The sequence below is a fragment of the Labeo rohita genome, chromosome 17, assembly GCF_022985175.1.
Source record: "Labeo rohita strain BAU-BD-2019 chromosome 17, IGBB_LRoh.1.0, whole genome shotgun sequence".
Lineage (NCBI taxonomy): Eukaryota > Metazoa > Chordata > Actinopteri > Cypriniformes > Cyprinidae > Labeo > Labeo rohita.
The window spans coordinates 34404052-34548230 of NC_066885.1; the positions used below are offsets into that span (position 1 = coordinate 34404052).

At 37.9% G+C, this 144179-nt stretch overlaps 1 protein-coding gene across 5 annotated transcripts; it reads left to right on the forward strand.

The window, feature by feature from the left end:
* Nucleotides 1-18301: 18301 nt before the first annotated feature.
* esrrb (estrogen-related receptor beta) lies at nucleotides 18302-86791 on the forward strand. Of its 5 annotated transcripts, XM_051133891.1 has the most exons (8): nucleotides 34624-35141; nucleotides 36790-36984; nucleotides 40131-40552; nucleotides 52477-52593; nucleotides 70541-70651; nucleotides 71592-71753; nucleotides 82384-82653; nucleotides 86420-86791. In XM_051133891.1, exons 3-8 carry the CDS (start codon nucleotides 40144-40146, stop codon nucleotides 86662-86664), a joined length of 1314 nt encoding a protein of 437 aa, XP_050989848.1. In that variant the 5' UTR covers nucleotides 34624-35141; nucleotides 36790-36984; nucleotides 40131-40143; the 3' UTR covers nucleotides 86665-86791. The 5 variants fall into 5 exon arrangements, with proteins under 5 accessions (XP_050989847.1, XP_050989846.1, XP_050989849.1 ...); XM_051133890.1 differs by lacking the exons at nucleotides 34624-35141; nucleotides 36790-36984 and adding an exon at nucleotides 18302-18396; XM_051133889.1 differs by lacking the exons at nucleotides 34624-35141; nucleotides 36790-36984 and adding an exon at nucleotides 21349-21779.
* Nucleotides 86792-144179: the final 57388 nt, after the last annotated feature.

Below are 144179 nucleotides of genomic sequence, written 5' to 3' on the forward strand. Positions count from 1 at the left end.
TAGTAATTTTATTGTGTTTTTGTCAGTATTATTTTTTAATTATTTCTAATAATTTTGTACCGTTTTTAGTCAGTTTCTAGTTGATTTAGTTTTAGTTATTCCAGTGCATCAACTTAAACTAAATGAAAACCAGCTGAATTGTGTGGACGTCATTTTTGGCCAAGCTGACATACAAAGCCCGCACTCATCATTTTCAGCCCGTAATTCAATAAATCAAAGCTAAATTATTAGACATTATTTTGTGGGTTTTAGTGAAAATGCAACCCAGGAGGATATAATCAGAATCTGATCAGCTGACTTCAGATATTGCTTGTCTGCTGGATTTGAAGGGTTGCAGTGTCCGCAGAATTATTGCAAATAACTGTGAGACCAGTACCATGCAAAAGCACTATGCCGGTCAAAGAAGCCTATAGAGAGTTTGGACAGGCAACTGAAAATCACCTCAATGTGTGAACACTTATATAACTTCCAAAGTCTTGGACGAGATGTGCCATTGTGAGGAACCTCCAATTTCATATTGCACTTTGTAATGTGGGGTTTTTGGTTTTGTTTCTTGTTCTTTGTTTTCATGTCTTTTATTTTGAAGTTTAGCCCTTGTTTAGTCATGTGATTCCCTTGCCCTCATGTTATCTAGTGATGGACGCTTTCGAAGCACTGCTTCATGAAGTTTCGCAACTTTTGTGAATCAGTTGTTTTGAAACAGTGGTTCGGAGTGCGTATCAAACTACCTAAGTCACGTGATTTTAGTAAACAAGGCTTTATTACATCATAACTCTTTTGAAACGTTTCGAAATATCATTTGTTTGCCGTTGGGGGGCGATCTGTGCAAACCCATGAATCATAAACCGAGTTCATTGAGATCATCCCCCAGCGGCGAGCCATTGAATGAGTGTCTATGGTTTTTACCTATTTCCGGATCAGTTTAATCAATCAATAGACATTTTAAATGAGACATTTGTGTAATTAAAATGATTAGAAGTAGTTAATAGTCTCTTACTGACCACTACATACAAGCTCTTGATAAAACAAACAAAACAAGCCCTGCAAATTAATATAAAAAAATAATAATAATTATACAGACAATTTATATTTAATGGTATTTTATTATTTTTAGTGCATTTAATGTTTTACACTTTCAACAAAACAATGGGTTTTTAAAAGCTGTTTTTATGCACGTTTTAGTTTTTGTTGCGTTCATCCATTCATGCGCGTCACTAATTAGATGACGAGGCATTTGGCTATTTACAGTACGTTATCAAGAATTCCAAATGCTGTGGAGGTGCTCTTAAAGATGCTAATAGTGAGGTTTTTCCAGGTGGCGGGACATTTTCGTTTATTGACTTACTTTTTCCAGTTCATGTTCCACGTGTGTACAGGTCATAGCACTTAAGAGAGTCATAGTTTCCCCTGCTGTTTACCTGTGCTTCATTGAATTTCTTCACTTTGACATTCAGAGCACTGGGCAGAAATCACATCGCGTCAACACCCGCCTGAGTCCCCGGCCAAGATGGCCCCATGCCTGAGCCCCATCGAAAGATGGCTGCCACGCCTGACCCCCTTCACAAGATGGCCGCCATGCCTGAGTCTCACCACGTCATGGCTCTCACCAAAATTTCCCCAAAGGATTTTTTTGGGGGTGCTATTGTACCCAAGTTCCTGCTGATGCAGAGCTTGGGCCGAGAGTGAAAGGACTAATCGCTAGTGTGATCGACCCACCACTGATGTCGGTGCGGGCTGCAGGCATCCCAGTGATATCAGCACTCTCAAGCCGAACCATTCTAGAGGTCCTGCCACCCTCTGCTGCCCTTCCTCTAATGACAGTTGCCATTTTGAGCATGTGGGCTACACACTGCACTCCAGAGGCTTCTCCTGTCCATGAATTCGCGCCAGTGCCTCCAAAAATGGCAGCTCCTACTGTAGAACCTCCTGAGGAGGCGGCATCCACTGCAGAGCTTCCCAAGGGGGTGGCGCCCATTCATGAACTCACTGCCTGTCCTGTCATGGCCATGAAGGCCATTCATGAACTCACTGCCTGCTCTGTCTTGGTCAAGTGGTCTGTCCATATCCTTGCCCTGCCGGTTCCGCCATGGCTTCCTGCTCCTCTGGATCAGATGTGGTGGTCTCCTGCTCTGCTGTTCCACAGTCTGCCACTGCTTCATGGCCCAGGTCCTCCAGTCCTTCTGCCATTGTTCCATGGCCTAGGACTGCCATTGCTCCATGGTCCAGGCCCACCTCTACTCCACAGCCTAGACCTGCCTCTGCTTCACAGCCCAGGTCAACCTTTGCCCCATGGTCCAGGTCCACCACTGCACCATGGCCATGGTCTTGCCCAGTGCTTCATGGTCCAGGCCATGATTCTGAACCTGTTCCCCTGCATCCCTTTCCCTCATGTTATCCTGCTATTGGTTCCCTTGTTCAATGTGTCATGTTCTGATTGGTTGTTCTAGTCATGTGTTGTCTTGTTTCTCATTGTTTGGTATAAGTAGCCCTCATGTTGCCATTGTCTCTTGTTGTGTATTTTTTTGTAACCTGCTGTCGGTGAGTCAAGTTTGTTCATGCCAAGTCAAGTCTCTGTTTGGATTATGTTTGTGTTTTGGTTTATTTTTGGAATGAAGCTGCACTTGGGTTCTTAAACTCGCTTTCAGTAGACCTCCTCATTACACACTTACACGTACGGAGGATCTGTTCGGAGACTGGGGATGGCATTTCTGGTCCCAAACACACCACACATGCAACAAAGGCATTGCTTGATCTCAATGAAAACATCTGGAAAATTCTAAACCTGAACTTGATGTTGATGAATGAATATCTGCTTTGGGTAAAACTAGACAGTCTTTGCAAGAATTTACCTATGACATGTGCACAAATCTTACTGAGTAATGCCCAGAAGAATGGATGCTGTAATTGTGAGCCCATGAAATATTAATAACTGATTATATGACAGTCTGTGTATACTTTATTTTCTGTGAACCTTTTGTTTTTCTCTGCTTTTTGATCTTAATAAAAATACAACCCATGATCCCATTAAAAAGCTGTAATAGTTGAAGTTTGCCTTTATTTTGTCAAATGTTTTTGTCAGTTAAATACCTTAATCAAGTTTAGTGTTTTATTCTTCTTTTATTCTTTTATTTAATTAAACTTTTAGGGTCATTAAAAGCAAATAATATGTAAATGGCATCACTTTCGGCCACTTTACATTGTGTCAGTGCAGTGTGAACATACATCCGAAAATGATCTTAAAGACCTTGATTTTTCAACGTTATTTTTAAGGTTGCAAAGAAGCAGCAGCCATTTGTAACTTGAATGTGCAGGTTGACTCGCTTCCAGTTATTTTACAAAAACAGTATCACATTATTTTAATTTATTGTCATAATCATAAACACACTGGTTTATAGTGCATATAGTTTTACCATTCACTGCATAGTTCTTCTAGTTATTTACCTGTCACCATATTTTGCATCGCAGAAGTAGGCTAAGCTGTTTTTTGTTAATGTGCAAGACTCGTGATTCATTAGCCGATGTGTGGATAGGCTACTCTTGGGTTTTTCTGATAGTTTGATGCATCGGGAGCGTATCGGTACCGCCCTCCCCCTTGTTGAAATGACAATGACATGCTTTTTAATCAGGCACGGTGTAAAATGTCCATGTGAATTGCAGTCATCAAAGGCGGCCGCACGCGCCGAGCAGTCCATTAGCAAGGCAGGAAGAAGATTGTCTCTAAAATGAAGTCATTAGTTACGCAAACCCCACGACCGAGCACTTGTTTGGATGAATCGGTTGGATCTACCTGCTGCCCCGACGACTGTTTTACCCCCAGTGAAGCGGACAGTTGTGACGCTCGCGCTGATCAGCGTCTGACGTCGGTCTGAATGGCCCCAGTTAGGGCAGAAATTACGGCCGAGGAGAGGGGCTAATAACTGTTATTAACCCCGCGCGGACGTGGCTGCGGAGCGAGCGGCACGATAACGAGGGCCCGCTGTCAGAGTTCTGAGGTGCGACGCGGAGCCGCTCGCCCCCTAGGAGAAGCTAACTTATTAAAATAATGAATTAGCCCACCAGATTACTGGAGCCTGCGGCAAAGGCAATTATCCCTCTCCAAATCCCCGACCGGGGCTCCCCGACGCTGCCATAAAACAAGCGCTCGCAAAGAACGGCAACAGAAAGGCCCATTCCAGTGAAAAGGCTGTTAATTAGGATCTCTCCCACTGCGGGCGGCCCTTTACTGCCGCCACAACACGAACCCGCGATGAAGAAGAGAACCCGTCTGAAACTGCGGGACAGCGGTGCACAGAAATGATGCGGGAATATCAAACAGGAATGAGATGAAACTCTGGAGGTGATTGAACAGGAAACACTGGCTTTGTGTGCCGTTGGGTTTGGTGTCTTCAGAAGACCTGATCAGACATCTCGCATCCCTCAGTGACATTTACTCTCAGTGAGTGTGTGTGTGTGTGTGTGTGGCCCAATAAGAGTCTTTAGTCCCATATGCCAAATTTTAAGCCAGCATCATAAGAGATAATAAGTGAAATTGACTCTAGTAGGAAAAGGATCATAAAAGGACAGCAGTATACTGTCCTGATAATAATGGATCATAATATTAAAGTGAAACTAACCATGTAGTCTTTTAAAATAAACACAATAATAACTTTTTAACTGAGGAGAAAAGCCTTTGCATGTTGTTGACATCAATGGTTGTGTGTTAGGGCTGCACTATACTGGATAGAACTAAAATTATGGTACTTTGCTTTTCTGTGATATATATAGATCTTGAATAGATCTATTTGGAAACAAATTCCAGAATGTTTCTGGTGATTTTGTAGGCATTAATGATTCTTTGCGTCTGCATAGGGGGGAACGAAGTGTTTAATGCAAACCATTTTAAGAGCATTTTAAGAAAATTTAAACACTCTTTACAAGAAACAACTCAAATCTTTCACAATTCATAAATAATGTAAAAATAAAATTAAATGAATGAATGAATGAATGAATAAATAGATAAATAAATCCCAGTTTTTGACATTTAATACGGCTAAAAGTAATGATTAGGATTTTATTGTGAGTATTATTTAATACATATATATTGTAATAACACTACTGTAAAATAAGTTAAGTATTTTGACGTTGAGTATTTAATTAAAATATTTATATTTCATAGTACAACTGTAAAATTACAATACTAGTTTCTTCATTAGCCTTCATCTAGTTTTAATTTTGGTGAAGTTAGTTTTAATTTTATTGGAAACATCTATAAATGGTTCTCATTACAAATCCAGTGAACGAAGTGTTATGTTCCCAAATGAACATCATAATCAACTTTTAAGTAATGAAGTTTGCAGAATTATTTACAGTAAACTGAGTTGCTGTAAAAACACTGGCTCATGAGCTGCTCGTGTGTAAATGAACACAGTGCCGCTCTTTATTCTAAAACACAGAGCGCATATATTTATTTTATTAAATCACAGCCACAGTTCTAATCATCTGGTTTGTGTCAAAGTCTGTTTCAAGGAAAGTCTGTTCACTTAGCTATTTCGGCCAAGCAAAACCAAGTCCTATCTAAATAAATAGGAGAATCCTGAAATCTCAAAAAAACGCTTGCTGAACACACAATTAAATTACATATTTTAATTCTGCAACAAAATCTGAAATGAACTGCCCCATAAATGTTGTTTCTTATGCTCAAATAGCAATAAAAAAGCTCATATTTCAGGCTAGACCAGCCAATGCGCATGGGCAGTCATAAGCGCGAGTAATGGCCGCTGCAGTGACACAGTGACATTACCAATCAGCGATTGGCTCTTTCATTTAGAAGGCGGGACATATTCTACCATATTGTGTGTTGCAGTTTCTCCCATTCATGAGTAATGGGAGTAAACCGTCTATAGTCTTTATTTGAGTCTGCACTGTTGTGATTGGCTTATAAAGTGTTGCGTGCATCATTTTTATTTTCATCATGGACAGACAAATGAATGGACACATATTGTGTAGTGTGAAACTGTGTGTTTGTGTGGTTTCTATCAGCCAAATGAGACTGAATGAAATATGAATGAATGAAATATGTTAACAGCTACACTGACTAAAGGGCCTTTATGTACATTTTTCTGTCCGATTGCATTTTTTTTTTTTTTTCGGTTAAAAATTGGTTTAAATGCATTAAAAGGATGCCATATATATAAGTACAGTACCTCTCCTGTGTATGGACCCACTTTAACTTTTAAAAAAACATTAGTTATTTGTCATTTTTCTGTTATTCAAAGTGTCAAAATATCATGTGGTGCGACCATCCGGCCATAATTGTTGTTTTGGAAATATCTTTGAAATTACCCTAAATTTATTCTGATTAATTTTCTGCACTATTTGGCATGATTTCCAAAATGTTTTGTAATCTTGTATAAAACTGCAAAGCATTTGTATTTATATTTCCATCATAATATATAAACAAATTTTGTCTGATGATTTCCATTTTATGAATATCATGTGGTGCAACCATCAAGAAACTACCATTTTGGGACTTTTATGTTGAAATCCATTCGAAGATAGGACTTTGCATCATATAGCAATTTGCCAATGACCCATGGAAGCATCAAGAAGGTTTGTAACTCTCATTCAAATTTTGAAAAAAAAAAAAAAAATAACAGCTGGTATGTAGTTACCACATTTGGGGGTCATGTGTTATGACCTCAAAAAAAAAAAAACAAAAAAAAAAACAAAAGAAAATTAAGTTATTTCTACAACAACAAGTATTTCTTTTTATTATACATTTCATAATGACCTTTTGTGGGAAGCTAGATTGGCAGTTTTTCTGTTTTATATTCAACTGATGGCTTATATACATTAAATAATTTATTTCAGTATCATTTGAAATTGATTTTTATGCAATTTGGGTTATTTCAGATTTATGATTAAACTTTGTACAATATGAGAAATAAATGCAAAAAAATAATTTAGAGCATATAATTTTGGTTCGGTAATAATGTATTTATTAATTTATTATTTATTTAATAATAACTATTTTAATGTATTTTGCCAAATTAAATTGCCAAGCAAAGTAAAATAAACGCTTGCCATAGGCAACACATTAATTCTGACCCTGCAGTCAAGCACAAACTTGCTGATCTCAGATTCTCAGATCTCAGCTACTCTGAATTGACTCTTCGCAAAGACCCCCTTAGTTACTGTTGCTACGTCCAACAAACCATGGCACTTTTTTGCCACACATCATGTTCTCATGCAGTGAAAAATACATCACGGAGCAAAGAGGACACTGACAACGCACCGAAATTAAAGACAGAGCTGGTTTCTTTTGGTATGAAACAAAGTCCACGTGTTCAAATTTTGACTTCTTTTTCTGAGAAATTCAAAAAACAAATACTGTTTTGTGGCTCTTTAATCGCCGTACAGATCGCCGTGAAGTATCTCTTAATATTTACTAGTTATAGCACAAAATAAACATGAATGAACGTCAGAAGGTATCTTGTTTCACCTGTGAAAAGATGTCAATACACACAATTTTTCAAGTTCTTGTTCACCAACTTTAATTTATTTTCCTGTCTGGTTTGTTTTTCGGACAAAGTGGCGTTATGATTGGTCAGATCGCCTGTTAATCGAACTCCTGGCGAAGGGTCAATTGAGCAGCCAAGACCGGGCAAAGTTCACAAATAACTGGAGCTAAACTTTTCCTTTTAAATAAATTTGAATTATATAAGGCCTTTGCATCATTTGGAGTGACCACTCATCATGTGGTGCGACAATTCTCTGAATAAAAAAAAACAAAAGCTGTCACTGGAGTTGAACCTTTTCAACCGGGACATCTATATACCTTATTTACCACCTAAAAGGTTCATGTTAGTACATTGAATGTACATAATAGTACCTCAAGTGTACATATTAGTACCTAAATGGTACTGGGTACCAACTCAGTAACAACTTTTGTACCTTTTTGAAAATGACATATTTCCTTTCCTTTCCTAAGTCCACTTCAAATAAATGGTCCACACTAAATTAAATTTCTGACATTATTTACAATACTATACTATATTTACTGCTACATACTACTGTACTGTATTTTCTTATAATGTTCTTTGCAAATGATTCAACTGGTGGTTTTATGTTATCTGCATGTCTGTGTGGAGATTCACATGTCAGGACAGAAGGTGCATATTTAAGTGACTGTAGCTCAGCTTGTGACCCTGATATTTTGATGCATTTGAACAACAACAAAGAGCATCACTGATCTCTGAACAGTTGTAGCCACACCACACTGACTCTAATAACGTTACGTCAACAGCACACAAATGTGTTGAAGGAGTCCGTCCGGCTCAGAGCGTTTCGGGCTGCCCGTGAAGCACAATCAAGCGGCCCTCTGACCCCCTGCGATTCATCACTTTTACACATTAGCCAGACATGGGCGGGAATATTAAGGAGTTTCTTTACTGCAAAGTTCTACGGTGAAGGATCAGCATGGGAACATCCATTTTAATCAGCAGGGAGATTCACTTCTGTGTGTTTAACAGTCTCTGAACTCTCTGCTCAACACGGCTGAATATCTTACAGCTTCATCCTGATGGCCAGCTGCAACACATTTTGAAATCAAATGAGAAATAAGGATAAAGTATTTGCAACATACAGACATTTCAATTAATAATAGACTATATGACTTATGATCGCTTATTTTCAACAGTATGAACGTGTTTGCGTTAATCTGAGCTGCACCAAGGAAAACCACAGCTGATTTTTTTCATATCTGATTTAAAGTTAATAAACGACATTGTTTGGTGAGGAAATGATGCAAATCAGTTAAATGAGGTAAATTCTCAGAGTAGACATGCATGAGCTGCCGTCGCATCAATCTCAATCGCCATCATAGACACGCAAATTGAAAACTAAAGAAAGTCATTTTGTGCCCAATGGAATTGTTCCTGACTAAATTTTGTTTGCCATTAAGAAGTAAATTAAGTGCTGGACCGTTGCTTTTTAGATTTATATAAACCCACACGCACTTTAAAGGACTAGTTCAATCAAAAATTAAACAGTGCTGTAACTGTAGATGAGTTTGTTTCTTCATCAGATTTGTGGAAATGTATCATTCCATCACCAGTGGATCCTCTGCAATGGGTCCGTCAGAATGAGAGTAAAAACATCACAATAATCCACGAGTAATCCACACCACTTCAGTCCATCGGTTAACATCTGGATAAGACAAAAGCTGAAACAATCCATAATTAAGACATTTGAATCAAATCCATAATCCATAATAACACTTCCTCCAGTGAAAAAGTCCATCTCCTGTTGTCTTTCACACCAAAATCCAGCCACATATTTCAAACCAGACCACTTTTCAACGGAAGGAAAATATTATTATGGATTATGGGCTCATTTTTGCCAAACTTCTCTAAATTGGTTCCCATGAAGAAACAAACTCACCTACGTCTTGGATGGCCTGAGGGTGAACATGTTTTCATTTTTGGGTTAACTATTCCTTTAAATGTGTGATGTGTCATGTTTGAATGAAGGACTGATGTCTCGTACTATGTGAAGTCTCTATGAATAAAAAGGCGGCGTGTTTGGCACTGAATAAAATAACAATGACTTCAATTGAAATATGCAGGATGCAGTGCTATATAAGCGCAGATAACATCTGGTTAGTGAATAAGACACTGAAATATGGCACAAATTTATGCCTAGAAGTGAGTTAAAATTGTAAAAATGCAGTGTTTTCTGGTAGGGTGAGGTTACAGTATTTATAACTAGCTGTATACAAAATCATTATAAGTCTCTACAATGTCCCTATTTAGAGTAATAGTGTATGTGTGTGTATGTATCCATGTGTGTTTTTAAGGTAAAGAAGTGCACAGCCATCATTCATGCTCGTGTTTGGTCAACTTTAGTCTGGTGATCAGAGCGGGACAGTGAAGGTCACACACTGACAGACTCTCGTCTCTCTCTGTCCGTCTGCTTTTTCCATCAATCTCTGTAAAATGATATTTTCCTCTGCCAACATGGATTTTGTTGTTTTCTTGTCCGAGACATCTGTGTTGTGTTGTTTTGAGCGGCACTGTCATCCTCATGTGTAAGGTTTTTTTTTTTTTTATTATGTGTTTTTAGATTTTCTAGTTTTATAGACTAGACTATTTTCCACTGCTTTTGTAATTTTATTTTTTTTTTTATTCCCTTGTCTAGCTGTGTAAACCAGTGTTGACACATGACGAATCGCTAACATTTTATACTCATTTTATAAAAAAACGCTTCGTTCATCTCTCCGCAAAACTTTGAAATGGATAAATATAGAATCTGACAGAAAGAAAGAAAGAAAGAAAGAAAGATTTCTTTTTTTTTGTTTGTTTGTTTGTGTTTACTCTTTTAAAAATAATGGTGCTTTAATAGGTTTTTCACAGCGATGCCATACAAGAACCACTTTTGGTTCCACAAAAAACCATTCAGTCAAAGGTTCTTACTTTTTTTTTTTATAATCTGAGGAACCTTCTTTCACCACAAAGAACCTTTTGTGAAACAGAAAGGTTCTTCAGATGTTCTTTAAGGAACCATTTAGACAAAAAAGGTTCTTCTATGGCATCGTGAAGCACCTTTATTTTTAAGAATGTAGTAACCAATAATAAACTTGAAGGTGCTATTTTTATTATTGATCAACAGTGACTTACTTTTCAGTCCATTCCACAAAGCATCAAATTACATGCAATTGTGCATTCTGTCATGTGGACTACTGTTATGATACAGTTAAATACTTTTATTTTTACTGTTAATTTTTTTTTTTATTTCATTTATTTATTCTCTTTTCATGGTAATGCAACACAAAATACCACAACAATCCAGCAACACAACAAAAAATACAATCCATGACAAAAAGAACAGGAGCAGGATGAAGATAAAATCTTATAAACTCCTACCCCATTCTAGTATTATAAAATTTACAAATTAAATTAGATGACCTCACAGACATGAAGAGAAAAGGAAAAATCCTTCCAATTTTATTAATTAACTTACACAGCATTAAACAAACAAAAACAACAATTTGACAATGATAATAATTCTGACGACAAAGAAGAAAAAAAATAAAAAGAAAAGAAAAACAACGACAAAAACATCATTAACCTTCATCTCTATACAACTGAAGTATCTTCTGTTTATTCTTATATTTAAATTGAAAAATATCTGAACAACATTTTAGATCATTTTCCAATAAATTCCATGTTTTCACACCAGAAACTGAGACACACATTTGTTTTTGTCAAAAACAATCTTGTAGTATGTTCTCTTGGAGCAACTCTATTAATTATTCTTATGGCCCTTTTTTGCAAAATAAATAAGGGCATTAAATTAGTAAAATATGAATTACCCCATACCTCCAAACAATACATCAAATATGGCAAAATAAACGAACAATATAGGATTCTCATTGCCTTATAATTTAACATAAACTTTACTTTACTCAAAACAGCAATATTTTTACAAATTTTATTTCTTACATAAGCTATGTGTGACTTCCATTTAAATTTTTCATCTATGAGTACTCCTAAGAACTTAAATTCTGACACTCTCTCAATAATTATTCCATTTAAAGTCAAATAAACATTATCAGGGCATTTTTGATTTGTAAACAACATAAATTTTGTTTTACTTAAATTTAACGATAATTTATTTTTATTAAACCATTTCTGAAGTACAAACAATTCCTGTTCAATAGTTTTAAGTAATATTTTTAAGTTCTTCCCCGATATCATCCGCAAAAAGAACAAAACGTAAAATCTTCGATTCATCACAGAGATCATTGATATATAAAATAAATAACTTAGGCCCCAGCACAGAGCCTTGGGGGACTCCACACTGCATTGTTTCCAACTTAGATTCATGTCCCATATACTCTACATATTGTTGTCTATTTTCTAAATAACTAGTAATCCAGTTTAATACTACACCTCTAATTCCATATGTCTGTAATTTAGATATCAATATACCATGATCAAGAGTATCAAAAGCCTTTTTAAGATCAATAAAAACTCCAACTGTATAATTTTTATGCTCCAATTCTGTAATAATATCCTCTGTGATTTTCATCAAAGCCATAGCTGTTGAACGGGTGCTTCTAAACCCAAATTGATTATCGTGTATCAAAGAATATTTTTCAAGAAAACAATCACATTTTTTAACGAAAAGCTTCTCCAAAATTTTTGAAAATTGAGAAAGCAAAGATAAAGGCCTATAATTTGTGCGACTATGCCTATCGCCAGATTTAAAAAGGGGAATAATTCTGGCCCCTTTCATTTTTTCTGGAAAAGAACCTGTATTAAAAGACAAGTTAATTATATATTTTAACGGTCTAATAATACAACATATAGTTTCTTTGACAATATACATATCTAAGCCATCACTATCACATGAATATTTACTTTTTAATTTAGAGACAGTAGAAATAATTTCACTCTCACTAACTTCATCCAAAAATGTCCAACTTTTATTTTCATTATAAAATGGTATAGTTTTAGCAAGATTCGGACCAACATTAACAAAAAATGAGTTATATTTATCAGCCATTTTTTCACCACTTATCTCGACATTCTGTTCATTCATTAAATATAATGGCTGACTATAATTAATTTTACTGCCCATAACCTCCCTCAAAACATTCCACATTCTTTTGATATTACTTTTATTTTCCATCAACACATTTGTATAATAATCTTTCTTTGCACATCTCATTATAGTAGTCAACTTATTTTTATATACTTATTTTTAAATACTTTAGTTATGCCTCTTTTTTGAACTTGGCTGTAAAATTCACCAGTATATTGCCTGTAATGTTTCACCGAGGAAAGAAACAACATGAATGACAATGAATCAATGAACTGTAGCTGAACTGTTCCATAAATAAAGTGGACAGTAATGAAAATGAAGTCAAAGGCAGGAGCAGTGAAGTGACAGTGGTGTTGGCTGAAGGTCCCTCAAGCGTCCACGGGCTCTTTTGTTGAGGAGCGTCACTGATAGCAGATATCCCTGATCAATAAAAGCTGTTGGCTCCTCTCTTTCTCCTCAGGCCTTTCATTTCTGCTGCTCCTCCAGTCATCGTGTGGATCTGAGTACATGCATGCGTCTGGAGGAGAGGAGGCGTGCGCCGCCGGTACTGTGGCCAGTCTCGCACCCCTTTATCAATCAGGATTTTAATTATACACATCCCAGCTGACAGCTAGATTAGAAAGCAATCGACGCTATCGGCCACCAAATCTAATTACTGTTTATTGACAGATAAGAATGCGCTCCTTTCACTTTCCCAAATGAGATAAACTTCCTTTTAGCCGCTTCTTGGTGTGAAGAAGGTCCGACGCGCTTACTGTCCACCAAAGACTTTCTAATGACCTGCTTGTTATGGTGAGATTCACAGTTTTGGTGTCAGATGTGAGCAGCATTAACAGACTCAGTGCTAGCGAATAACCGTATGGGTTTTTCAATGGCTGAAACTAAAAAGCGATGGCGAATACAATTTAATTACAGAAAATTAGTTGAGGAGTTGAGAAGAAAAAAAAACACAGAAAGTAGATTTTGTATTATCGCTGCCTTCACATGTTCATGCTAAAGTCTGAGTGAGTCATTATCACTGTCTTACATAAAGTCAGAAATGAAATGCTGAAACAGCCAGAACAAAATAAATAAACAATGGATATTGGCATCTGCAAAAAGGTCAATTGTTTAGGCTTTTTTTGAAGGAAGTCTCTTCTGCTCACCAAGGCTGCATTTATTTAATCAAAAATACAGTAAAAGCAGTAAAATTGTGAAATAGTACTACAATTTAAAAAAGCTGCTTTCTACGTGAATATATTGTAAAACGTAATTTATTCCTGTATTCAAACCTGGATTTTCAGCATCATTACTCCTAGTCTTCAGTGCCACGTGATCCTTCAGAAATCATTGTTGATTTGCTGCTAAAGAAACATTTATGATTATTATTAATGTTGAAAACAGTTGTGCTGCAAGAATATTTTTATGGAAACTGTGATATATTTTTTCTATTTATTTGAAATAGAAAACATTATAAATGTCTTTAATGTACATTTTGATCAATCTAATGCATCCTTGCTGAATAAAAGTATTAATTTATTTTAAAAAAATTCTTCTTCACCTCATATTATTGTATGGTACTGTATATGAGTTATTTATGACTATAAGCTATCAACAGTCAACTCTGTCACCATGATGTCAAATGATTATTGAAAACTGTGTATTTGTAGATTAATCATCCTGTATGTTACGAAAAACTCTCAGCTGTATATTACAGTTTAAAAACGTGATTTATAAATTAGGTTAATAAAAACAGTTTACGTTTCTGCTGAATTAAGATTACTCTAAACTTACAGTAACATAAGGTTTGATCTATTATAGTTTTTCCTGTATATTGTGTACTGTAGGAAGTAGCATTTTTACTTTTTTTTTTTTTTTCTGTTAAAAAGACTGTTTTACTGTCTTTTACAATCATTTATTTTATTTTATTTTATTTTATAGCAAAAAGACGTGAAATTGAACAAACAGGCAACCCTGTTACTTTCTGGAATCATAGTTAAAATGTATTCATTTAGGCTGCACATTGCTGTTTATTAACACATAAATACATTTTATCCACATGATAGAATGTCTGAAATCTTACAGAAATCTAGTTTAATCTGCTTTCTGAACTGGAAAATACACCCGTTTCAGAGCGTGAGCCATAAATGATGAGCGCTCGATCGGCCTGAGTTGACTAGAGCAGCAACCGCATCACCGAGTTTTTATGTATGCAGTGACACTCATGGACTCTTCTCTCTATCATTGCCACATTAGACACGTTACTGTTTAAAAAACCTGCAAAAGAGCCTCAGGTAAAGCCAGTCTAAATGATTGGATTATTGTCCTTCCATTTGGCGGCGAGATAATGACTGAATGATAAACATTGCAGTGTATAGATTTCCTGTCAGGTCCCATGAAGTAGACATCCTCATTTCTTGAGTGTCCCACCCAGTCGCCCCCCTCCACCCCCGTTCCTCACACACTCCAAAACACACGCACATGCACAGGGAGAGAGAGAGAGAGATGCGTGGGCGCACGCGTGCATGCCGGCGTCCATTCAGAGATTCAAAAAGCACTTACGGCCTCCTGTCCAGTTTTGTTAAGTGAGTAAATCTGCAGCCGGACCGCGGCTTCCAAATGAAATTTGGGTGGATGGACTGAGTGGACCGAGAGGGACGGATGGAAAAACAAGCACACGGGAGGGTGGACGGCCTCTTATTTGGTTTAGCCCTGGAAAGAAAAATGTTTGGGTTTTGAATTATGCAATGTTCAGAGGGACAGAAGTTTAGATTAATGCTTGATTCTGTTTGATCCGAGGACATATTTCACTGGGTCTTGACTGTCTGCCGCTCTGAACGCCACTGACTTTAACTGGGTTTGCCATGATGCCCTAATTCATTTACAGAGACTGCAGGGAAAAATAAGTAGGTATCACGAGTTCGGAGAAGAAGCCACTGTCTAGCACCCGTGACCCCGGGAAGCCACCCCAAATACACTAGATGATGTTTCCAACTGGATTGGATCAACATGATGAAGGTTTATGGGAAGAGCGGCTATCCACGTTTATTAACTAAAGTGTTTTTATATCTTCTGTGGTTCTGAGAGCATCTTGGGTTTCTTGTACAATCACGCGATCAAATGCTTCTTCTCTATTGTCTTCTGCAACTGGCTGCAAACACAAATGCAGGCCTATTAGTTTTAAATGAATACAGTCAGCATGTGTCTAGCATGTGCATATTAATAATGCACATCTGATAGAAACAGAAGATGGAAAGGCGTTTGCTTAATAAACTGGTGTAGGATTTACTTAAACGTAAATTAGAAAATTTCAAAAGGCAAGTAGCACATTTAATTAAGCATAATTTTTTAAGAAGAAAGACCAAATAGTATTTTTTTTTAATAAAATGTACTCCAATAAACTTTTTTATTTATTATTTTGTTTACAGTGTACATATAAACGTCAATTAGACTTTTAAGTGGTGTTTGCCTGAGCAAAAAATATTTTTTAAAGTTGTAAACAAAAAGACTATTGGAGTATTTAATTTATTTACTATTTCAGTGTTTTCTACTTTTAAATGTTGTTTTTAAATGTTGCCATTTCTTTGTAATTATTTGCACTTACTTGTTTAGCAAATAGCAAATAGTTGAATTCTGTATAAACTGTTTCAAAGGATAATGTACATCAAATCATTTTCAGTGTGTAGTGTTGCAAGCTAAATTTACTTGTTACATTTATTTATTTACTTTTGCATTTAGTATTTGCTAAGGTGTTGCTTCATTGTTTTTGATTGTTGTTAGGGTGTTACTTAATGCACTTGAGCTAAACAATCCCAAAATACACATGCGGTTCCTTCTCAGTGTACATCTTTGTGTCCGTCTTATTATTTATCCAACCGGCTGTAAGTTTTGAGGAATCATTCATGTCTGGAGCACAAACACTGCAAAACAAGTTACAGGTCAAATATATAATAAGTAAGAGCAAAAGTAATAGTGGTGGTTGCTTTAGCAATCACCATTAACTGATGAATTAACTGATTAGTTAGTCATAACATATGGTCTCTAGTCCCTTCTTCTATCCAGTCCTTGCTAAAATATCAGTTTATATCTGACATTTGCTGACAGAGTGCTATATATTTTGCTTTTATATACATAACCTGATTTCAGAATGTGTTTGAAATGAGATGTAAAGCTGTAACAAATACTGCACATTCCCTGAAGTGATTGTCTTGGTTTCAGTGATTAGTGGTTGTTTATTGGTGTTTAAGTTGTGGTGAAACAGCACTCCCTCTAGTGGAGTCTAGTGGAATCAGACTCATTTACAGTTTTCATACTCTGAAACTCAGGTATCTGTCTTTGGGATGTCCCAGTGATAGGCTTGAAAGTTTAATACAGGATTTAAGAAAGCACTATTTCTCTCTTATCACTGAAGCTGTTCTGCTCATCTGCTTGCTTGTCTGTCTTTTTATCAATATATGGATGAAAAAAAAAATCTCTACACAACAACTTAATTTTTTTTTTTTTTTTTTTTTTATTTCATTAAACTAGCTGTAAAATCACCTGGATGCTAATTTAAACTATATGATGGTCAAAACAGACAGTTTAGGCATTTAAAACTAATAGTCATGACATTTAAGCCAGTGATTATTACAGACACTGGTGTGATCTCAGCTCAGTCCAGACGCTCATGTTGTTCTTCTGATTTATTCATCAGTGAAATCCACCCAGCCAACACAACTAACTAGTGCTCTAGTCCAAATATTCTTGTTTATAGCCCTTCATTGGCCTCTGGTCAGGATTCCCATGGTAATAGAAACCTTGGCAATGACAGGGAATTCTTAAAAGTGTGAAATTAGTATACGCTTCTTGTAAAATTGACATGGCTTTTGAGGTTTTACTAGTGTTAGGGGAACATTCTGTGTTTAATAGATAGATTATGATCATTGTAAGTGCTTGTGTAGAATAAAACTGTCCTGCAAGCCAGCCTGTCCGGGGTCCAGCTGCATAAACACAGCCACATTGTTCAGACTGTGTGTTAAGAACTAGTTTTACCAACTTGCAGTTAGCCGTCTAAACCAGTCTTACGTTTCAGATTCCAATTAAACCAGTCTACCTTTTCATGTAACTGACCTTAATAAGTTGCTTTTGAAAAACAGAAATTAAATGACTAACTTTTAAGACTAGCCTAAGCACAGGTTTTACAGAGACATTTAAAGTTGTACTCTACTATATTTAATTGTTTACGTCTGTTTAGTTGAACTTTTTTTTTAATAAAATCCTACTTTACTAAGGATAAATTAGTTTTACGTGAGATTAATACGTTAGTTTTAATCCAGAACATCACCTAAAGAATAAGAAATTAAAAAATGAATAAATAAATAAAAAGCCGCGTTTTCATTAACTGCAAAAATAAGAATGCGTAGTTTTTACGTCGCAACGCGGTGAAATCGCGCTCGCGGGTAACCATAGCAACAGTACGCCGTTAGAGCTTTTTCCGTTACGATATACGTTACTGATAGAATTGTGTTTTTCTCACACTTTAACACTTTTACATTTTTATTTAAACGGTTTTAAGACTTTAAGATAGTTGAGATGGAACGTTTAGTTTGGCTAACAACAATTACAATACAGAGATATAGGCATCTGTTCAAAGTTATGATGGATTAAACAAGTTATTCCCCTGAAAGCGGCAGGCTGCACGCTGGCGGGAGAGTTTAGCGCGGTTTGAGTGGTCAGCGGCGGGAGGAGGAGCTCATACAAATGAACGTCCAGCGGCGCGCGCTCCGCGTTAAACGCGCGCAGTAGGAGATGGAGACGCACCTGAGGATGAGCTCCGTGTGTCTGTGTCTGCAGGTACACTCACTATCTCCCCTCTTCTCCTCTTTTCTGGAACATTCCATCTGAAATATTACCTTTCTGTCTTTCTCTTTCTGTCAGTGAGTTGTTGAGCCTCTGGAGTGGCGGGAACTTTCACACACCGTTGTGTTTTACTTACATCTATCAAAGCTTTATCGATTAGCTTTTGCTTAATCACTTGCGTTGGTTCGTTTATTTAATTTTATTTATGTTTATGATACAGCTGAGCAAATCACACACCGAATGTCACTCAAACTAAGCGCACAGATCTCGTGTCAGCACATTTACAGTCTGATCAGTGTTTTTCCTTCTTTCTGTCTAGGAAGTTTTTATTCGTGTGTTTTACGTAGCTGTAAGTTCAGGGTTAAAACTGTCCTCAGAAGAGAGATACCAGAAGAGAGATATATCTCCATGTGGGGACATTTGGAAAAATATGTATACATACAATAAAGTTAAATTCTAAAAATGCTGCTTCTTTTAGTGTTATTTTGTAACCAATACATAAAAATCATTAGAAATCTAGATAACTGGACCAACGTGTGTAATCAGACAAATTCAGCATCTCTGAGAGAAAAATCTGTCTGTTAGGAATAAAGAGTAGTTAAGAGTGATATAAATACTATGGTCAATAAAACTGCTTGACTTTTTGCTGAGCACCTTATATACAATAGCAAATGTACACTGACTGAAACACAATACACACACACATACTGAGCTTTACTGAATTTGTTAATTTTATTGTGACGAGTTTATTGTGACAAACTGAATTCAGAAGCAGAAGAATAATAACCACAAAAGCTAAACTGTAACTAAAGTCACTGATAATAAATAGATCAAATTAAAACTCAGAATGACTTGACATTGAAAACCTTTAACTTCAGCTTTGAATATACGTCAGCTTTTACTTGGACTTTTTTTTTTTTTTTGTAATATATGTATAGAATTAGTTTTAAATTAATTTGTGCATTATCGTGTGCAGTTTGTTTTCTCAGAGCAGAGGCACATGAGATGTGTGTATGGCTAAATTAAATCTAGAGATCTCATCATTTAACACGAGCACAATATCAGCGTTTGATATCAAATCCTGTGTAACATAAGACCAGACCTTAATAAGCATTCCAAAGGGATTGTACGCAAATCATATGGATTAGGTTCGTGGATGAATGACCTTTAATTCCATGTTTTTCAATTAAATTACTGTATGTTCCTGAATCCCAGAGACATCAATCATCCACTCCGTATCAGCCACATGCTGCTGCTGATGATATAGTTAAAAAAAGCACATGCAGATTCTCTCACAAGTATTTTTATTTTTTGTATTTTGTTATTGGCTTTTTATGTGTCTGTATGAACTGCATGTGCACATTTACAGGCATCCGTATATTGAACTTTAAAATTAATTTAAATTTAAAAGAATATTTATTACAGTTACAGGGAACACAGAGATTAGTGCTCTTTTCAGTTTTACAGTATCATGAGCATTCACACTCTGATGTCTCACCGAATACATAAGGTTTGAGTTTTGAGGCTTGCAGCGAGTCCTGCGATGATCAATAGAGCTTGTGTGATGTTTTAGTATTGATTATGGAAACGTGAGCCATTGAATAGAGCAGGGCGGGGTTCAGGAGTCATGTGGAATCAGAGGCATATGTCGACCATTAAAAATACACAAATCAGCTCACCTAACACCTGAATGATGTAGATTCATCAAAATGATTTATTTTGCAATGCATATCTGTTACCCAGCATGCTTCAGCCATGTGTGTGTGTGTTTTGTGAATTTGTGACACTCAGGCAGCTGTTCAAACTGGCCACTTGTCATGCGTGTGCTTTTGCTATGGCTCTCTTCTGATTCTCTGCTTATAAAATGCGATACAGTAGCGGAGGAGCGTGGATGACTGTGAAACGCTATATCTGCATTCTCTGCATTCTTCAAGGCTCGATCAACACAGAGACTCTGGTGATTATAAACCTTCGCGCCCCAAAGGCAGAGCGCAATTTTCAGCTTCTGGGTGTCCACTCTTTGACTAATGACTTAAAAACCGTCCAGCACTTGCTCTCAAATGTTCAAACGATTTAATGAAGTAAAATTTCATACACAAAATTTGCATGGATCTTTAGTGTGACTGTAACTGCATGTCAGATTTGTCAAATGCGTCTCCCCTGTTTTTACTATTTCATGACATTACATGAAAACAGATCATTTTTAACCAATGCTTATACATTTTAATTTTATTAAAAAATAAATAAATAAATAAATAATCAAAATTAAAATGGAACTTATATAATGTTATTGTAACATTTGCATTTACGTTTTGTATATTTTTTGCAGACTTCATAATAGAGTGTGTGTGTGTGTGTGTGTGTGTATGTTTAAGGATTTTTAATGTGACATCTGTTTCAGAAAAAAACATGATTTTGATTAACATTTTCGAGTTAACACAATAAATAGATGAGGACTAGTTTCTTAAAGATTTTTAGCGTTAAACATTCTTCCTTTAAAAAAAATGCTTTAGAATAACATTCTACAGTTGCTATAATACATATTTAGATTTTTTATGTAATTTTACATTTATTTACAGTAATTTTTTTAATGAAAAAACTGCTTTTGAATAACATTTTATAGTTAACATGATGGGTAGATGAGCACAGATTTATTTCAAACTGTCATTGTCAATAAACAAAACAAAGCAAAACAAAAAAGATAATAAAAGGTTTACTCCTCGCCAGATGAGTTGTTTTGTCCGTCTGGTTTTATATATCTGCTTCAGTCTGTTATAGAGACTGGCTGCTTGTGTGTGCGATCGTCTGTGGGAGTATTTCAGCACACTGCACATCAGCCCCGCCTCCTGCTCTCTTCCCCCTCCCCCTCCCCAGCGTAGCACCGCCCCATCTGTGTGTTGAAGCCCCGCCCCTCTGAGGCAGCAGCCAACAGCAGCTGTTCCATATTCATCAAGCTCTTCAGTCTTAAAGAGGCCGACACTGAGCATGCAAACACTCATTTCTGCCTCTCCACCGCTCACACGCTCATCGTAGCGCGCTCTCCTGCCACCGCAGCCTCGCTCGCTCGCTCTCTCTCTCTCTCTCTCTCCGCTTCACCCCGACCAGCCCCCTCCCCCCCACTCACACACACACACGTGCATGCGCGCACACACATACACACAGAGACACACACATGCGTACCTGAGCTGGCGGTGGGCTGCGCTGCTGGAGGGGCTTTTCGCCGCAACTTTTCTGAAGGTGCTCGCTTGTGGTTTTGGGGGGAGAGGCGAGTGTCCGGCGTATCCTCTTTCCTTCTTCTCTTCCTCCTGGAATGCTAAAACTGGGCTGATGGACATTTCCGAACTTTGCATCCCTGATCCTCTCAGCTATCATAACCAGTAGGTGCATCTTCCTCTTTCATGCACTAACACTGCTTCCTGTTTTCAGTACCTGTCTGTCTGTTTTTCTTGCTGTTTGCATGTCTGTTTAGGGCGATAGTACAGTTTTGTTGCACTGGTTGAACTTTCTGCTGCTGTGATAGGGATGTGTTTTCATCTGCATGGACACAGTGTTACCTTCCACAATTTTATGTTCTGAATGTCAGCAGAGTGAGGTTTAGAGACACTTTTGTCTTCTGCTTTAACGTAGGTTGTTTGTTTGTTGTAGTGTGTTGCGTGACGCATGCGTCTCGGCACTCGGACGCTCTTCTAGAGCCGTTAGTGTTTGAAAACAAGTCTTAAGGGTTCAGGCAGGACAAAAAGCACAGGACGGATGTTTGTTCATTAAATGAATTAATTGAATGAGAGAGGTTGTGGTGAAAGAAAGGTCTTTTGGATGGTGGAGTGGCCCCAGAGGAGCGGCTGAAGGGGTCCAGGTGTCCCGGGGCCGCCTGAGAGCCGCTCTGAGATCGCAGCTCACGTTGGGTTGTGTGATAATGTGCTCGCTTTATAAAGACTAGGATTAGACTTTGTCTAATTTTTTATCTTATTTTCCTGTCATAATGTTTTTATATTTTTTGTTTCAACAATTCTTGAAACTGCATGAAACACTTTCTCTCTAAATTGTCTTCAGGCACATCTTTATTTAGCTTTTTTTTTTATGAAACATAAATGTTAAGGGTGTGTGTACAGTATGTCACACACAGTAATTTTACACAGCGTTTTAAATTATGTATTGACAGGAACAGACAACTGTTCTAATTGACAGTAAACAGTAACTAAACAATTCTAATTTAAAATTTTATCACAAAAAAAAATCAACATTTTGATACATTGACCAAAAAGTGTCATGTGTGTTGATCCATTGATGGATTTTTGGATATGGATTTTTTCATTTACTCTCAGTAACGTGTCACACCAGCAGCTCTGACATAATGAAATGGCCGAATGCAGACTCTGTGTATGTGTGTGTGTTTTGGGTAAATTTGACTAGATTACTCTCTGCACACTTTAGTCATCTTAAACACACATATTTTAAGCTGCTTTGTAGTTTTACACTAAGACGGATTACAAAGGTTCAATACAGCTCAGCTGCTCTGACGCCTCCACGCATGCATTTCCACAATCGCTTTTTTCATTAGAAAACCTTTGTTTAGAATTATTTAGTTGGATCATTTTTATTTAAAATTCATATTTTTATAAAGAGTAATTTGTTTTGTACAAATTATTCTGTTTCCAGTGAAATTTTAAAATCTGAAATAGTGTAAAACTGAATTGAGATTTCCCTTACTGATGCTTTATTTAGTGATTTAATTATTATGAAGAGTTTTTAAAATGTTTAAAAGATGCAAAAGATTTTTTCTTGCTTTATTTGTCTGTCATTAAATATGCATTTCATAAATCTGACCGTCACTGCTGATTTGTTGCTTAAACACCATCATGTTACACATTTATTTGACGTGCTGTTAATGTACCAAATTATTTTGATATACAAATGTCTAATACTGATGTAATTCTATATCTTAATCTCTTTGCATAGAAAATAATAAATGCACATTTTTTTATTATGAATTAAAAAATGTTAACACATCTGTTGATGAATTTCAAATTTAGTATCAGTGGGGTTTTTTTTATGTGTGTGTGTGTGCAACAGAGGAACCTGTTTTAGGTTTTTGACTGGCCTTATTGTGCATCTTTACGTTTATTTGTTTTATTTAAAAATTCACTTAATTTAGTTTTAGTTAGTTGTAGCATTTCCTAAAATATATCAACAATCCTTGAAGTGATTGATTAAACTGAAACATTTTATGAACACGAAGAGCATTGTGAGCGGCTGGCTGTGTGTGATTACGGCTGCTGATCGTTTACTGATGGTTGCATGTGTGTGAATTGGGTGTCTGTCACACACACACACACTGTCCTCAGATGCACCGCTGCACTGGATTCACATTGAAACGGCCACCGGTAAATGTTTACTGGCATGTGTTGAGATTGAGGCTGCAGCTACATCGCTCCTGTCTTTTGTTTGTAAACCGCATGCTGCGTGTTTGAGCGTTCATGGGTAGATCTGAGCCATTCAGGAACGTGGCGAAACAGCCGGTCACTTTGACGTCTTCTTTACTCAGCTGGGATATTCAATATGACCCGGAGCGAAGACTGACTAGACATATTCTCGCTCGTTGCGGCCTCATTTCAGGCTCTCGGTGGCTTCGCGGGGATGACAGCTGGATTATGCCGTATGCAGAAAACCTGTATAAGCACCGCAAGACAAATTCAATTGAACAATTGTTTGACTTCATTACCGAGTTGGCGGATCGAGCGCATGAAGCGCGTATCTCTGGCGTTTCCGTTTTCCCCCTTCCGTTTTATCGCATTAGGTTGGGAAAAAAGCAGCTATGGGAATTGCATTAGTGCATCTTAAGTTAAAAGCTCGGCGCTCTTTGAGCAAGTGTTTCAGTGCTGTTGGGTTAATCAGATTTTTGCTGTCTGTGAGGAGATGCTATCGCGGGTAACCAAAGCGGCCGGCTCTGACACTATCCAGATGGGATCAGCTTACAGTAATTTGGTTTCAGAAAACATTACTCACACAGATCCATGGCTGTGGTCAGCCCACATATTCATGAGCTCTGGAGAGGGTTTCGATTCTCTCCGCGAGCCCTTCGCCGGCCAGCTGACCTTTGGCCAAAACGAGCACGCTTCTCGATTCGCTGCATGCTTTTTCAAACAAACACACAGACTCTGGGTACCAGCGGGGGATTGTTTTGGGTGAGCGCAGCGCAGTGTTTTTATATGCACATGCAGCGTGTCACTCACCTGCGTTCTTTCCGTTGCGTGTTTATTATCAACACATGCTCTGCTGAGGGTCTTTGGTGCTCTATATTTGTCATCTGTGCACATATAATCCTGGTTCACACTCTGACACCTCTAACGCTCTCTAACCAGCTTGTTTTATGCATCAGAAGCTTGCATTATAACAACTCTATTCCCAAAGACGTGTTTAACATCCGTGGAAGCTTTCCACTGCACTGAAGCTTCTTTAAAGAAGAAAAAAGCTCTTTATATTATTAGAACTGCTTGCTAAAAGGTTCTTTGAGCAACCAAAAATGGTTCTTCTATTGCATCGCTGTGAAAAGCACCCTATTGCAATCTTTATTTCTAAGAGTGTAGTGTGTAATGCAACCATCAAACATTCAAAGAATGGCAAATTTCTCAATAATGCATATGTGTAAATTCCCAAATTGAATGTGTATTGGAAGGAAGGCCTGTGTTGTAGCGCGAGCGCTGCGGTCTCAGCGTGTCTTGACGGTAGGGTCACTTTCAGCGCTCTCACACCCTGCGGCAGTGACCGAACCGCCCGACGTCGCCCATCCGTCCCCCAGTTCTCACAGAGGTAACCTTGGCATCCTGGCCACGCCGTGACAGCAGGTTTAAAAATAAACCCAGCTCCGTTAGCGTGCTGAGGATAATGGCCCTCCAACGCATGCCACATGGGGGGTCTCGCGCACACACACGCATACATGCTCACTCAGAGGAGACCACAGAGGAAGCAGTGATGCTATAGACAGCAGGGCTTGCCTGTAACAAATACTAACTTTAGCATGATTGTTGTGTCACCTTTACAAAGTTGCAGTCTTTTGAACATTCAGTTTGAGGTGTATTTAAGCAATATCACAGAAATGTCTATATAGTTTTTATACAATTTTATTTCAGTTTTAGTTATTTTAGTAAATTGAGTTAAACTAAATGAAAATGAGAAAGTTTGCTGAAATAAGTTCGTTTTTCGATACATTTTTAATAATTTATTTTTAAATTATTTTAGATATTTTTCTGTTAACCTTTTTCGATTTTATTTATTTATTTTTAAAATTTGTATTTTTTTTAGTTGGCTGTAATAACCCTGGTCGCATGTAAAGCCGCACATGTATATATGCATCTCACGTCGCTAACGCTAACGTGCGGCCCGTCCGTTGCACTTGCTCTCTATTTGCATCAATCCCACGCATTGAGAGCAAACGATCCGAGCGCCGGGTCCTGATTTGCTCGGTAATCAAATGTTGCGGGGGGAAAATGCTAAGTCCGCTAATTTACACTTTGGAGAGGAGGGGAGAAAAAAACGTGAGGCCGAATGTCCGTGGGGTGATACGCGGGCGTTTATCAGAGAATGGTATTGGTATTGAGCGGCCAGTCGTTTGAAGGTTATGTTTCTGAGCAGTAATTGAAATGCAAAATAACATTAGGATCGATGGTTTGCTCTGTTTATTTATGAAATCAATATTGAAACGGTCTGTCACCATTGCGGCTCTGATTCCACCTGACAGCCAAACTGAGTGTGCTGCATCCAGACCTCCGGCGGCCCGAGACACAGTCATTACCTGCACTGCAGGCAGGAGCGGAAGCGCCAGGAACTGGGTGGGATTTAGGAAAGGAAATGATGTCGCCACAGGTGTGTGAGATGCCCAGCGAGCCTTTTAGGGTCCTGTAGTTTGTGACTGCCTGGTCTGTCCCTGTGCGTTTGGTTTGCATGCATATCTTACACAACCACATCTTTTCTTTCTTTCTTTCTTTCTTTCTTTCTTTCTTGTAAAAGTTTGGGGTTTGTATGAATTTTAAATGTTTCTGAAAGAAGTGTCTTCTACTCACCAAGGCTGCATTTATTTATAAAAAATCTGAAATATTTTTACAATTTAAAATAGCTGTTCTATGTGAATATGTGTTAAAATGTAATTGATTTCTGTGATCAAAGCTGAATTTTCAGCATCATTACTCCAGTCTTCAGTGTCACATGATCCTTCAGAAATCATTCTAATATGCTGATTTGCTGCTCAACAAACATTTCTGATTATTAGCAATGTTATTATCAATATTTTTGTGGAAACTGTGATACATTTTATTTTTCAAGATTCACAGATGAATAAAGAGATTAAAAGAACAGCTTTTGTAATATTATAAATGTCTTTACTCTCACTTTTGATCAATTTAATGCATCCTTGATGAATAAAATCTTACTGACCCCAAACTTTTAAATGGCACTTTCCCGTGAAGAGTGAAACATTGTGACAAACACTGATCTATTTCTTTGAGGGGCCCAACATGTCAACTTCTGACTCCACCAATGATGTGAGTTTGGGGGTGGGACTTACTGTTTGACAGGGGGAGTGTTTAGAAAAACCTTGTGCCTATTAGTGCAGTTCAGTTTTGCTGCAGAAAGGCACTATTCACCTTTAATGATATTATGTTAAACTGTGTTATTCTGAGGTGTTGTTAGTTTGTCAATCCAAGTGTCAGTTCAAGGTAGAATATTCAGTGTTTGCATACTCACATGTACAGTGCTTGGCTGCACTAAACAAGATAGAAATAGTGAGAGTTAAATAGTAAGTAGATTGTTAACACACAAGTGTTTTAGAGCAGTGCTTCACAAATGTTTTTAATCCAGGACCCTGTTTATGTTCTTGACCACAAGTGCGTCACTCAACCGTTCCATGTCGGCATCTGTCTAATATTACCGACTGGTCTCAAAATACTGTTCACTGGACATATGATTAAACAAGGATATACAAAGTTGATAAGTTTATTATTTTGTTATTATAACAGCACACAGTTTTGTGTGTTTACTTCATTTCTGTATTCAGACATACACTCTTTATCATCTATAAGGCCTTGCTGGTCTCTCTGTGTGAAGGTGTTTTAATTCGGTGTTGAGGTGATGATATCTGCTTCGTGTAAATCAGGGTCTGATATTCAGCGTCTCCTCTCACGTTGACCTGTGAACACTCACAGATCATCAGAGGACATTACAATGGAAATCTGCTGCGTTCATGAAGGTGAGCTGCAGTCAGATGACATGGAAAACCTCCTGCTCCAGTGACGGGAGAGAGCGCATACAAACATCACCTGATTTTGTCATGCGCCGCTCATTTGCGATCCGTAATTTTCAACACAGACCGAGTTGTGCAAGTGCTCATAATGGTGGTTGGAAAAGTGTTTTTCTGTAATAAATCTTGACGTCTGCTGTCAGATGTTATTGTGATCGGCGAATATTGTCGTTAAAATTAATCAGACAGAACATCTGATGAAATAACACAAAAGGCAAGATAATACGGATGGTTTTGTGCTGATTCTGTTGGATTTGGTGTAAAGCAGTGAACAGACAGACAAATGCAGTCATCAGTACTAGTTTACAGAGAGGAGTGTAATAATGACACTGTTTAAGAAAGGTACAAACTATTAGTTTAAAACTTCTGGTATTAACTTTTCTATATTGAAGTATGACGTAATTGTAATTTGAGTTGGTGTTTTAGTGACATTTACACAAAGACTACTACCTGAAAATTGTGAGATCGCAGACAAACAACGGTTATTTGAGCTAGTTGTGTGGCACACATGTTAAACTCTCTTTTGTAACAAGGTTAAATAAGAAGCACTTCATTAAACCATCCATTTAAATGAATTGATTAGTTTAGTTAGGTCAGAAGAAGTGTCAGCATGACAAGTTAAAAATAAAAGTTGCTCTACTTGCACATTATTATGCAAATTTATTATGAAAATTATTCTATATAATTCCTCCTTGTTTAAAAACAAAAGTTAAAATGTCTTCTTGTTTTGTTTTAAACTGCTTACAGATTATTTTTAACTAGACTTTTGCTGTATTTTGCTTAAAAAAAAAAAAAAATCTGTTATGTTTGATTGAAATAATGTCTTTATTTGTCATTTTAAGCCATTTCTGAGCAAATACATACTACTGACATTAGCCTGAAAAATATTGAGATATATATTAACTTAATATTAACTAACCCAGCCTCACTATAAAACACTCAAAATGAGTGAAGAAGCTGGCATATAATTTCTAATATACTTCTAATATTATTTATTTAGTTTTCTCAGAGTGGTTTCTCCCAAGTTAAGTTAGGAAAGATTGAATATCTCAGCATCTGCTGAAGAGTGTGTGTTGTTTTTGCTTACGAGTAAAGATGCATGTATACGCTCGTGTGTCACGAGGATGTGTTTGATGAGCTCAGATATGTGATGGAGATGAGCGTGTGATTTCATGCACCGCGTCAGCTGTAATTCACACGCGTTACTGTAACGCTGATGGACTCGTTCAGTGGTGCAAGCATCCCATAATGCACACGTCACACAGTTCACATGTCATCTGATGTTTCTGTTTAGGATTGTTGCGGCATTATGTAATCGCAGGCTTGGTTCACAGAAGACAGTGTGAAAATAGACATTCATGGTTTGTATGTGAGGGTGTTTGTGTTTGTGCAGTTAAATGTGTCAAGCCCTACACACACGGTATAAGATGGTCTCGTTCAGACGACATGAATCATATGCTCATCTGCCTCTGTGTCTTAGGAGCATATTTGATTTGGCAGCTAATTATTTAGCAGAAAAATGAGGAATATGCATTATTTCTAGTGTAAAGAGGGAAAAAAGGGGAACGATTTTAAAAAAACCTTCCCAAGTGTGCTCCACGCGAGGAATGAACTACTTTTTCGTATGATGAACTGTTCAATTCAAGAGGGAGCTTTACCGTTGGGCTCACACACTTTTACATGTTAACTCTTTCGCTGCCGCGCTCGTCACACACCGCCTGATTTACACTCCCTTCATTATACAGTATATGTGCACATTATTTTGAAACTGCATCACTTGGAAAGAAAGACTGCAAGCTAATCTTCTGACTACTTTGATACATTACAAGCAAAACAGAAAGTACATTAAAGCTATTCAACTGGACGATATATTTTTAATATACAACCATCAGATTATACACAGAGAGAGTGATTTCATGTCTATCTATTTTCTGGTGCAATAGAAATTTGTGAAACTCTCAAAATACATAACTTTGGAAAAATATAGGGGTTTAAAACTGTTTAATATTATATATTAGAAAATAAACATCCACTAAATATATTCTGTATTTATTTATATATTTTTGCAAACATTAAGCTATATTTTTTCTGATTTTGTTTTTCCTAAAACATCAAAGTACATCATTTTGTGGAGAGAAAAACGTTATTTATTTTTAGTTATATTTATTATTATGCTGTTGTTGTATTGCTGTTAGTTATTACTATTTGTTATTTTTATATGTATTACTATTATCATTGTTTATTTATATTAATTTATATTATATATTAAGGTATGCATTTATTAATTATGAGGAAAGAAAATGTTTTTTATTTATTTTCAGTTATATTATCATATTTTATTGTGCTATGTTATAATATTTATTTACATTAAATGATATAAGCATTTGTTTTTCAATTTCATTTTTGTTCCTGAATAATATATACCCACATACACTCAGGTGACAAATAAGTATAAATCTGTTTCATTTATTTTGCTAAGTCAGAAATATAATGATGAACAGCGGTTTTTAACTAAATTCGTCTGCAGAGACTCAAAAGAAATTAATCAATTGTTTTTATTTTGAGCTAGATCGTTGAAATGAATCATCTAAATCAACCGATTCACTAAAATGATTCAGTTTGGTGCAAGATAAGACCAGTTTATATTGATAAAATGTAAAAAACAAAGATGTTGCATTTTCATATTTTTTTACTGCAAGTCGTATGACAAGTGTCTTGTTACTAGAAAAGCAATGCAATTAGGTGTTGTTACTCTTAGTTAGTGACTGTCCAACAATGTGTATATTTACATTAAATTATTGTGAGGTCAGTCTGGAGTTTGTTGTGTTCACTATGACTTTATTTGTGCAAGCTGTCATTTCTGAGCATTAACTGGCTTTGCTAGGGCTAAAGGGTAATGGCTGCCGGTCCTGTGTGATGTTTCCTACAGTATGTGGCGGATGAGAGCGCTAGTTAGAGAGGTGACGCGCGTGTCTCTCCTCCCCCACATCCTGAGCACAGGAAGGACGCGGCGGGGATCGATAGATGCGATCTGTTTCTGGGCCTGCAGCGGGACGTGGCGTGCTAAAGGCTCACAGTGTTGTCGCGGGTGAGCTCATAGTTTGATAAAGGCCGCAGAGGTGATGCGAGGCAGACGGACTAAATTTAATCCTTGGCCCATGAGTTTAACTGGCGGAGCAGCGAGCCGAGCCGGGCCGGTCTCTTCTTCTGCAGTAACCGGGCACCGTCACCGAATATCGATCTGTCTCCCTCTCACCTTGCTGTTTTCTTCACTCCTTCTCATTCTTTTTCCCTCTATGGCTCAAACTCTCAGCATGTCACTGGTTCAGTAGGAGTTTTTTTCTTTCAGACTAGTTGTTGAGATTGTTACTTGCCCTTTCACTGACCACAGAAATGACTGTACAATGCCAGAACAAAATAGCTGGAGTTGAGTCATGAATAGTTTTGGAAAGACGTTCTGTGGTGTGACATGCTGAACTATTTTAAAACTTATTCTTATAGAATTATTATGCATGCAGATTTTATGAGGTCATTAATTTAGCGATGACATTGAATATTTGTACTAGTGTTTGTACTTTTAACCCTGTGATATGTATACAGTATTATTAAATCAGAAAGGAAAAGGGGAAAAATAAATACTGAATTCATTTTTTTTAAATAAATAAATTAAAATATATTATATAATTTCATATAAATAAAATATATTGTATGATAATAATTAATAATTAATAAAGATTACAAATGAAATATTATTTATTTATTTATTTTACACAAATCGTTGTTGCAACAGAAAATAATACTAAACATTTTAGTGGTATGTGATGCATCTCCACCAGTTTTGGCCATGTTACTTTTTAAAAAGTAATTAGTTATAGTTACTAGTTACTTCTAATCGAGTTAGTAACTGAGTAACATCATTATAAACGTAACTAATTACCAGGAAAAGTAACTATTGTGTTACTTTTTAAAACATGTTTAAATATGTCAAATAACTTGGATGCCCCCAATATTAAATATGTTAAATGAATGAAATTTAAGTGAAACGAATGACATTTTTCGTTTACTCACCAGTCTAATAATAAATATCTGATATACTATTATATTGTAGTCAACATTTGAAGTGGATCAAAAAAGTTCATCTAAGTTGTCCTAAGACAAGAATGGGTATTGTTTTGTTTTCAGGACAACTTTGATAAAAGGTTTGGTCCACTTTAAACGTTGACTTCTATACATATATAAAGCTTAATGGAACAGTTTTTTGAATATCTGAAAGTAAATAGCATCAGTCAGTCAAGCAGTATAATATGACATTATAATAATTTAGATAACAAAACTACTACAAATTCTACTACTAATAACAATATTACTGAAAAATAAAATGATAATAATATTATAATAAACTATAGTAATGCCGCATTGTATTGTCAGTAACGTTGTAACGGGGGAACAGGAATTTGCTTTATTACTCGTTACTAAAAAAAAAACCCTGTTAGTAACGCCATTATTCCCATCACTGATCGCCACTTTCATAGGTCATTGTGATTTTATGTTGTGTGAAAAAAAAAAAAAAAAAAAATACAAAAACAAAGGTGATTTGGAATTATGGGTAGGGACCTAAGGACCATTCAAATCGAGCTTGTATAGACAAAAAGATGATTTGAATGAAATCTAAAATATGCTTTAATTAAAATATGATGCATTTTAGCCAGTTTCAATTATCCTTATATTTACAATTTTTGTTGTTGTTGTTGTAGTTGTTGTTTGTTTTGTTTTTGTTTTTTTCAAAAAGAAGTGATTTAGTTTTACATTTTGAATTATTTACATAAATGTATTTGATAGATGCTTTTATCTCAATACTTGTACTTTTAAACATGTACTTGTCACACCACAGGACGATTTAAAATTATGTAATATACAAAAAAGATGATGTTATGTTTCTTTACATTTGGAATAATTTACCTCAATGAATTGATTATCTAAAGTGACTTCAGTTCATCCAAGCTACACATTTCACTGGTAAACCATGACCTTAGCTTTACTCATCAGCTGAGCTGCGGAATACATCAGTGCTGTAAATTAATTAATTCATACTGATGATGTAATGTGATTTCTCCCTTGAAATCAGCCTCATTTGCAGCGACGATGTTGAAAACATCACAGAAGCCCAGTTGTTGATGTTTGAAGGGCACAATTGCGATCAGCAAGCGCTCTTCCTCTCTCTCTCTGTCCATTTCTCATTGGCCGTGTTCCACCTCCTTAGATCAGTCGCTCATAAATCCTTGTCAAATTCCTCCTTCGCTTTTTAACAAAGTGCTCGTCTTCACCTTTCCCCTTCTCTCTGTTTATCTCTGCACTAATGAATGAGCGGCTCTCCGCTGCGGCCCGAGATTAAAACGGCTCCCAGGGGCCTGAGCGAGTGCTGCTTAGCCCTGTTACCACGCTTCACACACACATGGGCGAACGGCCCCAGGGTCGGCCTGAGCCCCGTATTCCCTCGGTGGCTGTTAACCCGGGGCCTTTTTATGGGCAGACATTTCCAAGTGGCCCTCAGTGGGCTCTTGCCCCGCTCGCCCGAAGCCCCGAACGAACCCCGTTTCATTTGCATCGATGAATTAGAGCTCCGTATGCACAAAACAAAACTGTCCACTGCTCAGACAGCAAATGCAATAAATGTAGTATGTTTTTTAGTGGAATAAACTGTGTTTTTGCATGAGCCCGGCGTGACGGGAAGATGCGAGGAGCATGTCAGGAGTTAATTGAGTTCCTCTCCGCTGGCTGTTCTTTTATCAGCCCATCAGCTGCGGCCCTCTGACCGATCTCCCCTCCACCCCGCCGGGGCATCTGATACCGTGTGTGTGTGTGTGTGTGTGTGTGTGTGTGTGTGTGACTGTTACGAACCCGCTGACTTCATGAGACTCAAATATGAAAGACTCACTGCATTAGAAGAATGCATACAGCTTTCAGCTTTGTACAGTTTTACAGATTTCTGCATATGCACTACCACTCAAAAGTTTGGAGTTTTGTAAATGTGAAATATTATAACTGTTTAAAATATGTGTTTTCAGTGTGAATATCTGTTAAAATGTAATTTATCGCTGTGATGCGCAGCTGAATATTCAGCATCATTACTCTAGTCTTTAGTGTCACATGATCCTTCAGAAATCATTGTAATATGCTGATTTGCTGCTCAACAAACATTTCTGATTATTAGCAATGATGAAAACAGTTGTGCTGCCCAGTGTTTTTATGGAAACTGTGATACATTTTATTTTTTAGGATTCACAGATGAATAGAAAGTTCAAAAGAACAGCATTTATTTGAAATAGAAACATTTTCTAACATTATGAATGTCTTTGTAAATGACAGAATCATTTGCAACACCACAAAAATATTAAATGAAAAAAATGAAAAAAAAAAATTACAAATGAAATCTTCAGCACGATGAGTAAAAATGTAATCTTGTTCAAAATTGACTCAAAATTAATGGATGAGTCAATTTTTCCAAATCTTTACATTTGGAAAAAAATATTTAAATGCATTTGATTGATGATTTTATTGGAGGTAATTATATATATATATATATATAATTATATATATATATATATGTCTTTACTGTCACTTTTGATTAATTGAAGTGTCCTTGCTGAATAAAAGTATTAATTTCTTAAAATAAATATATAAATACTGACTCCAGACTTTTGAATGCTAGTGTAAAAGTGTAAAAAAAAAAAAGTTGATTATATAAGATTACTGAAGTACATTTTACAAGAAATACTATTTCAGTCTTTCTACTTTAAAATTACACATTTAAATGCAGTGTGTTATTTGCTGTTTCTTTGTATCTGTCCATTTTAGTTTAATTTTTTACACTTTTATTATTATTATTTTTAATTACTCCTTTACGGAGTAATATGGTGTGGTATAAATCGGCATATAGTTATAGAAATTGTTTGGATGATCAAATAGGTGTGTTTAATGTTCAGATTCACTATTGGTACGGTCTAGGTAGGTTTTGGATCATGATCTAGTGTAGATGAAGACCTACTGCATTCAGGTCCTGGGGAAGTATCTGCTGCTCAGGTCTATAACAGCACTTTGTTAAGAATCATAGACTTTAGAGCTGAGGGTTTCTGAGAGATCTTCAGGCTAACTGGTGTCCAGCGCTGTGGCGGGAGCGCAATTCTATTACAGCGGCTGAAATTCTGTTAGTATGAGCGGCTGGAATCAGATTAGGCCCGAACTGAACATGATGCTCGGTGGGCTCCACTCAGCATGAATTTAAATGGGTTGACCGTGAACAAAAGCAGACGTGAGGGGATCAGCTCGGGGAAACGAACGGGTCCTTGACTCCACCTGACACAGCGACAGGAGGCAGAACTGACAGCGGGACGGGGTTAAACACACCGCACAACAGAAACTCATATCACTGTAAAGCAGTGCTCATGAAGAGGTGGGAAGAATTCCACTGCCTCCATTTTGCATGTTGATAAAATATATTTCTACGGCAATCCTGTAGCTCAAACAGAAGAGCAGTCATGCTTGCAACAGCAGAGTCATGGGTTTGATTCCCAGGGAATGCATGAGCTGATAAAATGTGTACCTCGAATGCAGCACAAGTCACAATATGCATTCTTGTAAATGTTAGCTATGCAACAAGAGAAATGTTGTGCAATGAGAATAACTGATAAAATAATGAGCAGGTTATAGATTGACTGTTGCATCATCGTCTTTAGTTTTATGCAATAAACGCAGATAATAACAAGGTAGTCCGATTCACTAATGAATGACTCTGATGAACTGATTCCTTTAGTGAATCATTCAATTCAAGATTTATCAGTAGTGTCTGTTTAAAACTTACAATAACAAATGTAATATGCTAGATAAATAAATCTAAGTTATGATAATTGTAACATTTACTAATACATTATTAAAAATCAAAAGCTATTTGTTAAAATATATGTTAATAATATTTAAAATTGATAACATGAAATAAAAATTAACAATTGCATTTTTATTAGCGAACATTAACAAACATAAATATTGTAACAAATGTACTGCTTATTGTTAGTTAATTTTAGTCAGTGCATTAAGTAATGCTATCTAATGGGACTTACGAACTGATAATATTAATTTGGAAAACTTTTTTTAAAACAAAGTAGATTTATATAGGTAGATTTTATTTGATTTACTTTTTTATTTTTTGAGGTTTTCCTTAAATATTCTGGAAACCTTTTACAATTTTGCATTTGAAATTGGGCCCAAAATCATTGATGTTTATGAACAGTCATTGGTGGTGCCAGATGCATATTTTTGTCATATTGTCATATTTTCAGTACCATCAGACTAACAGAATGCAGTGCTGAAGCTGTGAGGCTGTAGAAACTCTCTGCTGAGCGCATGTTTTATATATGAACATGAAGCCATTCAGACATTTATGCAATTATGCTGAGTGTCACCTTTAGCGTGACCTTTGACCCGGGGTTAAGCTCCCTTTCAAGTTTCGAAATAAAGCTTAAATGGAATTGCCCTGTATGGCGCTGTTTCTAATATATGGCTGTTAATAAATGAAATGAATGTGGAGAAAGGTGCAGACACATTTATCTTTATTCAGCAGCTCTAAACAAACGATAAAGGTTCCACTCTGAGAATGAATGAATCCTGCTTGATTTGTCTCCTGTCAGGCCTAAATTGTAAATAAGAAAATTGTTCTTAAGTGACTAAACAAGCAAACTATATCATGTAAGTGGCTTCATCTGTATTTGTCAACATGTTGTTTTATAATACATTTATTATCATTAATGCTGCTTCGAGACAACAAACCACAGTCCAAAACTTTTTGCCTCTGTCAGCTGAGACAGTTTACTAGGCGTAAATATTTCTTACCAGTATAAAACTGTTTTTATGAATATATTATATTTATATTATACATTATAATATATATACATATATATATTTAATGCACATTAGTGATTAAAAGCACAAGTCATTGTGATGATGTTTTGTTTTGTTGTTTTTGATGCAACAAATATTTCACATACTTCCACATAAATATCCTAGATAAACAACTAATAGTTAATTTTCTGCTGAGTTTTCTTTAGCAAGTCTGAACTGAAAAAGCACCGGTCAGATCATTCTTAGACTTCAGCTGCAGTTCTTCATCAAGTTACTGACCTACGAGCTTTGCTCACTAAAGGCGTTTAATGCAGCACTCTGCGAGCTTCATCTGATCTCCGGCTGTAGCGTTCAGGACACAGCCATCACACGCTCTCTGGCAGAGGCCTTTTTTCCACAAGGTCAGTGTTTTAACAAGGAGCTATTTTTTATTATTTATTTTAGCCGTTAACCTTTCTATGAATTTCCAGAGGTGGTGGCACCTGCCGCAGCGTTGAATATACATGACACAAGAGGCAGTGAAACGCTGCAATGAGATTTAATTTGACACGCTGACCCCATCTCCATGGGCACGGGAAACCAGGGCGAGAAAATAAGGTTGACCTTCGACCCCCGGCCTTGAACCCAGCGTCACCCGCACTTACAATTAAATCAGTCAGAGAAACAGACTGTCTAAAGGAAGCCTGCGCTCGCTCTGCTCTTTCATCTAAATGCAGCCATGCATTTTCGCCAAGTCACGCTGCTCACTTGCAATGCTGAGTTTTTATTTTTAATTTCAATATTTTGTTTACTTAAATTCCTTGATGCTGAAAAATAAATGCAGGTGAAAAATAAAAACAAGTAAATAAGTAAACAGATAAATAAATGTAAAATAGTTTACATTTAAATTTTATTTAAGCTAGTTGCTAAAGGATCTTCATTTAATTTAACATAAAACTAAAATAGAAATAAATAAAAAGTTCATCTAAGAAATGAATAAAAATGTCAAAATTATTAAAACTAAAATCAGCACAGAAAATACCGAAATTTGTATGATGTCTTAAAGATACGAAAATAGTGCTGGTTGGCAGTATAATGGTTAGACTGACATGCAGGGCTGGTCGTCGGTCAGAGTTTTGGCCTGACGACATGATTTGTATGGGATCAAGGAAAGCTCAGGTTTATTAATGCTATCAAATCCATCGGACTCCTGGCCCTGGACTTCACAGCTAAAAAAGCTGAGCATAACCCCATCATGACCCCTGCGACACTCTGTAATGTTAATTATTTATAGCCTGGAGTCAAATAAATAAGGTCCTGTTTATTTCAGATGCTTGTCTTCAATTCAGTGCATGCTTTGACCAGTGCTGCCTGTATGGTGTCTGCAGTTGTGATGCACTCAGTTGATGATTTCTTTGGCTGGAATTGTTCATTGCACCTGAATCTTGCTGTGACACAAGCTTTTATATATAATGCGTTATGAAAGTATTTTAATGCATTAATTATGAGATGTAATGCACATTTTGTATGATCACATGAATTATTAGAGGCATAGTTGTATTCCATTATAGTACTTACCTATTCATTGTCACACCTTTAGAAAGTGTAATGCATTAAACACATGAAAAATAACCACTTTCAGATATTACAAGGAATCTGCAAATATTATGTGTTTTCCTTTGGGTTAAAATTATATATGAAGAGATGCAATGCATTACAGTGTACATTATGAAAAATTATAGAATGCATTATACATTACAGCTTCAAATGTTGCTGAACTTTCTGATTCTTGCAGTCTCTAATCATTTTCAGCAGATTTCTTCAGTATTAAGTCATTTGTGACAATATTGAAGTTTTGATTTAATACGACAGTCATAACATCTATAAACATGACCAGAAATCATTCTCATGTCCTAAAGGTGTGACGTCTGTGTTAATGGAAGTTGTCCGTGATCCTGCACCCTTCAGCTCACTGACAATGTTATTCACTGATGCTTGAACACATGAACAGTGTTTGTTTTTAATGACCATATTCAGTTTCTGCTTATCTCGATTAAGCATTGGTCTGCTGGTTATGCATTCTGGAAAGATTGTTTTCATTTGGCGTGTCTGTTATCTTGCATTGGTAACAAGCCTCCACAATAGCTTTAATGCTTGGGGTTGCCAGATGTCAAGAATCCACCAGTCTGAGCTTTTCTTTTAAATGGATACATTTTCTGCCCAGTGGTTTACTTAATCTTCTCAACCTCACACGCTCTCCCAAATATCTGAGCTGGAATCTATTGCGATATTCTGATCAAATGAAAGTATGACACAGCCAGTCTATTTTCTTTCACATGACCGTTTGTGCTTTTTGTTGCAAATAAATCTGCAGTCGGTCCTTCTCAGTGTTGAATTGTAATAAATCCAAACAGAGATCTTGACTACAGTATATTGTTTACAGTTGTGCTGAATAAATGCACTTATGTAACCTCTGTGACACAATGTAATGTTTGTTGTTGTTTTAAATGGGAAAAAAAAAAAAAAAAACAGTGTGGAATTAGCATTAGGAATTTCACTGCTTATCTTAAGTTTTTTATTTTTATTTTTTTACTTGTTTTACTGATTTTCTTAATGTTTTACCGTTTTTCTATTTATCATATATTTATCATATAATACAATGTAATCAAAATCTGTGTACTGTTTTTTTTTTTTTTTCAGTCTGGGTCCATTTGGACCTGAAAATTATTTTATAAAACAATCTTAACTTAATATTTTTCAACTAAAATGATATTTTACTAAAATGATATTTTTTACAGAAAAAATGTGGAAAATAATATGGACTTTTTTTTTTTTTTTTTTTAAACTTTATAGATTTTACAAACAGTATTTTTGAGACCTATTGGTACTCCATACATACTGGTTCTAAAATGACCTGAACGTAAAACCTGTAACATTTTTGTTTAATTAGTTATATCTCTTAAAAAAAATATGAATGATTAACTAAATAAATGATGTCTATTTTGAAACTCTATTTTGAAAGTCTCAAAGTTTTGTTCCCTTACTTAAAACTTTATTTATTTATTTATTTAAATGTATGTCTTTTGGATCAAAATGGTAGAGCTATTAAGGTTAAAAGAACTATTTCTACCTAATTTAAATCATAAAATTGTATTTTGTTGGTATAAATTGGTGTATATGGGATCAGTGATGTTAAATATTGTTTTTGGCTTGAGCAAAGCCAGTTCATTTAGATGTTATTATGTTGATATTCTCTTGATTTGATTTGCTTATGTGATTGCAGTAATTTAAAAATACATTTCTTAAATGACCACAATCTTAATTAATAATTACAATTATAAACTATTATCATTATAGCCCTATTCTTACATGTGCACTGTATGTATTGTGAATTGGGTTGGAGTGTGGATTTTGTTTAGATTGCTGTAGTTTTACTGCAATGTGCTGTAGAGCAACACTTTTGCTGCACCTGATTGTACTTTTAATCTCACATTAAATGCAACTTTATTAGCACTAACAGTACAGAGACATTTGCGTCCTTTGTCTCACGTCCCTGTCTGTGTTTCAGGCTGCTGAACAGGATGGCCGCTGACGAGCGGCACATGACGTCCAGCTGTGGCTCCTACATTAAGACAGAGCCCTCCAGTCCGTCCTCTCTGGTGGACACGGCCAGCCACCCCAGTCCCGGCGCGCATTCGGACGCCAGTGGCGGCTACGCCAGCGCCATCAACAGCCACTCCAACGGCCTGGACTCTCCACCCATGTTCACAGCGGGCGGGCCGCTGGGCGCGGCGGCCAGCGCTTGCCGCAAACGCTACGAGGACTGTTCCAGCACGTTACTGGAGGACCCCGGCTCCATCAAGTGTGAATACATGCTCAACTCCATCCCAAAACGCCTGTGCCTGGTGTGCGGAGACATCGCGTCGGGGTATCACTACGGCGTGGCCTCCTGTGAAGCCTGCAAGGCCTTCTTCAAGAGAACAATACAAGGTATTTAATTTGCATGTGCTGCTTTGTACATACTATAGAACCATGGTTTCAAAAAAGTAAGATTGGTTTAAAGGAGAAGTCCACTTCCAGAACAACAATTTACAAATAATGTACTCACCCCCTTGTCATCCAAGATGTTCATGTCTTTCTGTCTTCAGTCGTGAAGAAATTGTGTTTCTTGAGGAAAACATTTCAGGATTTTTCTCCATATAATGGACTTCATTGGTGCCCCGATTTTGAACTTCCAAAATGTAGTTTAAATGCAGCTTCAAAGGCTCTAAACGATCCCAGCCGAGGAAGAAGGGTCTTATCTAGCAAAACGTTCGGTAATTTTTTTTTTGCAAAATAAAAATTAGTATACTTTTTAAGCACAAAAGCTTGTGTAGCACAGGCTCTGGGATGTGTGTCCACGACGCTACGTACTATTGAATCACATCGAAGGTCACGCGGAACTACAGACCCAGTGTTTACAAAGCGAACGCGCAAATACTAAGGAAGTGCAAGTAAGTCAAGTGCTGTTTACAAATAGAAAGGTGCAATGATTTCAGACAATTCTGAAGTTGTAGGAGAAAATAAGATGGAGTTTTTCACCATTCTCTACCTTTTTGGGCCGGAGTACCCAGACCATGAACTTAGATGTGATTCGTAGCATCCCAGACCCTGTGCTACACAAGCTTTTGTGCTTGAAAAGTATACAAAGTTTTATTTTTTGAAAAAAATGACTGACCCTTCTTACTCGACTGAAGACAGAAAGATATGAACACTTTATGACTTCTCCTTTAATGTTTTTGAAAGAAGTCTCTTCTGCTCACCAAGGCTGTATTTATTTGATCAAAAATACAGTATATAAAATATAGTTGATTGTTGTGATGTGCAGCCGAATTTTCAGCGTCATTACTCCAGTCTTCAGTGTCGCATGATCCTTCATAAATCATTCTAATATGCTGATTTGCTGCTCAACAAACATTTCTGATTATTATCAGTGTTAAAACAGTTGTGCGGCCAAATACTACTATTCGAATATTCATCAAGCCAATAAAGTGGTCAAAAGTAACAGGTAAAAACATTTATAATGTTATTTTCTATTTTAAATAAATGCTGTTCTTTTGAACTTTTTATTCATCTGTGAAGCCTGAAAAATAAAATGTATGATGGTTTCCACAAATATTGGGCAGCACAACTGTTTTCAGCAAATCAGCATATTAGAATGATTTCTGAAGGATCATGCGACACTGAAGACTGGAGTAAAAATTCAGCTGTGCATCACAGAAATAAATTACATCGGAACAGATATTCACACAGAAAACAGTTTTTTAAATTGCAATAATATTTCACTGTCTTTACTGTATTTTTTGATCAAATAAATTGGTATTGGTGAGCAGAAGAGACCACTTCCAAAAACAGAGTGTCTGCAGTGTGTGTGGTCCAGGCATCAATGAAACACAGCAGTCAAGTTTATCTTTGTGTAGTTCTTTTCAAAGCGGCTTTACTGAAAATGTTTGTATCAGTGTTTCAGACTCATTCAGTAGTGGGTGCAAAACACCACTTATAACTGCACATAAAGCAAACTTTCAGACATTTGTCTGTAAGCTTATTTCATTGCATGATCTGAGAATGAGAAACAATGAACTGTGGATGGCCAATTGTCAATAAAAAGACTACGGGCATATTGGCATTATCGTGACATGGACATGGCGATGTATGGTGTGGCGCCAGCGGTGACGTTACAGTAATCAATCCATTTGATCGCCTATAAGAGGTTTACTGTTACAGAGACATATGATAAGATGACCGCACTGACCAGAAGACAGCGAGAACGGATAAAATAGCTGTCTTTACATCACCATCTCTTCTCATTACAGCACAGAAGAAATGGAGAAACCAAAAGGTTTCACATTGACTAATACAAAATCTGGTCCACACTGTGTCTCATTTTGGCCAAATGCTGAAAGAGATCATGTGACTGACATGTAAAGCAGGTGATCACAGTTAGTCTGCACAATTCTGATTAGGGGAAGGTTTACAAAAAAGCCAAAGATGAGATGTGGATTTTTACCAAAATTCAATAATAGTGAAAAATCAATCAATCAATCAATAAATAATAGCTTGAAATAAATGTTTATGACATCACAAAATTACATTTCAGCAAAAACAAACAAACAAACAAAAATGTTTCACCCAAAGATCAGTTTTTATTGTGTTAAATGAGAATATAATTGAATAGACATTACAAAAAGTCACTGTCTTAATGAGTGAGTCACTGAATCATTCATTCAACTGATGCATTTAAATGGCTGATTCATTCAGACACAAAGCAGTTGACTGTCTTTATGAATGAGTCACTGAATCATTGACTTCAATAACTGACGAAAATGGAGACTCGTAACTCACAACAGAACTATCTTTGTTGTAAAAAAAAAAAAAAAAAAAAAAAAACATTTAACAAAGGTACTGGTAATACTAAATAAGAATGCAGAAAACCTTGGGGTTAATTAATGTGGTTAAAATGTATTCGATTCACATACTGATACTCAGAAGTTGTGCAAAATCAGCCAATCAGATTTAAGCTTGTGATACTGAGAAAGTGCTTTCCAGGTTTGTGCGCATTAATTGTTTGGTTTTGCAATACACAGTCCTTGTCCATGGTTCAGCAATGGTTAAATAATGTTTGACTAATCATATGAGTCAAACTTTAAACAATCAGAATGAGCACAAAGTAATTATGTTAAAAGCTTACAATCGGCATATGTTTAAACATGCATATTATTTTAGGCATAAGATAACTATTTAATTTTTGAATATGGGTGGGATGATCTGACAGGTTATTCAGTTCTGTGGCTAAATACAGATTTTTTGTGGAGTCCTGTGAGTGTTTTAAGCTGAGCGCTGAGCGAGTCGAGCGCTGTAATGCAGAGATTTCTGTGGTGCGTGATGTTCAGGTCAGAACAGACATGCAGCATCACACTGTCAGATTGGATTGGCACAGACAAGAGGAGCAGTGTGTTCTGAACCAGATACTAATCACATGGACTCGTGTGTGTGTGTGTGAGAGAGAGAGAGAGAGTCTGACCAACACCAGTCACACTGCTCTGTTTTCATAAACCTTTACCAACATGCAAGTAGACATCACACTCATTAAGAGTGTTACTGTATTTCATCATGTAATTTCTTCATTCATTAATCAATTGTAATTGCATAAAAACCCACATTTCCCAAAGCTCACGAGACGTATACTTGGCACACATGCGTGAGCGCTCACTTAAAGAAGTATCTGAGCTTTAACACAGTTCTGTAAGATAGAAATACTCACATGAAATATAACATTTATAGATGCATTATGTTATGTTATTGTTTTAGTGGTTAGAAATTTCACACACAATCTACTCCATGCCTTCTTTCATCTGATTGATTTAGAGTTTTCTATCAAGTCAGTGCTCTTTTAGTATAATTGTACAAACATCCAGCTTCAGCTGGGGCTTCACATGTCTTTTTCTGTCAAATCTTGACTATCAGGTAAATGTCAGAATAATTGTAGTAATATTTCCAGATGAACACTAACTGGATTGAAGCAGCTTGGCTTTACTTGATTCTCAATGAATCATTTTGTAGAAAAATAAGTCTCAAATCTGATCATCAGGATCTTTTGAGGCACGTTTGTTTCGAGAAGTTTTACTTTCACTGTTCCTCAGTGGAGGAATGAACTTCACAAGCCTCCAAAACATCTCACATCTTTCGAGAACGTTTATTTGTTCATCTCTCAGTCATCATTGAATTGCATTACATTATATGTTTGGATCATTTCAATCTCATCTTACTGACACATTATTGGAGATATAGGTTGACCACTCATATTTTGATCATTTTACGTCAGTATCTGCTGTGCTGTTGTAAAGATTTCATTGATTTACAATACAAGGATCAAAATTTCTCCAAACTGCATACTTTTGCCTCTGAATAAGACTCTGAATTTAGCCGCTTTTTTCTCACTTTATGAGCCATAAAAACCTAATGGATCAAATATGATATTTAAAAAACACATATGCACACTTTTTTGTTTAAAATATTTAGTTTACAGGTCCTATTTTTTATTTTTTAACTGTTAATTTATATGTCAGGCTTTACAGGGTTAAATCCCTACTGTATTTGTTCATTTCGACATACGGCATGAATTATGAATCACTGCGGAGACAAACATGACTCCACTGTCAAAGTCCAGCAGTTTTCAGGACCGTCAGGTGTTTAAACACACACAGGCATTGATATTGGCTCCGTTGTATCGGCTTTAAACAGTCTATGTACCTTTGTGAGGCAAACAATCGCAGTCGTCCAAAAATCTCCACCGTTGTCGAAACACGCACGGCGTCCCTCGATCACATATTTAGTGTCCGGCTTTAAATACTGCCAGACGCACAAAAGCGTCCACAACGAGACACTCGAACAAATGAGCACTTTGAGCAAAACGAGGAGCCGGACAATTAAGAGGAGGAGAGTTACACGACGGAGAGAAAGGCTCGCCTTAGACGTCTCGTCCCCCTCCTCACTTTGTATTGTCAGATGGCAATTTCCCCCTCTATCGCTGTGTTCTTCCTCTTGGAGCGCTGCCTGTAATGGAGCTAATCTAGAGCCGTTTGTCCGAGCCACAGGAGTTTTGTCAATAACAATCAGCGTTCAGCAGGAGTAATTAAGGCCGAGCCTTTTCATTAGGCCGGGGGGAGGGGCTCGTCTCCGGGGACGACCGGCGCAATTAGAAACGCAGGCACGCGTCGCCGGGTAATTTCAGCCGTGGCCAGGAAGGAGGGGAAGAAACCCAGGACTTTCTTTAGATTGAAGAGGGACTGGGTTTTGTCTCGTGCAGGAGCGGGACGACTAATGGCATAATAAGCAGACGCACGGCTCTGGAAGAACGAGGCAGGATTTTAGGAAGAAAGAGACAAGTGGAGGAAAGAGGGCAGCTTGAGATAATGAAGACTAGAGCAGACGATCAGCTTTTGACTCGAGACAAGAAAAGAGGCATGAGAGATCAGGATTAGACGTGATTAAGAAAGTAAATAACAGGGCGAGGATAACGGTTTCTGTGATTCGACGTCCACAAACATCTGAACATGTCAGAAAACAGAAGTGTCTGTATTAATAAATACTGTATATACACTTAAAATTGGAATAAAGAACTAAAAGTATCTCAAACATAATAATACTGAACTGTGAGTAATCGCTGTTGATCATTAAATGAAATCAGAACCAAATGTCCTTACAACCTTACACTGCTAAACAATCAAACAGCATGTGAACTGCAGCAATTTTAGTCCATATAGTGATTTAAAAAAAATAAATAAATAATGTAACAAATCTAAACAAAGCGTTAATAGATGCTTATATATTCCAACACTGCCTACAGGTGTTTAATGTCTAATCTGTCATTTCTTTGTTGAAAGCAGGCAAGTGATATATATATATATATATATATATATATATATATATATATATTCAAATATATATTTTAAAATATATTCTAAAATATACATGTATGTACATATATTTTGGGCCATTTTTAAACATATATTATACATTTAGAAATATATATTTTTAAAAACATATATTTCTATATATTTCAGTCCAAGAAAATGCATTTTCTTGCCCCAGAAATACATTTAGAAATATGTTTTGGTATATGAGGTTTGAAACTAAATATATATTCCTATTTCAAAAATATATTGCATTGAGCTTCTCTGTTTTGCTTCTCTATATATTTCTCATATATATTTGGCCGAAAAAAAAAAAAAAAAAAAAAAAAAATTGGGGTAGAGCTAGTGAGCACTGACTCTTTTATTTGTTTTAACAGACATCAAAACCCGATTATGCTTAATAAGCCTATGGCTAAAAATAAGCCTAATGGCAAAAAAAAAAAAAAGCAAGCAAATATATAAATAGATGTTTATTTATTTTATTATCTAATTTGACAAAACTTTTATTTCTTATTTCAGTATATATATATTCTTAAAATATATTTTGTTTAAAAAGTAAAAACAGTTTTGTTGGAGTGTTTACATTTGTTTATTCTTGGCTATACAAGCATTAACAAATTCATTTGAACATTTTGACTCTCCAAGCTGGTCAATCTATCTGCTGTTTTCAGTTCTCTAAAGCAGCGCTGTTTGATAGCTCCATCAGTCAGAGCCGGTCTAAATGAACGCCATCTCTGATCACATGATCGTTTCTGACCGCCGTGACCCACCCATCACCCCGCACACTTCCAACAGCCTCATCCCAAGCTCGTTCTGCTGCCCATTTTCAACACAGGTGTAAAAGTGTATGAAAGCTCCATCTCTTCCTCTATGAAGTAATCGAGGCTGACAGTAAGCCTGTAAAAGTCAGGTTAGATTTTGATGAGGAAGACCTTCCATTTTACTGTAATTTACTTACTTGACCCGAGTCTCTCCCCAAAACGTGGCCTGGCACTGGTCCTGAAAAACCATCAAAGAAATTAAAGCAGAAAAATGTTGAGAAGAAAAAAAACAAGCAACTTTATTTGTCTTCTCCAATCCCAAGACTTTTTATTTTAAGAATATAACTTTTATTGGATTTCTGAGTAGATCCATTCTGAGCAGACTGGAGCGATTGCACGCTCGTCCTCCGTATTGCATCATTTCTAAATGTTGCCTCTTGTTTGCAAATAAAATCCTTACGTGATTTGAGTTAGAAATATTTGCGATAGTAAATTTGCACTATTTGCTACGTCTGAATTAAATTTGTCCTTTGTTTACATTTAATGTTTACTCTGCACTAACGTACCATGGCATTTTTTTGCACTGTTCATTTACACATCAGCTCGTGATCCAGCGTTTTTGTTACTTAGAATGGTTTTACTTAGAATGATTTGATGGTTTATGGTTTGAAAATAAGACTGCCATAGATATTAATATTGTAATTTAGTTATACAGTTTAGAGCTAAATCACAGTTTGGTTTACACTTATACTTTAAAATAATATAAAAATTATTATATTATTATTTTTCTTAAATACAAAATAAATATTTTTATTTTACAGTGGAATATTATATTTATTAATATTGTTTAATATAATAATAATAATAATAATAATTATTATTATTATTATTGTTATTATTGTTATTGTTATTATTATTATTATTAGTATTATTATTATCGTCAGTAATATTAAGCAGAAGAAGAAGAATTTATGGTTGTATTTAATATATATAATATATTAATAATAATCGTGCAACCATAAATATTAGTTATACTATAATAAAATTAACATTATGATGTTTATTATTATATATTAATTATTATTATGTCAATATTTTATTTTCTTAAATATAAAATGTATATTTTTTTTTACAGTGGAATATTACAATAGTGATTTGTTTAATATTTTAACAACAAAAACAACAACAACAACAATAATAATAATAATAATAATAATAACAACAATAATAATAATAATAATCATCATCATCATCATCATATTTTATAGTTTTATATAATGCAACATTTTTTTGCATTACAAATCACAATTTTTATCAGAAAAATCGCAGTTTGATTTTCCCCCTCAAATCGTGCAGCCCTAACCAAGACACTTAAAACTAATGATCAGTTTTTTTAATTTCAGATGTGGTTGTTTGCTTTACATGTCAGTCACTGTCGGCACAAGGCTTAGTCCTCAATGTAATTTATACTTCCTGTCTCGTGCGTTTTGAGGCCAGAATAAGCTGTGACGTGGACCAGACCTTATGCTGATAGTCAGAAGTGTGTTTACTTGAGACTAGCAGCGTATCTTAGAGGGAATGAGAGCCATCAGTCTCCTGAAGGAGCGGCGGGTCAGAGTGCCAATCAGACGACCGCGATACGCTTACCAACACTGCAATTCAAGACGCATCCTGCCGTAATGATCCCGCAGGGACGCATCCCAGAATAGGAAGATTCAGCCCTTCCTTCTCCACTAAATATGATAGGATGAAGAAGGAATGAGTCGCTGCACATTCTAGTTGTGGGAAAACCATGAATCAAAACCATCTGTTATCTGGAAACGCACAGGAAATGTGTTTGATTAGAGCTGTTTAGTTGATCGTGACAACAAATGGGAAAACAGGAAGAGGAGCGATCAGACTTTATCACATTCATTTTCACACCTTTATTTACCCCAAACCCAAAGAGATCAGCTACATTTGCATACTGATTTGTATAACCCAGATAAAAGGAGGAATTTCTAATTATTTAATACATCTTGGGACCCTCCGCTTGATCTGTGCAATAATGTTAACATAATTGCATAAGTTGGGCATGGGGGATGGAAGCGTTTGTGCAAGATTTCAGAGAGCGAAGCAGAAGAACACTGATGTACAAGCTTCATCTTCAACCGCTATGAGGTTATTGACCTGTTCATGAACAGCGTTACAGTATAACTGTACCAGCTGCATGTTATCTGCACTAAACCAGTCTAATATGTAAATGGCTGAATAATGAATTAAATAAGTCCTGGCAAACCTTTAAGAAAAAGTTTACGGTATCGGTAAGCTACTAGAAAATGTGTCTGTCAAAAAACGTAGCTCAACTGCAGACAGTAGTTCAACGCTGCGTTGCTAGACAGTACCACTTACTAATGCTACTCATTAGCTACCTAATATAAAATGCGTAAATTATAACAAATAATTTGCATTGGGGCTGAAAATACAATTAACATTGAGTAACATTGACTTTTAAAAGTAATGCATTACAATATTGTGTCACCCTGTAAAAATGTGTTACTTAGTTACTTTTTATGGAACATAATGCATTGTATCATCAATGCGTTGTACTTTGTATCACCTGGACTTAGGGTTGCAAAGGGGTGGAAAATGTCCAGTACATTTCTGGAAAGTTTCCAAAATTTCTGGAATGTTTCCAAAATTTACTGAAAACTTTCCAACTTTTTGAAACCCTACCTGGACTTGGCTTGCTTATTTGTTTGTAAGTGACAAAAAACCAAAAGTTATATTTTTGTAACTGTAAAGGCTCTTTCACATCAAAAGTGAAACGAATAAGCCTCAGGCTGAGAAGGAAATGCCTCTGTACCTCACTCCCAGTCTCTCTCAATATAAGAACAGGAGATTTGTCAGTTAATAAATGGGAAACAAAGTAACTTGTGCTACTTATTTGAAAAAGTAACTCAGTTTCATTGGAAATGTAAAAGTAATGTTACTTTACTAGTTACTTGAAAAAGTAATCTGATTACGTTCTTTGCTACTACTAATGCATTACCCCCAACATTGCTATCGACATGACACTGTTTTTGATCTGAACTGAATCAACACTGAACTGATTTGATCTGAATAATGACAGTATTGTCTTCTGTAGAGCTGCTTTACAGCTGAAATTCAATTTGTTTCATAACTGATGAATTTTTCAACATCTGTTATTTTCCTTTTTTGGTTACTGTGAAGCTGCTTTAAAACAATCTGTAATTTATAAAGCACTACAGAATATAGTAATTGCAATCTTCCTTGAATAGTAGCCAACAGAACTGGGTAGATTACTTCTTGCTAATTGTAATCCAGTACTGATTTCAAATTACATGACAAAAAAATGTAGTTAGTATTGTAAACCATTACATTGCACATTTTAGGTAATATAATCAGACTACTTTTAGATTTACTTTTGATCCAACTTGTTTATCACATTGATTTTAATAGAATAATCTTATACCATATTGTATACCAAAAACAGTGCAACAAGTAAGAAAATATATTTCATTCGTTGTTATTAACAACATGAAGTGCATTAAACATTATATTACATCAAGGTTTTCCAAACTGGTGTGGTGTTTGTGAAGGAATTGCAGGGGGTTTAAGAGTTTAATAAAAAGCTAATAATTAATTAAATTAAAATAAATTATTTTAAAATCAATAAAAAGAAAAAAAAACATAAAAAGAATATATATATATATATATATATATATATATATATATATATATATATGTATATATATGTATATATATGTATATATATTTCATGAATAACAAGTTTAAAAAGTACAGTATTTATTCAAAATATAAATATTTTGTAACAATGTAAATTATTTATTATTAACTTTTAATAAACTTTTAATTATTAACTTAATACATCCTTGGTGAATAAAAGTATTAATTTCTTAAAAAAAAAAAAAAAAAAAAAAAAAAAAAAGAAACAATAAAAATGTACTGACCCCAAACTTTTGAACGGTAGTGTATATATATATATATATATATATATATATTGTATTTGTTTATCTGCATTTCATGTGACCATAACCACTTCGGAGAACCAATGAACATGCAAATGTGATCATTACTAAAATACGTGGGTTTTTTTGTTTGTTTGTTTGTTTGTTTGTTTTTTTATCTTAGAGGTTCTTTAAATAAACAGAAGATGATATAAGAGGATCACATGACAAAAAAGGTTTGTGAATTTGTGCATTTTCATGTGTTTGAAAGACAAAAACCTTCCAAAGACATGGAAACACATGGTTAAATAACCTACAAAGTGATGATTCAAATACAAATCAATGTGTTTATCAGTAGTTGATGCAATTTGAAACATTTCTTAATCCTGAAATGATTTTTGTAAATCAGTGGCTAGTTAACTTGACTAGTTATTGGTCTTTGTGTGAATGTCCACAAAACTGGAAGACTTGTTGAATGTATATAAGCAGTATAGGCTATTTTAGTAAGGAAAATGTAAGAGATAAAAAAGGGGAATAATTTATGAATAATTTATTGCTACTGTGTAGATAATATGTAATCATGTAACTTAACTTTTGGAATCTGATTATATAATCCAGATTACATGTAATCAGTTACTACCCAGCTCTGGTAGCCGATCATTTTTAATTGTTGACATCAGCTGTGTTTTTCTATCTGGCCGATAAGTATCAGGAATATTTACATTTAATATACTCCGCAATGCATTAACTGGTTGAATTGGTTGCCAGACCCAAACCAGATAATTCTGTCATGTTGGGGCAAAAACAACACTTTTTAAACTACTCAAAACTCAGATCTAGAGGTGTTTTCTGGCGAATCTCGCCGTCATCGTCCTGTAGCGAGCATTCTTTCCCTCAGCCGTACAGTATATGTCAGAGAGCGTATTGTTTTTATTCAGCACACCGTCTTCAGTGATCAAGACAAGACTGAATAAATTGAGCGAGTGCCGTCCGCATAGACATTCAAGCCACACGCTCGCAGGAGAACAAGAGCGCTGTCTGCCGACTGTCATTCTGCATTTAGCCGTCTCTCCTGCCATTACCCATACATGTCCTAATTGAAATGCCTCGGCGCAGTTAAATGTACATGGACACAAGCAGAATGGCCGAGCGTATCAAGCACTTTGCCTATTGTTACTCGCACAATGCCGCTCAAACGGCTCTTTTATTGTGCAGGTATCAAGCGCTGAAGTGCTCAGCTTGAATAATGTATCAGTAGCTGGTTATTCTCTATGTAAATAGCGAGCGAGCGGCAGAACCGGCCTCGGTTTGGGTCGGGTATTATGTAAAGCGGGCCGAGCGAATGCGCTCTGAATTTGTGAATGTAATTTGGCGAGGTGCGATTTGAATGGAAGCACCGAAAGCGTGCAGGGCTTCTCCCGTCCGGGATCTTTTGTTTTGAATCCTGTCTCATCTGTTTTGTTGACTCATGTTTCTTCATCTTTCCAGCACACGCTGTCCCTGTTCTGTAGTGTCTCACGGCCACAGGCAATTTATCAAATTGAGTAAAAGATGATTTTATAAATAAAGTGATTTATAGAGCGTTCTTTTGATCGCTTTGATGGATGCGGTGGTGCGCTGTAAAACTCTCCTGCATTAGCTTGTTTTCGTTGGGTTATTTTGGGACGGGCAGATGAGAGAGACGTCCTGTGAGTGGAAAGCGCTTCACTTTTCTCTTTTCTCTTCACCAGGCAACATCGAGTACAGCTGTCCGGCCACCAATGAGTGCGAGATCACGAAAAGAAGACGCAAGTCCTGTCAGGCGTGCCGATTCATGAAGTGCTTGAAAGTTGGCATGCTGAAGGAAGGTGAGGAGCCAAATCACTGCAGTGACGGTGTTGGGAAAAGTTACTTTTAAAAGTAACTGTATTGCATTACTCCCTAAAAAAGTAACTAAATGCAATACTTAGTTACTTTTTATGGAAAATAATGCAATGCTTTACTTTTGCATTACGTTTTCTTATCTGGGCTGGGCTTGCTTCGTTTTTAATATAAATTATTTTTGGCAAATGTAAAAGCTCTTTCACACCAAAAGTGAAACATATAAATACAAACCTTTTTATTACTCCTACTTCAGCAAGGAAGCACACATGTTATATGTATCTGAAGTAGTTTTTGCTCATTAGTACGATTGAAATGGATCATCGAAGTTCAAAAGCAAAGACACTGTTTACACTGTTTTTATTCATTGTGAGAAATACTGAATCTGTTTTTGCGTGAGTGAGATGAGTAAATGCATGTGGCCTTTAGTCTGGAACTACAGTAAGCATCATATTTACACAGCGCACACAACACCTCTGCATTTACTGTATTTCCGATTTCTCTCAACATGGCAACATGAGAGCGGTCTGTCAGTACATGGAAAAACAGTAACTGGCATTACTTATTGGAAAATGTCACTAAGATATTTTCTTGTAAATTAAAAAGTAATGCGTTACTTCACTAGTTACTGGAAAAAAGTAATCTGATTACATAACTTGCGGTGCTTTATACTGCAATACAACTATTGCTCCAGGGTTATTTTTAACTAAAACTAAAATCTGAAATGTAAAATAAAATTTAACTGAAAAAAATATTTATTTTATTATTATTTTTTTTAATCTTAAAAATATAATTTTACTTCAGCTAGTTGCGAAAGCAGCATTTTCATTTAGTGATGTGCATTTCATTATGCACATTTCATTAACATGATGTACTAAAATAACTAAAACTATAATGTAGATAAATGAATGAATAATAATTAAACCAATTTAAAATATTAGTCCGAATATTTGGTCAGTTTATTCAGCTTTGTACAAAGTTAGATCACTTATGTTTGGTATAATCCCAGTCAAGGTTAGATTCAATTTTGGTTTAGATTCCAGGCTTAACCTTCTTCAACCTCATCCATAATTAAATCAAACCTCAAAAGTTTTTGCTTTTGTTAAACTTACCATACAGGTGTCCCTCAAATTATCCAAACTATGTGTTGCTTTAATGTATTTATGCAACAATCTGATTTCTTAAACTTCTTGAATTTACAGATTCTAAACGAGACTGATCATGTAGTCTTAGATTGTTAGAATAGTGGAATTTTATAATAAGGAGAAACACTTGTGTCTTATGTTGTTTATGTCAAAGATTGTCAGGAATTCATATTTCGTCATCAAATCAGATAACCATGGACAGGGTGTGTGACGCTCTCACGTTCAAAAACCATCAACACGTGCTATTTATTATTTATATACAGTACTGTTGTAGTATTTTGATATTTTAAATTAGCTTTTACTTTTATATTTTCAGTTTTCATTTTAGTTTTAGTAATTTTGTTGTGCTTTTGTCATTTTTATAATTTTTTATGCATATATATTGTTTAGCTTAATTGTTAGGTTTTAATTTTACTAATTGTAGTACTTAAACTGTTATTTAAGTAACAGTTACAGTTTACAGTTACTAATATTAACTTATTATTTTCAGTAATTTTATTTGAAAGCAAAATTTCTTAAGCATTTAAAAAAAAAAAATGCATTGAAGTTTTTCATCTAATATTTATATTTTATTTTATTTTGTGAAAACTGTTAATAGTTGTAGCTTTAGTTCTAGTTTTAGTTAACAACAGTTTTAGGATCAACACATTGTCACTTCGCCTGCTTTTGTGTGTCACGCTTATTGCATGTACCCGCTTTTAAATCGCATTCTCGTTCATTTTCAAACAAGTCAGCGTTTGAGATTGTACTTGCGTGTCATTCTTATTCACGTACATGTGTAAAGTATGTTTAGTCGTTCACCTCGGCAGGTCTTTCATTAGGTCACATTTTACTTTGTAATGTCATTTGTTGGCCTTTAAATCAGTCACACGGTGTGGTGTGTCTTTACTGACTGTACCGCGGCGGCTCCATCAAACACACGTCAGCGATCAGAGCTGAGCGCAGCGCCAGATGAAGCCGCACGCTTGCCAGAGACACACAAGCCATGTTAGACTCGTAAATGTTGTTGGCTGGCGCTCCGGCGGACCCGTGTCAGAGCCGCGCTGGACCTGAGGGGCCGTTGGCACGAGCCGCGCTCGCACGCAGCAACACGGCAGTAAATAATTGCGCCTGTTGGGCAGAGAGACAGAAATATGCTGAATAGGTCGATCCGTGCGTCTGACTAATAGAAGTGTAACAGTATTCCGACTGGAAAGCCTTCTGTCCCAGAGCACACGCTCTCTCCCCGACGTATTGATCCGCTAAATGTTTTCCGAACATCTCAGCTCTCTTCCTGCGGATGCTTTTTTAAAGTCCTGCCATGTGGGAAATCTGTGACAATTAAATACGCTCACAGATATTTCTTTCTTTCTCTCTTACTTTCCTTTTTCCCACATCTCACCGTATTCACGTTAATGCAGTAAATGCGTGATATTATGTACGCTGATGTGCACGCAGGAGTAACATAAGAGCATGTGCGTACGGCTGGATTTGAAACAGGTCTGTAATGTAATGTGTGTAGTTCACCCACAATCCATCTGTGAAAGCTCTTCCGTCTATATGGAGCTGAATGAAGTAACGGAATCTCTCCGCTGCATGAGACACCGAGAATGAATCGCATTACTCGCTGATGAAAAATTAATGCAAATATATTATCTGGAGGAATAAGAGCCCAGAAAATAGGGAGGGATTGTCAGAAATGAATCACCTGTGTCGAGGCAAAAAATGGAGCTTAAACAATAAGATGGAGGAGCAGACGGCAACATCGACATCAGTGCATATGTCTGCACTTCAGCCGCTTTTAGATGTTAGGAGCGAACAATACTGCTGTTAGTCTCTTCTGCTCAACAAGGCTGCATTTGTTAGACCAAATACAAATTATAAAATATTACTACAATGTAAAATAGCTGCTTCCTGTGTGCATCTATGTTAAAATGTAATTTATTTCTGTTATCAAAGCTGCATTTTCAGCATCATTACTCCAGTCTTCAGTGTCACATGATCCTTCAGAAATCATTCTAATATGCTGATTTGCTGCTCAACAAACATTTTTTGATTATTTGCAATGTTGAAAACAGTTGTGCTGACCAATATTTCTGTGGAAACCTTTCTTTCATAAAAAAAATGTACTTTCATACTTTCATTTTAAAAAAAAAAAAACATTAAAAAGAACATTATTTATTTAAAATAGAAATCATCTGTAACAATATACCATTTAAAACTTTGAGGTCAGAATTTTTTTTAATTCTTTCTTTTTTTGAAAGAAATAAATATGTTTATACACCAAGGATGTGTTAAGTTAATAAAAAATTGATAGCAAAGAAAACAAAAACTTTTCAATGGTAGTGTATTTTCAGTAAAACATGAAAAAGTTCATAATTCTTAACTGCAAACTAGAACATATCAAGCTGTTTTTGCTTCACCTAGAGTAAATATGAAAATGTATGTAGACAAAGAAGGCAAATATTGCTTTTATTATTGCAAAATAATAATAATAATAAAAAAGTATATATATATATATATAGTATATAGCTAAATAAATATTTTATTTTATTATTTTATTTTCATCTCAGTTAACGTTTTGTTTCAAAGACATTACATTTTTGAACAGTTTAGTTTTAGTTAATTGCAACTTTAATGAAATACAATGATTATTTCTTTGGAAAAGTCAATGACAACCTCAGACAGCGCTGAAAATATGACTTGGATGTCCTATGGAAGCACACAAGGTCTTTCACAGAGGCTGGCTTTGTTCTTTACCCTCCAGAAAAGATCATTTCTAACACAGATTTCTCATTGTCAGTCCACACGTTAGTGTTAATGCAGTTTAACCAGCTTTTCCAACATTATAAAAATATGTTCATACATTTTGCAAATGAGTACGATGACATGAACAGGCATCTTGTTGGCCATCCTGCATCCCTCCTCAAATGCAAGGTCACTGTCTGTCTCCGATCCGACGCTACGTGAGCGCCAAATCAATCGGGTCCTTCAAGGCGACAAGGAGATGAGACGCAGAGGGTCACGTCCGTCCACGTCTACCCTCACCGTATGACCGGCCCGACCGGAGCCCACGGCCGAGCGGCTGCTGAGACGAGCGAAGGTCACGAGCTCAATGCAGCCATCTCACCTAATTACAACTTTACAGGACAGGACAGCACCTGCGTGAACTGTCGTAAACCTTCCTTTCTGTTTGACAACATACTACAGATTCTCACGCTGCGTTTACTAGAGCCAAATGTGAGAAAAGAGCATCTACAGATGTTGTTTTTATATCTGATACGATTTAAGTCACGTGATAACTGATATGCAAAACTGAGTTGTTCTGCTTTTTGACTTAATAATAAATATATTATTATAATATATGCATGTTTTAATAGAAATGACAGTACTATTAAATAGTAATAATTTGTTCAATTTAAGTCATTCTATGAATGCAAAATTGTTTTAAAAAATCATATTTTCATCAAGTGACAAATATATTTAAAATGTTACAAAAGACTTATATTTTCAAGTAAATGCTGTTTTTTTTTTTTTTTTTTTTTTTACTTTATATTAATCTGTGAATCTTGAAAAATAAAATGTATCATGGTTTCCAGAAAAATACTGCGCAGCACGACTGTTCTCAACATTGCTAATAATCAGAAATGTTTGTTGAGCAGCAAATCAGCATATCAAAATGATTTCTGAAGGATCATATGAGACTGAAGTCTGGAGTAATGACGCTGAGAATGTAGCTGCGCATCACAGAGATAAATTACAGTTTAACAGATATTCACATCGAAAACAGCTGTTTTAAACTGCAATAATACACAATTTTTTACACAAATTTTTACTTTTTTTTTAAAAAAATAAATATTGCCTTGGTGCACATTAAAAAACTTTTTTAGAAATACTAAAAAAAAAAAAAAAAAAAATCAACCCCCACATTTTTAGCAGTAGTGTACAAAGTTACTGAGACAAATTTATGTTAAGTTACTTTACTATTGAGGGAACAGAAATTATGGGTAAAATAGATATTGATAAATCAGTAAATAATATGTAACCATATGAATCTTGGTAGAAACATTACAAGTAGGACAGTGATCTCAACAAAGCCACCACGAGGAGAGAAAAATGACTTTAACCGATAAGGCTAAAATAATCATTTCAAAGGTGATAAAACTAAAGACTTTATCAGGCGCGCAGGGCCCGGTAGTCTGAGCGCAGGATGTTTTCAGTCGTGAGATTTACTGCATAGTCCTGGACCCACTTCATTCCCTCAAAACAGGAAGTGATCAATAAGAGGACTCAGATGTCAGGGACTACAGGTTTTTTTCCTCTGATCAATGGAAGCGAATCGGAGCTGGGAAGAAAGGAACAGATACTATTGAGAGATTACACTGACGTAATCCAAAGACTTTTTAAACCCACAAGACTCACTCTCACATCTCTCACAGTCACAAGCCTCATCTAGACGTCTGATTTCCGTCTGCCATAAAATCTATAGAGAATTATGTGTTGGTCTGTGTTATTCACTAAGGGGATGTGTGGGACTGGTCGACTAAACGGTACAGCTCCTACTAGTCAACACTGAAAACAATAGTCGACTACACGACAGAAAAAAACAAAACAAAACGAAACATGATTTTATCATTGAAATTGCCATAATTTTAACGTTACATTTAAAACATTTTAAAATTAAACCTTTGAAAAATAATACATTATTTTTAAAAGTGTATCTGGGTGGAAACTACGTTTTTACCTCAGACCTCGCATGCCCTTATAGAGACCTCATGACCACGCAAAAGACTGGGGTGTGGGATTATTTTGAATTAGAAGGAACCGGAAAAGTTGTGTGTAAATGGTGTAATATCAGATTGGCTAACAATAGCTCTTACTGGAGCAGTCTTACTGGACATAACAGGCACGTCGTAGACGTTAGCTTAGAGGCTAGCCAAAGCCAGCAAATTTAGCGGCAGACAGTGAGTTGATCATAGCCTACGTCTGATCACTTTAGCCTTCTCAAACGACTTGCCTGAAATAAAATCTATAGATATGAAACAGTTCAAGCATATCACAATGTTAGTTTAAACGTTTAACCTATATAAATGTGCGCTGTTAGACGCATATCCAATCATTTGTGCAGAGAGTGGAAGCTAAAGCGCGCTTTACAGGACACGGAGGCGCCAGCGCGATCACTTTGGAAACTTATTGGAAACATATTCTCATTGGAAACATATTAAAATATGCTGTCTTTTGTGCTCATAAAGGTAAGAGTAATACATTATTCGTAAGTGTAAAGGGTCTACTTTAATTTATGTGCACTCACAATAGTAACGAAATGTTTTGCTTTTATAAAATAAAGAAAACAGAGGATGCGCTTTTTACCGTCTCCTGGCTTGCCTTACAGACAAGATAAATATGTCTATAGAATGCTTTGAATTACTACTTTAAAGCGAAATAATTTAAATCAAAAACAAAATCTCTTCTATTACGTAATCCGAAAAGATGCATTTATCTCTAAAGGCGATAGAAAATACTAGTTTATTAATAAATAATTCAAAAGTCTCCTTACTATTTTATCTCGACACATTCTTGGTAATTAGTTTTGCCGGTTCTTTGTGGCAAGCTTTAGCCTATTGCGTGTGCTCGATCGCGGAACTCTTCAAACTGCGCTAAAGGCACTTGCACTTGCGCTCGCTGCTGCCCGCCAGGCTCAGGCTAAAATGCAGGGCTCTGGTTACCTTGTGTCTATTTCATTGAACATGCCTATTATTTCACTAAATAGGCTACAATTTAAAACTATACTTCTGTTAAATGTGGTGTGTACCATTGCTGCTTTTATAAAAAAAACAGACAATTTCTTTATGAAGTAACTTTGACGTCATGAATATCGATTATTTTCTTAGGACCCCCACATATTGGCGAGCCCCACCTTAGCCCCGGTAGAGAAAAAATTCTGGCGCCATGCCTGGTTCTGTATTTCCCCAGCTGATTTTAATAAACAAGCTATGCAGTGGCTGATGTTGACTTTATGCTCTTCTTTTGTTTCCTTTTCAACGACCGCCTAAAATTAAAAGGGTCCTATTATGCTTTTTAACAGAGTCTTTTTTTTTTGGGGGGGTGTACTAGAACATGCTTTTATGCTTGGTGGTTCGAAAAATGCATTATTTTTAACATAATTTACATTACAATACATTTCTCCCAGCCTGGCACAAATGACTCAATTAGTTCCCGGTTCCACCTTCCGAAAAACGAAATGTATTGTGATTGCTTACCTGTCCCACTGCGTTGTGATTGGCGAACAGCTTAGACGGTGTTTCAGTACTGCCACACCCCTTGTCAAAGAAGCAAGTTCCGTGTACAGCTGTTAGCGCAAGCTAGATTAAAGTGATTCTTACATTTTAAATATGGATATTTTTCTTACAAAAACTCATCAATTCACTACAAGAGGCCTTTATTAAACCAGCTCCAGCATAAGGCTAAAAGCAGCCTAACATTATCAAAGAACATCATCACTGATTAGTCTAGCCTATTCTAGTGCAAGTTTATGCATTTTAAAAAACACTCGTGTTATAAGTTAAGCTAACGTTATCTACACTGTATGATGAATAAATCTCTTACCACACACTGCACACGTCTGCAGCGCATTACTGCTCTGAATTGGCTACTCTAGTCAATGCTTGTGTTTATACCTGCCGCGCTGTGGTTTGTTGAAGCGGCTCTCCTGCTGCATCGTTAGGGTAATCTCCCACCTCATCCCTACACCCTGCCCCCAACAACAACCCCCCCCTCCAACAAACAATTTCCGTGGGCGGGATTTATTTTAATGATATTCTGATGGACCGTGTTGTGACATCATTGCATGCGGAAAACAAACGCTGTAGTCCAAAGGAGCCGTTTGTTGTAGTTCGGAGTGTTGTCTCCCTTTGGAGTGGACTTTGAGATTTGTAACATTGTAGATATTTTTTATGCCCAAAGATACACACCACACATTGACTAAAATTCAAAAAGTGAAAAAGCATAATAGGACCCCTTTAAATTATGATAACGCGAGGCAAGCGTACAGCAAGCAGAATTCAGTGTGAGTGATTTCACAGTGTGATTTATAGATAAGTATTTCAAATGTAGGCTGTTATATACATGCACATACATAGGTTTTTTTCTTACCATCTTTTGGGGGTATCCATCTTTTAGACTAGTCGACTAGTCAGATACAAAACAACTATCAAATTAGTCACTGCATGCATCCCTATTATTCACCTTAACCTAAATATCACTCCACTATTAGCAATCCTGCACAATGTCTAATATATTGGTTTCGTGTACGTTTTAGGTGTTTGCGACGTTATATGCACAACAGCAAGAAGTTTAAATGGTTACTTTACTCAAAACATTTTTTTCATTTAATCACTCTTATGTTTTTCTGACCTCATGCTCTTCACAAAGAAATATAAATCTTTCACACAATGAAAGTGGATAGCGATTTATCTGTTAAAAACAGACCATAACAAAGTTAGTTATGATACATTTATGCTGTCCTTTTTGAAACTTGCCTCTTTTTCCCCACTTGGACGTTTTGCTCAACATCTCACTTTGTTTTTCACAGACAAAAAAAAAAAAACATACATGTTTGGAAGGACATGAGTGTGAATAAATGATGAGTGAATGCTCATTTAATGTGAGCGATTCCTTTAAGACATATCTGAGTGTGAACCGTGAGTGTGTGGCGGTCGTTTCCCTCGAGGCCTCGTCTGAACAGGTGAGAGGATTACCGCAGGCGTGAACATGTGTTTTCCACCGGAGAGCCTAGATCACTGCTGGACGCGAACGACACACTGTAGATCATCTCTAAAGGGAGACAGATGACTGCCCGATCACAAAACACACTCAGAGTCTAAAGAAAGTGTAGACACATACTGAATTTAATAGATCATGAATCAAATAATTTGTCTGGGGAGGGATGTCGAAGCTCTGGCTGGGTGGATGATGCATACAGTATGCTCCAACATGTTGAGATTATGCAGGCAAAAATAAGAAAGAAAATAACCATTTGTCCATTTGGTGTCCATTTGGTGTGCAGTGCACTTTTCCGCTTGACAGATATGTCTCAGAACGTACCTGTAAAGTCATCACTTTTTCCGTAAGTGAATTTGCATTTTCATTCAGCCCGTCTGCCACTTTTGTTCAGAACAATTATATTTTTTATTTTTCAATTTATATATTTCTAAAACTTTTTATTTTCGAAAACTTGTATTACTGTATTTGAACTGTAGGATGTTTCAAAACAATGTTGCTACCTAAACAACATGTAGTTCTGTTCTTTTAACAGAAAACCATTTCAACTGCTGAAGACATTTTTAGAAGAAGAATTCCACATTCTCAAAATGTGTACCTTTAGGGCACTACTTTGTGGCTTTCTAACCCTAATGGTGTGTACACAGGGATGCAACAATACAGTTAGTCCATGGTTTAATACATACCTCGGTTTTTAACCATGGTTTTCGGTTCGCTTCTGATATCTTGCCACTTCAGTGTGTTTTTTTTTTTCTTTTTGCAACAAATTAACAAAATACTCCTGTAAACCTCTGTACACTGGAAAAAACATGGTTTAGTATGTCTGCTTAATTCTTCTTTTGAGAGAGGTATTATTTTTTCCATTTTTATGCAAAATAGAATGGGTTTCATCCATACTAGACGCGCCCTTGTGCAGAAAATCGACATATGCATCAAAGAAATAACACTGGTGACGTTCTGTTCCAGCTTCTCTAATATGGATAAAGGCATCGCCTTTGCCGTAACTAAATAAAAACAAGATATAACGTTAAACGTTTTGAATGATGAAATGTAAGGACAATAAACACTCATCTGCAATAATATATATTGTGTATATTCATAAGCCATTGCTAATCGACATAGAATATGAGTATAGAATTTATTGTCTGCCTCATTCTGTGATAAGAATCCACATCAGATCACATAAGGAAGTTATTTCAAACACTCCACTGATGTTGTAAATTAAAAAACAAGTTATAATGTTTTTTTATAACTGTTGTTTTTATAACTCTTTTGTTGGACAACAGGTTTAGAAAGGCTTATCATTGCATGTCATTAGAATGGAAGATGCTCTGCGTGTGTTGCTTTTTCAAATATTAGCGGGGAAGCGTTTCCTCATTTCAGAACATGAAACCGCGGGCACACATACAGCAAATTCCGAGAGAAATAAAAAAAGGAAGTTATTTAAAAGCAAAACCGAAAGACCGCAATTCACAAGCGTGCATTGAACCGTGGATGTCGTACCGAACGGTTCGATATTATATTGAGAATTGCGACATCCCTTGTACACACCAAACACAAAGTGAATATTTGCATTGCGTTACTCACTCTAATTTACTTGTGAGATGTTTTTAACATCACTCACACGAATAAAAATAATAAACAAAAAGAAATTCTGATACAATTGGACATGTCAAACTAGATGTGTCAATAAGCTCTTTGTTGACTGACTTGCGCAACAATGTATTGTCCGAATTTTCCACTGAAGTTTAAAATTTTGAACTTGCATGGAAGACGCAATGTTGCGCCCTTGCGGAAATTGCATCACTCAATTCACGTCATTAACGTCGCCCGGTGTGGATTTGCATCACGTCTTTGCATTGACTTGTATGTAATCTACTCATGCGAATAATTAAATTTGCTTTTGGTGTGAACACTCCATGAAAGGTGCATTTTAGTACCTTAGAGTAGTAATACGTACCCTTAAGTTGCTACTAAGAATCTTTTTAAGGCTAAAGATGTCCCTCTGAGCTGTTGTACCCCTACAGGTCAGATTTTTTTCCGAAGTTTTTTTTTCTGAGAGTGCATCACCCCACAGTGAACAACATTCAGTTGTCCTTTGGCAGGATTGTGCTGCGTGAGTTTCCTCCTTTGTTGGCAGCGTCTTTGGGAAGAGTGCCTGATTAGGTCCGGCCGTGCTAGAAGAAGCCACGGCACAGGTGTTTTTGGGTTAGATGTCAGCTCTGCGGTCCCCTCGCCGTATCTCTGGTCGCCGTTCGCGAGGAAAAATGCCACGCGCCCGAGAGCTGCCAAACACAGGGCTCTTTGAAATAGTGCTGACGCGAGGCCAGTTCAGACGGGGGTTGTCGGCAACCATGAAAGGTAGAGTTCGCCGTGGCCTTAGGACGCGGCCCTGTGAATTTCCTAGCTAAAAACGGGTCATCCTAAGCTCCCTGAGGCACTGCCAACCATCTCAGCCACGCTGACACTTTCCCCTCGCCCAGATGACAGGCACCCAGAACAGGTGAGACCACCAAAAATAAGGGCCCCTGCCAAGTCCAGCTACCCCCAGCGAACCGCCGACAGGAGTGGGGACAGGCCCTTTTGTAGGGGCTTTGCTCAAGAGGGGATTATTGTTTTGAGAGGGGAAAAGGAGCCCGGGGTCAGCTGGCCCTCGCGCAGTCACGGGCCCGAGGGTTAATCCGCACTCGGATGCCTTCCGCGCTGGCCCTAAGCCCTCTCTCTCTCCCACGCCGCCACGTTCGCTTTGAAGAAACGACATTCGAGATCCGCTCTCTGTGAATCGGCGGCGGTCAGCGCCGTAAAACACACTCGCTTTCAGAAACGCATTGCTCTCGTGTTTCATTGAAGATATTCCAATTTGAGCCGCTCATTCCTCTCGTGCAAGTGGAATCGTCCAAAAGATGTATTCAGAGCTCTTATTGTCTTACTGTCAACGTCAAATGGCATTCACAACTCATTTTACTTCTGCATTTAACTACAGCGTGAAGCAAAAAAGTTGATGCCCAATGTAGGGCTTTTAATTAAGTTTGATTACTGGGGTGACATTTATTACTTTATTTATTACTTTTTTAAATGAAACATTATGAAGACAAACATTTGTTTTTGTTTTGTTTTGTTTTGATTTTTTTGGAATAACATGCATGAGTCTCATTCTCAGATGTCACTAACTAATCATCCAGTTTACATTGCACACACACACACACACACAAAAATACAATCTTGATCTAGTAGAATGTAATTTGACTGGTTTGGATGTTATTTTGCTATTAATGTTGTACTGATTAAACCAGTGAGCTTATTGTCTTATCGCATTCACAACTCCTTTTACTTCAGCATTTAACTAGGGTGAGAACAAATTGGCGCCCAACGTACGGCTTTCACATTGGGTTTGCATACTGGTGTTTTTCTTTAGAATGACATGCATGAGTCTTATCCTCTAACTAATCACCCAGTTCACATTGTACACAAAACTGTAAAAAAAAATTACTGATCTTGTAGGAGCAGTCACACTTTTTTTAAGGCTTATTAAGAGTTAGAAAGGTAGTTGTTAAGTTTAGGTATGTGGATAATTAAGGCAGTGTGTCCCAGCCTTTTTCTGCACAGTTTTGACAAGTAAAAAATCCCATGGTACACCACTAAGCTTGTCCAAGTGAAGTTATTAGCAATGCATATTACTAATCAAAAATTAAGTTTTGATATATTTACAGTAGGAAATTTACAAAATATCTTCATGATCAACATGATCTTTACTTGATATCCTAATGATTTTTGGCATGAAAGAAAAATCGATAATTTTGACCCATACAGTCTATTGTTGGCTATAGCTACAAATATATCTGTGTGACTTATGACTGGTTTTGTGGTCCAGGGTCACAAATATCATGATCAAATGGACTTACCAAGGTTTTTGACGTGTGAATGACAGAGGCTATGTGTTTTGTCTGTCGTTAGAATGGTTGAATCTAAGGCAGTAAATTAATCACATTACTTTTTCAACAATTTACAGATTATAAAGTTAATTCTAGCTATAGAGGCACTCAGTTTTTCTTGTTGTTTTTGGCCAAAATCTAGTGATACAAAAGATGATCCCCTATGCACAGGATATTTAAAATGTACAAAAGTATATTGGCTACAACTAAGTGAAGAAAATGCTGTACTTATTCAAACATCACTTTTTTTATTTACCTTTTGTGAAGTAGACGTCTGTCTTCAAACTGTGGAGTGGAGTTATGAGGTTTGACTGACAATTTGAGGATCCAATGTTCTAGTCACAAGCTCTTTTAAATGCTTTTTCATTGGTTAAATATTTGTAAAACCCACAGACAGACATAACAATGACCAGTAGCACATATTTAAAATAATAATAACAAAATATAATAGAGATGGCAAGTTTTTGTTCATTGGCACAGTGGTTGGGAAACACTAGGTTAAGGGATCTAAAATATGGCCATGAAGAATAAGGCATTGAAATGTGCTTTATGGGTACTAATAAACAGTCAGTTTGTTGTAATATGCATGCTATGTTAAGGCGTATGCATGCCTTTAAAGGGGTCATCAGATGCCCATTTTCCACAAGTTGATATGATTCTTTAGGGTCTTAATGAAAAGTCTATAATATACTTTGGTTAAAAATTCTCAATGGTTTTGTAAAACAACACCCTTTTTACCTTGTCAAAATGAGCTCTGTAAAAATCAACCCATTCTGAGGGACTGTTCATTTAAATGCAAATGAGCTCTGCTCGCCCCGCCCCGCGGGGAGGCGCATTCCCTTCACAAACAAATGTAATCTACTGCATCTTCAGTGGCTCAGATGTCGGGAATAAATGATGACCACTATGTTCATTATTACATCCAGCAACACAACACCTCAATCGCTCAATCGGAGATATTCTTGTCTAACTTACATTCCTGCTCCGGCATCCAAACAATGGAGGTCTGACTGGTACAGCTGATTTAAGGCGGGTGTCATGTCAATCAACTATGGTGGGAGCGGCCTCTGTGGGTGTGACGTCACACCGACAGGCATCTGAGAACGGCTCGGTTTGCAAAAGGGGATATTATTTTTATACAGTAGATTAATTAAAAACCACTGCATGCATTTTTATCATTATAGGGTAGATTTGTACATACACTGACAACACACATTAATGTTCAAACAACATGTAAAAGTGAACTTAGCATCTGATCACCCCTTTAAATGAAATGTTACCTCAGGGTCTGAAAGACCTCATGATACACTAATCCGCCCATTACAAATCAAACAGATCTTGATTCTTGATCTGATTGACTGTATAAATGTAATTTTGCAATACATGTTGTACAGATTGAACAAGTGAGGTTGCAATCTAAAGACCTCACGACACACCGATCCATTACAAATTGGCCTTTTTCTTTTATCTCTTTCCCTCAGTTTCTCTCGCCCTGACCCTCTTGCTCGGGGTGTAACAGGAAACTAGATAGTGCCAAGGTTTAATTCCTGCCAGCATCTGTTTAATTATGGCACTTACTGTTCTAATTAAAACAGGCACCTATGTACCTCTGAATCTTCACACCGGCTTTAGCGATGGCTGACGGCAGCATCCCACACTGGGCTGGCCGGTTCACAAGATATATAGAGAAACCTGTGGTCAAATGTGACCATATACAATTAATTGAATAAAAAACAACTTAAAACAGCCTGAGGTGGTGTGCATGTTTTAGCTGACCTAGTTCGATGTTTTAGAATGGTTTGGGGAGACTAACTAAACCAGATGAGACTAGTTTCAGCATTGATATTTGTCATCATTATGAGGGAAACTAGACCACAGTGTTGTATTTTATCCATTTAACATTAGTAACATTAGCATTATATTTGGGATTAGTTCGCATGACAATTTCTACATCAATACCGTGACAAAGAATGAGAATATGCCTTTGTTTAGGACTAAAGTTATGTCCTTCAGGTATGTGGTAATAATAAGCTTGTTAAGTCAAACCATTTGGGCCAAATTTAAATTATATTTACGGTGCGTTTAGTCAATCCAATCTTTAGCATAATTTAAAATCATTTTATCTCGCTCCCCACCGTCTGCGACTATCAATAAAAATATTAAAATCGTAGTTAGGAGAAATGAGATTTTACTGCGACTTAGCAACCATCAAATGATCTGCCAGAGTTTGCGAGGAAGAGTAGGACCACGGGGACCAGCGGGTAATTAGGTTAGTGGGTTGTCAGTGTCAGAAAATTGAAAGACAATCCTAATCAGATTTCTGTTTCTAGGGAATCAAATAATTTGTATAAGGAGAAGAAATCTCCCGATTTGGCTTCTAAAAAGATAATGCAGTTTGTTGTCGCTGCTCTTTGTTGCGCTTTTTGTGTCATATTAGATGAATTAGATGTTATAATTCAGATCGAATGCAATTAGCAGTTCATATTTTGAAGCGGGACGTTTCTGGGAAACGTTGAAAATGCAAAGCATAGACAGTCAGACGAACGTTCTTAAGGCTGCGGTCATTGCATCCGAGTTGCGTTATCCGAAAAAACGACACAACAGTGTCCTGCGCTTACGCCGCTGCTCTCATTTGTCAGCTGATTATGGGTGCTAAATGGACCTCCTTTCCTCTTCTCTGTGTTTTTCTCTTCTCTTCCGTCCTTGTTCTAATCTCACACTCTATAATGTTCAATAAAGAGGGAGCAGGGAGAATTGCGGGAGTGTAATTTGCTGTAGTGGCACACAAACCTCCTCTGACACAGAAGTTGTAGAGGGATGAAATCATTTAGCCGCCAGGGAACTTTAAGTGGTCACGTGTTTTTGGATTAACTATAGTATGTGATGACAGACTTTTAGATATTTTTAAAGCAATATAGTTTTAGTACAATAATATAGTTCTAGTATAGTTTTATATTTTTATGCAATAGTCTGTATACACTGACAAAAATGGCCTGAGACTTACTATTTTTACTCAGAAATTTCACAAATAATTGCAAAGGCTTAAATGTGAAATTTTGAAGTAGAAAAACTGAAACAGTATTTATTTATGTATTTATTTATTTATTTATTGCGAAATGTACAAAATGTACAACCTTGATGTCAGCTCCATCAAGCAAATATAAATATACTGTTTTAATTTTGAAATAATTTCCCTAATTGTAGGTCCAATTAATATTCAAGAGATGAAAATATAATTTTGTAAGAAAATAAAAATGCAACATGCTTAACATACTATTGCAAAATAATTCTGACAGTTCATGAACTTTTGGTCTTTGTAGTCACGGCTTCAGCTGTTATTTTTCTCATTTCTCAAGAACAGCACAGTTTTCTGATGTAGAGCTTGATTTTAGGCTTGTATGTACACTGTAACCCCCATCTGTCAGAAATGCAGTCATTTTCTCATATTTAAACTGTGGTGAATGAATAAACAAACAGGTGAAGTATTACAGGTTTAGGAGTGGTGAGTAATGTACAAATGTAAAAGCATTCTTATCAAATAATTGGCTAATAAATAAGACGTTAGTGTGGCATCCATAGCGCTTGTGTTAGAAATGTGCTAAACCTCAATAATATTTGTGTGATTCAGGTACATTATACATATCGACGGCTCGACATCTTTGTTTTTACGGTCCAAACTGGGCAGCTGATGGCGTATATAAACGTGGTGCGGTAGCTGTCGTTGGCGTTCTCGGCGGCGCTGCTGATAAGCTAAATAATGAGAAGGTCCGTCTGTGAGTTCATTGACCCCGTGTTAAATATTCATCTGTTTAGATGTGCGGCAGGCGTGTAGTGTCACAGCGGCCGCGCTCAGTGTTCACATATGGAGGCCTGACACCTCCGTCACACGCTGAGAGCGCAGCACCGCGGCCGCCAGCAGCACGTCCCGCTGATCCCTCGCTCGCTCACGTCTGCCCCTCAGGCTTGTATGTTTTTGTGTTGGTGAATCTGTCAGCTCTTTCCTCAGTTTAAATTACCCTTAAAGGAGAAATGATTTATTTACACTCTGATACTGTTACTATAGAGGCTCGTTTGTGTGTATCAGTGTGTGTGTGTGAGAAAAGAAATAAAAACCCTATAAAGCAAATACCTGCTCTATTGCAAATGAATATTAAAATATCACATTATTTTATACAGATCAGCACAGAAGCAGTAGACTTTTCCCCACTAATTTGACTTGAAAGACATGTTAATGTGTATTTAGCCCCATTCAGTGTTATTGTATTAGATACTTTATCAATATTTTGAAATTATATTTATTTTATATTTCCTGTTTTCATATTAATTTCAGTTAAGTTTTAGTAATTTTTTGGTAATATTGTGTCATTTTATTGTTTTTTTTTTTGTTTTTGTTTTTTTTTTTTTATTTAAAAATGTTCATTTTATTACATTTTATTTCAGTTTTAATTCTTTTAGTACATCAAAAACTAAATGCAGATGAGAATTGTTGCCTTTAGCTGAAATGAAATAAGTTTGCGTTTTTTAAACAGATGTTTTATTTTATTACAATTAAAATTATTTTATGTCAGGTAAAAGGAGTTTTTGAAAGTAATGTTGCTTTTTTTATCATTGTAAAAAAAAAATGTTCAGTAAGGCACGGAAGATAATGAAGTAACGAGTTAAATGACTTTGTTTTATTTAATGTAACAATGCTTTGAAATCTGCCATTTTAAAAGTTACATTTTTACAAATTACAATTAAGACTGAATGTCTTCTACTTGCATGATGTAGAGCAATCATATTAATAATGTACATCAGTAATAGACTGTTATATTATTGTGTTGCATTATTTCATGTACCAAATGCTGTAGTTGTGTCTGTGTCATGACATGCTTTAAATACTTTGCATTACAGAGCTTTGACACAGATGTAATCTTTGAAATCATCTTTTAATGGCTTTGATTGTTTGATTTCTCACTTAGCTCGTGTGAATATGTTCAGAAAAAAAAAAAAAAAATGCTCTTCAGACTCAAAACGACATTTTGTTCACAGATGTGATTAAATGTGTATTGATCTTAAAGTGTGTTCATGTATGTGATGTGTGGTTTGTGTTTGATCAGGTGTTCGGCTAGACCGTGTACGAGGAGGGCGACAAAAATACAAGAGGAGAATGGATGCAGAAAACACAGCCTACCTGGGGCTCACACTGCCACCGCCAGCCAAAAAACCATGTGAGGACACACACACACACATACCCAAACATTTAATTTATTTTTAAATGAAAATATATATGTGCATTACATTTATTACATATTACATTATATTACATTTATATTAAGCATAACATACCATTAATATGTATAACTACTCATCAGTTAACCATCATTAGTGTTAATTACTTCAGGTTGGAAGTTCTTTGAATGTGTTATCATGGTTCATTAATGTTTATCAGTATACACAAACAATGACAATAATTATACATTTTCATCTGTATTTTAATATTCAGTATTTTTGCAGAAGCTGCATAAACTACTAATCAGTTAAACATCATGAATCATTACTATGGCAAATGAACGTTTTTATATTTGTGACCCTGGCACACAAAACCAGTCATAAGGGTCATGTTTTTGAAATTGAGTTTCATGCATTGTCTGAAATAAATAAATAAACTTTCCATTTGTATGGTTTGTTAGGATATGACAATATTTGGCTGAGATACAACTATTTGAAAATCTGGAGAAATTCGCCTTTAAACTTGTCCAAATGAAGTTCTTAGCAATGCATATTACTAATCAAAAATTAAGTTGTGATATATTTATGGAAGGAAATTTACAAAATGTCTTCATGGAACATGATCTGTACTTAATATACTAATGATTTTTGGCATAAAAGAAAGATCAATAATTCTGACCCATTTAATGTATTGTTGGCTATTGCTATAGATATACCCGTGCTACTTATGACTGGTTTTGTGGTCCAGGGCACGTATTATAATGATTTATGAATGAGTATGAATATGAACACACAATGGTAGAAATGTATGGTATGAATTATTTGTGAATATTTCTGTTGTGAAGCTAAAACAAATAATTGCTGTTGTATTATCACATATGCGACGTCTGAGTGATTTCACATCAGAATAACCCCATCTCTGTTCCTCTTTATCCTCAGTGACAAAGATCGTGTCCCATCTGCTGGTAGCGGAACCAGAGAAGATCTACGCCATGCCAGACCCCACCATGCCCGAGAGCGACATCAAAGCCCTGACCACGCTGTGCGACCTGGCCGACCGCGAGCTGGTGGTCATCATCGGCTGGGCCAAACACATCCCAGGTCAGTCCAGACGCTCTCGACTCCAGCACACGGCTGAATCAGCAGCTCATGCTATGTCTCATTTAGCTGCAGAAAGCATGTGTTTGTGCAAATCGGTGTTTACCTCCTACAGAGCTCAGATTATTTATTAACAAATAAAAAGGACATGTATATAGAATATGTGTGAAAGCATTTCTGTCTTTAGCAGTTAAAAACAGACACATTAAAGAAAGACAGGGAAAGTAGTAGTTGTGTACACATTGCTGACTCAGTGCAGTCCATCTGTGTTGTGTTTTTAGGGAAGATGGTAATCATTAGCTGGGTGAAGTGCTATCTAGTAAGGAGATTAGGAGGATGTTGACCCCCTTAATCGTACATACAGACACACACACACACACACACACACACACACACACACACACAGCAGTGCTGCGTCAGCACTGAGAGCCTTTCAGCAAGGAGCTTACAGCCGACTGGATCACTACTGACCCAAAAACACAGTCTCCTCAAACTGCTCCTCAACACACACACACACGTTTGTACTACCATAGACTTCTATTGCCTCTATTTATTTATTTTTTTTTTTTTGCTTTTATTTGCTTTTTGTTTTTCTTTGTCAGTGGTGCGTACCTTCACAAATTTTGTTTTTGCTTTTTGTTTAGTTTTTTTTTTTCTTTGTCAGTGCTGTATTCTTTCAGAAGTTTTTTGTTTTATTTTAGCTTTTGTTTTTTTTCATTAGTTTATTTTTATTTTTTTGCTTTATCAGTGCTGCATACTTTCAGAAGTATTTTTTTTTTATATTTTAGTTTTTTTGGTTTTGTTTTGTTCTTTTTGTTTTGTTTTGATTAGATTTTTTTAGTTTAGTTATTTTTTTGTTTTTTTTTCTTTGTCAGTGCTGCATACTTTCAGAAGTATTTTGTTATATTTTAGTTTTGTTTGTTTGTTTGTTTTGATTTTTGTTTAGTTTACTTTATTTTTCTTTTCTTTTTTCTTTTTTCTTTGTCAGTGCTGCATACTTTCAGAAGTATTTTGTTTTATTTTAGCTTTTTTAGCTTTGCTTTGCCAGTGCCATGTGCCAGAATTATTTTTGGTTTTGCTTTGTGTTTTTTGTTTTTCTTGTTTTGCTATGCCATTGCTGTGTACCTTCACTTTAGGTTTAAAACATTCTTGATTGTTATTGCTGATTTTTTTTTTTTTTTTGAGAAAATATAAAACAGTGGATTATTGTGCATTCTGCACATATCCATCATTCATCAGTTCAGCAAAGTTCCTGTCATTAAATTATCAGGTTAAATTATCCCATATTGTTCAGTAGTATTCAGTGTATTAAACAAAATAAAGACATATCACACATTTATAACTATCATTAGTCTGTGACAGTCAGTGATGGAGAAATATGATTCATCTGCGCTTAAGGGCCTTTAATTATACTGTTTGTACTAACCAGCATTAAAATGTTTTCAAACATTATCAGTGTATTATAAAGTGCAGAACAGTATTTCACATAGACTGGAATCTGTACCTTAAGATGACTGAACTAAGTCAAAACTCAGTTCACAGCCCATTTTACTGTTCTAAGTGAAGGAGGCACATGTGTAGGATGGGGCTCGATTGTATCCAACAAGTGTCTTTCAGTTGTTATTAGTGTATACGCGTTACACACTGTGGTCTTCTGTACTCATGGGTCCCTGTTCGCACCTGTCTGAATCGCAATAGTATTTTTATGTCACAGTAAAGCCCTTTTACAGTGCACGTCAGGACACGGCGCACAGACTCCCATCTCATCTGTCAGTAAACGGCCGTAAACAGCCTCCTCGTATGATCAGGCCCTATCGATTTGGCCGTTGATTAATTGTTAATTAATCCCTCCGCTAAATGTCCGGGCCCCGGTTGGCACGGCAGAGAGAAGGGGGTCTCTGTAAATAGTTTGAGTGGCGTCTCATTAAAGCTGATGTGTGGGACATGTTGACAGATGGCTTTTTTGCCGGTAAGGTGCTAAAGACCTTTGACATACATACACTAGCTTCTTGTTCTCGGCCGGATCGCATTTCACTCTGTCTAAGTTCTGGAGTTCCCCTGCGTTCGCGCTAGCGCCGCTTCACAGTTATGCAAACAAGCTAAATGCTAGTCGCCCTGTAACTCGACTAGATAAGGAGCAAGTTACAAAAACCACACGATCGCAGTTCCGACGAGGCCTCGTGGAAGCCTGAGAACGGACAAAGCTGCCGTGCGTTATGTGACGGCTTACCTTTCACTGGAACGGCAGAACTAGTGTCTGATGATCTGGACGTGTTCTGGACAACAGAAGCTGTCAGGTGTGGTGTGGAATAAGGCTTTACATTCCGTTAATGGTCGGACACAGTAGCCCTGTCACATTAGACAGCTGGCGATCACCTGCCTCCGGACCTCTGACTCCTAGGGCCGGATTTTTCCAGCATGGAATTCTGCGGTGAGGATGTGTGGAATTGTTTCCCAACCTGACGCGTTCGCTGTGGGAAGTCACATAGCATGAAAGCTGTCTTGCTCTCAAAAAACATTGTTCTGATTTAACAGGAGCGTACTGATTTGACACATAATGGCTCCGTTTCAAAAACCAATGAGCTCCCTACAAAGGCACATTGTGCTGTTGTCAATAGTTTAGCAATGTATGAAGCACATCTCACACAGAAGTCATTTGCTAAGACCCTTATCATAGGGGTCATTCACACAGAACACATTTTTCCATTACATTACACTACTTTTATACTATGTTTGACCATTGCACTCATGCCTTTTGCAATGTCGCTCAAGTTAAAAGAAGTTAAACAGGTCTTCAGACCTTGCTTTTTCCCCCTATTTCCTATTCCAAATCCTAAGGGTGGGACATATTGGCATGTTTTTTTGCAACATTTTGTGAATAAAAAAGGTTCATTGTTGTCACTGGTGTAGTAATGTATAAAACACAGCTCACACAGAAGTCACTTTTAAACCAAGCAGCTTTCTGATGGTCAATGCGGCAAATTCATATGACCTACTTGAACCTTTTGCAAAAATATCCCTTGAGGTTAAAAAAATCCCCCATGCAGATTTCACAGTGGGTTCATCTGATCATGCAAATTCACCACATTCAACAGAGATCTGCTTGGTTTGAAAGTGGTTTCTATGTGAACTGTGCTTCACACGTCACTACACTAGTGACAAGAGACAATGGACCTTTTTCACCCAAACCCTGTGTTTGTATATTTTTTCTCTTCAGTCTATTATTGAAGTTCATGGGCACCTTTCATTAGGCTGGTGTTGATGATGAACTGTTTGACAAAGCTTATGCAGTTAGCATCAACCCTAAATTTAACAGGCATCACATCACCCCTCATGACGGCGGATAATTCCGCTCGTACACAGAGCGATTGCGCTTGTATCCGCTCGTCTCCCTCTCTCCCCTTCCCTGGCTTGGGTTTGCTGTTTCTCGTTGTCATTAAACGGTGAAATCTCCTTACTGTGTTGCCGGGGCTGATCCAGCTCGAGCTGTGTAATCTCCTTGTAATGGAGTGTGAATACTGCCGGCCGATAAATCAGCACCTCATCAGCGGCCTTTATTAAATATAGACACCGACCGACAGGCCTTAGTATATTCAATTTAACCATTGACGGGCTTCAGCACCACCGATCATGATGGATGGGGCAATCAAAGCCCGGATCCGACCCCGTCGCCACCCATGCGCGAGATGGGAGAGGTGAGGGGCATCTGCCGCAGTTGACTACTGTAGTTGCCCAGGAAAGTAGTCAACTAATCAGCCACATGCCATCAGCGGCCCACCATGTGCTAACCACCAGTGTTTGAGCATTGAAGATGTTGAAGAACAGTTGCTGGTGGTGAAGGCTATGATGTAATTTCAAACAAAATGAAGTTTGTTTCAGGAGTTTAAAACGTGAATCTTCCTTAAGAGTTTGCTCCAACTGGTAAACAGCTTCGAACAATCATTGGTCCAAGGTGATTACAAGCAATAACAAACAACGAACTGGTGTGATGTCTTCTCTATCAAAATAAAACCAAAACAAAGTTAATTTTGAGTTTGTTTCAAGAGTTGGAAACAGCCCTGTTGGAAAAAAAACAGCATATGCTGGTTAGGTATGTTTTGAAGCATGGCTGCTGGTTTGAGCTGGTTTAAGTTGATCCTGAGCTAGTTAAGATGGTTATGAGCTGGATCTAGTTGCTGAGGATGAGCTTAAACCAGCTCATGACCAACTAAGGACCAGCTAAAACCAGCTCAAACCAGCTGACATGCTTCATACCTAACCAACATATGCCGTTTTTTTTAACAGGGAGCTTACTCTGGCTTTTAAACAGGAGTTTAAAACAACTGGCCAAAGTGAACTTTCCAGAAAAGCTGGAAAAGCTGATAAACATATTCAAACTGCCATTGGTCCAAGCCAATTACAAGCAAATCAAAGAACAATTTAGTGTGACATTTTCTCTATCAAAATCAGGCCAAACAGAAGTTCATTTCAAGTTTGTTTCACAAGTTTGAAACAGTTTACTCCAACTGTTAAAAACTTTTTAGACAACCATTGGTCCAAGGTGATTACAAGAAATCAAGAAAAGAACAGGTGTGACTTTCAATCAGACCAAACATAAGTTTGTTTCAGCAGTTTAAAGTAACTTGCCAAAACAAACTTTCCAGAAAAGATTACTCCAGCTGGGAAACACCACTGAACTACTACTGGTCCAAGGTAATTACAAATAAATTGAAGAATGAACTGGTGTGATGTCTGCTCTTTGAAAATTGGGCCAAAAAGAAGTTCATTTCAAGTTTCAAAAGCTTGCTTCAGCTGGTAAACCACCACTGGTCCGAGGCGATTACAAGCAAAATTAAAGAACAAAATGACTTCATTTCTATCAAAATCAGGCCAAACCAGTTAATTTAATTTATAGTTTATTTCAAGAGTTCAAAACAGCTTGCATAAAACAAACTTTCCAGAAAAGTTAGTTCAGGCTGGTAAACAGCTTTGCTTTGAGACAAACACATATATCAATATGATATGTCAAACTTCCTTTTAACCCTAGGCAAGGAATGAAAAACCCTAACCCTAACTCAACTTTGGCATGAGTGTATAGACGCCTTAATTAAACTTCAGTATCATAGACGTGTTGAAACGTAAGATAAAAATAATTGAAAATGTACTATTTTAGACATGTATCTATGTGTGCATATTAATGTACCATATTTTAATCTTTGCAGTACACTAATGTCAAACTCTCTGCAGTCTGTGCCTTTGTGTAATCAGTCACTTCTGAGGTTTTATTCCAGTTAGGATGCACAGCCCACAATAAAGGTGCAGGCAAAATCCAGCCATTTCACTAGGAAGCAATTGGGAATTGCACACGAGGGTGAAAAATTTCCCCACACAGATTTTGGTCACACGAATTCGCTACATTCACCATCAAAGATCTGCTTGGTTTGAAAGCTTCGCCTGGTAAACACTTCAAGTTACCACTGGACCGGTATTTACAATTCCCTGTTAACCCTAAAAAAAAGAACTTTGCTGTGAGTATGTAAGGGCCTTAGTTGAACTCCGATCATAGATGTCCTGTTCAAGTGTTGTGTAGTTTATTTATAATGCACTTCTGAAATGTGACTTTCGCTTTCACAAATTTCCATTCCGTTAATTTGCCCGTTACAGGTTATTATCCAAAGCTAAAGACACACAGAAGTCACCACGAGTCAATCCCTTGAGGAAGCTGTTTTGCAGGGTCAGGTCCGTCAATACTACACGGCTACTCATTAACCACAGAATCTGTTTAGCAGTGGAAATAAATGATGTGTAATTATGAGACTGATTAAGCCTCGTTTCTGGCCCGTCATCAAGCTGAGCGGCTCATGTCAGGCCCAGCGGTGTCTCTGGGGACGAGTACGCAGTGGTGCGGGCCGGTCAGAAGGTCAGGGAAAGCAGATTAAGACAAGGGTATTACTGTATTTAACAGAACAAAACGTCATATCGTTCATGCTCCACTGACCAAATGATCTCTAGCCCTGCGCTGGGTTCTGATGGGCCGCTTATCGTTAGTAAAGTACAGATAGATCTTCATTTAAAGTCAACATGAAACGGCACTCAGAAGCCATTGTACTTCTGTAATGAACAACACAGGCTCATTGGAAAAACGTGCCTCACCCTTCACTTCTTTGAAACTCCAAAAAACGCACCTATGCGTACAATTCCCAGCAGTTTCCAGTTGAAATGAACACTAGTGGCAGTAAAACACCAACACCTTTTATTCCTTTTCACACAAATTATGATGAAGGGGGCATATTGTCCATTAATAAAGGCTTATTTTTGAAGGTTCCTTCCTCAATCAAGAATTTCAGTGTTTTCATCACATAACCAGCCTCATATCTATGGCTTTTCTGACGTAGTAAACTTGCTTGTTAACTCACCTGGTACAGCATTGCACTTGTGATGCAAGTCTCGATACGAGTTACAATAAAAGAGCTTAAAGACTTGCGCAGCCCAGCTAACAAAGGCACGTTTTTCCATTGAGCCGGGGTTGGTAATGAAATGTATCTAAAAAAAAGTGCAGAGCAAGTTTTGCATTTTAAAGGAAGATTATGAAGACAAATACTTTATCTTTTAGCCTAACATCACTAATGAACCATTCACAATAAGAATGATGACTTAATAAATCTGATTTAATTTTGACTTAAAGGTTGCTGTATGATTTAATATCTTTTCTGATTGTGAATGAGCAGATATGTGAAATTATTAAGATCTCATCTGATATGTGTCAAATTGTCAACATTTAACCTACTAAGAAGAGTCAGTGGTCTTACAGAGATCAGGAATGACAAACACTCAGGTGGAATCCATTGCACAGCTTTTATTCGATTGTGCTCTTTGTTGTCGCTGGTGAGATGAGGTGAGACAGACGCGTGAGCCCAATGCTCGTGTGAGCAGCAGCAGCGCTGCTGAAATTATTTATGGAGCAGTGTGATTTATGAGCAGACATGTATTGATTGGGTCTCTGCTGATGATGTCATGCCAAATGTAGAGGAATCACACAAACACACACATTTGTTTTCATCACAATGGAGACTGTCCACAGACTGCTGCTGCTTTTACAGTGATCATTTCTATACTCTGACCTTCACACAAACCTTTTTTACATCTTCATTAAGACATTATTTATTTATTAAGCCAATTCAAATACATTGTCTGTGTTTCTTCTCTACTTCAGCAACTCATGCACCAGACAGTTTTATTATTATCTTTATTCTGAAGGCTTTTACTGAGGGGTTTGTTCATATATCATTCACCCTGATTTAACATTTTATTTCTAAACACATGGTAAAAATGTATTTGTTTTCTGTCTGTTGACAGTGTTTCCTGATTTATAGAGTGATAAAAAGAGAAATCCAAAATCCTCCTCTGTAAAAACCTTTAACTCTAATATGTCAGTAAAATCAAACATACATTATGAAGATGGATTTATCCAGTGTTCAGATTTCTGTTCGGGAAATGCATGCAAATTAGATCATGTTTTATTAAATAATTTGCATATGTGACCCTGGACCACAAAACCAGTCATAAGTCGCACAGGTATATTTGTAGCAATAGCCAAAAATACATTGCATAGGTCAAATATATCAAAACTTAATTTTTGATTAGTAATATGCATTGCTAAGAATTTCATTTGGACAACTTTAAAGGCGATTTTCTCAATATTCCCTCAGATTTCAGATTTTTAAATAGCTGCATCTCAGCCAAATATTGTCTTATACTAATCAATGCTATAAATCTCTGTTTCAAAAAACTGACCCTTATGACTGCTTTTGTGGTCCAGGGTCACATATGTAAACACAGCATTTCAAAAATCGTGGAATAAAAAAAAAAACAAAAAAAAAAAACATTTGTCTTAATGCATTGATTAATCAGCTGGGGAAGTATGGTGATATCTATTTGTTAAAAATTGTATTCTGTTCACCTCTGATATGTTGCCTTAATTACAACAAACACTAAACAGCAGACAGAATGCAGCTCCTGTCAAAAAGAGGTAAAGGCACATGATTGAAGGTGTGCAGTGATATTTGTGTCTGAAATCACTGCTAATATAACAGTGATGCTGCAGGCTTCCCAGTAAAAAGTGATGCATTAATAATGTACAAACCACCCACACGTGTGGATCTTTATGTGTAATTCAAGTTGATGTACTTTGATTTCAAAAGCAATACGGGTTTCATATCTACACGTTTGTGGGTGCGGGCATTAAATGAAGTGCTTTTTTAATGGCCGGTGGGGTCGTGACTTCATCGTAAATGTTCTCCCCTGAGAATAAGGTGCTCTAATCACCTTAAATTCACAGATGTCTTCCGTATCCATCAAATATACTTTGGCACGGCACGATACGTGCATAATGCAAATGTCCTAAGAATGATGTATTGTTATTTTCAGTGTCATGTAGAGTTTCATCGGAGAGGGGATGTTGATTGACAGCGAAACTCACACAAACTCCACCAACAAACCATCAGGCGAGGAGGAGGAGGAGACCACAGCCCATAAACTGACAGGGATAAATTCTCAAATATAAGCTTGTGAATACAGGCAGATTAAAACTTGTCGTTTTTTATGGTTATTTTGTTTATAAAAGGTTGCCAGAGTCATAAAAAGCCTTTTTGCGCAGGTTTCGGCTTTTGTCTACTTTCAGAATTGCTGGCTTTGATTTAGCGAGCATGAAATATATCACGGGGAGATGGCCGAGCTCGTCTTTGTTATAGAAGATGTTTCCAGCAATGAATTTTATTGGGCTGCATAAAAACAAGCTAAAAACTGATTACATTTTTTACTAGTGCTTAAGATGGATCACAATGGCAGCTGTTTTTGCACCAAGAATAAAAACTAAGATTTCAGAAACATTTCAACAAGAGTAAATGGACAGGAGAAACAACCTGTCAAAGCTGATTTTTATAAAGTAAATCCCATTGGAAGAGAAGAGCTTCATAAACTGTTGACATTATCAAAAATTAACAAACATTAGTATATATGTCAGTGACTTAAACAGCCACAATGCAAACCTCAGAATGATAAAAGAATGATAATAGACAGATATTCAATAAATGTTTTACATTTGGGGTTTAAAATACAAATGTGACCCTAGTCTTATTTTGCATGGGTTTATTTGTAGCAACAACTAAAAATACATTGCATGGGTCAAATTTGTAGATTTTTCTTTTATGACAAAAATGATTAGGATATTAAGTAAAGATCATGTTCCTTGAAGATATTTTGTAAATTTTTCACCGTAAATATATCCAAACTTAATTTTTTGATTAGTAATATGCATTGCTACAAACTTTATTTGGACAACTTTAAAGATGATTTTCTCAATATTTTGATTTTTTTGCACCCTCAGATTCCAGATTTTCAAATAGTTGCATCTCAGCCAAATATTGTCCTATCATAACAAACAGTGGAAAGCTATTTATTCAGCTTTCAGATGATGTAAAAATCTCAATTTCGAGAAATTTACACTTATGACATTCAGTAATATTATTGATTTAGCTGTACTGAATTATTGGATTAGAACAACATTTGAACTGAGTAATGATAGTAACTTTGCAAGATCAGCACTGATAAGTAGTAATAGTAGTAAAGTAGTGTTTTCTTTTAAAATAGTATAATCTGGATCCCATTCTCCATGAATAAAAGTCCTGTCTTTTCTTCTTATTTAATATCCTGTGTAACTCTGAAATATGTCACACTATAGACGTAACATGGGTTGTGTACAGTGTTTTATGTTTAGGCATCGCTGCCCGGCCCTTTGTTTTGTCAAAGAAGGCCTTGATTGACATGTGGCATTCATGCACAAATCAATGCGCTTTGCATATGAATCACTTCGCCGTTAACCCAATCCTGAGCCCGCATCACTGAAGTCTTTCACATTCTGTGTAGGCTGAAGTGTTTCTTTTTGGAAATGATGTCTAATGCCACACGTTTGACTGTATGTATGGAGCGTGTCTACGCTGACCTGATCTCCGGCGGCTCCCGTTCATCCCGCCACCTCCATTCCGAGGCCCTTATTGATCCCTCTTCACATTGTCAGGGCGCCGCGGCCCTGATCGCAATCTGTTAATTAATGTATCCTCCAGCACGCCCGGCCGCTGTTCGCCCACCTGATAAAGGAAATTAAACACTCAGCTTCCCCTTTTTGCCGCTTTCTTATTTTCCTCGGGCTCTTTCTGTCTGTCGGCCCACAAACACTCCAAAGTGTCAGCCGGCAGCAGATAGACATCGGCCGCTCATCTCTGCCTCAATGCCGGCATTCATATGAAAGTTTGGGGTCAGGTGTGGCGGGGTGAGTCGATCAATACTGTAATCTATCGGCTCTTTAATGGCGAGCGGGGCAGATAGCGCTGCTTTAGTCTACTTGTAAAGCAATCATTTTAATCATCGCAGCGCTGGAAGCTCGACGCGTGTGATGTGCAAACGGGGTCGTGGAGATGCGCTGCACACATTATTGACAGCCGTCAGAGGAAACACATAATGATAATGCCCTTATCCTGTTTTTACTCTAGTATTTTTGTATTAAACACAGTATTGTGTGTGTACTGTATATTGTCTTCATTCTGTAAACTGAGTACAGAACGTTTGATGAATAAAGAACGCCTCGTGTCTCGCTCAGGTTTCTCCAGCCTGTCTCTTGGAGATCAGATGAGTCTACTGCAGAGCGCATGGATGGAGATCCTGATCCTCAGCATCGTGTTCCGCTCGCTGCCCTACGAGGACGAGCTGGTGTACGCGGAGGACTACGTGATGGACGAGGAGCACTCGCGGCTCACGGGCCTGCTGGACCTCTACGTGTCCATCCTACAGCTCGTGCGCAAGTACAAGAAACTCAAGGTGGAGAAAGAGGAGTTCGTCACACTGAAGGCCATCGCACTCGCCAACTCAGGTATCAGCAGCTTTATACTGATAAATGTATTAGATGTTGTTGTTGTTGTTTTAACTGCATTTATACATACACTGCCATTCAGTTTTTTGGGGTCAGTAAGAGTGTTGTTGTTTTTTTGTTTGTTGTTTTTTTTTAAAGGAATCATTACTTTTATTCATCAAGGACCCATTAAATTGATCAAAAGTGATATCAAAGACTTTTATAATGTTACAAAAGATTTCTGTTTTAAACAAATGCTGTTCTTTTGAACTTTTTATTCATCTGTGAATCCTAAAAAAATAAAATGTATGACAGTTTCCACAGAAATATTAAGCAGCACAACTGTTTTCAACACTGATAATAATCAGAAAGTTTTGTTGAGCAGTAAATCAGCATATTAGAATGATTTCTGAAGGATCACGTGACACTAAAGACTGAAGTAATGATGCTGAAAATTCAGATTTGGTCACAAAATAAATTACATTTTAACAGACATTTGCATAGAAAACAGCTGTTTTAACTTAAAAATATTTCACAGTTTTACTGTTTTTATGATAACACTTTACAATTAGGTTCAAGTTAACATTAGGATGAACAATATATCTACAGCATTTATTAATCTTAATGTTATTTTTCAGCATTTACTAATGCATTATTAAAGTCACAAGTCGTATTTGTTAATGCACTGTGATCTAACATGAACAATGAAGGACTGTATTTTTATTAACTAACATTAACAAAGATTAATAAATACTGTAATAAATGTATTGTTCATTGTTTGTTCGTGTTAGTTAATACATTAATGTTAACAGAGGACACCTTATTATAAAGCGTTACCATTTTTTTACTGTATTTTTATCAAGTAAATGCAGTCCTGATAAGCAGAAGAGATTTTGAATATAGATTTGTTTTTTCTTTTAATAAATGAACCTAACCAACTGTCACATTTGTCGCATTTTGAGATAAATTGATAATTTTAATATTTTATTTTGATCAATGTTTTAGCATCTTATTCTGCTTGTTCCTCTCATACACATTTCACTGTTAGGCATGCATTGCACAGAAAATCAATTAACCTATATATTAAATCTCAAAAATATGTGATAAATATATATCAATACATATCAAAAGTATTAAATACATGTTCAAGGACAATCTCAGTGTTATCAGTTTTCACATTTACAGTACAGCTCCATACAGCAGATCTAACAGAGGAATTGCAGTGAATCTCAATTTACAGTGGCTGTTTTTATTAACATCATATTTTACTTAAAGTATATACAAAGCAAAAAAACAAAAAAAGCTGTAATGTTTTATTTGTATTTGTTATTCTACTCCGTTATGTCACGTCGTATCAATTCAAAATGTGAAACACTTCAGAAAGGAGCTGCGTGCAAAGACTGACCCGCCTAACTTGTACAATATACAGACTCTCTGTTACATTACATTTACATTTAGTCATTTAGCAGACGCTTTTATCCAAAGCGACTTGAAGACAAAAGAGGACAATGGAAGCAATCAAAATCAACAAAAGAGTAATGATATCTAAGTGCTATGACTAAGTCTCATTTAGCCTAATGCAGTACACGTAGCAAGGTTTTTTCTTTTTTTTTTAATTATATAATAAATAAAAAGAAAACAGAATAGAAAAAGAATAGAGCAAGCTAGTGTTAGAGGCTTATTTATATAGATAAATACAGACCGAATAAAAAAACGAATAAAGAAGCTTTTTTTAATAAAACAAGCAGTAAGTAAATGAATAGAGTGCAGGTCTAAAAAGGTCAATTTTTTTAAAGAATAGAATTAGAATATAGAGTGCTAGAGTTAGAGGGTCAAATAAAGATGGAAGATGTGTTTTTAGCCGATTTTTGAAGATGGCTAAGGACTGTATATATTCGATGTAGGACTATTATATCCGAGCACACTCACACATGTTTGCGGTGACATGAGTCCTGTAGGTGGATACAGCCCATGGACAGATGAAGGGAGCGGAAACGAGAGCGTGAGAGACCGTTGAGCTTTTAATTGAACGCCTTCCGCGCTCCCCGCTTCTCTCTCTATCTCCATAACGGTAGCCACGGGGCCCGGAGCCGCCGCCACAGATAAATTTAGCATTTCATTAGGAACACCAGGGCTGTCAATAAAATGTGTTAAGTCGAATGGAATGAGTATCAGCGAGCGATGGCCCTCGTCTGTTTGGGGGAGAAGACACAGGGCCGTATCGACAGCTGGCTTTTCAGAAGGCAGGCCCCGTCCCCGCCTGATCAATGCGGCCCGCGCTCCGCCTCGTTTTATTCTGCCGTCTCGTCCGCTGTCTCTCTTTGTCTGGCTGAAAAATGAAAATGCTGATGGTGGCCTTTGGCGCGCGCCGGATGACAGGCGTGCTGCGGAGCGGTGCGACGGGAGGGAGAGAGAGAGACGCGCTCTGTCCGATGGCTCTCGCGGGACTGCCGCTGTCTGACAGCTGTGAAAATTCATAGCCATTGATTTTGTAATTAGCAGTTTATCAATCGTATCGACAGGCTCTTTCTGATGGATTGCAAGGAAATTGTTTCTTCAGATGTGTTTTTTTAACCTCCACCTCACACACACACACACACACACACACACACAAGACTCCAGGTCTTCGGTCTGTCTCTCTGCTGCACGCTGCAAAACGTGATTCTCCCTCAGTATTTTTGTTTTGTTTTCCAGTACAAATATCTAAACTGTCTTACATTAAGATACTTTCACTTGAGAAGCAAAATGACAATATGTTAAGTCTTATTAACGGAAAAAAATTATCAAAATTAAGTGAGTTTACACTCAAAACAAGAAAAAATATCTGCTAAGAAAGTCAGAAAAAATATTCTTGTTTCCTTTTTGAATTAGGTTTGTTTTTCTGACCTGTTTGGTTGATGTTGTCGTTGTTTTGTGTGTGTGTGTGTGTTTTTTGTTTGCTTTACTTTGTTTTGTTTTCAGTTAACAAAACATAATATCTTAAGCATCTCAAGTAAATGTATCTTGATTTAAAAATGTTTATACTGGAAAACAAGACAAAAACACTAAATAAGTCTTTTTCTTTTCTTTTTTTCAGCGTAATGTGCATTATTGATTATTGACATGATAAATAAAATGCATCCTCTAAACAGTAGTATGGATCATATAAAACACTGACAAATGAATACTTTTTTAAATCAATATTTATATACACTATTTTTCAAAAGTTTGGGATCAAGATTTTGGGTAAGATTTTTAAATGTTTTTGAAATAAATAATAAATAAATAAATAAAAACAGTAATATTGTGAAATATTATTACAATTTAAAATATCTGTTTTCTAAATGAATATCTGTTAATCTGTAATTTATTCCTAAGCTGAATTTTCAGCATCATTACTCCAGTCTTTAGTGTCACATGATTCTTCAGAAATCACTCTAATATGTGAATTTGCTGCCCAATATTTTTTTCTGGAAACCGTGATACATGTTATTTTTCAGGATTCACAGATGAATAGAAAGATCAAAAGAACAGCATTTATTTGATATAGAATTCTGTTGTAACATTATAAATGTCTTTACTGTCACCATAATTCTGGTGACCTCAAAACTATTGAACAGTAGTGTATCGTTGTATTGTATTGTATTGTATTGTATTGTATTGTATCATTTCATAATAATTGAATAATAATTACAAAGAAACAGCACAAACAATTACAGACAATTGTAAAGAAATGGCATATTAGCCATGTGGTTGAATTTTCAGTATGTGTACTCAGCATGTGCGATGTTTGTTGTTCTGGTGGCAGACTCCATGCACATAGAGGACGTGGAGTCGGTTCAGAAGCTCCAGGACGCCCTTCACGAAGCGCTGCAGGACTACGAGAGCTGTCAGCATGCAGAAGACCCTCGACGGGCGGGAAAGCTGCTCATGACGCTGCCGCTGCTCCGGCAGACGGCCACCAAGGCCATCCAGCACTTCTACAGCATCAAGATGCAGGGCAAGGTGCCCATGCACAAACTCTTCCTGGAAATGCTGGAGGCCAAGGTCTGATTGGCCGCTCGTCGCGTGATATCATCGAGGCCACGGCGAGCGGGGCGTGGCAGAGACTGCGGAGGACGGACGCTCCTCCGACGGACGCGCGGGCTGCGGGACGCTCGTCTCTCGTCTGCCCGAGACGTTTTTAAAGACCTGAGAAAGAGAAAAAAAAAAATTAAATAACTTGGTTTAAAGCATAAATATAAATGAAAAAATAATTTAAAAATCTATAACAAATACTATGTACTTGTACAGTAATGCTTTTTGTTCTCGATCTGTGCTTATATATGATGGAAGAAACTGTAAGTCATTTTCAGAGTGCGTAGTCATTTTTCGTTCCGCTAACCCTCCGTACGTGTCGCCGACAACCTCGGCGCGGACGACGCCAGGACACCTTGAGGACTTGTAAATATTCATGGCGGCGAGCCGCAGGATTTGGCCGAGGCTGGACGTGGAAGCTGCTGCCGGTTCTTCCCTAAATGTGAACTTGCTGACGTCCTTGAAAATACCTCTTCTTGAATCCCGGCTGGGCAGACGGCGTTCGTGACACGCTCATCCGGGATCTCAGTCATCTTACTCCAGTAACTCAGCAATAAATCGAGCCGACGGCGAGAGGACGAGGAGCGCCCACCTCTTGTGTTGCACTGTACTGCTTTTTTAAACTACTTGTTATTGTTGTCGTTGATGTTTTGGCCTAAATGTAGTTGGTGGGTGGAGGGGACGAGCTGTCAGAGGATTTACGACGTGTGGCAGAAGTCCAGGACGCTCCGTGTTCAAACAATCAGATGCCCATATGTCAAGCGGCCTATTTTGGGCTTGTTAAGCCACCGGCGGAGGAAACGAGGTGCCCGTCATCATCTGCTCGGACCCTGCCAGGACTTTTATAGCCATGTATCCGAATGAAGGTGGGCGGCAGGTGCGGGTCTTTATCACCAGCTTTATTTTTAGCTCTTGGAAGACGACAGCAGATTGAACAGGAGGGGTGTTTGACCTCATGTTGACACAATAGTGTCGCTGCGAAAACGGCCTTCGAACTCGCCGTCCCTATAAACGGCTTATTACCCCTAGATCCGCTTGACAGCGGAGCGCCGTACGCCCGTTAGTCCGAGATATCAATTAGGATTATCCCGCGCCCGACGCGCATTAGCTCTGAAAACGGCAGCGGTGTCACCGAGTGGACCGGGACGTCGGCGTTCGCTACTGATGTCATTTACTTGAAGTGAACTGTGGCGCTGTCGGGATTCGATGCTGCGACTGAAGGACCTGAGGGTTGGATTGCGTCCTGGGGTGCGTTTCCCATAAGCAACTGTGGCCGTTGCCGACATAGTGTAGCGATTCTGTGTTTCCCAAAACCAAAATTTGTGTGGTTGGAAATACAACTTTTGACCTGCGGTTAGAGGCGTCTTCTTGACACGATGTGGACTTTAATAGATCATGCTCAATTTGCACATTAAGCAAGATAACATACATTCTATAGCCTTTATTAAATCAATCGAGTGCTGCAGCTGTGATGTCAAAGACTTTTGGATTTTCCAATAGGTTTTTATAATGGGGTTTTTCCAATTAATCAGTAAAATAAGGTCTGTGGTAAACATAAACTGACAATACTTGGGCTTTTTGTTGTATAATGTAAACTGCACACATACCCTCAAATGTTCTTAAGTAGTTACTTATTATAAGCATTTTTTAAATAAATATAACTGCTTCAAAATTTGCATTTTTAGTCTCTGTGTGTGTAATTGACATTGTAGACTAAAACATCCAAGTATTGTCAATTTATATTTACCACAAACCTTGTTTTACTCATGAATTGAAAAAATCCATAGGAAAATCTGGAGGGAACTGGTGGAGAATTAGTCTTTTGGGTTTTTACATCACAGCTGTAGCGCTCTATACACATTTCCATCAATCTATTTTGGTATGTCAACAATCAGCATCATTTTTGAAGAGTGTGCGTATGCGTAAAAGTGTAAGCGAACCCCAGAGTGTGACATAAGAGGAACCTACGATAAACAAACATCAAATAAAGCGAAATGATGGCGATAACAAATCGAATCATTCAGTTTAAACCAACTGCATACTGCATATTAATGTGACTTTAAAAAACGAATGGTATTCTGTCATTCGTGTAAATGAACTATAATAATCTGACAATAAAGGTGCGGTCACAAATAAAGAAATTAGCAAAATGTGTAAAGCACTTTCAAACCAAGCAGCTTTGTGTTGCACAGTGAATTTGTGTGAGCAACTTGAACGAGTGCAAAATCAATGCGGTCGTGCAAAACTCTCAATCAGAATAATTTTTTCAGAGACGAAAACGAGACGATAACAAACAAAATCTTGCTTTGATCGACAACAACTGAAATCGAAAATCTGAAGAAACGGTTCAGACATTTCGGATGTGCATCAGTACATTGCATCCGTCCATTCGGTTTTAAAGGGACAGCAGCCTAATTTAGTTGCTGTTATCTGTGGCACTGATGTTGATCAAGCAGCAAAAGAAATACAGAAAATCACTTAGTAATCACTTTAGTAGCCCTAATAAAGATTAATCTAAATGTATTTATATAAATAAATAAGTCTTCTTGAAAGAATGAAGAATGTAATAAACAAATTGTTATAAAGAATGCAAAATGAGCCTATTTAAGCACTGGTATTTCGTTAAAAAGAAGACCATGTTCTTGTTTCTCTTTGAGAGGTGGTTTAATTAAATTTAACTGTCACAGCAGTTAAATCTGTGTCTGTCATGATAAAATCTTAATATCAAACCTATACAACGAGTTTGGTAATTTTAGAGAAATGCTTAATAAATGCATTACATTGTAAATAAACCCATTAGATTTTATCTGACTAAATCCACTGTAGATGTAGTTGACTAAAATCGTATGCTATTTAGTCGACTAAAACAATTCAGATGACTAAAATATGACTAAACCTTAATGGCATTTTAGTCAAAAGGTTATGCTAAGACTAAATCAAAATTTGCTGTCAAAATGAACACTGCTCTCAATAACCCAGATTTCTATTGGATTGACTGGATTTCGTCTGCAAAATTTCGCTGAGCGTCAATAAATGTGACCACACCTTTTTTGTGATCTTGAATTGATTAATTAGCAGTCGTTATTACTCTTCCACCTGCATGTGACGTCATTAATGACAGGCCCATATTGTTATAAATGACAGACGTGCAACAATGTTACTACCGTACTATGGTGAGTTACACCGTCATGCTGGAAACACACCCCAGGTCAAATCTCTCTTTGCATTGCCAAGGTCTCTCATTTGCTTCCTAATGGCGAGACTCTTCCCAGAAAACTTGAACCCGCTACAGTCTCGACCCGACCAGACAAGACAGCGAGAGACAAGATAATACAGGGATTCATTTTATATGCAGCGCAACTGTGTGGATTCACATTAGGGATCAATTCTGACCGAAACCATGCCAAAGCAGCGCTCATCTGAACGACACGAAGGCTTCAAACCACAGCACGCAAACACGAATTCACACGTCACTGAGTTCTGGAATACGCTAGAACGCGACTCATAACATAACGCAACAGCTCCATGATGGTTTATGAAGATGTGTTAGTCCTGCACTTGAGATGGACGTACGGTAATGAACATATATGCAACATTCACGTAGCTACCTCATCATTCATCCACGTCTGGACATCCTGTAAATACTCCTCCGTTTCGTAGGGCCCTTTATTTAGCCTGTTGTCCGGAATCGGTTCAGTGGACAGTAACACAACATCTGGTACTGCTAGATAACTAGGTTAGCTTCATGTAAACCACACTAACCACCAAAGCACACTACATTCTTACCACGTCCTGTTCGGTGCACAGATATAGGTGCTTTTTTTCTACTTTTTTGACAATGGGACACTTGGTCACATTCATCATCTACCCAAAAACATGTAACTGAGTGGCGTGAATGTTGATTCGTGCCTCTCCGTTCACTGAAGAATCGCTGTTTAGGGAGGAAAAGATGCATATCTGTAAATGTTGTCATTTATTTATTTGCTTCTAACGCAGCATGTCAGGCTCAGAATTGGTCCCTCAATGTTCAAAATGACGAAGGCTTTTGTGTTTCTCCTCGAGATATTCATTGTGTATATTATATCACTTTGGCCACGCTGTACTGTACAATAATATTGTTCATTTAACAAACACCTGTGTCACTTTCTTTTTTATGTCAAAAATGAAAAAGTAACAAAGACGTACTCTCAAAGCGCTGTTAGACTTCTCTTCATTTCCTCTCACAAACATACTGACAGTCAATAGCTTGTGCATATATAACACATTCATAATGTGAAATGTTGAAAATTACAACAAGACATTTGTCATTAATTATGGAGGTCATTTCAGGTAAGATCTCATATCAGTATTAGGTAACACTTCACTTTAAAGACCTATTCTCACTATTAACTACCATGCATATTACTAGCATATTGTCTGTACTTATAAAGCACATATTAATGCTTTCTTTTGCATGTCCATATTTTAAAACCCCTAATCTGACTCTATATCTAAACTTAACAACTACCTTACTAACTACACACACACACACACATTACTTTAATAATGACAGTTTTTAAATGTATTGATTTATTGAATTAATAATTTAGATTGTTTTGACCCAAAGTGATTTACATTGCATTCAAAGTACACATTTTATGAGTTCCTGTATTCTTGGGGAAACTAACTTATGATTGACTGTGTCACTGTTTGATCTGCGGGAATGCTATAAATAATGACTTTAATCAATGTAATGAATATTTACACTGATAATGACACATAAATCTGTGCATGAGTCTGTAGATGTGAGCTGAAGCCATGTGCTGGACTCGTGTGTGTGTGTTACTGTCCGCTCTGTGATTGTGGTCAGTGGAGCCGGATGACGATGACCTTTATCTGCTCTGCTGAAGCCTCTCAGACGGAGCGTGGCTCGGTAATGTAGTAGCGTGTAAGTGCTGTAGGACGTCCTCAGAGACGCCGGACGGCCCGCAGAGCCCCAGAGACAGCAGAGCAAACAGCCCAGAACTGACATGTGCTGTGTAGCAAAAACACACCGCAGACCTGCTGCAGATAAAAACCTGCTAATCTGCTCTAGTGTGTCAGAAACAGCCACTGGTTTGTTGTTCCTGCACTCCGCCTAGTCTACTAGAGTGATTACCGTATACGGTATTAATGGACATATGCTATTAATCCATTTAAAGCATATGGCATACTATATGATATTGTATATATATAATATACCATATAATATACATATCAGTTCAGTTTACCTCAGGATCCATTATCAGACATACAACATTAAAACACAGACTAAATACAATAAGAAGCAAAAATATGTATTTATATGCAGTATGCAATATATGTTATGTTATTACACTTATGTTTTTGGTGTATCTCAGATGTAAATAGAGTTACTATACACTGTGAAACAAAAAGCATCTGCCGTTTTTTCAAACACAAATAGTCAGTCACTGCTGTTTAAAAAAGGGTTCCTGAAATAAAGATCGAGTTTATTTTCATTAACATTTTAGAGAAGTTACAGTGCTTGCATACCCAAATAATTCACAGGTGCATTGGATAAATGTCTAATATAAATTAAAAAAAAAAAAAAAAAAAAAAAAAAAAAATAAATCCTGTGCACTACTCAAACTCACATTATTATAAAGTTTTATTAGCAACATTTTAATCAATCAACTTTCCTCGGGTTTACATAACTCACTAAACGAAAAAGAAAGTCAAATACTGTTTAATACAAATACAAATAGTCAAAATGAAACACAAACATAATTCTACATCCAAATGAACAATAATATAAAACCACCAACAATTAAAATGAATATTTCAGCCTTTCCAGACAGAAATACTGTGATATTTGCTTCTTTAAAGACTCTAGAGATTTCGCATAAATCTTTAAACCTTTCCAGTGAAGATCTAAACTATAAACCTGGAAAGACATCCAGCAACTACATGATTTTCACAATAATTATATTTTAAAGCAATAAGGGTGAAGCGGAGTACCTAAAACCCCCTTAGCTGTTATAAATCCACTGTAAACCACAGCTTTATGGGGCTTATTGCTTTTATAAAACGGTTATTCCATATGCGTAGTAAGGTTTCACAAAATAAAACAGAGCAAATAAAGTGTAATGATATGAATAAAAACACTTTTCTTCCGCCAAACAATGTAGTTCTTCAGAAACAGTTGTGGTTGCAATAAAGTGGTTGCCAAGCAACACACAGATGTAAACAAAAGTGTATATGTTTGTAGAGTCATTTACAACAGCTAAGAATGTGGCTCAACCAATCAGAATCAAGGACCGGAACTATCTGTTTTATAAATTTTATAATATTTTTCTAAAGCACTATTCACCCCTTTAACTGTCACCGTCCCCTCTATGGTACGCCTATCAAAATGTTATTTCTAGAACGTACTAACATCAAACTCATCAAACTAGGATGTTTCTTTATGCTAAGCTTTAAAACAGAATCTCAGTGAATCTCAACACTGTTAACTACAGCATTAGCATCAATGTTATCAGGATGAATATTTTGATATTGACCCAGGCTGCTGGCTGTAGTCAAAGCCATTTTTTTTCCCAGCATGCTGTGTTGCGTCACGTTGATGGTGTGTTTGGTGGATTTGCATTCATCAAAGTGTGAATCCCCATCAGTACGTGTTCAAGGCCTCGTATCCGTCCTAACACATCTCCATTACTCTCAGCGCCGACGGCCGATGGAAGAGCCACGTGTCGGCGTGAGCGATCGGCTTTGAACTGAGCTGCAGTTTACACTTCGCATAAAGTAAGAGCTAAAATTACACTCAGGACTGAAGCAGTGTGCAGAAAGCCCACGGGAGACGCAGCTTCAGAAATAAAATAAAAGGCTTGGTCTTTCAACAGGCTTCTCCCGGTCTAGCTAGTTTCTCATCGCTCTCCAGCTCTGTTTCTGCTTGTTGAATATAAAACGCAGGTGTTTAACACTTTCCAGCTGCGTTCTTTTTTAAAATGAGATATTTGACTTTATTTGACTTTATGATATTTGATACTTGATATTTGGCTTGAGAAATGGATCAGAAAACCTCATCTGGTGATGACTTTTGATCAGGATCTCTTAACCAACAAGTTCACGGTACATTTTGTGTAACATTTGTAAATTTATAACAGTTTAACAATTGATATATTCATGATTTGTTTATTAGATTTTTGAGAACAAACTACTATAAAATGTTGCTTACTGTCTGCCCCTTAAAGGTCTTGACTTTCTTTACTGTATACAACAATGAAAATAATACAATATTATTACTTATCTAGTATAACTTTAATTGGTAGTTACCATTTACGATTAGCCATCTCACATTCATCTTATTTTGTCTAATAAATGGTCAGTTTAGTTTTGATGTCTGTTTAATGTTTATTGTTTTAGCCCAGCTAACAAAAATATGTTAAAAATGTTTTGCCTGCTTTTCTCCATTAACATCCAGCTTTGTAACATCCAGTTTCTCAGTTAAGTGAACGTTACATGAACATTCCATTTTATCATTTTGCAAACATTATGGAAAAGTTACTTTTGAATGTTCTAAAACAAGCAGTAACATTTAAACACGTCAGAAGAATGTACAACTATAATGTTTCAGAAAAACAAAAAACAATGTATCATTTTTGTGATAACATTTTCAGAACATTATTAAAGACCAGATAATTTTGAGTGAAGATTCTAATAATGCTTCTGAAAGAACATTTGTTCATAACTTTGAGAGAACCAGAGTCTGAGAATGTCTACCATTATATGTGAGGTTTGGAAAAAATTGCAAACCTCATTTTAGATAAAGGACTAAAATGACTAATGAATTTTTTTTAGAAACACCTTATTTCAACACTTCATCAGCTCATTTCACTGACCATCTATTTTGTGACCCATTTATGGAAATAAAGTGACTGAACTAAACGGTCAGTGGGCCATGGGAGTGAGCGGCCGTGAGCACACTGATGGTGTGTTTTAGTGAAGGTGCATGTGTTGTGCTGGAGCAGAAATGGTCAGGACTGCATGGGATGGACTCGACCTTTTCTCCATGTCAACCAAAGGTTAGAAATCTCCACTGGCCTTAAAAGAAATGCTCTTGTTTGCCATTACAGTGAAGATCTTTCTCCCAGCAGCACACAGACGCTCTCGAGGGAACCTACAGATGACCCACAAACCCCCACCGTCTGTCTGTCTGTCTGTGTCTTACTGTGATCATTTCCCGACATTTTTGCTTGTCTTTGCTTAAGGCCTCAATACAGAATATATGTGAATGATCTGTCAGAAAAAAAAGTTTCATACAGAGCAGATTTTTTAAGTTCATTTTCAGTTTTTCAGCCTGCGTTCACCAGGGTTATTATAGTTAACTAAAATTAAAACCATAAACAAACCTTTATTACATTCATTAATTAATTAATAGTTGAAAAGACATCATTTCTCATTTTTTATTATTTTGGTGTAACTTAATGTAGCAAAATAACTAAAAACTGAAATTAAAATAAATAAAAACTAGACACTTAAGACATTTTTTTAAAAAAATAACAAAAATAACAATGACAAAAGCACACAGCAACATTACAAAAACTTCAAAACATTAATTACAAATAAAATAGTATCTTAATTATACTAAAATAACTCTGTCATTCACTTAATTGTGATAAAACTAGTATAACATTTACCTATTTTTTTTTTTTTTTTAATGTGAGTTTGATGTTATTTAGTAGATGGAAGCATAAAAATGTTCTGCACCACAAACCTTTGGTCATTAACAGATATTTATAGAAACATCAATATAATCACATATTTGTTCAATATGTAGTTGAAGTATGAATGAAAAAGTTCAGTATCAGAGTGAAAAGGTGAAAGCACATTTCTTGTTCTCAAATAAGTCAAAGGAATTTCCAGACTTTCATCAATTTACTTAATGCACTACCATACATATGAGCAGTCATAATTCACACGTTTATATTCCTAAATGTGATTTGTATTTAAAATATGACCTTTAAAACTTGATATATGGAAATGGACAGATCATATGTGATTCTGGGATTAAATGTCTTATAGATCATAGAGTTTATGTCGTCCCGCGCTTGAGAAAGGAACCTTGACCGGCCGGTAATTTACAGTGTTATGAGATCAGTGCAAAACACGCTGTAAATAAATAAGCGCGCGTCCGACGGGGTGGAGCGGGAGCGCGTCTTCCTCTGTGACAGTTCGCGCGTGTATATCATTCATTCGCGAAGGGAAATCGCGAACGCGCGGCTGATCCGGCTCATTTCAATATGGCCGTCCGTACTTGGGCTCCGTATCACGTCTCCGGTCTGGCCGCGGTGACCTTGCTGTTGAGAGGCAACTTTCATAAATAGGCGGCGGTGTATATGACATTCACATTCTTCCTCACCATCATCATCCTCAGTCAGATCAGCGCTGGAAGCTTGAATATGCCACATATTAGACATAGTTCAAACATCAACACCCTTGCTGTTACACTGCCTCAGTACTTAAAGAAACAGTTTAGAAAAAGCAAATCCTGCCAGCATAGGTTCACTAACCATGTTTCTCAGTAGAAAACAAAAGGAGACATTATGAAGAATCTTCATGCACATCATTTTCCATACAACCACAGTCGAGCTCCAAAAAGCTTCCACAGTATGACTTCTCATAATGTTTAAAGTTTATTTCATAATATAATTAAGTTGTTATCCATTGGGTTTCATGACGCAAAATAAGTGAGTTTTAAATCAAAACCAAGCAAGTCTTGTTTCTACACGCAGGCCTCTAAAGTGCGACCATTTCAATCGAATTTGCGCTGAAAAACTACTGCGTGCGACTATGAAAAAATATTTAGGAGCACCAAGTGTGACTGATCTGGGGTGTGTTTCCCAAAAGCATCGTTGGCCACCAACATAGTTCAACGATTCGGTGTTTCCTGAAACAATAGTTCGAACGAACATTCGCGAACAGCGTCACAAACTTACGTGGTTGGAACTACAGCTCTCGACCTGTGGTTAGAAGCATAGTTCGTTGATAGTAAAACATATGGGCTCAATAAATTATGCTCTTGGGCACAATATGCAAGCTAACATGCAGTACAATCTATATCTTTTACTCGATCTAAATATAAATGCATTTTAATCTATGTATTTTTAAGCTTCCTCTGTTCCTCTGTTCCTCTCACAAGCCCATAAATGCCCCGGAGTATGACGTAAGAGGGAACCCGCGATGAATCGAACATCAAATAAACCAAATGACAGGGAACAAAAAAACCAGTAAATTAGTCATCAGGTGCCATATTCAGTATAGCTGTATTTTAGAGATTTTTAATCAGTTAAATAACATACGTTATTACTCGGTGACGTCATTAACAACAGCCCTACATTGTTGAACTAATGTGGTTCAAACGGCCGAGATGCGACCGTGTTCGGGAAACAGTCGTGACTTGCTAGTTCATTTCCGCAACAATGCATCGTACTATGGAGGTTAATGAGCGAGTTACGTTGCTGCACAGGAAACGCACCCCTGATCAGCATATTTGCGTTTGCGCTGAGGGGAGCTTCGAAGCTTTCTACGTGTTTTTGCAGCATTGAGTAATGTATCGCAGACATATTTCACAAAACCCTTCATAAAGTGTAGAGAGAGTGTAAGTAGAGAGCTTTGTTGATTTTAATGGAGCTTCATGAGATCACAATGAACTAAGATGAATGACAGCTTTTAATGATTTATTGATTTAAAGGTGCAGTGTGTAATATTTAGGAGAATTTATTGGCAGAAATGCAATATAACATACAAAACTATGTTTTCAGAGGTGTGTAAAGACCTTACATAATAAGCCGTTATGATTTTATAACCTTAGAACGAGCAATTTATATCTACATACACCGCGGGTCCACTTACATGGAAGTTGCCATTTAGTGCCGCCATGTTTCTATAGTAGCCCTAAACGGACAAACTTCTACAGAGCGCGTTTGGTCAGTATGTTGTTCTACTTCTTCGTTGGTGTTTTAAGAGGCCGCTCGTGTCGTCACCACGTTGAAATGTTGAAACGATGTTGAGCCGGCATCGTGATCCCATTGCACCCCCTCCTCCCTTTCCCCTCCCGCAAGCCACCGCATCCCAATGCCGTGTTCGGAAAGAAAGTTGCGTTTTAAAGGCAATAAACATTAGATGGAAAAATATATATATTTCATTACTTTCTCTCGCAGTCATATCGTTAAGTAATTATACTGTATATGAATTGCGGGCATCAGGGGGCCGCTAGTAATGTGCATGGCATTGAAACTGATTTCGTATGCACGATCGCATTTCACTTTCACTTTTCATCATGATGTTTCACTGTAGACTTCGTCCGATGCCAGTTTGGTAGACGTTGCCCAACCCTTCTAACTGTCATACAAAAAATCTAACTAAAGTCAGCGAATAAACCTGAGACAATGATCAATGAGTAACAAAAATATTTGCAATAACATATTGGTTTACTGAATAATTAAGTAAATATAATTCTTTGACTTACCTTTGTACAGAAACCTCATCGCTTGATTGGCTACTGTCAGGTGTAACAGACGACAACATTTTTGTCCTGTGTCAGCTTCCGCAGCTTCTGTATGCGTTTCGAAAGGGCGGGGTGAGCAGGGGACTTAGCTGTTGGTTGAAATTCGAATCCTCACCGCTAGATGCCGCTAAAAATTACACACTGCACCTTTAATAGAACCGTTAAATAAACTAGAAGCTAATATAACACCATAACACTATGGCCTGATTTTGCTCTATTTCGTCGACAAAAATAGTTTGAAAATACTCTGAGGTACTGAGACGCAGCACATCTCCATTCAAACACAGCGGTGTTTCGTTTATGAGTGAACGTACATTTTTAAAGGAATCTAGTGAGTCAATGATTCAATTACTCATTGATAAAGACAGTCACTTGCTTTATTTCAGAATGAATGAGCTATTCAAACGAACCAAATCAATGGATGATTCAGTAATTAAATCAGTGACTTGCCGCCACCTACTGCCAGATTTAGTTACATTTTTAAAATATATTTTCAGTTATTTAATTCATTTAATATTTCTGTATTCTAAATTTGTATTTAAAACATTAATCTCAACATGAATTTATGAATTGGATTGCACTCATGCCACCTCTGAGCCTCATTAAACATACATTAAAAATACACCTACAAGCCTTTTTTTGTGTATTTCCACCCCTGTAGTACAAACTATTCTTTTAATACTGATTTCATTTGATTTGTAACTTATTCTTATTCTACTTGTTCTCATTCTGTTGTTTTAATTACAAATGTTAAAAAGCTTATAAAATATAATTTTTTAAAACTTTGACATAAAAGATGACATACTTTTAATAAAGTTGGAAAAACGCCATTACAAAGGTAAAAACAAAATTCCCCTGTAAATTACTTGAAGGAGTCAAGTATTTTTTGATTATTGTTTAGAAGGTGCTCCTAAAATTATGACTGCGCTCCTACATTTTTTAAAAGAAAAGTAAGTGTAGTGTCACAAGCGCGGTCTCTGTGGCTCCTCCCGTCTGACTACGTTTCCCACAATCCCGTGCCTGGGGCCGCCCTCTTCCGGTTCCGGGTCTCGCGGTTCACATCCGCTCTGGCGGCCATTTCAGCGTGCCTCGCCGGCGCATTCATCGCGAAGTTTTGTTGGTCATGCCCTCAATCCTGAGCGTTATTTATCGGACTGCCTTTTCTGTTGTCAACCGGACTGTTACCCCTCTTAGTGAACCTTTGCTGCCTGCCTTTCGTCGACCCTCGCTATCCCCACGGACTATCGCTCTTGATCGCTGCCGGCCCTGACCCTTTGCATGGACTCTGACCATTCCTTTGGATTTGCCTTCGTTATCCCAGTCCGTTGTTGTTGACCCTAGCCTGTTTGTTTTGTCCGATTTCAATAAACTGTTGCATATGGATCCAACGTCTCAAGATTCATCATTGACCGCGTCACAGAAAACTTCGCCGCCTTCGGATCCAGCGACGGTTTCACAGTTCGCGTCGGAGATGTCTGCTCAAGCTACCATGCTAACCCAGCACCAGCAACAACTAGAACGGCTCACCGCCCTGACGGAGCAGCTGGTGCAAGCGGTCCAAGGATTACAGGTAGCTGCACCTCCCGTCGCCACTTCTCCACCTCCACCTGCACAACCCCCAGCGGTTCAGCCCGTCGCCGCCAGCCCCCGACTCGCCTTCCCAGAAAAATTTGATGGAACAGCAGACAAATGTAAGGGTTTTTTGTTACAATGTACCCTGTTCGTTAATCAACAGCCCAATCTTTACACTACGGATGAGAGCAAGATAGCGTTTGTTTGCTCTCTTTTAACTGGAAAGGCACTCGAGTGGGCCACCGCGGTGTGGGACCTCGGACAATCCACTTACCCCACGTTTGCTAATTTCCTCGTAAGCTTTAAGGAAGTCTTCCAGCCTGCTCCAGAAGGAAGTGAGGCGGGGGAGCAGATTATGGCGTTGCGGCAAGGACGCCGCACGGCCGCCGAATACGCTTTGGATTTTAGAACACTGGCAGTGCAAAGTGGATGGAATGACGGTCCTCTCAAGTTACATTACCGCAAGGGACTTAACGCGGATCTGCAGGTGGAGCTAGCCTGTCGTGATGAGGGGCTTTCACTGAATCAATACATCGACCTCTCCGTCAGGATCGACAAAGTTATGCGGTCCCGCAAGCCCAGCCGGAGTCTCCCCGCAACGTTTCTGCCGCTGCCGTCAGCCTCCACTAACCCTGAGCCAATGCAGCTGGGAACGACAAGACTCACCGTCGAGGAGAGGGAGCGTCGTTTGTGTAACAACCTCTGTCTCTACTGCGGACAGGCGGGTCACATCCGCGCCACCTGCCCGACACGACCACCACAACCTCCTTCCTCGGTGAGTGTTTCTAAATCCTGTTTGAATCGTTGCGAGATTCCTGTGATGCTTAACTCAGACGGCATATCTGTTACTACCATGGCTCTAATTGATTCCGGCGCAGCCAGCAACTTTATTGACAAAGACTTTGTACATGCTAACCGTTTGCCTGTTCTGTCTTGTGCTCACCCCGTGGCAGTGGCCGCCCTCGACGGGAGACCATTAGGGACGGGCCGCGTCAATCACGTCACCAAGGACCTCACCCTCCGTGTAGAACCCGGTCATCAAGAAACCATCCGGTTCTTTGTGATATCCTCACCACAGTCACCCCTCATCTTAGGTTATCCATGGCTTAACTGTCATGAACCCACCATCTCCTGGGCAGGAGGAGTCATCACCCACTGGTCACCACATTGTCAGGAACACTGCATCCACCCAACTCCTCAAACACCACCCAAGCCAGCCACACCTCCACCTTGCAGCACCATCCCCGTGGAATACCAGGACCTGCTCGAGGCATTCAGCACAGTCAAGGCAACGGAGTTGCCACTTCACAGGCCAGGGGACTGCGCTATTGATTTAATACCTGGGGCCACTCCACCACGAGGTCGTGTTTTCCCACTCTCACAGCCAGAGTCCCTGGCTATGGAGAAATACATCGAGGAGGAACTAGCGAAGGGATTCATTCGACCCTCAACCTCTCCTTTCTCAGCTGGTTTCTTCTTCGTGAAGAAGAAAGATGGAGGCTTGCGGCCATGCATTGATTACCGTTCCCTTAATGAAGTAACCATAAAGTACCGGTACCCTCTTCCCCTCGTCCCGCCAGCTTTGGAACAGCTACGGTCTGCAAGGTACTATACAAAGCTAGATCTTCGCTCTGCTTACAACCTGATCCGCATCCGAGAAGGCGACGAGTGGAAGACGGCTTTCTCCACTACCTCAGGCCACTACGAGTACCGGGTGATGCCCTTCGGCCTGGTCAATAGTCCGTCTTATTTTCAAGCGTTTGTCAATGATGTATTCAGAGACATGCTTAACCGCTGGGTCATCGTGTACATGGACGATATTCTTGTCTACTCTAACTCCTATGCCGAACATGTCCAGCACGTCAGGTCTGTCCTCCAACGCCTTGTCCAACATAAACTGTATGCCAAGGAGGAGAAGTGTCAATTTCATCAGCAAAGTATTGCCTTTTTGGGGTACATCATCAGCCCGGGGGGGGTGGCTATGGATGAAGCTAAGGTCAAGGCTGTACAAGACTGGCCCCAACCCAGAACCCTTAAGGAGCTGCAACGGTTCCTAGGATTCTCCAACTTTTACCGAAGATTCATTCGTAATTTCAGCACGGTAGCCGCCCCACTCACAGCTATGGTCAAGAAGGGCGAAACCCGCCTCACCTGGTCACCTGACGCCCTGAGTGCCTTCCATGAGCTTCGGCGGAGGTTCACCTCAGCTCCTGTCCTCCAGCACCCAGATCCTCAGCTACCCTTCCTCGTTGAAGTCGATGCCTCAAGCACAGGGGTGGGGGCTGTGCTTTCACAAAAACAGGGACAGCCTCCAAAGACCTTCCCCTGCGCCTTTTTCTCCCACAAACTCAGCCAAGCTGAGAAGAACTATGATGTGGGTAACCGAGAGCTCCTTGCTATTAAGCTCGCCCTAGAGGAGTGGAGGCACTGGCTGGAAGGGGCCCGCAATCCTTTTGTCATCTTGACTGATCACAAGAACCTGGAGTACCTCCGATCCGCCAAGGTCCTTAACCATAAGCTAGATGGGCACTCTTCTTTACCCGGTTCAATTTCACCATAAACTACCGTCCTGGGTCTCAAAATCTGAAAGCTGACGCCCTATCTCGCATACACGAACCCAACCATGCCATCCATCCACCAGAGTCCATCCTTCCAGCGTCCATAATTGTTGCACCAGTCACCTGGGACATCATGATGGAGATCACGGAGGCCCAGGCCCAAGACCCTCCTCCAACAGAGTGTCCAGACAACCTCACCTATGTACCCGCAGTGCTTCGCCCACGCATCCTCTCCGAGGTCCACACCACACCCAGCTCAGGGCATCCAGGGATCGAGGCCACGCTCGATCTCCTGCACAATCGTTTCTGGTGGCCCACAATGCGCCATGACACCACAAACTTTGTTAAGAACTGTGTCACCTGCTGTACCACTAAGACCCCACGTCAACTACCCGCGGGCCTGTTACAACCCTTGCCAGTTCCCAAGCGCCCCTGGTCCCACATAGCAGTGGACTTTCTCACAGACCTCCCTTCATCCCGGGGTCACACTACCATTCTGTCCGTGGTTGACAGATTCTCAAAGGGCTGTTGCCTCATCCCCCTCCAGAAATTACCCACGGCCATGGAAACGGCTGAGGCTCTCTGCAACTCCGTGTTCCGGTATTACGGCCTCCCAGAGGATATCGTGTGTGATCGTGGCCCACAGTTCACCTCCCGCCTCTGGTCTAACTTTTTCCGTCTTCTGGGAGTTAACGTAAGCCTGATGTCAGGATATCATCCGGAGGCCAACGGCCAGGTTGAGAGGCTGAACCAGGACTTGACCCGGTTTCTACGCTCATATTGCCACGACTGCCAGGAGGACTGGAGCCGTTACCTCCTCTGGGCTGAATATGCCCAGAACTCTATTCGCAAAGCATCTACTAACTTAACACCTTTTCAATGTATCCTAGGGTTCCAACCACCCCTATTTCCCTGGTCAGGGGAGCCATCAGACTTACCCGCGGTCAACTCCTGGTTCCAACGGAGCGAGCAGACCTGGAACCGAGCCCACGTGCACTTGCAAAGAGCTGTCCGCAGAACCCAGGCCCAGGCGGATCGCCGACGTCGACCCCACCCAGCCTACGAGCCCGGCCAATGGGTCTGGCTCTCGACCCGGGACCTGCGTCTCCACCTACCTTGCAAGAAACTTAGCCCCAGGTACGTGGGTCCATTTAAGATCATACGTCAAATCACTCCTGTATCATTCAGACTTGCTTTACCACCCGAGTACTGTATCTCACCAACTTTTCATGTTTCCCTGTTAAAGCCCGCTGGCCCCCCGGATGGGGGGGGGATCCTAGACGAGACCACTCCGCAGAGACCAGCCCCCCTGCTCATCGACGGCGAGGAGGCCTACCGAGTCAACACTATACTGGACTCCCGACGCCGGAGCGGTCGCCTACAGTACCTGGTCGACTGGGAGGGTTACAGCCCCGAGGAGCGGTCCTGGGTGCCCGCCGAAGACATCTTGGACCCCTCCCTCACCGTGGACTTCCACACTGCTCACCCGGATCGGCCAGGGCCCCGACCCAGGGGTAGACCCCGGCGTCGGTTGCCTCCTCGTGCCAGGAGGCACTCGCAGGGGGGGGGCTCTGTCACAAGCGCGGTCATGTAGAGCCAGTGATTTATAGAACAATTTATTCCTTAAAACATGGTGAAAAAATGTATTATTTCATTTTATTTTTTCTATATCTGTTTTCAGTATTTTCTGATTCATGCAGTCATAAAAAGAGAAATCCAAAATCCCCTCTGGAAAAACCTTTCATATGTAAACACGATGAAACAATTTCACCCAGTGTTCACATTTCTGGAATTTATGAAAAAGCATGCATGCTTAATTAGTTAATGCCTCATTTGCATATGTAAACATACCATTTCAGAAAACCTGTAATACAAAACAATCATTTCAATGTACTTCATTTTGGGTCTGTAAATTTGGGTCTATTATGTGACTTCAGAAGGCTTAGTGCACAAATCAAAAGGGTTACTTTGGCGTTTTTTGACAGACATGGCTGCTGTATGGCAAATGAAAACATGACAACATACATATTTGGAAAGATTAATTTGATATAAATGATATAATTGTTGTGTTTTTCCTTCAGATTGTTTAAATATCAGGCATTCTTGCAGGAATCCTATCCCGATTCGTGACCAGAAGAGACACAGACAGTCCCGTCAAGGCTCTGATCTCGAGTGCATCAGTCAACTCACTTTTACAACAGCAAAGGAGAAAAACACCTCGACACCGGAGAGCTTCTCTACGCTGTAAAAGGCTGTAATGCAGTAAAGTGTCTTTCACAATATCAGTCTGCCACGGCACAACACAAAGACACAAAGAAAAGCGCCATGGCATTCACACGCTGATCAATACGGCCGCTTACAGCCGCGGCATTGCTCTAATGAATGTGCGCTGGTAAAGTGCACATATTGGCAGGCTTTTTGGGACGCTTTTCAAGAGAATTAGCACTGTCACCACACGGCTAATTGAGAATGTCTGGAGGATAGATTTCTCACAAAATATCAATTAGACCAACAGAGTGAATCCAAACACATTTTCATGAAGTGGCGGCGGCTTCACATGCTCTGAGACAATCGAGGCAGCGACCGATGACACGCTGCTGCAGGTGAATTTACAAAATATGGAGCCAGCACAGTATTTTTCCTTTGATTAAATGTCACTCTGTAGTGTAGTGTGCACACACAGGGGCAACAACTATTAAACATTTGTCACCATATGCAAACACTTTACATATATCAAGTTATTTCTGAATAATATTTAAGGACATAATTGTTCAAAATAAGCAGCAACTGAAGCAGGTGTCACAATTCTCTCTTAGCACGTTATAAGTTGTCTGGTATGATTCTGCTGTGGTTAGCTTAACTACAGTGTTATTACAGCTTTATTACACTAATGAATCTGTGCTGTTTTTAAAAGTGCTTTACACAATACAGACTGTTTCAAAGCTTTGACCATTAATACTAACTAAAAGCAATAGTAATAGTGATGCTTGACTTAAGTTTGTTTGTTCAGCATCACAGCTGGTTTGACGTCACTGATGCCTGCACTGGTTCATTTAATGGCAAAGTGTACCTGTGTATGACTATGTGTTGTGATTTTTTTATGTGTTGACCACATTAGCCTTTCCAGGCCTGTGAATTCAGGTTGAAGCCTCCACTCATTTTGTCTGTGTAAGTTTGTGACATCTTTCCTCTCAGGTGAGTGGAGCACCTGTGAATCAGCCGTATGCAGTGATGAATCATCCTCTCTGTGCATTATTGTAATTATATTTCCATGGACAGCTAAATTAAGTCATTGTGCTTCAGGGGACACAGACAACTGTGCTTTTCCCATTGACACACATGAGGCAGTGCAGTCTGTTAAGTAAAGGAGAAAAGACCCCTATTTATAACACCACCGTTTTTACCATAAGCTGCATGGAGAGGGTTCACCAGTCATGCATTTAATGTATTTCACTTTACCTGCTCAGGAAGAGCTCTGAGTGCTGATCTTGCTGTAGTGACAAAGCCTTATTAAGTTTTAATGAGAACAGCTCCATCTGTAGACCACTTGTTGAATTGCAAAGATGATCAGTGCTGTCAAACACTGCAGGTGCAACACAACACTGGTTATCATAGAGAAATGACAAAAATGTAAACAAAAGTACAAAAATGTATTATCAGGTGATTATAATATGGTATATGCCATTGCACTGAATAATAACCACATACATTTACCACAGTTCCTGTAGATCATAATGCCAACATCTCCAGAGACTACCAGGATTTTTTTTTTTTAATTTATAGACTAAATAACATTTTTGATCCATCACGTTAAGTATGTGGTTATGTGTTTAGGTAAATATTAATGTATTTTACCAAAAGCTTTTATAGCAGCTTTAATCACCATAAGATCATGTTTATATGACCAATCTGTTAACACAAGAAGCGTTAGACTATATGCTGCATCATTGTTGTCTTGAGCTCATGATTATTATCATTACCAAAAAATACAAATAAAACAACAAAATATATAGGCTATTAAAAAAAGAAGAAGAAGAAGAAGAAATAAAAATAAAAAAACGTGAAGTAAAGCAAATGTAACAGAAATTAACTGAAACTGTAACTGAAAAGAAAGTATGTTAAAGTGCTCCTATTATGCCTTTTCAAATATGATCTTTCATACAGTGTGTCATGTAGCTGTATGTGAACAAAGTTGCAAAATCTGCAAAGTTTAGACGCCCGATAAATAAAGTTATTGTCTATCAAAAAAAAGAGTCGGCTCACAGTCGCCTGAACGAGTCGTCAGGAATTCGAATCTTATTCTGTTACGGCTGTACATCACAAAGTAACACATTTGCATAATGTCCGCCCACGTTCTACGTCATGAACAACTTGCCCGCCCACAAACACAGTAAATTTTCCATGTGGTTTACATCATGTTGAGAAGACGCTGTATTCTATGCTGTGAGAGTAAATTTGTTTTATATTCACTTTCGCAGACTGTATTTTCTAGCAACTGTTCAAAATATGTAGTTGTGTATGTTATGTTGTGTAACAACCCTGCACATGTCTCGCTAACCGGCTAACTCATGCTTCTGTAGTTCTGTTGTTCAGCTGGTCCACTGTAGTCTGACAATTTGTGATTGATGCAGCTTGACTGTTTGTCTGTCTCATTAGTTGGAGTAATGATAAAGGATGGTGCACGAAGCGGCTTTCACACCAAATGCAGAAAGCGCTGCGATATGAAACCCATTAGTTTCAATTGCTTGCGCCGCATGAGGACGGCTTTCTGTGTCGACCAACGCGCACTCGCAGCAGAGTGCACCACTGGCACACAAGCTGCGCTCAAAGTACAAATAAGTTGAACTTTTGCGCTTTCGGTGTATTATACAGTGTTGGAGTTTACAATGTAGAGGTGTGACCGGTTCACAAATTGCGAGCAGTTTCCATGGTAGACCGTGCTAACTTGTTGATCAGCCACTTCAGCCGTTTCATCATCAGACTCTGTCTCAAATTGGTATGGTAAAATTTATGCCATCTTTTCTATGTACTGACAAGCATCCAGGGCTGTCAGTCAGTTATGGCAATGGGCGTTTCGTTCTCCGACACGCTGTACGCGGTAGACCAATCATAAAGGACTGCGCCATCTGACCAATCACAGCAGTGAGGGCTCACGGAAAGGAGGGGTTTAGAGAGACTGATTCTTCGAACTGCTTCACACGAGTTGTTTACGAATCATTCAGAAATTAAATAAAATTAAATCTATTTTTGGAGAAAAATAAAGTGTTTTTTGACCTTGCATACATGTAAACCTGTTTTAGGCGACTCATAAAACAATATTAGCAACCTTTAAAATGGCATAATAGGAGCACTTTAAATATATATAGTTGACAAATAGGCAGTAATTTTTTTGAAGAAAAAATGCATATATTCATGTAGTGTGAAGTCAAAAATATAAAGGGTCACTAACTTTGTCAATTCTTTCATTTTATTTTTTTCTGTTTCGTTCTTTCATGCTTTTTTAAATATATATATATATATATATATATATATATATATATATATATATATATATATATATAACATTTTAACTGAACTGTACCATAAATTTGTCCTATGGTGTGACAGCAAAAATTAAGAAAAAAATCCTCTTAATAATATACAAATATTAATATATTCATTAAGATTTATTCTTGTTGTTAAACACTTATTTTCATATAGTGTTATTTATTTAATATGAAAGTCTAATTAACATCATTTTTCCCAATGACTTGTTGGACAAATCCAAGACAAATGTTTGCATCTATTCGAAACTGCTGAAAATTATACAATTTTAAGATGAGTGATATTTCTATCTCCTCTATTGCAATACTCAACTGTTATATATATATATATATATATATATATATATATATATATATATATATATATTTTTTTTTTTACATTTAAAAAAAAACAAAAAACAAATCTGTCGTTCCTGTATGTGTCACACCATAGGACATTACATCACACTAAAGGACAGAAATGGCTGTTATTAAAATATTTTCAATTTAATTTTGAACATGTCAACATACAAACATACAAACAATATTAACATATTTTTTAAACAAAACTAACTCATTTTAAGAAACAGAATTCAGTCTTGTAGTCAATCAGTATGTTACTAAAAAGCCCCCCTGCTGCATGTGCGGCACAGCTAAATATGATTGACATTCAAACTATAATAATTAAGAGGCGAGTTAATTTTTTAAAACTATATACTCTTTTTAAGGCATCATTTTGATTCTATTTAAGTTCTCTTAGGATCTCCTCCTTTCTGGTGGATCTCTGTTGTTTTTCTGCTTATATTTCTATGTCCTCTTTCTTCCACAAATTTCTTTCCCTCGATTCTTTCTGTTTCAAAAACAAAGTATCACATTTTATATTCACTTTATTACAAATTCACAATTTCATACACTTTATAACAGTACAAGTTTTGTGCAAAAACATCAGAAAATAGTTTCATTAATGTAATTATTGCATTTAAGAACACTGAAAAAAAAAAAAAAGAATAAAAAGGAGTTAAACAAATCTTAATTATTTAAAATGCTTTTTTAAAGAGACCTTGTCCTTTGTCCTGTGGTGTGTCACTACAGAGGACATTTTCTGTCACACCAATGGACGTTTCAGCCTTTTGTGTCAATTAATGATCTTGATTTTCCAAGCTAATCTGTCATTAGCAGTTAGCAAGACATTTTCGCATAATATTCCATGATTATGTGGTTTAACATACAGTTTTTAATAATATATATAAATATATATATATATATATATATATATATATATACAATTTAGGGGTGTCACACCAAAGAACAACAAAACGTGACACTTTTATAGTGGTTCCAAAAACTTAAATATTCTAACAATTCTGACAGAAAAAATGACCATGTCATGGGCTTCACACGGGGGTTCGGTGACACAACCATGAATGGGGTACTATAACTAATTAAAGTTTTCTCTGGAAATGGCCGATTTAAAATCAGGACATGGATGAAAAAAAAAGATTGCCATTTACTAAAATAGACACTTGTATATTTATGCCAGAGGTATTTCTTAACAATTTTATGATTTTATTTTAATTTATAAAAGTTGTGATTTATTGCACCATGATTGAGACAGTCACACAATAGGACAATTTGGAGATTTGGCTCAAAATTAACAAAAAAAAAAGAAAAAGAAAAGAAAAGAAAGAAAAACACTGCAGCTTTTATAACAACAGGTCCATGTAGGACAAAGAAATGTTTATATATAGTAGAAAATGCCATATATAGTAGTCAACATTTGACATTTGAAGTGGATCAAAACCTTTCATCGAAGTTGTCCTAAAACCAAAACAATACACTGCTCTTGTCTTAGGACAACTTTGATGGACTTTTTGATCCACTTCAAATGTTGACTACTGTATACTGTAAAAAAAGATTTGTTGACACAACTTGACTTAGTCAAGTCATTTTGTTGCATTGACTCAGTGAAGTTTAGCAAACACTAGTTGTTAAGTTCACTCAACTTATATGTAGTTGTTGAAATAACTTGCAGTAAATTGAGCCAACATACTGTATCAATTAAAGAGCATGTTGTAGCCAATCAGAACTCATCCATGGCTCCCATCATGCATTGCGGCATGAATAAATTATGAGCTGAATTGTCTTTGTAATTTCCTTTATTCTTACTATTTTCTTTTGTTTTTGCTGTTTTTATGTGACTTTTTAGTAGCTTGTTTTGCGATGTTCAGAGTTGATCTGTTTATCTGAATATGCCATTTGTCACTGTTGTTGAGATTCATACGCTGGTTCTTGATGTCTGTGTGAACCTAAACAAAGAGACTTTTTTAGAAAGTTTTTTTTTTTTTTTTTTTTTTTTTTTTTATCACAACAGCTGATCACAATCAGCTAAAACGTATAAAAAAAAGACAGGATCTTTTATTGTGGAATCACAAGACTGACATTAATTATTCAAGATAATCTTTATTTGATTTCAATCACTGAATTTGTTTGAGTCTAATCTCTGAGTTACATTTGCAAGAAAGAAAATGTAACTCAGAGATTAAACTCTAAACGAGTTCAATGATTCAGGTCAAAAAAAATGATTATATGAAAACATAATCATCACCACCTGATGACTTGTGCTCTTGGCTTGTCTGGCTGTTTTAATACAGTCACGGTAGCCAAAAAAAAAAAAAATCTAAAGTTAAAAATGTAAGTGTCAAGAGCCCAACTAGAGCAAATACTGACCACTATAATGGTTACTTAAAAATTGTGATTTTCTCCTTTGGTGATTCTGCTTGTTAACATCAGTTGTCTTCAATAATGGACAGTTATCACTTAATTAATCATTAATTATCTGCGTCTGTCTCAACTTTGTTAAAAAAGTATGTCATGACGTAGAGTATCTGGCACATGTGCATTACACAGAAAGTTGATAGAACCTATGTTTTGTTGTTATATGAACATGTTATTTTAAGTTTTCAATTTCTATTTAAGTTGGGGTTGTCCTATTTGTCCTATTGTGTAGTGAGACACTGCAAGTTGACAGGACATGATTTAACTTGTCCACCTGACTAAAACTCAGTGAAATGGCACAAAAAAACAGCTCTTGAATGAGCTGTAAGTTACCTTGGATCACACAGGTACAGAAGAGGCTATAGATGGCTTTTACAGATATAGAAAGCAGTGTGACCAGACCATGACAGCATGATGACAGCAAATGAGACAAAAATGTACTCAAAATAACAACAAAACAGGAATAGTTTATAATCCAGTGGTGAGGCTGTTAATAGAGTTAAGAACTACGTTTCTGTCCATCAACCACGATGCGGATAATCCAAAAATGGCCAGATGAATGGACCCGACCTATATACTGGTCTAATCGCTATATTCATGGGTGAGAATTAGACATATCGTGAGCATTTGAAGGAGCTGTATGTCACATTCAGTGACAGAGGGAGATTCAGCACTCTTGATGATATGTGGCTGCATTACGGCGCTCAAGGCTGGCCATGCAGTTAAAATGCTCCAGTAACATTTCCTTTTATTTATATCTGTAGACCTTGACTGAAATAAATGAGTTGAGACAATGGTAGCGGACGCCGCCTTACGAACAATATCCTCGTGACACTGGCAAATGAGCGCACGTGACACATTCAGCTCGCTCACCTGACAGCTGTCCGCAGCTGCGCGACGGAGGCCTTCTGCTCGCCAATTCAATGCCGGCCACGCGACGCATCAACTTCAAAGTCGGTGCGTCATCATCTTAAATCTTAACTATCAGCCAAGCTAGAGGAATGAGCGACAGCCGTATCTGTCAGGGAAATGCTCTGTGTATGGCGCGGTATAGTCTGCGCTCCTTTCAATTTACAGCCTTCTTTAATGCTCTGTCATATTTACCATTTTATTGCCTTTTTCACGATCACATCCTTATGTCCGAGCTCATGAGCTTTTCTATGCAAATCATCCGTTTTCAGGTTATAATGGCAGTGCGTCCATTCGTCATGTTTGTAAGAGACAGACGTCATTTTCAGTAAAACTTAGAGCTTAGATAACATTCTGGAAAGATTCCCTCAAAGCTGTCAACATTAACATCAATAGAACCTTTGTTCAAGTTACCTGAGGCCTACATTTGATCCACTTTTGAATGCCAGGTGAATTTAAATTAACGCAGCAAACAGGTGTAGAATTATCATTCAAATCTGAATTTAAGAAAGTACAATTAAAATGGAGGACAATTATTTAACTGCTGTTAAGGTTAGGTATACTAATGAAGTCTATTTTATCCTATAACCATATTATCATGTACAAAAATACATGAGTATTTTCAGAAACATTAGATTTAGATTTTTTAGACATTAGCCGGTTTGAGATGGTTTGCCAGGCTGAACATGAGACCCTGGTTTGTGTGAACCAATGCTTTGATCCCAAAACCTTTCAACAAACTTTAAAAACTCATTACAGAGATGCACACAGCTGGAAAAGACTGTGAGAACATTGCTAAAGATCTGGGTGTTCATGCATTTGCGTAAGATAACCTGTCAACAAATGTAGAAAATTCTGGACTATTGCTACTCTCATTAGGAGGGAACTTCCTGCAAAGAATGTATGCACAACATACAATCCTGAATGGTGAGAACACATGGATAACAGCAAAAGAAAAACACTGAACTAGTATGATGTTCTTGAAAAGACAACAACAGGAAATCACTGCTGTCTAAAAGTAACTAATTCAGATGCTGTGACAACCTAAAGAAAAAGACATGCTGTGCAATCGAGACGAGTCAATAATAAGTCTTATAAGCAGCAACAGAGAACATTTGGTGATCTGGTGAATTTGAACATTTACTAATCAAATTATTTGTGTTTTAATCTAAATATCTTTTTCCATTCAAATTTCAATTAAATAACTTGTCTAAAGCAGCCAATTCAGAGAACATCAAAAAATATACAGACCACAGATTAAGGCTTTATCATATTAAATAATCACTCAGACCAACCACCCAATGAGGACATGTCCAACAGGAGTATTACATTTCAAAACTCCACCAACTGGAGTTTGATCTCATAACTCCTTTGCTTGCCCGCAGCATTGGGTGCAGACTGAACTGGGATATATGGTAAACGCTCCATCACATTACATTGTGTGAGAGGTAACTGTAGTCAGCAGCTCCACAGCACTTTGCCCGCTTCATTTGTCAGACTACGTCTCGCTTTAACTTTGTCGATTTCTTCTTAACCCTCCAATTAAAGCCCACTAAAGCTCACCCTGGGAGATAGTGAGAAGAGCGGACAGCTGTCGAGAGTTACAAATGACAGAGCTTTCCGCTTTATCTACCTCAGTCACCAGGAATCCATGACATCAGCATTCACATGGCAGAAGATGAGATGAGGACAGCAGAGCGAGAACAGGACCTTGAGTCCAGATCACTCGCAACTAGAGACCTAGAATTTATTCAGATTACCCTACAAACCACAATAAAGTACGCTATCAATCACTACCAGACCACCATACAAACTACCAGATCACCATAGAAACAACACAGAACATTCTACAAAACACCCTATGAGCCAATCAAAATGTCCTACAAACCACCAGATCACTCTGCAAACCACCCAGAACACACACAAACCACTAGATCACCATAAAAAACACCCAAAATACCCTACAAACCACCAGATCACCAACAAAACCGCCCAGAATAACCTACAAACTACCAGGTCAATCTACAAACCACCCAGAACACTTGATAAACCACCGAACCACCCTACCAACCACCCAGAACACCCTACAAACTACCAGATTACCATGGAAACCAACCAGAATACAAACCCCCAGATCACTCTACAAACCACCAAAACACCCTACAAACTACCAGATCACCTAAAGAAACCAACCAGAATGCCCTAACAAACACCCTATGAACCAATCAGAACATCCTACAAACCACCCAGAACGCCCACAAACCACTAGATCACCATAGAAACCACCCAGAATACCCTACAAACTACCAGATCACCATAGAAACCACCCAGAATACCTTACAATCACCAGATCACCCTACCAACCACCCAGAACACCATACGAACTACCAGATCACCACAGGAATCACCCAGAATACCCTACAAACCACCAGACCACTCTACAAACAACCAGATCATTCTACAAACCACCCAGATCACCCTGCCAACCACCCGGAACACTCAATAAACCACCACACCACCCTACCAACCACCCAGAACACCATACAAACTACCAGATTACCATAGAAACCACCCAGAACACCATACAAACTACCAGATCAACAAAAAAAAAACAAAAAAAAAAAACACCCAGAATACCCTACAAACCACCTGATCACCCTACCAACCACCCAGAACACCATACAAACTACCAGATTACCAAAGAAACCACCCTGAATACCCTACAAACCACAAGATCACCCTAGAAACCGCCTAGAACACCATACAAACCACCAGATCACAATAGAAACTACCCATAATCCCATACGGACCACCAGATCACCCTACAAACCACCAGATCACCCAAAACAGTGTACAAACTACCAGATCACTGTGGAAACCATACAGAATGCCCTACAAAACACCCTATGAACCACCCAGAATGTCCTACAAACCACCAGATCACTGTACAAATCACCCAGAACACCCACAAACCAACAGATCACCATAGAAACCACCCAGAACACCCTACAAACCCCCCAATCACCCTACAAACCACCAGAACACTCTACAAACTACCAGATCACCTATAGAAACCACCTAGAATACCATAAAAAAACACCAGACCACCCTACCAACCACCCAGAACACCCACAAACCAACAGATCACCATATAAGAGATCACCACTCTACAAACAACCAGATCATTTTACCAACCACCCAGAACACTCGATAAACCACCGGACCAACCATCCAGAACACCCTACAAACTACCAGATTACCATAGAAACCACCCAGAACACCCTACAAACCACCAGATCACCCTACCAAACACCCAGAATGCCCTACAAACCACCCGGTCACTCTATAAATCACCCAGCACACCCACAAACCAACAGATCACCCTACCAACCACCCAGAACACCCTACAAACCACCAGATCACCCTACCAAACACCCAGAATGCCCTACAAACCACCCGATCACTCTACAAATCACCCAGAACACCCACAAACCAACAGATCACCCTATCAACCACCCAGAACACCATACAAACCACCAAGAATCCCAAACGGACCACCAGAACACCCTACAAACCATCAGATCATTCTACAAACCACCCAGAACATCCTACAAACCACCAGATCACCTTACCAAACACCCAAAACAGCCTACCATCAACTTTCAGATGGCGAACAGTGAGATGAGGACAGCTAAACTACAAACCTTGTTTGCCTACAACCATAGGCAAACAAGACACAAAGAAAAGACCTAGAATTTTTTAAAATCTCCTGCCAACCCCTTTGAACACTCAACCAACCACAAAGTTTACCCTATCAACCACCCACAACACCCTACAAACCACCAGATCACCACATCAACCACCCAGGTCACCCTAGAAACTACTCTGAGGATTGTTGTGGCAAGTTTTACACACACACACACACACACAAGCACCTCTCATGTTCTCTTCAAAAAATGCATAACTCTGGTTCATTTAAGCTCTTCTCATCAGTCAAATCATAGCAGGCTAAATATCATTATCATATTTCTTCTGCCTCTGTGCTGATAACAGGGAGAAAGAATGGTATAGGTACTGTATGTAGGGCAGAGCAGAGAAAGCCATGGCTGGGATTCTTGAGGAGTTTTTCTCTCTGTATACTACGGAGGAGGCTGCCCGTGGAAAAATTGTTCCTGACCTGACACTGGTAATCACCTCAGTAGTGTGTGTTCCTCTGTTTCCTTTCACATCTCTTTCCTGAGAGAGGAGAGAATGATAAAACTGATGGTTTGAAACACAGTTTATAATACAACACAGATACATGTTGCATTCTGGGTGTTGCTGTAATAGGCGCTATATATCTATGGCTAGCTAGTTTGTCAATAATCTGAAAAACTTTAACAATCAGCATCACACACACACACACACACACGTAAACACTGGTATTGGTGGTTTACGGGGACTCTCCATAGTTTGTATACTGTACAAACTATATTTTCTATGGCACAACACCAAACCTACCACTAAACCTACCCCTCACAGAAAAGCATTTTTAGGGAAAAAAAAAAAAACACCATTTAGTATGTCAGTATGCCTTTTAAATTACGGGGACATTGTCCTAATAAATCACCTTCACATTGTAGTACCTCTGTCATATCCATGTCCCATACCCATTATACAAATTTTATTTTAAAAGTTTAAGTAAATAAAACGAATAGTAATTGAGTGTTTTACATTAAAATTTCCGAATTTAGTCTATCTACTACTAAAAAAAAAATCCAATGTGTTATTTGCTGTTTCTTTGTAATTATTGTAAAATTTACAAGTAATTTCTGAGTGAAAATTGTTTCGAAGTAAATCTTACACCATTTTTGTTCTGTGATCAAACCTTGATATATTTGATATTCCAGCCTAAATGGAGACACTTTGTTTGTTTAGTGTTTGTTGTGGATTGGAAAGGGTTGTGTACCATCATATGTTCCTGCATATGTTACCTTAATACATACAGTCCATGTACAACAACCTACTCACTCACCGCCGGTCAATGTATGTCGATACGGCAGATGGGTGATGGAGGCGTTAGTCGAGTCGATGAGAGGCTGATCATTAAGAGGCTGCTTTGTTTCAGTAATGATGGCTTAAGCGAATGCCCATATCAACACTTTAAACAGCTTTAACTATCAATCGGCTTGTGCAAACAGGCATAATGCTTTAGTGTGTTACAGCCGGACAACGTGCAACGGCACATATCTCACAATGTAATGTAATGATCAGTTGAGAATGACTTTCTCTGTCTATATAACATACAACTACACAGAAGAAATGAAATACATTTAGAAAAAAAGCATTGCTGTGTCCAAAATCATTATTCATTATATTGCTGTTTACTATTCAATTGAAAGTGAATGCCACGTTTGTGGATAGTCAGAGATTTGGATTAAATTACTCTCTAATCTAAAGATTTGCCCATAACCCCATATAAACCCACAAAAATATAACAAAAGCGCTGTATCAATCCTGCCATTGTCTATTGTGTTTGTGTTTGTTGTTGTTATGTTGTGCTCAGAAACAGCTTCAGGAAAAACAGTTGACGCTGTATTATGCAGCACTTTAGGTGCTGATGCAAGTGTTTCTTCAGATATTTAGCTCCTCTTTTGAGCCACTTTTCATTATGATAATTGCATTTGTTCACAGTGATTAAACACAAGGGAAGACTTTTAAAAAATCTTAAAAACAAACATACATACATTATTTTTTAGTATTTTGAAATGCACTCCCATCCAGGCTGGGTAGCATTTCATGAGCACTGTAGAATATATGTTTGTGAGATGTCTGCAATTCCCCTTTAGGTTCTTATTTTCTCAATAATGAGCTCCATAATAAAGCGAGGGAAACAGTTTAAAGTTTTGTTCCTGATTACGGGACATCCATTTTTTTAAGGGACACTAAATTAAATTAGCGATTTGGTTGGAAATATATATAACTTAGTGCTGTAAAAGTTCACTCGGTTATTTGCAGTTGATTAATTGCTTAATTAATGATATTTTACAATGCAGCTTGATCTCTTGAACATTTTAATGTGCCGGCCCTGCACATAATACTCATTAGAAATTAATGAAGACAAGAAATTACTGTAGACAATGCAATCATTAAAACCGTTGTAATTATGAGATCCCTCACTGATTTTTTTATGCCAGAAACATTAAAATCATACATGTATTTCATATACGTCCACTGACGGAGCTGTCACACGTAAAGGAGCAGTTCGCTGGTGCCTTTATGGGTCTGATGTGACATTAACGGTCATGAGATGAACACTTTGTCTCAGATTACTTGTAATATTACAGTCAAAGTGAGGATGACTATTATCAGTGAGTCTTCCTCCTTTTCAGTTATTAAATGGGGAGACTACATCAGCAATAATGGGGGGTTCATTAAAATTAAGCAAAAAACAACAAATGAGGGAATCATCTAAGGAAAAATATGCAAATTTTTCCCTAAAGCAATAGTTTTTAAAGAATCCTTTTGTCATTTTGTCTGTTGAGCTCTTAAAAGTCCCAGAGCTGAAAATATCATGTATGTATTTATACTATCAAAACAGAAGCGGTCACTGACTGATAATCTTTCCTTATAACGAAGCTCTTAAATCTCATTTGTATTCACTTTCAGATTCAGCTAATGGCACGTTAATGCATCACGTAAGGTTTGACATCACTGATGCCAAATGACACCGATTCTCGCATGTGTTGTAACAAAGCACAACGTGGCAGCTGTAAATAAACCGAATGGAGAATGAGATTTAAGAGCTGTAGCAGAGGGAGAGATTTTCACTGAATAGACTGTAGGTCTGTTTATACACAAAGCATCATAGGATTTTAGAAAACTTGCAACATAGTGAGTTATATGGACTACTGTTATGATGTTCTGTTTGGTGCTTGGCAGATGTGTGGGTTGTGACGTTTGAAGACGTGCTGAGCTCATGAATATTACTTACTGTAGCTTATGCTGAACATTGATGATGTTCCAGTCCACTCTAATTTGGCACTGAGATCCATTACATCACCCTGAATCACATTTGCTGAATGAAATCCTTGTTTCTTACTAGTTTTTGGTGCTGATTCCATAAATACTGTCTGTGCAAGAGCACATCACACTTTGCCACTGTCACACCCATGGACTGTCTGTCTGTTTGTTTGTTTGTTTGTTTGTTTTTCTCCCTATGTGCTCTCCGTGACATAGTTTCTTGTGAATGAACCCAAGTGCATTGATGTTTTTTATTGTGTTCATTGATTTCAGGTGTGTCTCGTTTATTACCTTGTTTAATTGAGTATTTAAAGAGTGTTCTGTCCCTTGGTTTTTTCGTCCTGTATTAACGTCATACTAAAGTCTGAATGTGTTTCTGTTCTCCTGAGTTGTGCTACATTTGTGTTCCTGCCTGCCCTGTGTTTCCGTTTTGGATTATGAAAGACTGTATTTTGAGTTTACTTCCCATTTCCTCGTTCCTCGTTCCTCTCTCCTACGTAGTGGCAATACGTGATAGAACACCGGACCTTACAAGATGAACTTGGCTGAGGACTTTATCTTGAATTTCCAGCAGGAGGGACATCCTTTGGAGCAGTATGTGGAGGTGTTTTTGAGTGTTTTACATATGGTGAGCTCAATCAATCAATCACATGATTAATGCCTGCTTTCAGATGGGACTTAAAGATGACTATTTGTTTTGATTTCTGACGATAGACCCGTAGCAGACTTCATGAATTACATTCTTGATTTAAAAGGCTCAGATTTCTTTGTCAATGTGCAGAATAATCATCCTCTCCCCATCCGGAAGCATGGGGACATTTCAGTTCACCATAAGCCAGCACCCTCCACATATGGTTCCAGTGAGCCCGCTCCCTCAGTTCCACCCGCACTTCCCAGAGTTCTCCAAAGCTGCTTCTTAGTCCTTAGCCCAGAATCCCCGGCTGCTCCACAGTCAAGCCCACTGGCCATTCAGCAGTCAACCCTGCCAGCTGCTGCACTCAAGTCTGCTGGCCGCTTTACTAACCAGCCCAAAGAGGGCTCTTGCTCCCAAGTCCAGCCCAGAGGTGCCTCCAGTTCCTGAGTTTATCTCGGAGAGGGCTCCTGTTCCCAAAACAAGCCCAGATAGAGACTCTGTTCCCAAGTTAAGCCCAGAGAGGGCTCCTGTTCCCAAGTCTGTGGGTCTCCAGCCATAGGGGCCGGGCTGAGTGCAGAGGCCAAGATCCTGGAGGCTGCCCCGCCATGGCCCCCTGGACTGCCTGCTCCGCTATGGCTCCCCAAGCTGCCTGCTCTGCCATGGTGCCCGGATCCAGTACCGCATTGGAGGCTTCAAGTCCCGCACAAGCCTGTCTTGAGGGGCCTTCAAGGCACCCACCCTCCCACCCTCCCACCCTCCCACCCCTTGACTGTATGTGGCATGAGGACATGACTTCCCGGAGGGTGGCGATATGTCACGCCCATGTTTGTTTGTTTTTCTCCCCATGTGCTCCTCGTGACCTAGTTTTTCCCCTTTTGTTGATTTGTTAATTGATTTCAGGTGTGTCTCATTTATTATCTTGCTGAGTATTTAAAAAGAGCTCTGTCCCTTGGTTTGCTCGTCCTGTGGTAACGTCATACTAAAGTCTGAATGTTTTCCTGTTCGCCTGAGACACACTGTTGTGCTACATTTGTGTTCCTGCCTGCCCTGTGTTTCCGTTTTGGATTATTAAAGACTGTATTTTGAGTTTACTTCCCATTTCCCCATTCCTCGTTTTGTGGTGAAGAAGTTTTACATTAACTTTTAATCAGTAGAAAAAGCGCCACAAAAATGTGACTCCTCTTAGCCTATTTTGAATGAATGATTCATTCAGACTTTTATATAAAAAATTTTAAATCTTCATTATTATTTTTTAAATAACTATATGATGGGATCTATATGAAGTATATGAAGATTTATTTATATTTTTGTACCCGGCATGATCAAAATATTTAATTTTATTTAATTATTTTTCTTCAAGGTGCAGGGCTGTGCATCAGTCCAGTTTGACGTTTCTCTTTTTATTAATTATTAACTAATTAAATCACATTGATTTGTGTGACATTTGACATTTTTGCTAGGTTCACATGAACAAATGAGACGGCGTAATTTTTTTGGACTTTCATACAGCTGCTGAAAAGTTTTAGAAATTTTGTTGTGTGTTTTTGTCTTTATTTTTTTTTCTTATGTTTTTAGTATGTATATACATGTATTTACATAAAAATAAGAAATGGTACCCTTGGCAACTAGCTGAAGTTCAGGTGTTTTGAGATATATACATGTCTGTGTGTGTTTATTTCAAGTAACAATTTTTATATTTTATTTTTAGACTAAGACCACTATAACCCAGGTTAAGGCTCTGGGTCAGTGGTGTGCAATGCATTTTTCTTGGTTATATAAACATTACTTACACTATCAGAAGAATTTTTTTACATTAGCAATGTAATCAATATTCTATTTAAAGCCTTTTAAAGTATGAATCTTATCAATTTAATGTTTTTAAACGTTTTACATTTATTTCAAAATAATACCTCAAGGCAGTAACAATGTAAACAATATATTTTATTTGTGAACTTATGTTCAGCTATTCTTTTTAATAGTTAACTTTTAACTATTTTTGAATTTTTCAGATCATCAGTCATTAAATGTCAGTAAATACTGGTCACAGACATGGAGATTTACTTTAAATTTCACTAAAATGCCATTTTAAGTGGCTATTTTGACATAAAGTGGTTATATCTAAGTGTCTGAGTTTACTCATTCAAAATGATCTGCAAACTTGGAACATGCACAAGAGGTGGGTTTTATTGCATGAACCAATCACAGCCGATCATAACCAGTCATATCCAATCATATTGTAATGAGGAGGTCCACTGAAGGTGAGTTGTGAATGAACCCAAGTGCATTGATGTTGCGTGACATACCCCCCCCCCAAGGGCAGCTCCAGATGCCCAAACATAACACCCAACCCAAACAAACCCCAAAAAGTCCAGGAGGGTGGTGGAGTGAAGGTGGAACTGAGGGAGGGATGGAGGGCCAGGCCCATGCAGTGGAACAGGCCTCCATGGCTGTGACAGGACAAGCAGTGAGTTCATGAATGGGCGCCACCCCCTTGGGAGGTTCTGCAGTCAAAGTTGCCACCTCTGGGGGTTCTTCAGTAGGAGCTGCCACCTCTGGAGGCAATGGTGCAAATTCGTGGACAGGAAAAGCCTCTGGAGCACACACGTGGACAGAGGAGGCCTCCGGACCACAGTGTGCAGCCCACACACTCAAAATGGCGACGGCCATCATGGGCAGCGCAGTAGACAGAGGCACTGGGCTTGAGTGTGTAGAGACCACAGGGATGCCAGCCGCTCGTGTTGACATCAGGATCCTCCACACTGGTCTTTTGAGTCTTGGCCCAAGCTCTGCATCAGCAGGAGCTTTGGTGCTATAGCCCCCTCCCCCCTCCTCCTTTGGGGAAATTTTGGTGAGAGCCGTGACGTGGCAAGAATCAGGCATGGCGGCCATCTTGCGATGAGGCTAGGCTGGGGACTCAGGTGTGGTGGACATGACGTGTGCAGGCTCTGGTTTGACAGACGTGATGTTAGCAGACGCTGGCTTGACAGATGTGACGTGAGCAGGCCTTGGCTTTGCAGGCGTAATGTGAAGAGACTTAGGCATAGCAGATGTGATGTGAGCAGGCCTTGGAATAGCAGACGTGATGTAAGCAGGCTTTGGCATAGTGGACACTGAGGGATTGCAGGGTTCCTCATCCACAAAACCCACCATAAAAAAGAAGATCCACTTAACAATAAAGCATAGTCAATGTACTTGGCCAGGGAAAAATGGAGCTTACCTCTTGGCAATCCAGAACAAATGGGTTCATTCAAACCCACTTGAAAAATGTCCTTAAGTACCACCTCATTAAAATACACTTTGTAGCACAGTCCACAAAAGTCCTCTACATAAGTCTCAATGGAGCGATTCTCTTGGCGCAAACATAACAAGGCAACAGTTGGGGTCATGGTAATGGTTGTGTATTCTGTAATGAGGAGGTCCACTGAAGGCGAGTTGTGAATGACCCCAAGTGCAGCTTTACTGAAACAAATGTGAAGTCCAAAAGTAATCCAAAATCTAAACAATAAACAAAGATTTGACTTGACTTAATATGAAACAGAATTGGCAAAAACAGACTTGACTTGGAACAGACGCACCAACAGCTTAACCTGGGTTACAAGACACATGACTTGGACAACCAATCAGATCATGACACATAGAACAAAGGAACCAATAGCAGAACACAAGAGGGCATGGGAATCACATGACAAGACAAGGACCATATCTAAACTTCAAAATAAAATACAAGAAAACATGAACGTCAAACAAAACCCAAAACGAGGCATGACACATATCATGACAGAGGCATTGCCTCCTCTTACATGACTTTCCCCCATTACTCCCCACCAAACCCACCGCACGCATTAGGGTCTTTGTTAAAACTCAGTGGGCTCATGGGAAGTGAGAGAGAGATGCAGACTCCTGCTGTGAGTTTACCAGCTGGTGTCACTGTTGGACAGTGACTTTAGAAAAGAAAAAAAACAAGTGATTTAAACACTTTTTATTATATATTTTGTAAAATTGGCATTGTTTTATTTTTGTACTGCAAATTTTTTACTCATCCAATATTTTGAGGAGACACTGCCTCCCTTGTTTCCTTGGAGGAATCACCCCTGCTGTAAGTGATTGCTTCACTCACAACTGCTGTCATTTGGTGTGGGAAAACAGCTGTGCAAAGAACATCAAGAATGTCTCTGTTTAACAAAAGAAGTAACAGCATACAGGTTTAGATCAACACAAGAGTCGGTCAATAATTAACAAAAATCTCATTTTGGTGAATTCATCCATTAAAACTGGTTGTGATTCCCTCCAGACATGTGGACATGCTAGTTCGCCTCCTCTTCAATAATCCAGCTCTTTACAGTTGGACGCTCTGTGCTTTACCTTCACATTTAGCTTTCAATTAGCCCTGTGAACGGTTTCAACACTTTGGCACAATGGTTTTATAGGCCAGTGTCTTCGGTCATTAACGGTGCTAGCAACATCCGCGAGTGATAAACCATCTGGCCTGCCTCCCAAAGAGATAGAGCACACTTAATGGAGTGAAAAAGTAAAAGCAATTAATGTCACATTAATATAATGATAATAATGCCTTCCCTTGCAGCTCGGGCGAGTGAAGTAGAGGCCAGGGACGAATTAGAGCAGCGTGTCACGTGAGAGACGCCACTCGCTCTCTGGGGAGAAGATGAGAGATCTCTGGAGAAAAACAGAGCTTACTTCACTGGAGCTGCTGTACAGTACATGTAGTCAGTCTTTTTAACTACTAGCATATACAGTATTCTGGTCTACACTGGTGAAATTTTGGCCCAAAAAATGTCTACTGTCAATAGAGTAGATGTGTGTGTGTGTGTGTGTGTGTGAGTGTGAGTGTTTAGAGCTAATCATGTCTCCCTGCTGTTGCTCTGTCTCTTTCTATCTCTTGACCCTTCTGTGTTGGTGCCGCCCCTCTCTATCGGTGTTAATTTCACTACATCTCCAGGGTGGCTTATATTGGAATATCTTAACCAACCGGCTACATTAGCATAGCGTGATGGATGCGCTTGAATCTCAGGCCAGATAATATCCACACTTTGCATTTTAAACTAAGCACCGCCATCCATTCTCATGCTAGACAATTAAACTACATCATATGAGCAGATTCCCTGGCAAAAGATGCGCAGGCATTATACAATTATTTTCTGATGATGTTACCAGAGTTGGTAATGTCATAGACAGATAAATGACTAATAATCACAGTATTTTAGAACAGTGGAGCCATGATGGCAACAAAACTTAAGGTAAATTTTAAAATGTTCGAACAAAACCGTAAATGTAATTTGTGAAGAAAAAAAAAACATTTGGCTGCAACATATTAAACCGTTGTTTTAACCAATCAGATTTCAAGTTGGCAGCACCAGGGCCATCTAGCAGGCATAACATTGGCATTTTCTTGTCCTTTAATTGGATGGTCAGAGCATACTAGTAGTCAGAGCTAGCAATCAGCATCACTGAAAATCATTTTTCTTTTCACATATTATTACTGTCTCTCAGGTTTCTTAATGTATAGGGAAGCGTGGGGCACAACCTAACACTTTTTGAATCTCTCAGTTTGTGTAAATCCACGTGGGGTTCAGAGTATAATTTTTTATCCATGTTATTTTCACACTTGTCTAGGACAAATATGTAGCTTTGTTTCATAATTACAGTGTGTACGTGTTTTGTTATTTACCTCAAAATAAAGGAAAGGAAAAAAGTGACAACATGCCCTGTATGTGGGGTACACTGTAACATGTGAGGGGCACGCTGTAACATGACCATATGACATCTTAAAATGTTATCTGATCAAATGAAAAAAATATACACGACAAACTAAAATATTTTGTCAATAAAATAAAATGATTACATTTTTCAAATAAAATAATGGCGTTTTTTAAGAATTAAAAAAATGTCTAATTTTTGAAGTTCACAATGAACACATTGCAACCATGCGTGGGACGGTTATGGTCGCAAAACACAGCTATACGGTATAGTTGAAAACAATGTGCGCAAAGAAATACATTCAGATTGTGAAATAATAACTTCTTAACATCAAACATCAATTGTCAGTCTTTATTCACCCATTTCTTGTGGTTTTTTTTAAAATCCATAAAAGTAAACACTGAAAAATACATTGCTAATGTCATAGAATAGCATAGTTTAATATAGCGGGGCAGATTGTAACGCAGTGTTACAAAGTTCCCCATCAGCACGACTGGAATATAGATGTGGTTAGTGTCTTCTGATGGTTTGCCAAGCATTAATAAATCAAAAATCTAAACTGATAAATAACAGATTGGTGATTAAAATAATAGCAGATTTGTCTCATTTTGAATGAATACTAAAAACTGACATGAAAAACTTACTTCAGCCAGAAATTTACTTTTACTATGGTAAAATAAATATTCAATGATATCTTCAAAAGGCTTTTGATTTTTGGTGCACTTTTTTCTCTGTATAGTGTTGCTATGGCAACTAGTAAACGCCATAAATTTGGTTACGCTAGCGTGTGTGGAAATATTTAAATCACGCATGTTACAACTAACCCCGCGTTAGGTTGTGCCCCGCTCACCCCTACACTGTGTAGAGTATGTTGTTGCAGATATTTGGTGCATTCTGGTAAAATATTAGTGTAAATAAGTGTAAATCTAAAAACATTAGTATTAAATAAGCGTGAAGAACAACCACACACCTCCTCTGCAACCTCTCTGTGACAGACTCATCATGAAGATGAAAAACCACTAGAGCATGGTTGGTTACTTTTCATTTTTGACTTTTTTAATCCCTTTATACACTGTATTCTGATGTTATTTGCAAGATACAAAGCCACGTTTAAGTTTCTGTAAGAATATCTTAGTTTCCAGAGTCAAGCTGTATTAATGGGTCTTTTCCTCCTGGCCGCATGCAGCGCTGCTGGCAGAGACAGTCCAGCGGGGAGACTCGGGGTGCAGGGAGATTTGTGAAGACAGAAAGCAGTAAGAGCACAATAAATTGTCAGGTCAGCTTTAAAACACAGGTAATCGCCTTGTTTGTTTTATACCAATGTTATCTGTAAGGAATAAATACATTTGAATTAATAAACTTCTGTAAGAACATCAGGTGGACTGTATATGTGTCATTATTGCTTCAGCTGGTGTACTGTACGTTGCACAGCTGTGGCAACTTGTTGAATTGTGTTAATTGGGTTTCTTGCTTTAGTAATAGCATTCATTCTCGCTACACGAGATACCTGTCTGTGATGTAATGTCCTGCTATACTGCATTTCTGTGTAATATTTATGGTTTCTTTAGCCATAGCATCATTATTATGGTATTAAGAGGTGGATTAATTCATGTAGGATGCCACTGAAAGCCTAGGTGGGAAATGCAAGGCCCACCACTGATGGGAGGAGAATATTAAAATGAATCACATAACACGATTTACTAACATTTGTGTTCGTCAAATTACTGGCATTTGTGCCATTAACACCCCAAAAAGCACGTCTTAAACTATTTTGCTCTTGAAATAGCTGCAGTTGTTGCTAGGAGGAGGCACTGCAGAGAATAGAGAGCATGTGGTAGAAGGGAGAGGATTTTAATGTCAGAAGAACACATTATTCGAACATATTGTTTGACAAGCCATATTATTTTTAATTTGTTTCAGGAAATAAAAGACGACCTGGAACCCTTAACTAGGAAAAGTCATGCAATACCAGGTCTATCATAATTCCTCTAACCCTTAATTTTTTGGCCTCCTGATGAGCATCAGCTCTGCTTATTTTCGACTACGCTAATTTGCACACTGCTTGGTATATTGCGTTGGTTGATATGTAACTGAGATGTTGCGTCTGTGTTAATTTGCACGTTGTCAGTAAATCACCTGCAGAAATTTCCACGCCCGTCGGCACTGTTTTGGAATTGCGCTCTTGCACTAGTTTGACCTGTTTAATAAATCTGCAAAATAAAGCACAATAAAAAGTTCACTAAGCTGTCAAATTACTGATGCAGTCGCATTTCTGAACACCTCTGACATTTCAAAAAAAGCTATTAAAAATTGGCAAATTTGTATGATCACCACTTCCCTGGATACAGCACAGACTTTGGGTTAGGCGATGGCTGCGCGCTTGGTCCAGGAGTGTCCCCTGTGGTTTAACACTGCAAAGATGAGGGATGCAGACGACCCTATCTCCCAAGGTGGTATATCTTGTGCTCCCTCAACACAGACCTGCTGGCAAACAGCTGGCCTGAGGTCTGTGCAAGTTTGTGTCACCCAGTGAACTCACTGTGCAAGATCAGGAAGAAAGGAAAACTGGTTGCACCATACTGGCCCAACCAGATTTGGTTCCCAGAGCTCATGCTTATGTTGTTATGTTGTGGTTAAATCCTCCATGACAGAACCTCACCCACTCTTGGGACCTCTTTTTGGTCTTACACACCCATCCGTCCATATGTCTATAGCTTGGTTCAGCAGACTCTCACATTGTCCTGAGACCCCAGCCTGGATATATGCCCAAAGATCCCACTATTCCCTTCAGGGATCAAGTGGTAAATCTGAAAGTGATCCCTTGTGATGAGGGAGTCCCAGCCCTGTTTCTGTTATGTGCAGTATCCACCTTGCATATATACTGTACCTGGACCACACAGAGAGAATTTCAGCTGACCTGAGTAGCTCTTTGTTTGTTTTGAAGGACAGTAGAAGGGGAAGGATGTCTCAAAACAAAGAATGGCCCACTGGATTGGTGCATGAAGCCCAAAGCATAATGCCCCCTGGAAGTGAGAGCTCACTTTATTAAGGGTGTTGCAGCCTACTCAACTTTAGCAAATGACACTTTGGTGGCAGACATCTGCAAAGCTGGGGACTGGGCTACACTCAACACCTTTCCGACATTTTATCATCTCCGGTAGAGCCAGTTTTGTCCCAAGTCTTGGGTACCAACAAGAAAAACTTGGGCAACTGATTGGGTGTACCATTTGGGCTTAGTGTCTTTCCCCACATCTGAGGTCATAATATTCTGTTCCCTATGCCTGGGGACCTGTGGCCACTTTTCTACCTCCATTTGCTACCAGACTCATGGGGATTTCCCATTTTCAGGTGAGCCGTTGTACTTGGGATAGTGCTCCGTATATTCTGATTCCATATTGGTTATCCCACATAATGCATTTTGCATTGTCCGGTTTAGCTTCAGTAAACCCTGTGTCATTTCACCAGTTATTGTGGCCAGTAGTCTCTCCCTTTTCAGGTAGAGCCCACCAAAGGGGCTTTTTCCGTATATAGTACTTACCACTACATAAGTGAATAGGATGTGGTTTCTGTAATGTACATTTTCTCTGTAGAGAAATACAACACTTCCCCAAAGTAAATGACCAGGTGTGCTCAGCTGTAAGCTTAAAAAAAAAAAGAAAAAAAAAATGGCTCAAGCAACCTATTCCCATGGTGAGGACAAGTCTTAGGTCACCTGGGAGGGTTACAACAGTGCACTTGGTACTTGGCACCTGCCTTCACCTGCACCACTGAATCTCATAACACAGTTCAGCTGGTTGTGGCATTTAGTATAGTGACTCCTAGTGTCAGTAATTCGACTTAACCTCAAAGTGACTGACAGATAGGGAATGGCTCATTACTATTGTAACCTCCGTTCCCTGATAGAGGGAACAAGACGTGGTATCCTTCCTGCCACAACCCTGAACTGGCTGCCAAAATGGCTAGGATGCCATCTCGGCTCCTCAGCACAAACCTGAACGACTGGAGCCTGTATGTCTGCAGGAGTGGCTGTTATGCAATTTCCACTCACCAATTTCAATGGCTTTTTCTCAAATGTCAGAAAATCTCATTCCCTCCATCGGGGAATGGAGGTTACAATAGTAAACAAGAGGGAAAAAAGGAAGAAAGCTGTATAAATTATTATCAATAAATTATGACAGGATGTACATTTTTGGCATTGACAAACTATTCCTATAAAATGCTGTTTTTTTGTTAGTTTTTTGTTAGTTTTTTACATTTTCATAATGTTGCTGTTTATAATGTTTTTAAATTCCTTATTTCATTAAACTATCCATTGTTCACTGACACAGTTCTGCTGTGAATATGTTCCAATCTGACAGAAATGTCACTGGCGGTGCGAGTGCGTAAGATGTGCTGATGGCTCCTACAAAGCTGTCAGAGTCGTCGAGCACCTGATCAATGTCAGTAAATCAAACTGACTCTTTATGTGACAGGAGAGAGTCGTACATTTATATGCTGCTGTATGAAATAACATCTTGAGCTCATGTCACACGCCTGCTTGAACTTCAAACCCAGTCTGATGCAACACCTGATGGGAGATTTTTGTTTTTCTTTACTATAATATTTTTCCTGAGAAATGCTACAAGTAAATCATCATTTCTATGTTCAGCAAGAACTCATGTAAAAGAAGCGGCTGTTTACCTAATTATCCATTAGGTTTTAAATAAATAAAGTGACTGAATGTGTTTTTAAAATTTGCATCATATTTTCTGTTATTTACCAAGAAAACATCAGAAAAATGAATAAAACTTAGAATAATTGCTGCAGTCAGTAAATCTAGTCAGTGTGTGTTTTGCACAATAAAAAATACCATTTAAATGAAATTGTGTTAATTTTAAGTAAACAAAATTGAGTGTTATTTCTCTTTAGCCGAACTAACCATTTTGCAGTGTAGCTGTATATTTTAGCATTGACTCTTACAACTGTGATTTTATCGCATCATGCAGCGTTTTTGCTTACAATGCAAAAAATGAATTGTCACAACAAAGTTAATATTTTACTACTGGAAGTTTGATGGTCACTATATTCTCAATATTACATGCACGTGTTGATACACATAGTGTGGGACCACATGCAAAAAGAGAGCTGATGTGAAATCGCCTCTCATTACGAGCTGCAGCTCGCTGAGAAGTCGCTCATGCGTTCTGCCGTTCCTCCACCCAGATGGCTCATAAAATCAGATGCATAGGGATGGATTTTGGAATAGGAGACAAACAAGGAGATTAATGTAATGGTGCACGTGCAGATGAAGCAGCAGTAATGACAAGACCTCTCAACGACGTGGAGATGAAGGTGTGTGCGTGTGTGTCGGGGGGGGTGTGTGTTGTAGGAATACGTCCCAGCTCTCCACAAATGATGGATAGCAACAGTAGGAAGAACAAAACCAAGCATTGCTCATGCTGTCACCACAATGAAACAGCTACATAACGGCATTTGGTCACAATGCGAGCAGCAGAGATGCTAGGCCATCATGCTACTTCTACTGGAAGTCAAAGACTTCATCCATCACGTGTCCCGTCCCTTTAGCATTTGACTGCGCGCGATGCTAGCGAGTTGTCTTGCGAGGGACTTCCAGAGTCGCTGAAGAGCTTTGATCCATTTATTTTGTCTGTCATTGTTTCAGAAGCGTTGCGTTCCATTGGGGTTGAAGAGGATCCAGTACGATGTGTGCTGCAGATGACGAACATCTGGAGAGATTAATCTGCCATGAGTACTTGCAAGAAATCAACAGTAATTTTAAATCATTTTAAGAAAATAAAACTCCTGTGTAATTTCTGAGGCACAGGAGGTAGCTAATAGAATTGTTTTTATAGGATAATCCAGCTTAAAAAGCTAAATAAAGTGTCCCATCCCAAAAAATCACAAACTGTGACTGGCCCATCGTATCTAGCTTACAGTTGAGTGAAGAGTTGAGTGAAGTCTAGCACTTCCTCTAGTTTTGTTGGTGATGTTTCCATAATGTTTACATGCTTTACAGATGAAGAGGATTAGATTCAACATTTGTCAAATACATAGATGTTTTCATGTAGCAACAGAGGCACTTTTCGTTCAATACTTCATGGAGAAGCTGCTTCTGAATTGCATTTACTATACTTTACTATACCATATGTCACAAGTATTGTTTCCTTACACCTATTTTATGCACATTTTGGGATATTGCACAGAAAAAAAAAAAAATCATTGGATAGAAATGCCAAGATGTGCAAAAAATCTTAATTCAAATCATTTGGTTGGTTCAGTGCCTGGTTACACCAACTTTTTTTGTTATTATTATTATTATTAATATGTTTTGACAATTTCCTAGAAAGTAATGATTTTATTCTCTTCAACACACAGGATGGAAACAGTGCTTAATTCGCAGTTGTTTACATGATATTCTCATTTTTCACATAAGTTAAATTGACAGTTTTGGATGGAACACTAACATGGTGTCGGTGCCTTCTCAAATGGAACATAACTTCCAAATAGCATGACTGCTTCAAATCAGACACCAATTGGTCTGCGCGGCACCGCATCAAGTCATAGTGTTTTATTTCCTTGGCCCTGCTCCTCGTCTATCAATTATTGTCCCGCCCCCAGCTCAGCTTCATTGGTTGAATCAAAAATGTTGATTTTCTTTCTGACATGTAGTACTCTCCCAAGGAAAGGGTACTCTTTCTGGAAAGGGACCACAGTTATAGGGACTTTCCCACCTTTGCATTTACAAATACAACAGAGCATACATCACTAGCAGCAACCATTTTTCATATGCCATTGGAGGACAGCATGATTGGAGCTGCACTTTTGTTATTCTTTGCTTTGTTGGCTGAATGCTTTAAACATGGGAGTTGGAGTTTGTTGTCTGTTTAACTGTAAGGTTGATTCCAATAGTAATTTTGTAAATGTACAAATCTCTCTGGATTTCTTCCATCAAATAAGTACTCAGGAGGACTTGTTTCTCACTGTTGTTCTAACTGTCGCAAGACATATACATGAAACTCTGGGTCTAACTCAATCTGCCGTAATGACATCATTATCACATGGCACAGCTGATTGGTTCTCTCCTGTATCAGTAGCCAATGAGCTCGCTGCTCAACATTCAAATATATGACTAGTGCAGGCAAATTTTCAGCATGCTTTAGAAACCTTTCACCTTCCCCAGCTCCACCTGTATAGATCTGCTACGGGGTGATTCTTGTATGCTATGGGGGTTATTCATATATGTTATATGTGCAGCAGCAGTATTTCTTACATGCTCACAGCAGAATGTCGTGGATGTACTGGCAGTAGCAAGTCTCGGTACTTGCTCTGCCACAGCAGCAGTGTAGCAGATCTATTCCACCAAGACCAAATACATTAACATTGTCATGTACATTACCATGTCAAACCCTGTAAGAGTTGTCATGACAGAACTTTTTCTATCGAAAAAGAAAGCTGACACATATGTTAGAAGAGCTTTTTCTTTAGCAAATGTTTAGTAAATATTCAGTCTCCTCCATTGACCAGTCTGTAAAATGTAAATAAGCATATGCACGTCTGTAAGAAGTATGTAAACAGATTGTATTATAAAAGTGCTCTGGCAAACAAATGCATCACACCACTACATATGTGCACAAGATATTTTTGGATCCGAACAGGGAGATTTTTTAGCTAAAAAAAAACAGCAAGAAGTGAGCTGAAGTCCTGTTTACATGTGGTGGCTACAGACTCTTCTTCTTGTGTTTGATCAATCACAAGCTACTACAATAATTCCTCAAAAAGTTGATAGTAGTAGAAAAAGCACCTTATGAAAGGTCACTAAGTGAAGTGAACTGATATTTAACGAGACATTCTTTTGTTCCTCCATGCTGTTTATCAGCTGGCAATGTGATGCTAATATCTGGTGAAGTGGTGACTTTCACAGATATTAATGGCGCATTTAAGCGAAAACCGATGGATTGGAGCAAGATTTGCAGCGAGAGGATTCAACTTAATATTGAGTCATTGTTCTTCACCAAAGCGAAGGCTTAGAAGTCCTCCGAGGCGGCGTTTTAATCAACTCTCTTTCTCTTGGCTAAAGCAGCTATGGGACCTCGGCGTTACGCCGGCAGCCAATGACCCCGCAGTCGCCAATGACAAAACGCGGGCTCTATCTCCAGCGTGCGGTGAGCGCCCCTCCAAACACAAAACCACCCAGGAACACACGAGCCCAAAGAGCCGCTCCACACGCCACGATCTGGATGAAAATTAGCACTAGCGGATGGGTAACGTAGCCGCTTCGTACCCCTGCCCGAGGGGCAAATGAACGGCGCGGGGTGGCTGTGGGGCATTCAGGGCATTCTTAAAATTAAAAGTTATAGTCTATTAGCCTGCGTTTGGTAGCTGAGCACGCACCCATGCCTAGCGTGGCCGCTAATGGGAAAAGATGTGTGGAAGTGTATGATTTATGGGTGCATGCGAGCAGGGGTGGAATAATTTGGTGCAGAACGGGTACTTACTGAACGGCAACAACTCGGCTACTTATCCGTACTTTCTGGTGATAAATTAGCTCTTGCTTAAAGTGGCCCAGGACCCATTTTTCATTTTGATTACTACACTTGATATCTCTTTCTTTTGCACTCTTTCTATGTCAGCAATGGTCCTTAGCATTTTTTGTGTATCAAGGCAGTGTGTTTAAGTAAACCCTCTCTCTGCTTCACTCAACCTCTTTTTTTATCAACGTCCCTATGTAGGGCTCTTCTTTAATCTCTCCCTATCCAGGTGCTGCTGCTGCTCACCGTCCGGCTTTACAGCAATCGTTCACCTGAAAATAACACTTTTGTCACTGTGACCTCATGTCATTTCAAGCACATGTGCTGGCATTTCAGGTGCTACACAAGAGGAGAAACTCTGAATCATCTTTATGAACAAGAATCTTTATCAGTCTAATACTTCGCTTCTTTCCATTCACTAGGTGTTTATATGCACTAATTTTTATCAGTCTGAATGAATACAGTCTGATTTCAGATTCTGAAAGTTCTGTTTATATGAACTTATTTACATGTGTATTTATGTATTTCAAACTAAATGTCACACAGAACTGGAGAAAGCTACTGCTAAGATTGTTTTTGCCCTGATGACATATCGAAAAAGAAAGGTGATCTGTTTTTATACAAACATATGCACATTTGCAATAAGTAAACATACGCAAAAGGTATTTTTGAATCCGACTGAGAAGATAATTGGGTGACACTTTAGAATACAGTTACGTCATTAATGAATAACTACACAGGAACAAATGACTAATGCACTATTAACAATATAGTAACTACTACTAATTAACAATGAACTGTGATTAACAAATTAGTAAGTAATTGCGCTCAGTTGAAAGTGGTACTTCACTATTAGCTAATCAGTAACTACTATTTCTTTAATATCTCCTGGAGAACTACTAAGAACTACTATATACAGGTACATAATTAATGTGAATGATGCAAAATGTATAATTAATACTAAAATGAAGGTCATGGTAACCCACTAGTAATGATTCGGGTATTACTAAATTCGTCCAAAGGAATTAATAATTATTTGGATCCGTATTCTAAAGTGAAGATCATGATAACCCACTAGTAACGACTCAAGTTAACTAAATCCATCGGAAGTATTACTAATCAGAACCTTACAAAAACCTTATTAGTTTACAGTGACTTTAGTCATTACTAGAGAATTACCATGATCTTCACTTTAGAATACTGATCCAAATAATTCAAGTATTTCCTTTGGACGGATTTAGTAATACCTGAATCATCACTAGTGGGTTACCATTACCTTCAATTTAGAATTACACATTTTGCATCATTCACATTAATTATGTACCTGTATATTGTAGTTCTTAGTAGTTCTCTGGGACATATGAAAAAAATAGTAGTTACTGATTAGCTAATAGTGAACTACCACTTTCAACTGAGCGCTATTACTTACTGATTTGTTAATCAAAGTTTCTTGTTAGTTAACAGTAGTTACTATATTGTTAATAGTGCATTAGTCATTTGTTCCTGTGTAGTTATTCACTAATGAAAGAAGTGTATTCTAAAGTGTTACCGATAATTGCATTCAAACGTTTACGTGTGTTTTTTTTTTTTTTTTTGTTGATTGGATTATTTCAGGTCTTTCAATCTGATTGTAATTTTTATTTAGATCAAGCTAAGTCCGATTGATTAAGGTCTTTACATGAAGGCTTTTCAATCTGATTGAGCCATCCGTTCAATTACTAATGGATTATGTGAGTGCATGTAAATGTAGCTAATGATAGTTCATGGTAACCATGTTTGTCAAGCTCAAAAATGGACCAAAAAATCCCATCAAAAAAATAGGGATGCACCGATGTATCAGCCAGTAATTGGTATAGGCTGATAAAAGCATTGGCTGATTGTTTAAAATTTTTCATGACCAATTAATTCCTGTCAGTCAAAAGGCAGCAGAAATGCATGTCAGACAGCAACTTGCATGAAGAAAATGTTTCTTGTGTCAAATTTAGAGATGTAAGGGCAAGATAACACATTAATGCAGCACTGTTAACAGGTGTTCTGTTTGACCCTATGAGCCAGCCGTAGTTGAAGTCAAGGTTGCCAGATCCATGGTTTTCTGTTCACCAAACTTTATTTGTATTACGCCTCCAATTCAGTAATCGCAACGACCTTTGCGCTTTGTTATTTCTTATAAGACACTCTTATTCAAACTCTGTATATTTTATCACAAGATTCGAACAATAAATGCTGTTTTGATGTTCTTAAATATGGTGTGACAGATCGGTTTAGACAGATCTCTTCCACTTTAATACAAGTTATAGCGTGAACTAAACATTAATGAACATCAGAAGAAATGTTAAAAGATAGAGTACAACTTACGGAAATGAGTCATATCTCGTATAATCGCTCAATCAGCGTTTCAGCGTTTTTATTTACCGCTAATTATATATGTACATTTGAATAAATCTGTCATAAAGATTAGTTTTTTGAGTTAGTTTGAGTTTTGAATTGAATTGAGTATTCAATTGAGTTGTATATAAATGTTTTTTTTGTTTGTTTTTTGTTTTTTTGAGTGTGATTACTGTATTTGAAAATAAATAGCATTGAATATAATAGTGTTCTTGTTCATTTTAACCTCTAATGTACCAGATGAGAAGATTCCCTGTATAGGTTATAGGATTAGTTGGGAGAGGTTTTTTCCCCTTAAGATAACCAAACTATCGTTATCGGCATCGGCAGATATCATTCTGTATAATCAGTATCGGCTGAGAAATTTAGGAACTTTTAATTTCATATGCATAACTTTTATGGTGTTGTTGTCTTTTTTAAACCCTTGTGAAATCGTAGTACAGTTTAGAATACTTTTAATATTTTAGTATTTAATATGAAAATATTATGTTTAGGAGTGATCTTGAAGTAATTTTTGGACACTTAGTTGTATGTTTTTTGCAATGAAATAAAATGTATTGTATAGTTTGAAATATATTATCTGCAAGACTGCAAGTACACTACAAATGCACGTTTGATACAATTAAGCACACTTCTTCACACTTTTCCTCTGACTATCATTGCATGAAAAGGGTGGCATCAATATCTTTAAAAATGTTGTTTCATGGAAAAAAGCAAGCAATATAGGGTTTGCCATGACATGAGGGCGTGCAAATAGTGACAAATTTTCCATTGTCCAGGTGAACTACTCATTTAATTCAGTTCTGTTGCAGTCCAGCAGATCTCCAGTCATTTTGTTCCTGAATATCAAACGCTCTGTGGTTTGGCTCATTCAATGTCTGCTGCTTGTCCAGCTGCCAGAAGACTGGAGCCCTGTCAGTCAGCTGCGACCCCGGCCGGGACCTTCCCCTACTGGGACAATGTTCCCATTGATCCTGGCTTGGCTGGAGTGACAGGACGCCGCCTCCGTCAGGGAAATAAGCAGGTAAAATATTAAGTTATGGGGGCAGGTTTCAATCAATAAGCGGGCCTGTGACTGAGGTGGACTCTGAGGTTATTTGCCCCGCTGGAAGACCCTCATAATGCAATTGAGGGATTTGAAACACAAGTGGATCTGGTCCAAAGCACCACAGACATCGGCCGTTCAATCCAGACCTGACTGGAAGCTCACAGATTTGTTGCCAATGTTGTTACTGAGCATATTGGCATCTGCTCGCCCTCCAATTTCTAGGATGAGCAGCAGATCCTGTGGCCTGTGTTCCAGTACAGAGAAAACAAATACAAAAGACGAACGGCATAATGGGAAAATTCCAACAGAAGGGCCTGGAAAGTGACCAGTCACTGGAAGCCCAGGTTTGTTAATCTAGAACCACAAACTCAAAACAAAACAAAAATAAATAAATAAATTCAGCACACCATCCGCACTTGCAAATGTATCAAAATATTTATTAAAGGGGTCCTATTATGCTCTTTTTCTCAAGTCTTGATTTTGTTTTGGGGGTGTACTAGAACATGCTCTCATGCTTGGTGGTTCGAAAAATGCATTATTTTTCACATAATTTACATTGTTACAATACCTTTTTCCCAGCCTGGCACAAATGACTCGATTAGTTCCGGGTTTAATGAATGCCTGCCTTACGAAAAAAGGAAATGTGTTGTGATTGGTTAGCTGTCCCACTGCGTTGCGATTGGCGAACAGCTTAGACAGTGTTTCAGTACTGCCACGCCCCTTAACAAAGCAGTTAGCGCAAGATAGATTAATAGTGAATCTTACGTTTTAAATATGGATATTTTCTTACAAAAACACATCGATTCGCTACAGGAGACCCCCGGGAGCCATGTGAGGCACTTTTTATTATGGATGGAATGAAATTTATTAGACTTTATTAGACTCCGATTGCATTCGTCTGAAAGAAGGAAGTCATATACACCTAGGATGCATGGAGGGTGAGTAAATAATATGCTACAGTAGTGTTGGGTCCTATCCTCTGCCTGCGAGATCGCAGATACATGATATTATCGTGCTAATTTATTTAATTATTTTACATACTTAGTTTCATTGCCCGAAACCAGCTCCAGCATAAGGCTAAAAGCAGCCTAACATTATCACAGAACATCATCACTGATTAGCCTAGCCTATTCTAGTGCAAGTTTATGCATTTTTAAAGAACACTCATGTTATAAGTGAAGCTAACGTTATCTACACTGTATGATGAATAAATCTCTTACCACACACTGCACACGTCTGCAGCACGTTACAGCTCTAAAGCGGCTACTCTAGTCAATGCTTGTGTTTATACCCGCCGCGCTGCGGCTCGTTGAAGCGGTTCTCTGCGCTGCATCGCTAAAGTTAGGCTAATCCCCCACCTTATCCCTACACACCCCCCAACAATTCGAATTTCCGTAGGTGAGATTTATTTTAATGATATTCTAATGGGCCGTGTTGTGACATCATTGCATGCAGAAAACAAACGTTGTAGTCCAAAGAAGCCGTTCGTTGTAATTCTTGGAAAGAGATTTTTTAGAAACGAAATATCTCCCTTTGGAGTGGACTTTGAGATTTGTAACTTTGTACATCTTTTTATGCCCAAACATACACCACACACTGACTAAAATTCAAAAAGTGAAAAAGCATAATAGCACCCCTTTAACTCACACAAAAAAATGCCGGGTTAAATACAACCTTGTGCTAGGTAAAATATGGAAAAACCCAGCATTTGGTTTGTTTTAGGTTACTACCCAGAAGGTTGGGTTAAACATTTAACCCAACCACTGGGTCAAAACAACCCAGTTGCTGGGTTTAGTCATATTTCACCCAGTGCTAGGATGTTTTTAACCCAACATTTTTTTAAGTGCAATGTTTCGGTCCATGACCAGATGCCTGATGAACGTCATAGACTGAATAAGTTAAGTGAGTTATGAGAGTTAATAAATTTGTTATTTGATACATTTGCAAGTGCAGACAGTGTGCAGGATTTTTTGTTTGTTTGTTTTGAAGTTGGAACTTTTTTGGTCGCTTTTTCAATGACTTCCAGGTGTGCAAGGGTGATTGTTGATCTACAGCTACAGCTAAAATGTTTTTGTTATTTGAAATAAAGCTAAAATAAATTAAAAATATTAGACGAAAAACATATTGTTAGATGATTAGATGAAAAACAAAAATATATGTTGCCTTGGCAATTAACAGATGATAAAACTAAAAATTAAATTAAAAATACTTAAACTAAAACTGAATGGAAATCAATTAAAAACTAAATAGAAATATTAATGACAAAATAAAAATGACAAAAAACACATAACAAAATTACTAAAACTTAAATTAAAACTGAAATTCTAAATATTAATTAAATGTTATAAAAGTATATAGCAATATATAGGGGGTAGCAATTACCTTTTAGTGCAGTTTTCAGCGTGTTTCTTGCCATTTCTTGTAATTGTAAAATTTACCTGCAATTTCTGAGTAAAATTTGTTTCAAAGTAAATCATGAACATTTCTTAGTATAGCCTAATCAGCCTAAACACTCAATACAGTATTTTGGTGCAAATTCTGTATCAGCATCCAGGGCGTGAATGTTTTCTTTTTTTTAGCAATGCATCATTAAGATTGAATGACTCTTTACAGAAATGAAATCTGGTTCCTTTAAAGGAAAATAAAGTGCAATGCACAGCCAGTACAAGAATGGCCAACAATCCAGACCTGGCAGTCATTAGTCATTAGGTTGGCCTCTGGGACAGGAGTCAAGACAACCCTGGCCTTTCCAGACCCCTGCATGTCAGGTGAGGCGACCGCTTCCTGTTAGTCCCAGCAGGACAAGTGAGACGGGCCCGGGACGAGCTCCTGAGGCGCTGACGAACGCCTATCTGCCGTAGAGCCCACCCTGCGCCGCTGATAAAATGTTAATGTAATTAACAGATAATGACTGTTGTTTTTAGCTGTCGATAAAGGATCAGACTCCCGCAAAGTCACATTCAGATATCTGCCAGCCATTGTTGGATTCAATTATTTCCCAAACACTCCCCCTCACCTGTCTTCATCGGCCGCGTCCCCTCCTACCTGTCTGTCTTTGTCTGTCCTCCTCTAAAGCTGACAGACAGCCGACGTCGCTGACAACAGAAGAGCCGATTCGCTGCTGAGCGGAGGATGATATCTGTAGGCGTTTGCTTCAAATTGATGACCTTTGGTCATTTGGAACGTCCTGCAATGTCATCAACAGTGCTGATTACATGTAATCTGGATTATGTAATCAGATTAAAAAAGTACTTGTAATGTGAATACATTAAGTTTCAAAAGGCTCATAGTCAGATTACCATTACTGTTTATTGATTACATACTCACAAAATGTCAGTAAATTATTCATAATTTTCTATTAACAGCTGTATATTAACATCACTAAAAAAAAATTGTTCATAACTAATTTGCAGTCTGTAACAGACTACAATTTTTAAGCAAATCTACCCAGTACTGGGTGTGGTGTAGGCTACTTAAATATCTCCGGTGGTGCGCAATGACTGCCGGGTATTGAAGTGATGAGGTATGGATGTACACTTGTTCACTATGTAGTGGCCTTCAGACTGAAAACATCCAGTGCGTGGAACTCAAACTCAGTATGGTCGAATATCCTCTGAAGGCCACTTGGCAGGGTGCTAGCGAGGGATTGGAACGCACCCCGTGAGTCGGGCCGCTAGTTAACTCCTGCAGTCCCAGCAGTGTTTCAGCGGGAGCAGCGCTCATAAATCATGCGATCGAAGCAGGCAGCCGCAGACACCCCTCTCACCTCGGACACGGACAGGGACGCGAGGCGCAAACAAGACAAATGTATTTATTTTGAACAGGAAACCACGCGGGGTCTATCAGGACGAGGGAAGTGCGGCCAGTGGCGCGGCTTTATTTGTACCGCTGTATTTTAATAAGCATCAAACCCAAACAAGATTAGGTGCTTCCAGTTTACAAAATGTCAGGGAAGGCAGCGCTATCAGTCATAATAAATGGGCTCATGCAAACAGTGGGGTCTTTACCATGCATAACAGTGTGTTTGGAGAGCATTGCGCAGATGCTAGGCGCTGATATGCAATTATTCTAAAGAGTATCAAAATCCGAGCGCCAGCCGGACGTTGCGCCACCGCGGTCCTGAGCGCTGCATTTGTCTTTGCTGCTCAGGAGGAACACGGCCGCTAAGAAAAGAACGATCCAGGAATAATAATCATCGCTGCATCTTATGCGTGTATTGGAATGGATTGTTGCATCGTACTGAAGAAAACCACTCACTATTTAAAATGTGAATCCAGTCTGTTAAGGAGTTTTCACATTAGCAGTATGTTTATTTGGGATATTCTGATGTAGCTAATCCAAGCAATGAATCATCTGATTTACTTCTGCTTTATGAGATTTTTAAAAGTTGTAAAGTAAACAAAGAATATTGAAGATTGTTTTACAAGGAAATTTCAGTCTTCCATCAAAAATTCACATTTAATTCAAAGTAATCCCAGCTAGCAAAAATATGTTCTAAAAACATTCCCTTTAAAGGGTTAGTTCACCCAAAAATGAAAATTCTGTCATTTATTACTCACCCTCATGTTGTTCCAAACCTGTAAGACCTTTGTTCATCTTTGGAACACAAATTAAAATATTTTTGATGAAATCCGAGAGCTTTCTGACCCTCCGTAGACAGCAAGGGTACTACCACGTTTAAGGTCCAGAAAGGTAGTAAGGATATCATTAAAACAGTCCATGTGACATCAGTGGTTCAACCTTAATGTTATGAACATGCGAGGATGTGTTTTGAAAAATAACTACTTTGTTTAACATTTTCTTCTATTCTGTGTCAGTCTTCATTGTGCATTCACAAACGTGTGTGTGTGGTGCTGCTGATGCAGGAGCTGGAAAAAAAAAATATTTTTGCTGTTCAACACCAATTTTTTAAAGTGAAATGTGTTGAAATGCTGGGTTGTTTTATTTAAGTAAACTGTCGTTTAAAATGATTATATTGCTGGCTTCAAATGGGCTGGAAATTAAAAATCACACAGAATTACAGAGGCAACAACAATAATCAAAAGACATTTATTAAACATTTATTATTAGAACACCCATGCACAAAAATATATGACAAATTGAATTAATTTGGGTGAATACAGCATAGTTTACAATATTTAAACTCGTTTAACAAGCATTTTGGAAACAAGAAATTGAACATTTTAAAGTAGCATTTTAATTTAAGTGTATTCAACCATTCTCTATAATCACTTTTCACCAAAATAGTGCATTCTCGTGCCGGTGTTTCGGCAAAATACCTAAGCCGGTGATGGGCTGCTGTTCGCCGGGGGAATATAAACCTCAGACCACTGCCTTGGCTGAAAGATGCCATGACTGACTCCATAACCTGCACATAAACAAACAGTACTAAGATTAAAAAACATATTTTAACATCAAATTAAATTAAATTCTGTATTATAATCAATAAAATCAATTTGTTATGCAAGGCAAAACAAACATTATGCGAAACGATTGCTGCTGATGCAGCTGGCATATCACCCTTGTTATGTTGCATAAAATAATATCATTTACTGCACAGCAAAGTCTTTTTAAATTAAATAAAATGTATACAAACCTTTATTTCGCTGAAGTGCACCAAATCAGCGGCACTGAAAACTGCTCTCTCCTGTAGAGGACTGTAACTCAGCAGCTAGGTTGTTTAATTGGAGACAGGCTCAACCCAGCGGTTGGGTAGAAAAAATAACCCAGTATTTAATAACCCATTAAAACAACAGGTTTTCACTCCTAACTCGTCACATATTGACACTTGAACAGGACCCCTTCGGCGTCACTTCTTGACGCTCAGGGTACCCCTTTAGCGTCACTTTTCAACGTGCAGGGTCCTCCAGTACTTTTACATAAGAAACCACTGGCATCAATGTGCTGACGCGAAAGGCACAGGGAATTTTATTGTCATTAATAAATCATAGATTGGATATTATAGATTGGATAATAATATTGCTATCATTGCATATATGTTGGGGTGTGATTTTTTCGATGCAAACTATCACAACAGTTTCATTTATATTACACTATTTACACATTTAACCCAACCCCTGCCCCTAAACCTAATCATTTGTCAACAAAACACAAATTATACCAGGCAGATACAACTACATTCATAATTTATTCAAAAAGTATTAATATTCCAAGGGCTCCGAAGCAAAACGATTGATTTGTGAGAAAAATAGACATGATCACCATCTCCATCCATCGTCCTGTATGCTGCTGCAGTCTGTCTGTGCCGCCAGAAGAAGCAAACCTTGGTTGTGAAACGCTATTGGCTCTTGTGTGTCTCGTGACTGATTGCGTCATGCTAATGTTCGGGAGTATCTTTCTAAATGAGATGTGAGCGCGTTAACGGAGTGGGATCATTTTCAGCGATTGAAACTTTCTGTTATTCGCATAAAGATATCGTACGGCTCCAGAAGACTCAGAATGCAACAGGACTTGTTTGTAATGCTTTATACTGCTTGTTTATGGTCAGTTTTTACAATAAATACCTGTAACTGTACTTATATTTGCCTGTTGTGTTTCATATTGTTCAGAAGTGGGAAGGTTTAGGGCAGGGGTGGGGTTAGGTGCTCCAATTAAAGTATACATTTATATAAAATAATTTTTATTTTTACAAATGCATGCAAACTATTAAATTAAGACAAACAACTGAAAACAATGGAGGACACTGCGCACCGAAAAGTGACGCCAAGGGGTCCTGTCCAAGCGTCAATATGTGACGAGTTGGGAGCGAGAACGTGTTGATTAAAAATGACCCAGAAGCTTAGTTACAGAAAAACTACCCAGCACCCGGGTAATAATATTAAAAGCAACCCAATAAAATGACAAGCTGAACCCAGCATTTGGGTTAAATAAAAAAAAAAACTCAGCATATTTTAAAGTGCAGAAAAACTACCCAGTTGAAGGGGTCATATGATGCGGTTTCTTGTTTTCCTTTGTCTTTGGAGTGTTACAAGCTGTTTGTGCATATGTAAGATCTGTAAAGTTGCAAAGATTAAAGTCTCAAACCCAAAGAGATATTTATTATAAAAGTTAAGACTCAACCACGCCTTCCTAAAATGGCTCATTCAAACACGCCCCCACATGTCCACATCACGGTGTGGGTAGATGTGTAACTTTTTATACCAGCTGTAGTATTGTTGTGGAGACGCTGTGTGTTTAATTGCGAAAGCGAACATACTTTGTTTGGCCTTCCAAATGAGTACACAACTACAAATCAGTGGTTACGTGATATTTACAACACTGTTCCGAAACAGTACCAG

Coding starts and splice junctions, on each gene's coding strand:
- esrrb (XM_051133889.1), top strand. CDS start 21,541: ATGCGCGCACACACATACACACAGAGACACACACATGCGTACCTGAGC. Junction 52,594..70,540: donor AGTTGGCATGCTGAAGGAAG/GTGAGGAGCCAA, acceptor GTGTTTGATCAG/GTGTTCGGCTAGACCGTGTA. Junction 70,652..71,591: donor ACCGCCAGCCAAAAAACCAT/GTGAGGACACAC, acceptor CTTTATCCTCAG/TGACAAAGATCGTGTCCCAT.